The 144,179-nt window shown below is 40.4% G+C and overlaps 2 long non-coding RNA genes across 3 annotated transcripts; one reads left to right on the top strand and one right to left on the bottom strand.

Moving 5' to 3' along the window:
• The first annotated feature begins 10,971 nt into the window (after window positions 1-10,971).
• LOC132024696 (uncharacterized) lies at window positions 10,972-50,228 on the top strand. Of its 2 annotated transcripts, none has more exons than XR_009406284.1 (4): window positions 10,972-11,143; window positions 45,223-45,300; window positions 45,884-46,034; window positions 49,949-50,228. It is a non-coding gene; the product is annotated as an uncharacterized LOC132024696 (long non-coding RNA). The 2 variants fall into 2 exon arrangements; XR_009406283.1 differs by lacking the exon at window positions 49,949-50,228 and adding an exon at window positions 46,388-46,749.
• Window positions 50,229-62,749: 12,521 nt separating this feature from the next.
• Window positions 62,750-119,231, bottom strand: LOC132024697 (uncharacterized). The gene is made up of 4 exons (XR_009406285.1): window positions 118,819-119,231; window positions 117,880-117,954; window positions 115,674-115,804; window positions 62,750-65,368 (listed from the first exon to the last, which is right to left on the bottom strand). It is a non-coding gene; the product is annotated as an uncharacterized LOC132024697 (long non-coding RNA).
• Between the last annotated feature and the right edge of the window lie 24,948 nt (window positions 119,232-144,179).

Raw genomic sequence — 144,179 nt, forward strand, 5'->3', positions numbered from 1 at the left:
CCTGCACAAAAGACTAAGAAGGTGATTATGGTGTAGATACAGAACTTCTCCCCAGCTCATCATTTGTTATTTGTTTGTTTTTTAGCAATAGACCACCCTTTGTCTTTGCATTGTCTTGAAATTTTGTGAGTGATTTCAATCCTGAGTTGACACCAAGGGCTCAAAGGACCTGAGAAACCATACTTCCTACCCACAATAGACGTCATTTCCAAAAATGAGAGCAAAAGCACCTACATGACCTTTTCACTCCCCGCGTTTCTTGAAATACCACAAAAGAATGAATAGGAACGTTCTGTGATTTGGGATGGGAGCCTGGACAGGTATGGCCTCTCACAGCAACTCGCACACAGTCCCAGAAAAAACTTGCCAAACAGAACTCTGCTAGGGGACTTCAGGGAGCACTGCGATTCAGACTGCTGCCTTCCGGTCCTATCAGACCAAAGATCAGTTGGAGATGCTTCAGGGTTGCACGTGTTTGCTGGCCCAGAACTCTTAGTGCGTCATAGCCTCACCTGACACTGACTCATCGTTGGATGGAAAGCCAAAGCCTAATTGTGTTGGTCATATGTAGCTTCCCACTTGCAACCAAGTGTTCCAACCCCTTGCAGAAAAATTTCACCTTGCTTTCCCACTACACCCTCAGATATTTCTAAGACAATAGACACCACAGACTTCTGAATTCTCTTGCCACCCTGAGTCTGCTCCTGTCTCTTCTGATGGCTCCCCTCCCCCATCATGGCCCACCTCAGCATCAAACCTGATGAAGCTGCTGCAGGGGGTTGGGGCTCCTCCCTGTGGGCTCTCAATAAATATGCATCCAACTCAGTTGGGTCACTCTCAGAGATAAGAGGCAGCCCGGATGACCAGATTTCCTAAATACATCTGAAAACCCATTACCTGGGGTCAGGGTGACAGGAGATTTTTTCTTTACAGAAAAACCAATTTTCTCAAATGCACAGTGGTAAGCCTCAATACAGATAACTGTGTCTTACTTGAGCTTTATAAAAAATTCAACATATCTGGCACAGGAGCTTAAGATTCTGAGGCAGAAAATCTAAATGGGTAACAAAATTCTCCCGAAGTAATAGGTGGTTCACAGACATCAAAGAGTCAAACCCAACATGAAATATGTATTGGACAAAAATAGCATAGAGCCAGCTCTTGTTTCTTGATATTTCAGGCTGCATGTTTTCCCATCTACCCTGGCAGATTCCTTGTCTTATCAGTTTGTGTACACATTGTGCTTGCAAAGTGCTAGAAACATATGTATTTTGGATTTTTTTTGTTATAGAAATAAAGAATGGATGAATGTGAGATTAGTAAGAACTAAAGAGAAGAAAGGAAAAGGGAAAGAAAAAAGAAAGACTAAACCTGTGGCGAATCAACATTTACTCTATGAGCATAAGCACTTTGTGTTATTTTTGTGTGACTTAACACCCTAATTCTAAAAATGAGCCTCTGAAGCCCGATTCTGTGTACAGCGGGCTGCGTGGGTGGGAATGGAACACCCAGCCCTTGAAATCAAAAGAAAAAATTGGGGAAAGAAAGTTTCACAATACTGTTAAAAAGAATACCCAGGTTATTCAAGGTAAAAATACTGAACATGTGGTAGGATCAAACAAATCTCATTTACCAAAGACGGGCATAGTCAATACTTCTACAATTCGAGAAGGCAAGAGAGGCTCTGGTGGGCAAGAGCACACACAAAAAATACCTACATAAATAAAAGTAGGTGGGCCTCAAAGAATTTAGGAGACTTAAACAAAACAGAAAAAAGAGAATTTTAGGGACCAAACTGGGATTGGTGTCTTCTAGGCGCATGCATGTGAGATGACTGAAATGAATACAAGCCACCACCAGGGAATGAGGAGGAGCTAGAACGAGAACCGTCCCTCTCCCTTCCTGGAGAAATCAGCAACTCTTAATTGTAAATGATAACATTGCATAATAAATATTTTTTAAAGATTTTATTTATTTATTTGACAGAGATCACAAGTAGGCAGAGAGGCAGGCATAGAGAGAGAGAGAGAGAGAGAAGCAGGCTCCCTGCTGAGCAGAAAGCCTGATGCGGGACTTGATTCCAGGACCCTGAGATCATGACCTGAGCCGAAGGCAGAGGTTCAACCCACTGACCCCCCCAGGTGCCCCATAATATTGTATAATAAATATTAATGATATCTATTAACAAGTAATAGCTACAAATCCACATTGGGTGGAAAATTATGGAGAAAGAAAAATGTTGGGCAAGAGTCTGGCAAGATCACTTGGGGATAAGTGTGGAAGGCACAGGCCACGTCAACCAAAAAGCAAGTATGTGGAACTGCCCTTGCCCACAGCAGAGGGGGACAGCTCTCTCCTGGGTGCTCACACAGCTCTGTTCACACATAAAAGCCCGAGCAAGTATTCTTATATATCACTGATTTTGTTGTTTTCTTTGCCAATTGTATCATCTCCTGTCATAGTATTAGCTTATAGCAGATCCTTAATAAACAGTTGTTGAATGAAAAAAAAAATTAACCCATGTTATGGACTCTGACAATGACAGACTTCTCAAGCAGCTTAAGTGGGAGTAAGTTCAGCTTTAAAAAAAAAAAATGATACATGCTTAAGGAAAACAAAACAAAACCCTAGAACTGACTGTAAATTTGAGCCTGCACTGGACTATCCTAAACAAGGAAATTCAGTAAGAATAGTCTCCCAACCTGGACAAAGCTAAACTCTTATCTATTCTCTGCACCTGTAACCGCTTGATTTATAAATAGTTTGCCCTTTTACTTTGCTTCATGGTCAGCTGCACAGCAGAAGAAATGCCTAAGATCACGTTGCTGTTGTGACTGATCTTTGCAAGAACAGTGCAGTAGATGAAAGTGAGAGCATCTGTGATGTGACTTGCGAGAGAGAGAAAGAAAGAAAAGAAAAGAGAAGAAAAGAAAAAAGAAAAGAAAAAGAAAAAGAAAAAGAAAAAGGGTGCCTGGGTGGCTAAGTCATTAAGCATCTGCCCTCGGCTCAGGTCATGATCCCAGGGTCCTGGGATCGAGCTCTGCATCGAGCCTCACATCAAGCTCTGCATTGAGCCTGGCATCGAGCCCCACATCAGGCTTCCTGCTCGGTGGGAAGCCTGCTTCTCCCTCTCCCACTCCCCCTGCTTGTGTTCCCTCTCTCGCTGTGTCTCTCTCTCTGTCAAATAAATAAATAAAATCTTTTAAGAAAGAAAACAATAACACTGAAAAGAATTGGGGTACCATGGAAAGAGATAGCGCAAGAAAAGAAAATGATGAACTAGTTTCTGAGAACGTTTGCCCTTATAAGGCAGATGTTACTATATCTTAATATAAGTTGCAAAAACACACTACCCTAATTAATCAGCTCAACAGTATGGTACACAGCCTCAAAATTCGTCATTATGAAAACTATATGGTAGCACTTACTGGTTGATCTGTTCAATATATACTGACCTCCTATGTACCAGCTCTGCTCTATATGCTAGGTGTGCACAAGGGAATAAAGCAGGCAAAAATCTGTCAGAATGAGCCTAACATTCTAGTATAATGTGCATAATATAATGCTACATCAAGGCCAAGGGAAAAAAATCCAAGACAGCATAAAGGAAAGAAGATGAGCTATAGTGACCTGGCAGACACAGCTGGAGACCTCAGTTCTGATCCCGACTTCTATAATGTCCAGCAGTCAGCTGCTCTTCCTGATTCTCTTTTCTACAGTTCTTTTTTTTTTAAATATTTAATTTATTTATTTTACAGAGAGAGACAGCAAGAGAGGGAACACAAACAGTAGGAGCAGGAGAGGGAGAAGCAAGCTTCCCACTGAGCAGGATGCCTGATGCGGGGCTTGATCCCAGGACCCAGGGGTCATGACCTGAGCTGGAGGCAAACACTTAGCCACTGAGCTACCCAGGTGCCCAAGAGCACACTTTTGAAGATGTCACAAAAATATATCCTTATATCTGGTTGGAGAACTTATATCTGGTTGGAGAATAAAATACCCAGAAAGTTACTAGCCATAATTCTGCACTCACCCAGTTTTAAGACCTTCTGGTCTCAAAACCTGTGTGGACCTTAAAAACAAAAACAAAGCTGAAAATTTAATTTCCAAGATTCCTTGGTTACTGATGCCTCTCCCCTGGGCCCCACCCCTGACCCCTCATCCAGCACCTGACAGAAGTAAACATAAATTCTTTCTAGAGGAAAGCCATTAAACTTAGGCTTCAAAGAACTCCCACAGATAAGGTGGCAAGGTGTTTATATGCAATAAAACCAGCCTCCAGGCATGCAAATCAGTAGGAAGAATAAATTCTAACAAGTAGTCAAGATATTAAATAAGTGTACTATTTCAAAGAAATAAATAAGTGCAAAAACATGTAAATAATCATTGAAATTAGAAATGCACTGGGGAAAGTATCTAGCCAATATATGGGGTCATGTTTATTCTTGTAGGCTTGTATCAATGACCCATACTTTTATCCCATCTTTATTTTTGACAGCTTTATTAGGTATAATTGATATACAACATTGATGTACTCATATTTAAGGTACAATTTGATGAGTTCAGACAGATGTAAACACCTGCGGTATCATCACAACAAATTTTGAAGTACACTATTATTGTGTATTGTATTGTTAACTACAGTTACTATGTTGTACAGCAGATCTCTAGAACTTCTACCACTTGCTGAAGATGTATACACATACTGAAGCTTTTTTTTGAGAGAGTGTGCAGGTGTGCACCAGTGTAGGGGAGGGGCAGAGGGAGAGGAAGAACCTCAAGCAGGCTCCACACTCAGCGAGGAGCCCCATGTAGGGCTTGCTCTTATGACCCTGAGACCATGACCTGAGATGAAATCGAGAGTCGGTCACTTAAACGACTGAGCCACCCAGGCACCCCTCCCATAATGAAGCTTTATAACCCTTGAACAATAACTCCTCATTTTCCCCATCCCCCAGTGTAGTCTCTGCTTCTATGATTTTGACTATTTCAGATTCCCTATCTAAGTGGGATCATGTAGTATTTGTTCTTCTATGACTAATATTAGTATAATGTCGTCCAGGTTCATCTGTGTTGTTGCTGCTGGCGGAACTCCTTTTTGAAGACTACATAGTGTTCCATTGTCTTATATATTCCACGTTTTTTTAAGCCATTCACCTGTTGATGGACACATTGATTTTTCCTATTTTTGGCTATTCTAAATGATACTGCAGTTACATGGAGTGTGATCCATATCTTTTCTATGAAGGTATCATAAAATATAATGATTTCCTTAGAACGAAGTTCTTAAGTGGGGTCCATAATGCTTAGAACTCAGGGAGTCTGTGAACTTGAATAGAAAAAATTTCATATTTATTCATTAGTAGAATTTCTTTCCATTTTGAATGTAAACAACAGACAATAGTAGTTGTAATGAACTGACTTTTTCACAATTACGAATCTCAGATATTTTTATATCATATAACAGTTATTTTGCAGATATCACAGAATATTTTATACTCATCTCATTAGAATTATAGTACTCATTATAATAAACCTACAGTGACTACTCTGTTATAAAGTGATATTTTTAGTGTGTACATATTACCAGATCACGATTTTTAAATTTTTAATTTTTGGATACCCATGTTTCAAGATAATTGGTTTACTTTTTATAACTAGCTTCTTTGTAGTCTGGTATATTTGATTTTATCCATTTAAAAAACATTATGTAGAGACATCTGTAGACCTTATCTGACAGCCACAGTTGTCCATGACACAGTAAAGATTAAGAACAATACTACACCAAACAAACTCAGAAAAAAATACTATGACTCTGAAAATTTAAGTTTAAATTAATTTCCTTTTACTAGCGCAGAGGTCCGGAGGGGAAGGGAAAACTGAATGGGAAGAAATCAAAGAGGGAGACAAACCATGAGAGACTCTGGAATCTGGAAACCAAACTGAGGGTTACAGAAGGGAGTGGAGTGGGGGATGGGGTGACCAGCTGAAGGGCATTAAGGAGGGCACGTGTGGTGATGAGCACTGGGTGTTACATGCAACTAATGAATCATTGAACACTACATCAAAAACTAATGATGTACCAGGTGGTGGGTATTATTGAGGGCACGGATTGCATGGAACACTGCATGTGGTGAAAAAATAATGAATACTGTTATGCTGAAAATAAATAAATTTAATTAAAAAAAAACCAAAAAACTAATGATGTACTACTATATGTTGGCTAATCGAACATAATAAAAAATTAATTTCCTTTTTATTTTTTAACTCTAAAGATGATCTTTATAAGTCAGCTAGACAAATTTTATTAAGGGCATTTTGTTTTGGCTTTCACGTTTTTATATAGATGTTTGTCACAAATTCAATAATGAAAGAGGAAAGAAATAAAGAGAAGAAGAAGCGGAAGACACGTTTTGCAATCTGTCAAGCTATAAGCTTTTACCTCCTGTCTTAGCAAAAACAAAAAAACAACCCGCCCCCGAAAAAACATTTGAATGCCTTTACATTCTTAGTCATTTCCACATCACTTATCTAGAAATTTCTACCAGGCATATTTTCAATCTCTTGAGGAAGTAAGTTACTTAAACTTACAACCTGGCACATAAAATAGAATTTTCACTTTCAGATGTTTGTCTGAGTTTGGGTATTCCATGGTTTGTCTAACAAGGCTGCTTTATCACATTCTGTCTTCAATCTCTTTCTAAAATGTAGAAATGAAATTTAAATATTTTCCCTTCACACTGATCTTTCACTCGATTTAGCTCCCTCTCTGGCCCTTTTGTCTAGCGTTCTATCTTAGTCCTTGGATTTCTGCATGTTTGTGTCTCAGGTTCAGTAAACTCAGCTGACCCACCCCACCCCAACCAGAACTTCAAAAGAGGCTGGGAACAGCCACACTTGTTCTAGCTGGAACATCATCATTCTAAGTCCCTCCCTGTTTACTCTTGAGATGTTTGGGTCTCCTTTCATCTCCAGTTCTCGGATTCTGGCACAATAACCCAGCTCTGACGTCAGCATCTAACCGCCTGGATTCCAGACTGTCACTGAAAGTTTTATGCAGTGATGATTCTGGGGCTGTGCTCTCCACACAAATTTTGCAGTTTCTGCTGCCTTGAGGGAGAAATCCCCTTGTCTAGAATAAGACTTCCAATTGCCAGAGGATAGGGATGTGGCCAGCTATTGCTTCTTTTCATACAGCCCAGCAAGGCCTGTATACCATTTGCCACCACTGAAAAGGACTTTTCAATGACCGGTTGTATGATATCATTGACCTTCTCCTGTAACTAAAATAACATGAACCCTCTTGTCACACTTTCATATCCACTTCAGCAAAGTGACATATCCAATAGAAAAGTGGCCTTTTCTAAAGTTTTCTCAGGGATTAGAAAGTGCAACGAATTACACCTCACAATCCAGAGAAAAACTTCCAGAAAAAAATGTTTCTTACTCATCTTTTTCCCCCAAATCCCTACATCATACAGCAGTAGACCAATCTCCCTCTCTGTCCCTCTCGCTCATTCTCTCTCTGAATCTCAGCTCATTGCTGATTTCTAATTTCCATGCAGCTAGAAAAGAGAATGAGGAAAATCACTATGAATTCATGTGAAGCAATTTCCCAAAGACATGAAGAGACTTACAGCACAATGCATAACAACATGTGTTATGCTCCCTTTTGTGTGGCGAATCATACACGTACCTGCATCTCTTTACCAAAAAAAGAAAGAAAAAAGCAATCAATGAGCAACATGAAAACTATGCACATGGTTACCTACAAGGGGTGAGGGGAGCAGTGACTATTTTTATAATTTTGACTTGAAATCATGTTAATATTCTGTGTACTCAGGGCACCTGGGTGGCTCAGAGGGTTAAGCCTCTGCCTTCAGCTCAGGTCATGATCTTAGGGTCCTAGGATCAAGCCCCGAATCAGGCTCTCTACTCAGCGGGAAGTCTGCTTCCCCTCACCCCCGCCGGCCTTTCTGCCTACTTGTGATCTCTCTGTCAAATAAATAAATAAAATCTTTAAAAGAAATATTCTGTATACTCAGAGAATAAACAAAAATTTTTTTTAAAATAAAAAAGGATAAGAAAGAGGAAAAAAACACTAAAACTGAAAGCAAGTTGAAACAAATGAATCCAATGTTATTTCAAAAAATAACATCAACAGGGGCTCCTGGGTGGCTCATGGGCTAAAGCCTCTGCCTTTGGCTCAGGTCATAGTCCCAGGGTCCTGGGATCGAGTCCCGCATCAGGCTCTCTGCTCAGCGAGGAGCCTGCTTTCTCCTCTCTGCCTGCCTCTCTGCCTACTTGTGATCTCTGTCAAATAAATAAAATCTTAAAAAAAATAACATCAACAAAAAACCTATATTACAGGGATGAAATGTCAGTGAACAAGCTACTCCAGGACCCTCGTGGCTGCAGCGTCTGACTCAGGGGCTTGGGCCATGCATAAAGCAGGGGTTGAAGAATAGCAAACATGTTCTGAATTCTTAGTAACAGGTTTGTTTTTGAGTGGTATAGGCAAAAGAATTCTGAAATTATTTTATATCTATTATAGGATTTAGAAAATAAACTAATAAATAATAAATAATAAATTAATGTATGGAGAACCATGGTTTTCTCACTGTGGAAGGAAGGACAAACTAATATGGAACAGGGAATACAAAAACCCTGTGAGCATAGAACCAAACTGGTAGTATGGGCTCAAGATTTTTAATACACATATTTCTATACATGTGTATGGGGACATATATATGTATTTGTGGAATTTATGTTTATGCATACATACAGCATGTGTTTATGTAATTTATATATGTGTACATGTATCGCATATGTGTATACATAGAGATTCTGTGAATAGAATTAAGATTCTATACGTAAACCTATACATATAGATGTAAATCTATATGTAGACATTAACTAAGATTCTATTTACAGAACGGCTTACAAGCTATCACAGTAGCAATGAACACCCCTAGTGCCCAGATCTTAATCTCAAATACCATTTCTCACTAAAGGGAACCAGGAATCCCAGTTTCCCTGATATGAGGCTTCATTTAACAGCTCAAACTGAAAATTTTTAATCTACTTTTAAAAGAAATAGTTATGACTAAGGATTAAAGATCTCCAAATGTTCTCCATGTTCTTTTGAAAGGTGTGTAAAGACCCTCAACTTTTAATATCTTAAAGTCAAATCAAATTCCTAAAGTCCTTTGGCAAATAACTTCTTAAAATCTTTAAAGTCCCTACCTTATAATTTGAAACAGAAATGAGCTATTGATATGAGTTTACTGGGCTTGGGGATAGCAAAAATGTCACAATGCTAGCAAACCTAAGACTGTGTCTATACCTATGTCACCAAAGAAACTGTCTAGGAAATAGATAAACTCATAGATAGGTAGCCTTCATGTGGAAAACACATTATTTTTTCTTCAGGAAACTTTTTTTAGATTAGATAGCAGTAACTCAGGAAGATCTGTGATCTGTGAGTTAAATCTGCCTTTAACACTTCTAACCTCTAAGCTTGAGAATAACTAAGTGACCTTTTTTTTTTTTTAAATCCAAGAAAGTTGACCATACAAGGAGAGTTGTACACCTTTTGTTCACCCCAGGCAACCTCCCGTTTTGCATCGTATTTCACTTAACTTTTTGACACCAAATTTACAGTTTCTTTACCAAGAATAGTAGTCTTAGCCAACCAGTATATTGTGAAGAGAGGCTTATCATAAAGGGGGAAAAAAGTATATGGTCTTCTCATAGTTTTCTTATAATGAAGTAGGACCATAGGTTTCAAGGGAGACCTACCTTCAGATGCTATCAGGAAGGAGCCATTCAAATCCCCACTAATCCCACAGCAAATGACTCAACCTGCTTCCTATTTATAAAGTCAATGAAGAAAGGGGTAGCCAAAGCCCCAAGGGGTAAAATCCCCTACTTGGGAGCCAAAGCACTGCCGTAGGCAGTTAAACCTACATTCTACCTAGTATGACTACATAGTCAGTTTGCCAGCAGGTCGGGAAGCGTGGGTGTCCTGAAAACTCAAAACAGGAAAGAGACCATTTAGGTCTACTAGTTCATTCTTCAGAGATCAAAAGTGAGGTGAAGTGAATTGCTCAAGACAAAACAAAACAGCGGCACACCTAGGACTAAAACCCTACTGTTTGGTCTAGAGTCCAGAATTTTCTCTGGAACAGAATTTGTGTGATGCTGCATTTTTTTTTTTTTTAATGTAAGCTGCTTTAATCAGCCAATAACACAAGTTATTAAGAGTATATAAAGAAACCGTTGAAGTAAATTTACCAATTTATGGAAATCATTACAGATGAAAACAAAGGCAAGTGATGCAATGTGAAGAAAATGAAAAAATTCTTCAAGCATGGCATGTTAGCCCTGAAAGAATACTGGAAGGCGATATCCTTCAGGGTTTTTACAAGAGTTTGTCGTTGTTTTGGTCTTTTGTGGTTGTGTTTTTCCGGGGAAGAGGAGAAGTCATTTTGTTTGGTTTTGCTTGTTTACATCCTTTGTGTGTGTGTGTGTGTGTCTCGCAATTTTTTGTCATTAACATATAATGTATTGTTTGTTTCAGGGGTACAGGCCTGTGATTCATCAGACTTACACAATTCACAGCACTCACCATAGCACACACCCTCCCCAGTGTCCATCACCCAGCCACCCCATCCCTCCTCCACCCCACCCCAGCAGCCCTCTGTTTTGTGAGATGAAGAGTCTCTTAGGGTTAGCCTCCCTCTCTGCTTTCCTCTTGTTTCATTTCAAACAGCGCCCCCCAGGTACCTTTTCTTTTCCGGGGACTCGGTGTGAAAAGCCCCATGGACTTGAGCCCCTTGTTTTATTCCATGGGAACTGAAGGCCAGACACCAAGGTCTTTCCCTTAGAGGCAGAGACGTTTCTTAACGAAGTAACGAAATAAAGATACTTTCTCAATGCGTTCTTATACTGTTGCAAAGGGAGGCAGAGGGAAAGGAGGAAGGGAAGGAAGTGGGGCGGGGTATCTATCCTCTGCGCCCCCTGCCCCAAGCCCTGGCAGAGCGCAGGCGGGCGGCGGGCTCTGGACGGAGACGGGGGAGTCCCAGGCCCAGCTAGACACAGAGAGGCAGCCGCCCATCACCTCCAGGAGACCCAGGAAGAGGTAGGAGGCCGCCGGAAAGCTGGAGATCCGCTTCGCTGCTTGCCGCTGGGGTGGGAGCGGGAGTGCAGCAAGGTGTGGGCTCGCCTGGGAGCGAACATCTGGAGCGTGGAGGCTGTGCCGCAGGGGGTTGCAAAAGCAGATCGGGTCCCCGCGGGGCTGTAGTTTACAGTAGAGTTAGGATCGCTTTGCGTGTGTGTGTGTGTGTGGCGGGGGGGGGCGCAGGATCGCAGGGGCGCTAAGAAAGAATCTCCGCAGGCCGATTTTTAGGGAATATGTTGTTGAGATATTCCAGACTGGGTTGGTATATATGGCTAACCCGGTGGATTGACAAGACACGGTGCAATCTTCAAAGGGCTTTTGCAAAAGGTGTCTGCTCATTGCTAAGGTTTCAGAAATACCAACCTGCACCACAGTTGCTTTGGAAGAAGGATGAATTAAAATGACTTAGCTCCTAATGTTAATCTTGAACCCGAGGAACATGAAAATCTAGCTTGGTGCTCCGATTTAGGAAATGACTGCGCCTGAGTAAAGTTACAGGAAAGAATCATAAAATGGAGGGGTCCTTAAAAAAACCGATCAGGCCCAGCACTCCTTTTCCCCAAAAGTTAAATATTTAAAACAACCAAAACAATTATTTATCTTAAAGTTAATACTTTCCCAGGTATATTAATGACTCATTAATCATTTATATCACACAACACATTTTCATTGACTGTCATGTTCAAAGTAACACAGGAGATTGAAAAGAAAGAGGCAGGAGAGGGGGGGGGAGGGAGAGCGGAGGAGAAGGGGGCTGGAGGAGGGGGAAGAGGAGGTGGAGGAGAAGAAGACGACTGCAAAGAGGATCCTCTAACAATCTGCCAAGGGCAGCGCCTGGGTGACTCAGCTGGTTGAGCATCTAACTCTTGGTTTTGGTTGAGGTCTGATCTCATGGGTCTGGGATGGAGACCCTGTGGTCTCTGAGCTCAGCAGGGAGTCAGCTTGAAGATTCTCTACCTCTGCCCCACTCCTGTTCCCTCTCTCTCTTAAATAAATCAGCCGCTGCTCTCTCTCAAATAACTAACTAGATAAATAAATCTTTTTTTAAAAGATTTTACTTATCGGGGCGCCTGGGTGGCTCAGTGGGTTAAGCCGCTGCCTTCGGCTCAGGTCATGATCTCAGGGTCCTGGGATCGAGTCCCGCATCGGGCTCTCTGCTCAGCAGGGAGCCTGCTTCCTTCTCTCTCTCTCTCTGCCTGCCTCTCAGTGTACTTGTAATATCTCTCTGTCAAATAAATAAATAAAATCTTTAAAAAAAAAAGATTTTACTTATTTATTTGACAGAGAGAGATCACAAGTAGGCAAACAGGCAGGCAGAGAGAGAGAGAGAGGAAGGGAAGCAGGCTCCTTGCCAAGCAAAGAGCCTGATGCGGGACTCAATCCTAGGACCCTGGGATCATGACCTGAGCCGAAGGCAGAGGCTTTAACCCACTGAGCCACCCAGGTGCCCCAACAAATAAATCTTTTTTTAAAAATCTACGAAGAAAAGATCATTCTAGGTCAATGCACATTAATGTGCCAAGCGGACATAAAAGTTCTGTTTAAAAAAAATTAAGTGTGTGATAAAGTTATGACCAAAAAATTAATAAGGAAAGGAAACGTTATCCTTTATATGCTATGAAAATGAAATGATTGGAAAAAGTCTTGTCGGTGCTTCTCATCACACCATACTTCTAAATTTAATTCAGAAGGAATAAAGAATAAAGTATTTTTAAAAGTCATAAACCAACATGAAGCAAATTTAATTATATATTTACTACTTGAGAATAGGAAGGACTAAGCAAAATCTTTGAAAGAAATAACAATAAAAACCACTGACAGGCTTAACTGTAAAAATGTAAAATCTCTTTAGGAAAAAACAAATGAAATTAGAAGAAAAACTTAGAAAAATATTTGCCAGTGTAAAACAACAATATAGAAAAAGTTTATATCTTTACTATAGACAAAATATTAACTCAGTAAGATGGGTCCTGAAATAGAAAGTTGATCAAACATATTAACAGGCAAAAAAATTACAGTTATAGATAAACATTTGAAAAAATATTTCCATAAAACACTGAAACATAATTCATTGTCACAAAAACTTAAATGGAAAAAAAAGAAGACAGATGTAATATTTTATGCATCAATTTATCCTAAAACTTGTATGTTAATATCGTATGCTAAAGAAGTAGAATTAAAATAAGTGCTTATTTTCTGGAAATTGGAAAATAATTTCTGAGGGACCATTAAGCAATAAATACTAAGAATCTTACAAGTATTCTTACCCTGAACACAGTAATTCCATTTTAGCAACTTAATCTATGGACTAGTCATAGATTCACACAGATTTGTGAAAATAATGATTGTTGTTCAGAGACTTGGGAAATGCATAAGATAAAATGTAAATTGCAAAAAGTGGGTTACAATTAATAAAAGCCTCTTTGTACACATTACATACACCTATATGTGTCATAAACGGCCACACTGAAGACTAGAGGAAATATTCCAGAATATTGAGGGTCATCACTGGGTCATGAAATTATGATTAATATCCCAACATTTTTATAAGGAACACAAATTGCTTTCTTTACCAGCAAAATAAATATAAAATGGAAAACAATACAAAAGAACAAAAATAAATTATCCAACATTCTCAGGAAACCAAATAAAATTCTATAAAAATAAAAAGCAACACTTTTAAATTCTAAAATATTATGCAATTTAAAGCTAAGGATTTTGCAACTTAATCCCTGAGAAAATGATTACTTTCTCTATAAAAAATCACAAGTCTAGCCTCCTCTTCCTCATCACCATATGTTATTAGTGTAAGTGTGTCTTCAAATAAGTGTCTTTTATGATTTCTAGTGACTTTTCACATTCTTTTTGCAGAATTATAGCAAATGGGACATGTTGTTAAGATATGTGAGACAATCATGTAAATTTGAATATGGATTAAATATATTAAAATTTGTTAAATTTGTAAGTTGTGATGATATGGTTTGCACATAAAACATATTCTTTCAATCAGCAATGCACAATAAGTATTTATGGGTGAAATGACACAATGTCTAGAATTTGCTTAAATACTCTAGCCCCTCCACAAACACAAAAGTGAAGGTCTAAATGAAACAAGATTGTAAAAATATTTATAATTCTTGAAGCTGCATAATAGGTTCATGAGAATTTATACTTTTTTCTCTCCTTTTGTGTATGCTTTAGATTTTTCACAATAAGTTTTTAAAATGTCAATGGAATAGTTTGGGCAGCTACTAATAAATATATTTGTCAAATAGGAAAACATCATCCAAGAGAAATCCAATAGAATGACAGCTTTTAAGGCAGTAGGATTTTTCCTCAGTACTTTTTATATTGTTCAGGTGTAAGCTACCACTGGCTTTTCAGTTACTTTCCCTCCCCAACACCTCCTGTTCTACTCCTTCCTGTTAACAACATTTGTCGCTACATGAATACTAGACGTGGGTCAGGAACCATGATGGATATTTTTTTCAAATTTCAATAATCTAAAAGCTGTTTATCCTATTTAAAAGAAACATATTCTCAGGGGTGTCTCAGTGGGTTAAAGCCTTTGCCTTTGACTCAGGTCATAATCCCAGGATCCTGGGATGGAATCCCTGCTCAGTGGGAAGCCTGCTTCTCCCTCTCCCACTCCCCCTGCTTGTGTTTCCTTTCTTACTCTGTCTCTCTCTCTCTGTGTCAAATAATAAATAAAATCTTTTTAAAAATTCTCTAATTTATATATATATTTTTTATTTTTTTATTTTTTATAAACATATATTTTTATCCCCAGGGGTACAGGTATGTGAATCACCAGGTTTACACACTTCACAGCACTCACCAAAGCACATACCCTCCCCAATGTCCATAATCCCACCCCCTTCTCCCAAACCCCCTCCCCCCAGCAACCCGCAGTTTGTTTTGTGAGATTAAGAGTCACTTATGGTTTGTCTCCCTCCCAATCCCATCTTGTTTCATTTATTCTTCTCCTAATTATATTTTTAATAAATAAACAAAAGCACATTATTTCATTTGTATTGTTTTAAATAAGTCAATATTTCCATCAGTTACAGGTGGAAATAATTTATTTGTATAACTGTAAAGAAATACCATCCAAAAACCTGGCCCTACCCTGCTATTCCTTGTTGCCACAGCTGGGAGCCAAGTTTGAAAAGTCCAAAAAGAGGAGATAGAAGGATACAGTTCTCTTGTGTTATTTCAATATTTGTCTTTTCTCCGGCCATAGATTTGAGATAGGAAGCAGCACAGAAATATATTATTATAGGAGATGAAACCTCTTGATTATGAAAATCTCTTATCACCTTCAAACTTGATACAAGACTTCTGCCCACATTTGGCAGTTTTTTAATCTGCCCTGTCCCAGAGCCCTAAATTAGTGGAGCCACCACGGATGAGAAGCCAACACAAGGGGATTTCAGGCCATCACGCTTGTGTGACTCTAATCCATCTTCTTGATCCTTACTCATCTCTGATCGCCAGGCTCTATGCCCCGCCCTCCATCCTGGCATGTACCACCAGAAGTCTTGATGCTTATGATTTTTCCTACCATTTGTACCTTCAGTTTTCCCCCAAAGACATTTATTTATCATCCTGCTTTCGGTGACTCGCCTCTGCCTGAACCTTGGTTCCAGTGAATTCTCCATGCCTTTCAGCTTTTTTTTTTTTTAAGCTTTCCCACTTTCCTGCTCCTCCTCCAGCTATTCAAACCACACCCCAGCGTCGTCGCTGGGCACAGGTACCTGATGCTTCCAGGGCTAGGGGGTTGTGATACCGTTCACGACCAGCCCTAAGCATGTGATTCTCACAAACTGTCACTTTGACAAAGATTTGTAAAATAAATGCTCATAATATGTATTTGCTGGGGTGTTTTTACCATCACCTTGGCCAGAGAGAAAGGATATGGGCTTTGCAGTCATAGCGGACAATGAAGCTATTTACTTTTCGGTGCATTTTGAAAGGATAGCTTCTCTCATACCCACTTGGTGCAGATATCGTTTCCTGGAAACAAGGAAAATGAGTAACACTTAAACTTGAAGCTAAAACCAAAAGCTTTGCTTGAACGAGTATTTTCTAATTATTCTGCAACCCAATCTTAAACTAGAAAAATTACCCAGACTAACTAAATCAAAACTTTGAGTTTTACTTATTTTCCCTCAGTTTGCATTCAAACATTGTGTGACTTAAAACTTTTTTTTTTCAACTACTCACTTATTCAACAAAACAGCTTGTTCCTGTGGACCACTCTATTCAATTCAACCAAATTAGCTAGGCATCAATTATGTTCAAAATACTAAAATTAGGGGCGCCTGGGTGACTCAGTGGGTTAAGCCACTGCCTTCAGCTCAGGTCATGATCTCAGGGTCCTGGGATCGAGCCCTACATCTGGCTTTCTGCTCAGTGGGGAGCCTGCCTCTCTGCCTACTTATGATCTTTCTCTCTGTCAAATTAAAAAACAATAAAATAAAAATTTAAAAAATACTAAAATTATAAATGTATCATAATAATCATAGATGACAGTTACTAAGTACTTAGTCTGTGCTAGGCACAGCAATTGTCATGCATTGTTTTTTAAAAGATTTCATGTATTTATTTGGGTGAGACAGAGCAGAACAAGAGAGAACACAGGGTTGAGGATGAAAGCAGAGGGAGAGGAAAAAGCAGAGTCCCCAGCTAGCAGGGAGCCTGACATGGGGCTTGATCCCAGGACCCTGAGATCATGACCTGAGCCAAAGCCAGAAGTTTAACCGACTAAGCCACCCAGGACCTGTGTCGTGTATTATTTAACCCTGACAGCAACACTACAAAGTACGGGGGTTATTATTTTCAGCTGCTAAACTGAAAATTCCTTAGTATAGACGTTTAGAGATATTTTAAAGTATTATCGAAAAATGAATTACAGGGGCACCTGGGTGGCTCAGTGGGTTAAGCCTCTGCCTTCAGCTCGGGTCATGATCTCAGGGTCCTGGGATCAAGCCCCACATTGGGCTCTCTGCTCAGCAGGGAGCCTGCTACCCGCCCCCCCACCCCGCCTCTCTGCCTACTTGTGACCTCCATCTGTCAAATAAATAAATAAAATCTTTAAAAAAAAATGAGTTACATTTTTAAACTAAAAAATGACAGGCTGCCTGGGTGGTTCAGTTAGTTAAGCATCTGTCTTCAGCTCAGGTCATGATCCCAGGGTCCTGGGATCGATCAGCATGTCAGGGTCCTTGCTCAGCGGGAAGTCTGCTTTTCCCTCTTCCTCCGCCTACTGCTCCTCCTGCTTGAACTCGCCATCTCTTTCTCTCTCTGTGTCAAATACATAAATAAGTAAAATCTTTTTAAAAAACGACATAAGAAACACATATAGGCAAATATATAACCTTGGAGGCAAATGACCAGAAGACTATATCTCACTCTGAGTTCACGATGGTCTTTGCCACTGATGTCCTATCATAAGAGTTTCATCATTTGTTAGCATTTCTTCCAGGACATGGAAAGGTGTGAGGGAGAGGAGAAAGGAGAGAACAATCCAATTTAAAGTTTGTCAGCTGCTAGATGCTCTGGTAAGAAGTTGGTTAAGGGATAATCAGAAATGACTGATTTGGCCAAGATTTTGAATTCACCATAATCTCCAAAATCCAGATTTACATATCAAATTTGGACACTAAACTAGAAAGCATTCACTTTTGGACACCTATAAAAGCCAGAAGATTTCTCTACATTATCCTATTTAGTAATTACATCTAGATGACATAGCAGGTTTTCATACCCCTGTTTTATAGGTAAGGAAATCAAGTCTCGCAAAGTAATGTGCTCAAGATACCAAAATTGCGATGTCTCTGGGGAAAGTAGCTGAGATGACTCGGAGAAATTGAATTTTGAGATTATGTAGATGTTGGTTCAAATTAGAGCTCTGATATATTCCTGCTGTGTAACCTTGGACCAGCTCCTTACCCTGTCTGAACTTCTGCTTCCTTAACCATAAGATGGAGATAATGATACCTAATACATAGACTTATATAATAATTAAATGAGGTAACGTATACACAGGAGATGAGTTCTTCAAATGATAGTTTGAATTGATAGTACAGATGATAGTTCTTCAAATTCCTCCCCAGTGTGATTTATGTAGTAAAGGGAAAACCCAGGTCTGCCTCAGTTGGGCCAAGACTCTCCCTCAAATGGCAGTCACTGTGCCCTAGAGTAAAAATGTAGAGAAGGACAGAAACTAAAATGAAACTTATGCGAGGAAAGGAAGGAGCTATGGCCAGAATAAGGAGGGTCAAGGAGCTCTCCACATCAAAGCTTCACTCATTTTAAGCAACATAAACCACATTTCTAAAGGAGTTTTCTTTAAAGATATGGGTTGAAGTAGCTCACAAAATCAAAGGAAACTTGAATAGAACAAGGCTTTTTGCACAACCTGGAAAGAGGACTCAGTCATGAAGGCAGGTTGGACAGTTTCTTCAGGATACAACCAAGGAAATGAAGCCTCCAGCCATTTTCACTCCTTAAGCCACTCACTAAGTTTCAAGACCCTGGGAGAGAGAATCAGTTAGTCTGTGCTGAGTCCTGTATTTGTCCCACGGTTAAAGGAGTCTAGTCACCTATGGCAGCCAGGTTACTTCAAATGACAGGGAAGGCAGGATTCACCAAGGAAAATTGGAATCCCTGAAGAGAAGGAGTATGGAAGCCTGAGCAGGTGGAAAGAACAGGGTTCACAAGAAAGTATATGTAGGTGATGGGAGAAAAGTCACAAGAGGAAGCCTCTTTTATACCATTGATCAAAGTTTTGTAAGTGTTCCTTTGCCTGGGTGCCCCATGACAATGCGGGCTCCTTAAGGGCTGGGGGCTTCTTTGAATATCTGTCCTTAATGAAGTTCCCATAATCAGCAAATCTTAGCAAATCTTAGATGCGTAGAAAGTTCCTATTTCACCACACCAACGTCACCATGGAACAATTATTGGTTGGATCCCATAAACAAAAGAAAAATATTCATTTACAAATAGGGCACATAGATGAATAAAATGGAGGATTAGATGTTGAATCTAAATAAAAAATTTGTTAATAATAACAAAATTAATAAATAATTTAATAATAAATTAGTTAAAAGTTCAAATTCCATTCTCTAGAATTTGTGACCAATATAAGTGAGAAAGAAAAAAGATCTTTAAAGTCTGGTAAACAACAGACACAACTTTTACTGTGTACTTTGATATGCACAATAAACTTATCCCTTCATAGTGAGGTTTGTGGTTTTTTTAAGATTTTATTTATTTATTTGACAGACAGAGATCACAAGCAGGCAGAGAGGCAGGCAGAGAGTGAGGAAGGGAAGCAGGCTCCCTGCTGAGCAGAGAGCCCGATGTGGGGCTCAATCCCAGGACCCTGGGATCATGACCTGAGCCAAAGGCAGAGGCTTAACCCACTGAGCCACCCAGGGCCCCCATAGTGAGTTTTAAAAGAAAGTCAAAATTTCATTTAAAAAATAAATTCGAGCGGCGCCTTTGTGGCTCAGTCAGTTAAGTGACTGCCTTTGGCTCGGGTCATGACCTCAGGGTCCTGGGATAGAGCCCTGTGTCAGTCTCTCTCTCGCTCTCCCTGTTCTTGCTCAATCTCACTTTCTGTCACATAAATAAATAAAATCTTTCTAAAAATGTGATCCATAGAGAAAGATGCTGGCCCTTTACATCCATCCATGCCAGGGTGAGGACATACTTTATCTACTACCATACCCCAACAACCTGCAACTCTGAGTTGTTTTCTCATAGGAGCATATATGTTTATTGATTTTCCCATACCTTTTGCACATTCCCTTAGTAAGACTATATTTCAGAAGGTTCGAGATAGAGCTTAAAATGTTGGAATACAATCTAAAACATGGGCCTTAAAACTAAATGGCTCATGTGGGAATCCAACTCATATTTATTGACTATGGACACTTGCAATTGATAATAAATGACTTGCCCTTGGTGATATTATATTGCCCTGAACTAACAAAGTCACCTCTCAACTAAGGGTGACATCATAAATGCTCTCTGTCTGCAATAGTTAATTTTAATGTGTCCATTTCGCTAGAGTGTGGTGTCCAGGTTTTGGCCAACCGCCAGTCCAGATGTGATACTGTGAAGCTACGTTTTAGATGTGATTCACATTTAGTCTGTAGACTTTGAACAAAACAGGTTACCTTCCATAATGTGGGCAAGTTTCATCGAGTCAGCAGAAGGCCTTAAGAGCTAGAACTGAGGCTTCAGGATAGATATAGATGTATATGCTGTTTGATCTGTTTCTCTGGAGAAGCCTGATGATACAATATCTTAGAGTGTTTCCAAAGGTTTTGTGAATGGAAAGTAGGTGACTCTCTTTTTTAAATTTAAAATAGTGCAATTAAGCGATTTTTCTCTGATTCTATAGCTTATAAATCTATAAATAGCACATTTTCACTCACTTCCTTGTTTAAAACCCACAAATGGTTTCCCAACCTCCAAAATTCTTAGCATAGTCTCCAACGCCCTGTGTGATCTGCCCCAGATAGGCTCATTTGAGCAGATTCGCAGACATCACTTCCTACCGTTGGATATGACAATCAGTGGGACAAAGAATGCCTCAGGCTCTCCCTGGTGAACAAAGGACTAAAGCACTTATCATAGATGCTCTTAATAGTCTCAGTGGGATATCTGAGTGGATTGTCCTATCACTTGCTAGATTATTTCTGTCCAGACAACAGGGGCCTGCCCTCAGATGCAGATTACTGTCTACTCAGAACTACTAAGTGCCAATGATGAGGCTTTATCATGGGCGCTCATTTCCCAAACCCCTTTCTATAACTCAGTCTATTTTGACAATACAACACCCCCATAGGTGTGTTACAATCCACTGTCCTGGTCTCCTAAGGTACACACCCTGATCCCTTTGATGGAACTCGAGAAACTCCGTGGTGCCTATGAATTATTAGAAAGGACATCTTTGTATCATTAGAAGCACATTTACAGAACTATCTCTCAGGTTACTGCCACAGAAGGCACCTTATATCTACTTTGGATCCTTCTTTATTTTCTTCAGTTTGAGTGAGAAATGTTTTCTAATATGGTCTAATGTTCCCTTGTGGGGTCTAGAGCTCCCTGTGCCCTGATTAGGTTGTCCCATTCCTAAATAATATGGCCATATGGTTTGTCCCTATTTCTGAGTCATTCTGCACCTTCTCCTAAACCTGTCTAATAACACTCTGTTGTCAAAATACAGAAGAACTGAGGTTATCCCATTCCCACGCCTCAACAAGCAGGGTTGAGAGATAAGCTACTTACTTTTGGGGAAATACGCTAATAAGAAATTCCATAACAGAAAGAGAAATCTGTGGAAATTTCTCAATAAAATTTAGTAATGGAATGAATGTGTAGAAAGTTACAACTATACCTGCATCCATCAGCTGGCTGTGCCACCATATCTTAGGCTATAACACACACACACACACACACACACACACACACACCCTCATTATCACCACCATCACAACAACAATGCAAAGGGACAAGGAAAAGGGACAAGTGTCCCATAATCCTAATCAATTATAATCACAGGATTATAAAAAGAAAAATCTGGATTGTGTGACTGTAAGTATTAAATGAATCAACAGAAGAAAGAGGTTCTGTGTAGGACCTAGAAAAAGAGAAGTAAAGCAAGAAGTGGTCAGTGTCTTTCACGCATCATCCAAGGGGGAAGTGACTTGAACCTTGAGCTTGGACCTACCATTTCTCTAGGCAGATAATAAAGATAATAGCTCCCACCCACAGAGTTCCTGCTCTGTGCCAGGAAAGTTCTAAGCCCTAGGCATTTACAAACCCATTGAAATGCACAACAGCCTATAAGTAAGTGCTGTTATTTCCCCCATTTTCAGGTAGGGAAAACTGAGACACAAAAGATGTATTTATTTCCCTGGCCCCAAAACCAGGAATGGAGCTGGACTTGATTCTAGATACAGGCCTCCGGGATCTGCTCTCTAAGATTAGACGAGTAAAACTGGACAAGACAGCTTTCCTTTCTGTTTAGGACGAGGGAAGAGAAAACTAGTGTTTGTTGGGCAAATGTGAGTTGCTGAGTATTAGGCCAAGAGTGTTACATATACTGTGTTGGAAACAACCCCTGAATCAAACCATCTGATCCTCATTTTATGGAGGTATAATGGGCCTCAGAGAGGTCCCTGGAGAATCAAGTACTTTCTTGAGGATTACTTGGGGAACTTGTCAAAATCAGACTTTGTTGGTTTCCTTTCATTCATCTTGATACTAAGCAACAAACAAATGTAGTATATTAAACAGATCCCGGCAAGAAGATGCAATCTTGAGATTATGGTCCATGTGTTTATCTGATATGGACCAATGAACCATTTGATAGAACATGCCACACACACACACACACACACACACACACACACACACACACACAAAACAAAAACAGGAAATTCAGTTCAGCTGTCTTCTGAACTAAGTCAAATTTAGTTGAGCGTGACTTAACAGATTCCATTCTGCTGCTTATATGAGTCAACAGAGAGTGTTATGTTTAATGAAAAAGATGTCTCAGAATCTGCAGAATTGAGTACATTTTAAATCATTCCAATTGTTCAATTGTTTGGTTAGTACCATAAAAACTTGTTTAGATGTAGGAGAGAGTTAAAATAGAAGTTACAAAAGCTGGAGCCAAAATCAGCATCCAGGAATCTCTCAAGTACAACAACTTACCCTGAGACATTTCCTTCAAACAAATTTACATTTTATTTTAAGGATAAAAGTAGTGGACCTTCTAGAAGGGTCTATGGAAAATAAAGATAAAAATTGAAGACTAAAACTTACTATCCTATGGTGATCATGTTAATATCTGAGGCTGAGATAGTATTTTACACGTTAGATAATATTTCTATGATGCTCTTTATATACTTCTGGGTCTTTCTCAGTTAACATTTAATTCAGAATCTTTTCCTATGCTATTAAATATTTTTTGAAATTTAAAGATTGCATAGTATTTATAGCCTAGATATACCACAGGGTATCTTCTGCTGTCAGACATTCACTTCTGTTGTTAGAAGCTTGCACCACAATAAACCAAAGAATCAAAGGTAGCGAGAGTATTGACACATTACTCGGAAAAACTGAAAATAAGGAAAAGAATCAAGCATGTATCATGCCTTTCCAACATGAACTCTTTTAGAGTAATCAAATTGTCAGAGAGAGAGAGCTTTTCTTTACAGAAAATTTCCAGTTCATGCAAAAGGATTGGTTGAATTAGAAAAAATACCATTTTGTAGGTTCTAATGAAATAATGGCTCTAGGCAATGATCATTAATAAATGTAATAACTAATAATTATGTAAAAAGTCAATAGGAACCTTGATAAAGAGCGCTCTCCAGAACTACAAATCAATCTTAGAGTCACTGAAAGTGGGGCAAGCAGAAATTATGTGCATACTGATATAATACAACAGGAAGTAGAAAACACCACACACACAGTATTCTTGCCCCCCTCAAAAAAACCTGAAAATGAGCCTGACTAATCAAGCCTCATTCTAAGTGCTAGTTTACAGAAAATAAGAGAGAAAGAGAAAAACATTAAATGATACCATGAGGCAGACATCAGCTAAGTCTGACATTCTACAGGACAAATGACCTAGTTTATTCAGCAAATAAATAGCAGGAGAAAGAGAAAGGGGGGACTGTTACACGTTAACTTCAGAGATGTGACACCGGTATGTGCAATGTGCAGACCCTTCTTATGGATTCTAATGTGAGCAAAACAATTATCAAAAGACATTCTGTAGTCAAGGAAGAAATGTGACCATAAACCTGTTTAATTCCCTTAGACTTAATAATGACATTTGAATACTTTTTGAAGCTTTTATCATATAGAAACATTTGCAAATAAAATAATAAGAGGTCTTTCATTTGCTTTAAAATAGTTCTGGACAGAAAGCAAACAGAAACAGATGAAATAAGAGTGGGAAAATATTAATAATTTCTGAAGCCAGGTAATGGATACACAGAGATTGATTGTCATATTCTCTCTACATTTATATTGGCTTTTCCATAATAAAAAATTTTCCTAAAAATATTTTCCTAAAATATTAAAATGAAAATCTTTGTATATATATGGAAATAAAAATCTTCGCATATATATGGCAAAGTTATATATAAATATCATTTCTGTAATATAGATATCATATATAGGTATGCTTCAGGATATTTATCTATCTTTGTTTGAAATTTTTCCTAAAACCACAGAGTATATTCCTAGAAAGAGAATTGTGAGGTCAAAAGGCCAAACTTATTTGAGGTTCTCAAAAAAAGTTTTAGGTGCTCTCCAGAAAGTGTACACCAATTTATGACCCCACCAATGTCCATCACCAGACCATTATCAAAATTGCATATATGTATTTTGAAACATTCTATTTTGATAGAGAAAGGCTATCTTGTTTTAAGTAATCCTTTACTTAGAAAATGAGTTGAAATCTTTGAATTAAAATTAGCCTCGTATTTTGTCTTCACTGAATTTTCTGGTTAAACCTTTTATCCATTTTTTACTGCAGTCAGAGACTTTGGGCTTTGAGCTATAAGAATTTTTTTATATACTAAAAATAACAGCCCTTCTTAATCTGATGTCAAATACTTTCACATCTATTGTTTGATTTTTATTTTGTTCATTTATGACTCTTCAAAAGTCAACTTTCATGTAATCAAATCTATAAACATTTGTGCTTTCTTTCATTGCCTTTATGCTTAAAAATTCCTGTCCCCTCCTAAGATGAGGTAAATACACATCTTCTTATAGATTTTTAATGATTTTTTGCTTTTTCATTTTTAATCCATCCAGATTTCATCTTGGTAAGTGGTTTATGGTGTTAATTGGCATTTTTAGTCTTTTTCAAATAGTAAGTGATTTTTTTCTTCATTTTTTTCTTTTCTTTTTCCTTTTTTGGGTTTAAGACACCTCCTGACACATAATAAAGCTCTCCATATACTCTTGTATGTTTCTGACCTTCTTGATAACACAGCTCCCTCTTACTATTGAATTTTGTGCCTACACCATATGATTATGATTTTACACAGAGATATTTGCAAATGACATATCCAATAAAGGTTTAGTATCCAAAATAAATTTTAAAAAACCTTTACAACTCAACACTAAAAAACACAAATAACCCAGTTTAAAAATGGGCAGCAGACATGAACAGATGTTTCTCCAAAGAAAACATGCAGCTATCCAATAGACACATGATAATGTGCTCAACATCACTCATCATCAGGGGAATGTAAATCAAAACCACAATGAGATATCACAGCACACCTATCACAATGGCTAAAAGAAAAACATAGGAAACAACAAGTGATGACAAGGATGTAGAGAAATAGGAACCCTCGTGCATTGTTGGTGGGAATGCATACTGTGGGAAACAGTATGGAGGTTTCTCAAAAAATGAAAATTAGAATTATCATGTGATCTAGTAACTCCACTATTAGATATTTACTCAAAGAATATGAAAACATTAATTTGGGGTGCCTGGATGGCTCAGTGGGTTAAAGCCTCTGCTTTCAGCTCAGGTCATGATCCTGGGGTCCTGGGATTGAGCCCTGCATGGGGCTCTCTGCTCAGCAGGGAGCCTGCTTCTCCCTCTCTCTCTGCCTGCCTCTCTGCCTACTTGCGACCTCTGTCGTCAAATAAATAAAATCTTTTTAAATAATACTCTTTAAAAAAAAGAAAGAAAACATTAATTTGAAAAGATAAGTGCACCCCTGTTTACTGCAGCATTACTTATAATAACCAAATTATGGAAGCAACCCAGTGTCCATTGATAGATGGATAAATGGATAAAGAAGATGTGGTACATATTTTTAATGGAATACTGGTCAGGCATAAAAAAGAATAAAATCTTGACATTTGCAATAACATGGGTGGATCTAGAGAGTATAATGCTAAGTGAAATAAGTCAGTCAGAGAGAGACAAATACCATCATTTCACTCATAAGTGGAATTTAAGAAACAAAACAAAGAAGAAAAGAGACTGACAAAACAACAACAGACTCTTAACTAGGTGGTTGGGGGTGTGAAATAGGTGAAGGGAATGAAGAGTACACTTATAGTGATGAGCACCAAGTAATGTGTAGAATCAATGAATCATGAGACCATACAACCTGCAACTATTATAACACTGTGTGTTAATTATACTGGAATTAAAAAATTTTTAATAATAAAAAAGTGATTAAAAATTACTTTTTTAGGGGCACCTAGGTGGCTCAGTGGGTTAAAGCCTTTGCCTTCGGCTCAGGTTATGATCCCAGGGTCCTGGCATAGAGTCCTGCATTGGGCTCTCTGCTCAGCAGGAAGTCTGTTCTCCTCTCTCACTCCCCCTGCTTGTATTCTCTCTCTCTCTGTCAAATAAATAAATAAAATCTTTTTTAAAAATTACTTTTTTTAAAAAGAGATAAGGTTGTTAAACTAAGGAAATGAGAGAAACAAGTAAAGGGCAAGAGATATTACAGCAGATTCATTTCAGTGTATATCGTCTATATCACTCAATATTTTGTCAGCAGCTATACAAATTCTGTGAGTTCTAGAAGCGATAGCAAAGCCCCTAAGTTGGTGTACAGAATGTTATTTTATTTATTTACTGCTGTATGTTCTTGGACAAAGTAAATAACTTCTCTTATCCTTCCCTACAAAACAAAGATAACATCTATAACATGAGGTTCTTATAAGGTTCAAATGTAGGTGAGAGGTATTTTTATTACTTTTTTAAGAGGGGGTGGGAGCAGAATGAGAAGGAGAGAGAGAATCTCAAGCAGACTCCATGCCCAGCATGAAACCCAACATGGGGCTCGATCTTACAACCATGAGATCATGACCCAAGCAGAATCAAGAGTCAGACCCTTAACTGAGTCATCCAGGCACCCTACAAAAATATTGATAATGCCCAGGATAGTGTGAAAAAAAGGGGGGGGACCACTAATCCATTGGGAAGATGCTAGAGATGTTTGCCATGTCTTTTTCAGTAATTTCTGCCGTAAAGATGTTTACTTTTAGGACAAATGGGTATTATGTAACCTGCCACCTATGCTGAAGAGAGTTAGAAAACACACAGAGAGTCTTCTTTAGTTTGTGGCATCATTAATGGAATTAAAATTTTTGCAGTCAACTTCGACTCTATTTGATCAACTTGCCTGAAGTGTACAATGGACTCCTCACTTGGTGCCTTTTGGACACTACCAGCATGGCTTCACCTGTACACTGAGGAGTTGAGAGTAGAAGAGAAAAAGCCCCCAATATAGTTGTAAACAAATGGGACAAAAACAAACAGCCGTCCTTAAACATACTTCAACAAGTAAGCTTTATATATCCCTCATCTCTAATATCAGAAGCTGTGATCTGTGCCTTTAAAAAGATGGAACCAGCACTCACCAGCGCAGGTAGGACTGAAACACAGCTGACACCTGGGGATGGTAGCCAAGCTTCCAACAGTGATCTGGAGTGCCTGCCCTCCCCACCTCCTGCTTTAACAGCATGGTGCTTACCTATAGCTGAGCACCCCACTGTCTTTGTCATCAAGCCTCAGGTTTCCCCATGCTGGCTTTTCTTTTCTGCCAGCCAGTCTGTCTCCTTGCTGGCTTCCCCAACTTCTGCTGTCCTCACTTACTGTGTCTTGCCTTCCTCCCTAGGTCAACAAGCCCTAGCACGTGGGACACAAGGAGGAGCAACCTTTCAATAAATATACTTGATAAGTAGAAGTGAGTCTCGAATGAACAGAATTAAAAAAAAAAAATGCTACTAAGAAGGTAAAAGATGCCAGACTCAAAAATGGCAGAATGCAGCCTTAAGGCAACCGCAGCCATAAATTAGAGGAAAGTTGAATCCTAGTGGAACAGACTCCCTGACGGCTCACGTTTGCATTTCTCTTCGATCAGAGAGAATAGCTCAAGTGAAAACCATATATGCTTTCCCACCAATAGTGTAAGAGGGCTGGGGCGCCTGGGTGGCTCAGTGGTTAAGCCGCTGCCTTCGGCTCAGGTCATGATCTCAGGGTCCTGGGATCGAGTCCCGCATTGGGCTCTCTGCTCAGCAGGGAGCCTGCTTCCTCCTCTCTCTCTCTGCCTGCCTCTCTGCCTACTTGTGATTTCTCTCTGTCAAATAAATAAATAAAATCTTAAAAAAAAAATAGTGTAAGAGGGTTCCCCTTTCTCCACATCCCCTCCAACACATGTTGTTTCCTGTCTTGCTAATTTTGGCCATTCTAACTGGTGTAAGATGATATCTCAATGTGGTTTTAATTTGAATCTCCCTGAGGGCTAGTGATGATGAACATTTTTTCATGTGTCTGATAGCCATTTGTATGTCTTGATTGGAGAAGTCTCTGTTCATGTCTTCTGCCCATTTTTTGATGTGATTATCTTTTTTGTGTGTGTTGAGTTTGAGGAGTTCTTTATAGATCCTGGATATCAACCTTTTGTCTGTACTGTCATTTGCAAATATCTTCTCCCATTCTGTGGGTTGCCTCTTTCTTTTCTTGACTGTTTCCTTTGCTGTGCAGAAGCTTTTGATTTTGATGAAGTCCCAAAAGTTTATTTTTGCTTTTGTTTCCTTTGCCTTTGGAGACATATCTTGAAAGAAATTGCTGTGGCTGATATCGAAGAGATTACTGCCTATGTTCTCCTCTAGGATTCTGATGGATTCGTGTCTCATGTTGAGGTCTTTTATCCATTTTGAGTTTATCTTTGTGTACAGTGTAAGAGAATGGTCGAACTTCATTCTTCTACATATAGCTGCCCAGTTTTCCCAGCACCATTTATTGAAGAGACTGTCTTTTTTTCCACTGTATATTTTTTCCTGCTTTGTCAAAGATTATTTGACCATAGAGTTGAGGGTCCATATCTGGGCTCTCTACTCTGTACTACTGGTCTATGTGTCTGTTTTTATGCCAGTACCATGCTGTCTTGGTGATCACAGCTTTGTAGTAAAGCTTGAAATCAGGTAACATAATGCCCCCAGTTTTATTTTTGTTTTTCAACATTTCCTTAGTGATTCGGGGTCTCTTCTGATTCCATACAAATTTTTGGATTATTTGCTCCAGCTCTAAATGAAACAGGTTCAAATAACTTCTCAGCCCCGCTTGGCTTCTTTCACTTTTAGTAATGAAATCTCCAGAGGGGTTTATTAGTCTTCATATGAGAGCGATCAAAAGAAGAAAAGAATGGCATAATGGCCGTGTGTGTGTGTGCACTATCCTGAAAATCTATATACCATCTAATACTTTAATTCATCCATTGTATTCCCTGTTGAACTAGATTCATACTTACATGTGTAAGATTGAGTTGAATGTAAACAAAACAGTCCTATACAACCTTCTCTAAAACCACCAAGCACAAACCAGAGCCCCAAGTCGTCTGCCATCCAAACAAATAAAGCCGTAGCCTTTCTTCTCATACTTCAGTTGTGAAATTAGAAGTGCTTCTTTTTTTTTTAAGATTTTTATTTATTTATTTGACAGCGAGAAATCACAAGTAGATGGAGAGGCAGGCAGAGAGAGAGAGAGGGAAGCAGGCTCTCCGCTGAGCAGAGAGCCCGATGCGGGACTCGACCCCAGGACTCTGAGATCATGACCTGAGCCGAAGGCAGCGGCTTAACCCACTGAGCCACCCAGGCACCCTAGAAGTGCTCCTTCATTGTCTTTCCTAATTCCTCAAATTCCTACTAAACGCCTACCATGGGATAAACAAAGCCAGGCATGTGTCCATCCATTTTTTGTCATTAAATGACATAAAATCCATGGTATTACATTTTGAATTCAGCAAAGAACACAAAGCTGAGAGAAACCAGACAGCTATGATGAACAGAACTTAAATTTTAACTCAGGTCCTCTGATTCCAAGACCTTTCCACAAGCTTAGCTTTTCTTTCCTGAAATCCTTGCTAAATTCAGTGAGTAACTGGATATAAAGTTTTATCATCAGTAATAATAACAACAAACACAGGAAGTATCATTATAGAGTATACTTTAAAAAAGTCAGATTGTTTTCACTTGTATTTAAAATTGGAGGGGCACCCGGGTGGGGCAGTCAGCTAGGAGACCGACTCTTGGCTTCAGCTCAGGTCATGATCTCAGGGTGTGAGACTGGGCCCCACATTGTGCTCTGTGCTCAGTGGGAGTCTGCTTGGGATTCTCTCTCTTCCTCCTCTCTGTCTCTCCCTCTGCTCGTACTCTCTCTCTCAAATAAATAAATCTTTTTAAAAAACTAATAAATAAAATAAAATTGATAATAGATTTCCAAGTAGGAAAAAAAAAAAAGAGCAAAATCCAACCGTTCTCATCAACATGTAAAAGCAAAGTGAAGACAAATGTCCAGACTTTGAAGACAAGCAGACATTCCTGAAAAGCAGCTTCAGCTCTGTCTGTATTTACCATCTCTGTTTCTCTGGGTGAGTCACTTCACCCCTCTAAACCTCGGCTTCCTCATCTGTAATGTGATGTTAACATCTTCACTCAAGGATTAAATCAAATACCACATAATTACCCTGAGCATAGCCAGAAAACCATAGTTGGTACAGTAAACTTTCAGGTTTTTAGAAGCAAATTAACAAGATTTGCAGAATGAAGACGAATCAAGTTAAACACATACATTCACATACATAATACACAATTATATATGGATGTGTGCCTGTGTAAATTAGGTGAATGTACACATTATTTAGAAAATATGAAAATTGTTGCCTCTGGGATCAAACATGCAGTACAAAGTAGCAGATGTGTCTGCTCAGCCTAGCTCCTTCTCTTCCTTCAACCTTGCCATCCCCACCCCATCCCTCTCTTCCAATCCAGGTCAGGATTTGACCTCTTCTTGATCTTCTCCAATGGTTGCTGCCTAACCTCCCCATGTATACAGTTCACCTGTGGAGGTGACAAGTGTCCCAGGTCCCCCTGCACCCAGGAACTTAACAGGTACCCACAAGGCTTGGAGCAAATATGATTACATTTACAGATTATTTGGGATTATTTGTGACTTTTCAACACCTTGTCCCACTCCAGGTCCCTACATACAAAACACCACACATCACCATTATCAATTTATATTTGTTTTTGACTTTATAACTTATATTTATATTTGACTCTTGCATCTTCTTCACCGGGCCTTCCAAATGGCCCTTCAGCTTATGTGTCTACACTCTTAATGACAGGGGGATAATTTCCTCTTAAAGATGTACCATATTTGATATTTTGATAACTCTGGAAAATTCCTAATATTAGACCAAAGTCCCCCTTTTTATGATATTAATATATGTGTTTTCTTCTCTTTAATGATCCTTTTAAAATCTTATCTAATCCCTTTTCTATGAAGTCAGATGAATTTCTGTTGGAGTTCTTTTATAAATCAGGTTGTACCACAAGGGCATAATGCTAAGTGAAAGATGCTAATCTCAAAAGATGATAAACAATATGATTCCATTTATATGACATTCTGTAAAAAAGCAAAACTATGTAAGGACAGAAAACATACTTGTGGTAGCCAGGGGCTGGTGGCACCAGTATCAGACCACAGACAGGTGTGTAAGGGAAGTCTTCTGAAATTATTCTGTGTCCTATTATGTTGGTATGTGGGTAGTTACAATAATCTATGCATGTATTAAAACTCATAGAACTGTATGTTTAAAAAGGTAACTATTACTATCTGTAAATTTCAAAAAGAATTATTTATTGACCTCTCACTCTGTGTGTGTCCTATGATTCTTTCATTTTAATCTTTATAATGACCCCATGAGAAAAGTAACATGATTATCATCCCCATTCTAAAGGTAAAGAAACTGAGACACAGAAGCATTATAACTAACTTGCCCAGGGTCATAAAACTTGATAGAGACAGAGCTGGAATTTAACCCAAGTAGTCTGATCCCAGAACTGAATATCTACACTGTCCTATGCTGTCTCTGAAAGAAAGGGAAAAGGAGGGGCACCAGGGAGGCTCAGTGGTTAAGCATCTGACACTTAATCTCAGCCAGGTCTTGATCTCAGGGTCGTGAGTTCGGGCCCCACGTTGTACCCCATGTTGGGTTCCATGCTGGGCGTGGAGCCTACTTTAAAAATTTTTTAAAAGAAAATGAAAAGGAGCTTCACTTACCCTCTGTCAATGAAACCACATGATCTATTTAAGGAGTAGAACATCAGAGAGAATTGCATCAACACAATTAACTTGCAAATACCACTAAGATCGAACATTTCTGGGCCACAAAAAGTCCTAATTGCTGTTTTAACAACTAATATTTAAACTTGGCAGTTTCCAATTTTTCTTGCAGTGAAATGTCTTATTAATCTACTAAATAAATTGTAAAATCAATTTTCTAATGCCTGTGTACACTGGTGGTAAAATCTTTCCCTAACTGTCCCTTAAGGAATCCTGTTTCTGATGTGAAGAAAATGGAGTACATCAGTTGGAGGCTCAAATAAATTGTTTACAGTTTCAAAACTCTTATTCCACTCCTTCTGCCTTCCCACTCCCCAAAGCTAAATCCTTCCGGATATTTGTTAGAACTAAAACCTCTTAGTAATGAGACAAGCAGATAAATACACCCACGTTTGGTGCCTTGTGGTCATTCTTACACATTCATTTAGGTTTCTCAGTGCCTGCATTCTATATGCCCACAAACTCTATTCCATTCACTTTGCAAAAATAAAGCTATCGCTTTATTTTTGGTAAATGGTATGCTTCAAATTCAGTAGCAGCTGCAGCTGGGAAGAGAGCGAATTATGATGGCTTTTTAAAAATAAAAGTTACAAAGAGGGCCTAAACTTGGTAAGCACAATCTTGAGATAATACAGGTTGCTTAGTTTTGATGTAAAAATTTGGTTCAAGGGGCTCCTGGGTGGCTAAGTTGGTTAGGCATCCGACTTTTGCTTTCCACTTGGATCATGTTCTTGGGGTCCTGAGATCCAGCCCCACATCAGGCTCTTTCTCTCTCTCTCTCTTTCAAAAAAAAAAAAAAAGTAACTAAATAAATTTTAAAAATTTTAATAAAAAATAAAAATTGGTTCAAAAAAATCTGCTTTGCAATTTTTCTGTCCAGTACTTGCTCACGGCGGTTGTAATCACTTTAGCTCCCTACCCAGGACAGATTACCCATGCGGTCATGTACACATTCGCCATTTCCAGGCAAGAATGATCTGAGGTCTCTGTAATATTTCTGCCTCAGATCACCTTCCCTGAAATACTCAAGAGTTTAATGAGCTATTCTCAGCCTATCACCATCATCTTCCGAACTTCTGTAGGCTGAATTCCCTTACTCTTCAGGGACGGCTCTTCTAATAAATTCAACGCCTTATGTAACCTACAATTAAGTTCAAGCAAAGTCACATCAAAAAAGGAATGAAAGAAAGACTGTGGAACCTACTCTGTCATTGGAGTCCAACAGTCCCGGCCCCCCTCATCCTTCTGTCACTTCCCATCAGCCTACTACAAGACCTATTACTGAATCTCTGGTCACCTTTTTTCTACAAAAGGGCTTCAGCCATATTTATCTTTCAGGGCTACAGTTAGAATCAAATAAGATGATGCTGACCTAACTGGGCTCTCTCTAAGTGATAGTTATAATTACAGTCAAGGAGAGAAATCCTACAGATGGAACAGCATTTGTCTATGGCCATTTGCAGCTTTATTTCACAATAGTTCCTCAGGCAAATTTGCCTACTCCCTGCCTCAATATCAAGTTTGATCTTGTTACAAACTCATGGGGCTTTCAGTGTTAATTATTAGTTATGAGCACAGCTCCCATGGAACACAATGGATTTTGGTTGATGAAATTAGGCTTGGGAGAGAAATATTTCAGAGATCAGAAACGGCTTTGCAACCTGAGGCAGCTAGCCGGCAGATTGCACAATCGTAATTCACAGGCGCGAGCACACACGCCCACACACCCAGGAAATGTGGGGGTTCTTGTGGAAATCAGTAGCTTATCTATTATGTGCACTCCGGAGCTGTAAACAAGACCATGTGAGGACTCAGCTAGAATGCTTCCTCTGACTCAGTATTAAACAAACTTCCGAACTGTTAGGGAAGGAAATAAAGCCACTGGACCCCCAAAGACATCCACGACAGAGAGCCAGGGATCATGGGAGTTGTTAATATTTAATTTCTGTCGGAGACAGATACAAGAATTAAAGTAAGTTTTGTCATAAAAACAAAATGTTGCTTAATAACCAAAAGCGAGCATGAATTAGAGTCAGTTGTAATCTTCATATGGACTGCCCTATCAGAAATTTGCATGACCTTTGCGGAATGGCAGGATTTTTAAAAACCTTTGGTGTTTTACTCCATGAGACTCCTAGCACAACTTTCTATTTGGTGACAATAACATTAGTGTCATGGTCTATAATATGATGTTAGCTCAGAATGAATCAGAGACAAAGATCTCACCAGTGGTGGAAAAAAAAAAAAAAAACCCTAGGTTTTTTTTTTTCTCATAGATTCTCGTAGACAACACAACATGATATAGTGGGAAAGACATGGGCTTTGAAATCAGGAGTGCTCTAACCCTAAGTTTTCTAGCCCTGTGATCTTGGGCAAGTCACATCTCCATACTGAGATCCTATTTTCTCACCTGTAAGATCATGACACTGAGGAGGCTCTTGTTAAGATCAAATCAGATATTAGATGAGTAAGCATTTTGACAAGAGTGATACGAATATGAGGTATTATGACTCACTGCTTTATCCTGTGACTGTCCTCATATCATCTGAAACAGAGTTCAAGTTTAGAAACACCCTGGCATTGTTGTTGCTTGAGGTAAATAACAAGCTCTAAAGCTTACTTTCCTTTTGGGCTTCATGACATTTTGATTTTTAGAAAGGAAAAAAGATGGCTACCGCCTGTAACCGGAAAGCTGCTGTTACAGCTGAATCCAGAGGATACAGATCTTACTTACGTATAATTTCATTTCTGAGTTTTAGAAGACTGAATCCAGAATTCACCAATTATAAAATAAGAGGAAATGGTGAAAGCACCCTAATCCTTACCAATGCCCACAAAGGAGGATGTTTTATTAAGTGTTGTCTGGGTGCTCAGACAGTAAAGGACATTTACCATTTCCGGCAACCCAAAGCTTGACCTCACACTTGGACTTCTGAAGGTAAACTTCCTGAGAGGAAATTAAATACAGAGAACCCCTCCCAGTTTGACATACCAAAAACACCATAAGACTAAATTAATTTTTAAAATTTTACTCTCAAAGTATCAACTCCAACAGAAAATGCAGTTTTTTAAAAAATTTAGAATAAGAAGTGAAAGCAAAATCAAAGATATTCAAAATATCCTTTTCTTCTTGCCTATGTCCCTATAAAAATTGGCCCTAAAGTAAGATGAACTTTCTTCCTTCTTTCCCTATAATATTTTTACTTAAACCCTAATCGCCAAGGCTTAAAAATGAAAACATTCAACTGAAAGGAAAAGAAAGACCTATAACAGCCACATTTACATATGTGACTTATGTAATTCAAGTCAAATATGAAAATTTTGTACCCAATTCTCATTACTCAAGCCACCCAGGATGATTCAGGTTTGCTTTCTTCTCTGAGGTATGTTGCACCTTTCAAGTTCAATGGACACTCTGAAAGGTCAAACAGAGTCCATCCTTCAGGCAGACGAAACACTGTTCTATTTTTAAAAGACCTCTAGAGAAGGAAATTCCACAAGCTTCCCAGCTACACATTCCAGTGTCTATCAAATTGCACTGTCTGAAAAATTTTCCTTCTCTCTTATCTAAATCCCTCATTCTGAAGTTTAAGCCTGTTGCCTCCTGTCTGGTCCCTGATGGAGATGATGGAGATAGTCTCATCATCCTTCATAGAGCAACCTCCTTGCGTGAGGCTCTTCTCAAATCCCGCAAGCCAGAAGCCCCTTGATTTCTTTTATTTATTTACTTACTTATTTATTTATTTATTTTTAAATTTTTTATTTTTTATAAACATATATTTTTATCCCCAGGAGTACAGGTCTGTGAATCGCCAGGTTTACACACTTCACAGCACTCACCAAAGCACATACCCTCCCCAATGTGCATAACCCCACCCCCTTCTCCCAACTCCCCTCCCCTCCCCCCCCCCCAGCAACCCTCAGTTTGTTTTGTGAGATTAAGAGTCACTTAGGGTCTGTCTCCCTCCCAATCCCATCCTAACACTCTTTGTTGCAGCTCTTAAATCGTTGCTGTTCCTCACCTATCATTTTCTGCCAAGTTTTCTTCCTTCCACCTTGTATTCACTTCACATACCCTTTTAAAAATGATACTTATAAAAAGCAAAGGAAATCAAAATTTGCCAGTAACTTTACTGCACTAAAGAAACCTTATTTTTTATTTTGTTTGTTCTCACCCCTCCTCCGGACACATTCACACATCCTTGTAAATGTTATGTGCAATTTTATTGAATGTACTCCCAGTTTTAAAATTTCTCCTTCAGTTTCACACCCCAGAGCATGTGTTGAGTGAGCTAGCTCATTGTCATAACATTAATAATGCTGGTGCAAAGGTCAGGAAGAATTTCCTCCTTCGTTCAATAAAATTAAATGATGGATTATGTAGTACTGAAGCTCTCTCTTACGTTATAAGAACTGAAAGCATTTGACATTGTCCTTGACACCTCGCAGGTCTTAACAAGACACACAGCCAGCTTATTAGAATGAAAAATATACTTTCTAGATGATCTACCTCTACTGTGCAAACCTAGGTTGGTTGAGAGAGCTGGACCTCAGGGGAGGGCTGAAGCCAGGAGTGGAGAGTCACCTGGCAAACGTGTGGAGGGGCAGGAGCTGTGGCTACATGGTCACACCTCCTAACATCTACTGGGAGATCAGATCCCCTGAGGACAGAATGCTCAGTCCTAATGGGAATTCATACTTGTGTGCCTTCCAATTTATAGTTTTCTCTTTCAAGAATGTTTCTCCCATGGGGCACCTGGGTGGTTAAGTCGTTAAGTGTCTTCCTTCAGCTCAAGTCATGATCCCAGGGTCATGGGATCGAGCCCCACATCGGACTCCCTGCTCCACTGGGAGCCTGCTTCTTCCTCTCTAACTGTTCCTTCTCTCGCTGTGTCTCTCTCAGTCAAATAAATTAAAACTCTTAAAAAAAAAAAAAAAGAATTTTCTCCTCTCCCAGTCTGTGTATCTAATCCAGAAAGTTCATTGTTCAAGACTCTGACCTAGGAATACTTGACTTAAGAGGTTGTCCCTGATACCCTAGACTGAGTCCCTCTTTAGAGCTTCCCACAGCAACTTCTGCCTGCAGCATTTACCACCTTCCTGTTGACTTTGCTTTCTCTACCATTATGGGAGCAGAGATTTCTTGGGTAGGGACTATGTCTTCCTCATCTTTCAGTTTACTCATGCTCATATCGCTTCTACCACCTGAGTGGCTTATTAAATGAGTGAAATAAATATAAAGAGGTATTTAGTAGAGAATGAAGTCACTTCATTCTCTAGATAAGGATAGCTTTCATGGAGGAGTTGACATTTGTCTTAGACCTTGAAGAACAGTCAGGATTGGGGCATGCAAATTTAGGAGAAATGTTATTCTAAAGAATTACCTGAACAAAGGAGCATAGGGAAATAGAATGTTTGGAGAACAGTTCAGTTTGGCTGGAATATAGGGTCTGTTGTGGGAAGAAAATTTTTTTTAAGATTTTATTTATTTATTTGTTAGAGACAGCACAAGTAGAGGGAGCGGCAGGCAGAGGGAGAGGGAGATGCAGGCTCCCTGCTGGGCAAGGAGCCTGATGTGATGCAGGGCTTGATCCCAGGTCCCTAGGATCATGACCTGAGCCGAAGGCAGATGCTTAACTGACTGGGCCACCCAAGCACCCTGTGGGCAAAATTTTTTAACACACTGACAAAAAAAAAAAAAAAAAAAAAGAGTATATTTGGTCTAAAGGATATATCTTTATAGACAAGGAATAACCACTGAAGTTGTTTTTGTTTAAAGATTTTATTTATCTTTTTGAGAGAGAGAGAGAGTGAGCAAAAGAAAGCACAAGTCAGGAGAGAGACAAAGGAAGATGGATAAGCAGACTCCCCTTTGAGCAAGGAGCCCGCGATGGGGGGACTTGATCCTAGAACCTTGGGATCATGATCTGAGCTGAACACAGATGCATAACCAACTGAGCCACTCAGGTGGCCCACCACTGAAGTTTTTCAAAGAGATACATGACAGAGTAAAATCTATATAGGAGTCGAGTTTTAGAAATGGTTGATACCTGTATTAGACTAACCCTCCCACAGATAACAGTTATAAACTCCAAATTAGTATAAAAAACAATTATTTAAAATTACTTGAGAACAATCAAAAGGAGTCCAAGATAGAGAGGATTCAACCCTTTGCAGAAGGCAATTGCACAGGGTGAGGCTTAATCTTAGAAAGCTTCTCTTCTGAGAGCATTTCTCAATCCATGTGGTTCAGGGTGGCTAAAATTCATAAAGAAAGCCATTGTCTTTCTGACTTAAGGAGTTAGAGAATGAATCAGGGATTCATCAGGGATGCCTAGGTGACCAAAAGGAGGAGAAAACAGAGAAGAAAGCCTCCAAATCTCTATATAAACTCCCCTCAAATCCTTGACCAACCACTGAACTGTCCATACATGGAGGAGGATCCAAATAGCCCAGCAGAGAGCAAGCCCTTAAAAAGGCTGAAAAACTGAACAGAGATTTCAGCTGAATGACCACCCCCCCATGCAAAAAAAAAAAAAAGAAAAAAAAATCAGCAATCTTCAAAGGTAAAAGATCCCCAAATCCCTATAACAAATTATCTGCAATGCCTTATATATGAAGTCACTAGAAGAAAAGGGAAATGTGACCTACCATCAAGAGACAAGGGATGCCTGGGTGGCTCAGTGGGTTAAGCCTCTGCCTTCGGCTCAGGTCATGATCTCAGGGTTCTAGGTTGGAGACCCACATCACAGTATCTGCTCAGCGAGGAGTCTACTTCCTCTTCTTTCTCTGCCTGCCTCTCTGCCTACTTGTGATCTCTCTCTCTGTCAAATAAGTAAATAAAATCTTTTAAAAAGAGAGAGAGAGACAAAATAGTCAAGACAAAGCAAACTCTGAAATGATGTAGACATCATAATTAGCAAAAAAGAATTTAAACCAAGAATCATAAATATATTCAAAGACTTAGGAGAAAGTAGGATTCCTCAAGAGTAAACAGATATGGCAACAGAAAAATGAAAGCTATAAAAAAAAAGAACAAAATGGAAATTCTAGAGTTCTAGCAGTGAATGGAGAACTCCCAAATGAACCCAAAAACTGAAGACTGAAGATTTCAGGAGGAAAGTGGGAGGGATGGTGGCGAGAGTGAACATTAAGACTGATTTGCTAAAAGAAAAAAATACTGAAAAAAATGACCCTTCGTTTTTCAGAGCCTTTATGATGATGGACCAATGATATCAAGAGGTTTACATGCACATGCATATAATCAGAGACCTACAGAGAGAGGAACAAGAAAATGAAGGGGAAAATATTTGAAGAAATAATGGCTTAAAACTTGAAAAATTGTTTAAAATATTAACCAACATAGCCAAGAGTCCTGGTGAATATGAAGCAGGAAAAATATAAAGAAAATTAGACCTAAGTACATCAAAAATTGAACTAGTGAAAGCCAAAGATAAAGGGAAAATCTTGACTGCAACTAGAGGAGAAAGAATGTATTACACAATGGTACAAATCATGCCTGACTTCTCAATACTCACAATGGACACAAAACACAAGGGAGCATGTGGAAGTAAACAAAAACCTATCAAACCAACATTATATATCCAGTGAAAATATCCTTTGAAAAGGAAGATGAAATGGACTTTTGGGGATGAACAGAAACTATAAAATTTACTACCAACCAGTCTTCTCTAAAGGAAATTTTTCCGGGGCGCCTGGGTGGCTCAATGGGTTAAAGCCTCCCAGGTCCTGGGATCAAGCCCCGCAGCAGCCTCTCTGCTCAGCGGGGAGCCTGCTTCTCCTTCTCTCTCTGCCTGCCTTTCTGCCTACTTGTGATCTCTCTGTCAAATAATTAAATAAAATCTTTAAAAAAGTAAAAGAAATTTTTCAGGTTGAAGAAAATGACATCAGATGAAAGCTCAGGAGTCATAAGAAAGGATGAAGAGCCATTAAAATGGTAAATAGGAATAAATAGGAAAACCACCTTTTTTCTTCTTTTAATTGACTTAAAAGATAACTGAAAAATTTAAAGCCTTCCAAGGATTGCAGAACATCTGTGGAAATTTTTAACATCGAGATCAGAACCAAACAAAAAAAATTCATCAAGGCACTTCACTTGAATCTTCAGAACACTGGGGACTAAAGAAGATGTTACAAGCTTCCAGAAAGCAGGGGGAAATCATTATGAACAAAATTACCTCGGGATTTTTCAATTACACTGAAAATAAGAAGATATTACTTTCAAATACTTGAAGGAAATTATTTTTAACCTGTAATTCCATATCTACTCAACTAAACTATGTAGAAGGCAAAAATAAAGACTTCTTCAAACATTCAAGGACCCAAATAAAAAAATTACTTCCTATGCATCCTGAGACTGTTGAAGCAGTCTCCAAGAAAGAAAGCATGATGTATAAGAAATAGAAGTTTGGGTACAAGAGGATCACAAAGAGAAATCTCAGGAGAACAGCTGTACAGCAGACGTAGAGATAAAAACAGACATTTCATGGAGATAAATTTCAAAAGCACTCCATTTTCAACCATTTTCTGGGCTACTTCAGGGACCTTTTCAAGTTGACAGCTTAAATCCCTGCGGAAACTCTATTCAATTATTTGTTGCATTTTTCTATTTCTCCTTTTATTTCCTTGGCACATACCAAAGAAGCAGCAAAGACAGATAGCAGAAGATAGGATAGAAAATAGAAGCTAGAGATATATTGTAAAGTAAGGATTTTTTCTTAGCTTGAATTTTCCCAAAAGTAGTGCTGGAGGCAAGAACTTGAAAACAGGAGGCAGAAGTGAGGAGAGAGCAAGGGAAAGTGGAAAAAAGCAAACACACCACTTCATCTTTAAGATAACTACTGTAGGCAATTGGCGCTCAGTCATGATTGGAATTTTCTTTTTTTTTTAATTTTTAATTTTTTATAAACATATATTTTTATCCCCAGGGGTACAGGTCTGTGAATCGCCAGGTTTACACACTTCACAGCACTCACCAAAGCACATACCCTCCCCAATGTCCATAACCCCACCCCCCCTTCTCCCAACCCCCCTCCCCCCAGCAACCCTCAGTTTGTTTTGTGAGATTGAGTCACTTATGGTTTGTCTCCCTCCCAATCCCATCTTGTTTCATTGATTCTTCTCCTACCCACTTAAGCCCCCATGTTGCATCACCACTTCCTCATATCAGGGAGATCATATGATAGTTGTCTTTCTCTGCTTGACTTATTTCGCTAAGCATGATACGCTCTAGTTCCATCCATGTTGTCGCAAATGGCAAGATTTCATTTCTTTTGATGACTGCATAGTATTCCATTGTGTATATATACCACATCTTCTTGATCCATTCATCTGTTGATGGACATCTAGGTTCTTTCCATAGTTTGGCTATTGTGGACATTGCTGCTATAAACATTCGGGTGCATGTGCCCCTTTGGATCACTATGTTTGTATCTTTACAGTAAATACCCAGTAGTGCAATTGCTGGGTCATAGGGCAGTTCTATTTTCAACATTTTGAGGAACCTCCATGCTGTTTTCCAGAGAGGTTGCACCAGCTTGCATTCCCACCAACAGTATAGGAGGGTTCCCCATTCTCCACATCCTCGCCAGCATTTGTAATTTCCTGACTTGTTGATTTTAGCCATTCTGACTGGTGTGAGGTGATATCTCATTGTGGTTTTGATTTGTATTTCCCTGATGCTAAGTGATATGGAGCACTTTTTCATGTGTCTGTTGGCCATCTGGATGTCTTCTTTGCAGAAATGTCTGTTCATGTCCTCTGCCCATTTCTTGATTGGATTATGACTGGAATTTTCTAAAGAGTATATAGAATGCCTTTTGGAATTGTTCACCTAAGAATAGATTATTTTTATCCACCACTCCTATCTCATATTAGTTGAAATTTACTTGAGGATATATCAACCCCTATGTGCTTCCAGATCAAGCATAGCTGGTCTTTGAAAATACCTAGGGGCCAAATAGCCTGTGCTTGAGAAAAGATGTCAGCCTGAAATAAGCTATTGAATGTGCGCTGAAATCAGAGGCAGATCTTAGAGGAGGTGAGTCAAGAATCCAGAAGCAATTCACACAGTCTGTCCTTTGTCTCCCTCAGAAATTCCTCTGCCTCTAAGTCTTCAAGGTCAGCCACAATTTCTACACCACTTCATAGGTAAAGTTTACTACAGCAATCTCCAGTCTTCAGTGCTGCAACTGGTCCTGAAGTCATTGATATCTTACTACCTCCTCCCTATACCACCTTACTACCTCCTCCCTCCACCATCAATATTAAACTTCCCTCTCCTCCAACCACTACTCCTACTTGTCCAGGTTCCTAGCCTCGTGGGGTGATGTAACCTGCATCCCTAGCTGGCTGAGCTCTTGGCTATCCTGCTGGTGTCAGACCATGTTGGCTACAATTGTCATTCAGCGTTATCGCCAGGCATGTAAATGACAAGACATGCCCTTGCCAGTGCCTTAGTTACCCCACTTTACCCAAGGCTTTTCCTCAAGTCTCCTCTTCCTAAATCACTCCCATTGAGAGTCTAGTACTATATATTGTAGCTTGGGCTCTACCAGAAAGCAAAGCCCTAGTCAAGGAGATAATCCCAGAGTACAAGTGGGAGACCAGGGAAAATTAGGGAAGGGAGAAATGTCTACATAAAGTTGCATTTCTGACATCATGGCTCTTGGATACTGGGGTTTAATTTTGGTGTCTAAGGAACATACAGAATGTGTTTCAGAGCTGTCCTCTAGAAAGACAACTGGGGAAAGCATTAATCCATAGGTTTCCATCTCTCATTGATTGAGGATTTCTCTCAAAGTTACCTTTCATAAATTTGGGGGCTCCATGTGGAGCTTTACAACTAGGATCTCATTACAAGCTGTAGCATGGATGAAGTCCTTGAGATACATGGTGTTCATATGAGATGAGACTCTGTTGTAATATGAGACAAATCTAGGTTGGAATCAGAGTTGAGACTGAGAAGATATGGTTTTGGGTCTTAGAGGCTCTGATGGAGTCTATCTGAACTTCTAAGGAGTTTGGACTTAAATTGGTAAAACATAAGTATATACCAAAGAGTTTTAAGAAAAAGACTGACATAATTAGGTTTGTATTGTAGGGAGATAACACCTGAGATGCTGAGGAGGATGAATTAGGCAGAGAAGGGGATGGCAAAGTAGTACAGGAGAATGTTCTGGAGATTCTGCCTATGGGTGATTGTGCATGAGAGCAGTGTCCATGAAGAAGGAGGAAGAAAGGAATTAATGAGCTACTTGAGATATTGAATCAATGAGGGAAATTTGGGAAAAGCTTCCCACTGATAATTTGCTCAAAAATACTATTTTAACAAAGTATCAGCAACCAGACATTACCTGTCAGTTAGTAGGGAGTGGAGAGTTTGTTGACATAATCAATGTGGTTTCAAACTCAGGCCAATGAATGGATCATGATGCTAGACATAGGTATGTGCATAGGAAAAAGAGAAAAGAACTCATGTGTTAACTTTCTTTTCCCAAGGGGGTGGGTAGAGGAGAAATTGATGTGATGTTTTACTTTCATTTTCTAAATTATCGTTTTTGTGGAATTTTTATCTTTCACCATGAGATAATAGTATTAGGTTCTAGAATCAGGGGCAGGGGGAATGAAGACATCAAAAATAAAAAAGAAATAGAACTTCTTCCATATACACACATGAAAAAAAAAAAAGATTGAGAGAGAGAAAATCTTGTCTCTTACGCCCAGAAAATTTAATGTTACATACTTGAAAGGGAGGTTTTTTTCTTTAAATAAATAATATAAAAGAAAGTTTAAAAAAGAATAAACTGCAGGAACAAACCACCAAAATGTTGAAAGCACCAAAGTCTATCCATTCATATGATGTATTAATATATAAGTGATATAAGATGAAATAAGTTAAAAAAAAAAAAAACCTTTAGTTTTGGGGTTTATCAGTTCCAGTGTGGTTTTGTGCTCTCCTCTGCATCTCTTCAGCTGTTTTTGAACACTTAACAGATTCTATGCTACCTTTTTTTTTTCCCTTTGTGGGATTTGTATTCCTTCAAAGACCTAGCCCCATACTTTTCTTTTTTATTTTTTTGTCAACGATATTTAATGAGCAGCTACTATATTATCACTGTGGTAGGGGCTGTGGATGTTATCATCCCTACCATAGACATAGTACTTACCCTTCTGATAGTAATTACCTAGCTTTGTACCTGACTTTAGCACTTAGTTAACAGTATAACTTCAAGTAATTCACTTATTCTTTCTGAGCCTCAACTTTGTCATTGTTAAAGGGTGGGGAGAATATTGCATGTACAGGATAGCATTGAGATGGATATTATTCATTTATTCATGCATTCATTAATTCAATAAATATTTGTTAAGTGCTCTCTACATCTAATATGTATGTGTTTTGTGAACCAAAAATAGTATGTCTCTAGTGTAAATTTTTATTGTGTATATGTAATAAACTGAACTAGCATTTTTTACTTTTACTTGCTGGTCTGTTTATTTTGTTTAAAAAATCTTTTTTAGCCATGATGTTCTATAAATTCAAGCACCAAAATGCGTCATCTTCTAGGTCAGAGTTGCTAACCATTTTCATGTCTAAATTCAACAAATCTGTGAATCTGAGAACAGAGGATAACATTTTACTCAAAGTGGTCAGACACTCAGCCAACAAAACTGGAAAGTAAACAGAAGCAAGAAGAGAGCTAATGAATAATGAGAGCATAAAGGAAAGGAGGAAGTTTGAGGGATGGTTTTGAAATGTGCTTTCGTGAAATCACATGTGCTCCCTTTTTTCTATTAATATTTTGAATGTGAGGACTACGGGAAGAAAGCCAGATACCTCGCTGATAACCAAACTGCTTGTTGATTGGACTTCTGTGGACCATTTTATAAGGTAACTCAGCATGAGACGTCTGGAATATTTGTGTTCTGACATTCGCATTATTTGCTTTTGAGACTAAATCCCACACATATCTTTATAATATTTAATATAAGCAATAGTCATGGCAGAAAACCAATGGTACAGAAGCTGCCCTTACTTTGGTGAGAACATCAAACTTAAAGGAAGAGAAATATTTTATTATAAAGCCCACAATTTTGACCCAACCTTACTCCTTGACAGATCCTGGTGGGATTAATTACACATAGACATTTTTCATACCATTTGCTACCTGCAATCTAATATTAGCTCTTCTGCTTGATGAAGCCTTCATCATACATATATGCACCTCCATATATATTTTATGACCTCAAGGAATTTGAGAACTCTCCCGTCTGCTGCCTGTTCCCTTTATCACTATGTCAACATCATAACTGATAACCAGGAAAAAGAAGCAAACCTGGGTAGAAATGTAGAAAAGGAAGAGTTAAAAGTCAGCAGACAGACCTAGTGACTTTGGAAATGAGTGGAGTCTCTGACTCACAGTAAAAAGTACAGCACATAAGTCCTTGACTCCAGATCAAATGTTTTTCCACAGGAACAAGGATTCGCAATCCTGATACTGCTGTACATGGACCCTGGACTTGGCGGATGGTGGGAGCCCATTGTCCCACTGGTGGTGTGGAAACATTCCAATAAGCAAGAGGGGGCTGACATGATCCAAGTGGTGATGGATTGGAGTCAGAAAGGTCAGTAGGAACTCACGTTTAGGTGGAAAAGCTAGTCTCGTCAGACAAATGCTGGTGAACACGTCAGTGGTGCATACCCCTTTAGTATGTGTTCACAAGAGCCTTACATTGTTGTTCACATGCGACTTTAATAATCTACCCTCAGGGCTGGCAAGCTGTTTCTGTAAAGGCCTGAAAGCAAATATTTTAGGCTTTGTGGGCTCCATGGGCTCTGTAAAGACAATGCCATTCCGCCCCTTGTGGGACCTCAGTAGCCATCAACAAGCCCATGGGTGAGAGAGCAGGGCTGTGCTCCACTCAGACAGGGCACCACACCTGACCTGTAGTCTGCTGATCCCTGATCTCTTCTACAGAATCAGAAAAGTGAAAGAAAATACATGAACAGGACCACATGTGCTGTATGAGCTCAACACTGGAAGAAGTACTTGTAGAGAAAAATGTTAGCAGAAACTACCCGGAAACATTAACCAGATTTTTCCCTGGATGGTAGAATAAGAACTTTCCCCGCTCCTTATTCCTACCATTGCATTTTCATGTACTCAGAGTACGAAAAAGGAACCCAAAAGCCAGTCTCTGAATTCGTACTTTCATCAGAAAGCCAGAGATTCCCAGGTCAATTTAAGATTTGGAAATGTTCTTCTTGGTGACAGTTTTTTGAATATCCATTCAAAAAACAACAACAACAACAAAACTTGAGTTAATCTTCATTCAAGTCTCCATATTTGGACATTCAGAAGCCATCTTTTGCAATATTGCTTGCTTCCAGTCAACTCAGATTATGGTTTTGAATCTATCGTTAGTTATTCGTGAAATGTTTCACTTCTTTCAGAGCTTCTGAAGCTTTAGGAGGATCGCCTACAGGCACAATATTGGAAAATGTTGCCTGCACTCCTCAAGCTCTTCTTAATGACTCGTGTTCTTAATAGCCTCTGTTTAAGTGACAAAAGAACCAGTGTTGTTAGGAGGGATGTACAGTGCATTACACAAGTTTACCCTGGCAAGCCACAGGCCCTAATCTGGAATCCTGTGTCAGCACTTTTTAGTCCCACGAACATGGATACAGATGGGTGTGCAGGCTGCTCCCGGCTCTTCCCGGGGCCAACCAAAACATGGAAAACAAAGGCCTTTATAAGCTCAGTGCTGACCACAGTCCCTACAGCATTGCTAAAGTCACATTTTTCCTTTGACTTTCCATCTACAGAATACCTCTCACCTGAGAGAAATCAGATTGCATTCACAGGCCAGGACTCCAGCTTGTTCTAATGAGGGTATGTAATTGCTCCCTCTGGAAAAGGGAAAATGGAGCCTTGGTCTTTCTCTAAGAACTTAAAAAACAACCCAATGAGTCTTTGAACACAGGACACAAACCAAGGACAACTAGTTAGCCTGGAGGACAGGCACGCAGTTGGCTGACACCATGCAAAGAACAGAAAATAAGGCCATTATCTGAGACCATTCAAGGAAGGGAAAGATACACTTTCTCAGCTTCGCCAGCACCTCGAAGAGCCCCAACTTAGCCACCATAAAGTCATCCTCTCCTGTCTTGCACACCATCCATTATTCTCTCTCAGAAGGAATTTTGTGCTATTATAAGTAATCATCCTATTCTGGTTGAAACCTCTAGTTGCCTTACTAGAAACATGCTCTTTGTGAGGGCAGAGACCACAGTCCTTTTGTTTTTAGTTTTTGTTGTGTGTGCTGTTTTCTATAATAAATACGTGATAAACATTTGTTGAATGCATAGATGAATCACAGAATAATTGTAGAAAGACCCCGGATTACTAATCAGACAGTGTGTGTTCTAGTCTGGCTCTATCAACTGTGAGATATAATAATTAGGTTCCCACCATGATGGGAACACCCACCCCAAATCTTAGTAACTTACCTGGGAAAGCACTAACTTTTGCCCACATCACAAGTCTGCATGTTTGCTGAAGCTCTGCTAGGCTTGGTTACAACCAGCCTTCAGGTTGGAGTCAGGCTGGCTCCCCACATCTCCGCATTCTGGGACAATCTTCTACTTGGAGCATGTTTTCATTGTGAATGGCAGAGGCATGAAGGGGAGAGAGGAAACACACATACCTCTTCAAGCCTCAGCTTGGAACTGACACACTGTCACTTCTGCCTACTTTCCATTGACCAAAGCAAAGCATATGGCCAAGCCCAAGCTCAGAGAGCAGGGAAATAGACAACAGTCACACAGTATTCCACAGCGAGGAAGAGGAGGGAAGGGAGAATTGTGGACAAATAATATTGCCTATAACGTTAGACAAGCAAAACGCATAGTTTCAGTTTCTGGGGGAGGGGGAGGGGAGGGGAATGACAATTCTAGTCCTGATAAACACAGGGCTCTTCTGAGGGCCATATGTTCTGATGTAGACATTATGCAATTAAAATTGTTTAAGCAAGAGCCTGACATTGTGTTGGCACCAGATAATGATTGGAAATAACAAGTCCATTTTCTTCTTCCTCTAGAAAAAAAGACGACAATCAAAATATAATACAATCGTTGCTTCACATAAGTTGTGTATAGAATATTGTGGGAACAGTAGATAGAGTTATAAAGTTGGCCTGAGTCATGTTCGTGATGTTCTTCAAGCTACTTTAAAATTAAGGAAGAACAGCCGTTGTGGAGAAGAGGGAAGTGGAAGTGTGTAGGAAGAGAGGAGGCGTTTGCTTTATCAGGAACATTTCCTTTTTAGAGTAAAGAGGAAAGATTTGAAACAAATAGGGCAAAAACCAAAGCTGTCATCTGATAAATCTGGATATTGAAAAAATGGAGTCTGTTATGTTACTTTCAGTGTATGTGTGAACTATATGATAATCAAAAATTAGAATTTATAAATTATTATAAAATCAGTGCCTGGCAGACGAACAAGGGAAGGAAGATATTCTGGGCAGAAAGAGGACACGTGGTAGGAAAAATGACTTGGTCTTTTTTTTTTTTTTTTAAGATTTTATTTATTTATTCAACAGACAGAGATCACAAGTAGGCAGAGAGGCAGGCAGAGAAAGAGGGGGAAACAGGTTCCCTGCTCATCAGAGAGCCCGATGTGGAGCCCAATCCCAGGACCCTGAGATCATGACCTGAGCCGAAGGCAGAGGCTTAACCCACTGAGCCACCTAGGGACCCGGGTCTTAATGGATAATAGAGCGTGAGGGGAAACGGTGGGAGAGAATGAGACAGAGGAACAGGAAGGGACAGTATTAGTGTTATACAGCTGCGATACAAATACTGGGTGACTTAGAACAGAAGAAATTTATTGTTCCACCATCCTCCATCTGAGGTCAAGGTATCAGCTGGGTTGTTTCCTTCTGAGGGCTCTGAGAGGAATCTGTTCCATGCTTCTGTCCTTGCTTCCAGTGAGGGCCAGTCATTCTTGGCATTCCTTGGCTCATACATACACCACCCCAATCTCTGTCTCCACCTTCACCTGGCATTCTCCTTGTGTGCCTCTGTCTTCACATGGCCATCTCCCCCCCGCATCCCCCTCTATGTCCAAATTCCCTCTTCACATAAGGACTTGTTGTCATGTTGGATTAAGAACCCACCCTACTCCAGTTGAACCTCACCTTAATTTAACTAATGACATCAGCAACAACCCTATTTCTGAAAAAGATCACATTCTGAGGCACTGAAGATTAGGATCCCAACAGATCTTTTGGGGAGACACAATCTAACCCAGATTTATGATATTTATGATAATAGCCAAAAATGCTACTAATCTTTGGCTATTATCATCAGCAAATTTTTGTATTTCCTATGAAAATTCAAAGGAAGAGCATAGTATATTGTTAACCAATTGAAAGATCTCCTCAGGGAACCTATGTCTTAGCTGACTTGAAGGAAGGAAATGACCAGAAGGACGATGTTTTCTGTGTTTCTTCCACGTTACTCTTCTTGTGCCTCCCAGGAGAACCCCCACCAGGCTCTGCTTCGCAGCAGCCCACATGGGGTGACTCACCATCCTGCCCCATCAGTTCTGTCATCTGAAGAAAAAAGCCTCCGGCTACACCACCACTCTCTGGACTGCGGTGTTTGGCCCTGAAGTTAATTTTCAACCCTGGGCTCTACAGAAACGAAGTTGCACACCAAGGTCCGGCAGCAGGGATCTGCTTCCTGGTTTATCTCTGTTTTAGGAAACTTCCTAAATGGGCTCTTCATGACGCATGGACAGAATTTTCCATCCTTCAAAATCTGTTTTCCGGTTTACAGCAAAAAAAAAAAAAAAAAAAAAAAATGCCAGTGAGTTCCTTCAAATCAGTGCTTAGACCACTTGGCCCATTCCTCGTCCTAGCCAAATGCTTTTCCCCTCTAACTGAACTATGACTGAACTGTCTAGCTCTCATCAACTTCTCTATCCCCCATTTCACTCCATTCTCTCCTTGGCTCCCTATTTTGTGAAAAACCACGTCCTTTTGTTCTTTGAGCATTCCCATGCCCTTTTTACCTCCAGGCCATTTCACAAGGTTCTTCCTCCAGCTTCTCAAATGTCAGCTTCCTCTGAAACGTCACTCTCATTCTCAATTAGCACTTCTTGGGAGAGGTCGTCTGTACCCTTCTTCTCCAGAACAGCTTCTTCAGATTCTCAGATTTCTCGTGTCATTTATTTCCTTTTAGAATTATTTGTTCATTTCATTAATTCTGGCTGACTGTATGTCTCCTTTAGAAAATGAGGAAATGTGTCCACCTAGTTCAATAATAGCCTCTGTACCTGGCACTTAATAGGGGCCTCATAAATGGAAATTAAATGAGAAAAAATAAAACTTTGGGCTCAGGCCTTCTCCACCAAGTCTTCACAAGTTTAGGCTCTAAGCAGGAAAGGTAAGGCCACTTGCTTTAGCGGCCCGTTAGTGCCGGTGTCCCAGGTCTCTGATTCTGTTTGCTTGGTTACTGATACCTTATTCTGAAGTCCCTAATCTTGGCTTTTGGATTTAGTTCCAAAATTCTGGATTCCAGACCCTGTTTACAAGAGACAGGGCCTGAGGAGATCAGCTGGGCTTCTCCCTACCTCTTCCTGCACTCGAGGTTTTGTGGGCTGGGAATGATACTTTCTGCTCCTACCTGGCTTAGTTAATAGCCACAGAACGGACCCCAAACCTCCAAAAGCCCTCCTTGTCTGACTCGGTTCCTGTCCTCTCTCTCTCTCACGCCCATCTTTCCACTCTGAATCTTCCTTCTTTTTATTTCCACCCCAGTCAGACCATGACAACAAACATAAAGGTGTGGTTCCTATGAACACCACTTTACGAACACCACTTTTTAAAAGCTAATCATTCCCACTCCCAGCAACCTCTATTGGAGGCTTATGCAAAACTGCTAGTACACCGTTTCACTAAATACAACGAATCACCACATTAACAATTAGGATCGATGCATTTGCTGACTCCAATACAGACAGGGGTTACCCCTGCCACATTTTCAAGTTTGGGAACTTTTAGACACCTTTCAGATATGGATGAAACCATTTATAGCCTTGATAGTGGGGATGCCTTGAAGACTTCCCTCCGCAAACCTAATCTATCACTTTCTTTAAAATCCAGTGTCCGGAAAGCATTTGAGAAAAGCTTCAGTGAGTTGCCTGGATATTGTCCAAGCTCTGGATACCATAGTTAGTCACACGGAATGTGGAATGGGCTAGACGTCTTGGAATTATTCTCGTTAAACTGGTGTAAGCGATTGACCCAAAAGCTTTAATAATCATTATTTGTTTAACAAGTTCCTGTGAGGAAAGCTATGCAGTTGTCTTGTGAAGTAGCTTCTTAAAAGGCTTTTATTTTGTCTGGATATGATAAGAATCATTACGTGGTATGTCTAGCTGATGACTTAGTATTCTTTCAGCGCATAGAAACTTCTATGGGAAAAAGAATTAGACAATAAGCACCAATGACTTAATACATGCCATGTTTCCAATTCAATTTGCTTTGATAAAAATCAAATAATCCCCAGGAACACAAATATTTATCTACAGGGATTGGACAGTCTGTTAAAATTGGCATTCTCAGTCCCTCCACAACATTCATTTGTCCTTTATACGACCCACACATTGTCAAGAGGTTAATAATGTTGAAAAATTCCTGTGGTGTTTTTAGTTTTTGTGCTATCTGGCAGAGAGCATCAGGATCCTTAATTTTGTTTTCAACATAGCATATTCTTTATTCACATTGAATGTTCCTCAGTCTTAATCAACAAAATAGGAAACAGATTGTTAAATTCTGAAGTCATTGTAAATTCATAGCATTTTTCCTTTGAGCAAAAATATTTTACATGACTACAATGAAATATGAAAAGAATCTGTATGATCAGGAAAAAAAAAATTTGTATGGTCAGAAGGGTCAACAATTAAAAGAATAATAATGTGTCCTGAGTGAAACGGACCAAGATTCTAAAGGTAAACAGGTATTATTAAAGAGTTTGGTAAAGTGAGTTTTAAATGTGTTAGTGTTTATATTATAGAATATATTTCAGAATATGATCTAACCCTAAATATAATTATATACTACATTGCTTGTGTGCAAATATTATTCTTTCCTATTAGCATTGTGTTAGTTATGTTATCCTAAATACTTCAGCACCAAAGTAAAATATACCTTAAAAAAGATAAGTTAGGGGTGCCTGGGTGGCTCAGTGGGTTAAGCCTCTGTCTTCGGCTCACGTCATGATCCCAGGGTCCTGGGATCGAGCCCCGCATCAGGGTTCCTGCTCAGCGAAAAGCCTGCTTCCTCCTCTCTCTGCCTGCCTCTCTGCCTCCTTGTGATCTCTGTCTGTCAAATAAATAAATAAATAAAATCTTTAAAAAAAAAAAAAGGTAAGTTATCTACTCCAGTAAAATCATGGCAGATAAACCCTTTGATCAACTATGTCAAGTATATGTTAAATCATAAAATCTCATAGGAGTCCCTATAGAGGACACCTTCATACTTTCAAGGTTACTATCTTCTTTAAAAGATTTTATTGATTGATGGAGAGAGAGAGACTATAAGTAGAGGGAGGGGCAAGGGGAGTGAGAGAGAGAATCCAAACCAGACTCTGAGCTGAGCACAGAGCCAGATAGATGCAGAGCCAGATAGATGATTGATCTCAGGACCTGAGATTGATCATGACCTGAGCCAGAATCAAGAGTCGGACACTTAGCCAACTGGAGCCACTCAGGCATCCCTCATGGTTACTATCTTTTATACATTAGATTCCTAATGTGTTTCAAATAGGATTGGAAGAAGTAATTATTTATAGTGAGATAGGGCAATAAATGAGAGTCATCAAATTCAAAAGCATTCATGGGCTTCACTTCCTCCAATAAATCTCAGGTGTTTAGAAGAAAAGTACAGTGAGAAGAAAATTCACATCAAAACAGCAGGTAGAGAAGTAAGACTCCCAATTTTAACCCATCAGGGAGGTGGATGCCTCTAAAAACCGTAGGTTGTGTAGCTTCTTGTTAGTCTGTATGTTAAGCACATTGTTGTTAAAAAGCAAAGCAATAGACCACCATTTTTTCCTAAAGTGACATGTAGCTTGGAGATGTTCCCACTGTCCCCAACTTCTTTTTTGGACAATAATCTCCTCCACTACCTTTACTTACCTTATCCACTGACCCCCACCCCCATCTCTACCACTATTTTTCCATCTCCTTTGCCTCCTTCAAACTGATCTTGTCCCCTGAGCCCATTCTGACCAACCCCAACCAGCCTCATTCATGCCTATCTCCACCTTTACCCCTACAGCTTCACTCTCACGCATGGTCCCTCTGCTCAAGGCTATTTTGCCTTGGGTCCATGTTCAGTGGCTGGTTGAGTGTGTGTGTGTGTGTGTGTGAGAGAGAGAGAGAGAGAGAGAGAGCGAGCTTGTGTTTTGGAGTTATTCTCCCTGTGCTCAAACCCCAGCTCTGCTCTTAAACTGCTGTGAGGTGGGTCAGTAATGCCATTAAGTCACAGTGCCCCTTTCTGTAAAGTGAGGATTATAATGGAATTTACCTAATAGGGATATTGAGGCTAGAAGGAGATAATGGAAGTAAAGCACTCAATACAGTGCTGGTAAACAGTAAACACATAATAAATATGGGTTTTTATTATTCTTGTCATAGTTGTTATTTCACCCACACAGAGGTAATTCTCTTCAATGAAAGAGGAAAGTATTTTATATGACTTTGTAACACCCTGTAGGTATGACAACTGCACGTTTGAAATCAGGTCAAATCACCCAGCAAATCACACGCACTCATGCAGCAAAGAAACAGAAGCAGTGAAATAAAAACAGCCCCAGGTGATTTGGGATGGGAAAATCTCTGTGACCCCAAGCCCTGTGCTTTGCTCTTTTCATAGCTTGAGTCCTCGAATGAAAGTATGCCCTGTCTACACAGTGAAGTTAATTACTTATTTGTTTGGGGATTCTGAATCCATAGGCAGATTAGAACAAGTTTTTTCCCCTCCTTGCATGAGATGCATAAACAGAGACACCTATGCAGTTGTTGCTGTTAGAGAAAACCTTATCTTCTCTTCCAACAATTTGTTGTGAGGACAATATCAGGGAAAAAAAAAAAAAAAAAAAAACCTTCCCAGTACTAGGGTGGGAGGGGTCAACAGACAGAACCCAGTGGGTGAAACAGACGTGTTATCATGTGAAAACTGGTGCTGGGAGGAAGTTGCTGATAGAGCTGGAACCCCTGTTGACAAGAAGAATGGGCCAGAAGCTCTGTGATGTCCAAAGTCTTCAGTAATTGTCAGTAATTATATCTGAGAACAGACTGGACAAACACCTTCAAGTCTGTTAACTGGATTGTTTTGGAAAATCCCAGCTCCACTCTGAGAATCTCATCTGCCTAATTCTAATCTTGTCAATATTTTCAATGTGCATTTGAATATAAGAACCAGAGCCTTCTGAAACCCTGCCATTTGGGTCAAACTAGGGAAGGACCAAGAGGGGAGTGGGGGAGGTACGGGGCTGCAGATTGGTGGAACAAGAAAACAGCTCCAGCAGAGACTGGCCATCACAGAATGCCTTTCTATGGTTTTTAAAGGGAATTTCCAGGATGGACACACCTCATAGACAAATGTAGGTAAGTATTGCAGTACATTCCAAAGTCAAATACAAGTACTTTTTGTCATCTTCTATCCATGCCCCTGTTCCCAAGCATTTATGCAGATAACTGAAAAATGACAGCATAACACATTTCTTTCCTTGGCTCTCCATTTCTCTGAAGGCAGACAAGCTATGATACCGAAGGCAAACACACCACGTAACAAAGGAGATAATTGTGTCTCTCGGGTAATCCAGTGATTTTCTCCTGATGGTTGTGCCCTTTTGGTGCCCTTCCCAACACTGAAAGGAATCAACACACGTGCACCCACGGGAATAGAATGGCTCCAAATGGCCTTTTGGTCCCACATTCCTAATTCTCATAGTCCTCACACTCTTCTCCTGGCCTTGCTTCATTTTCAAAGTGAAATATATATATCCCTACTGTACCTTAGTTTGATAGCTGATCTATTGTTGTCTCTCATTGTGTTTTTTTAAGCCATCACTACTGGTTATCCATTAAGACTGTGTATTGGAGGGACAAATATCCATCCCGTACTGGGGTAAGAACAAGGGCCTGAAAGGTGAAAAAGCCTATGGTCATTACCTAATCACCACCAAATACAGACACACCATAGTTTATGTCAGTGTGATATATAGCATACAATTAAGGCAGAAATTATTGAGGCCAGGTGTAGACACCCAGTTTCTCCACATACTGTTTTCTCTACTTTGGTGTATGCTTGAAATTTTCCATCATAAAAAAAGTCAAAAATTTCTATGACATCAGAGAGACAAACTCAGAAAAGAAAAAACAAATGGGTCTGAACAATATTCTCTGATGTCGGATTACTGTAGGCCTCATTCCTCTGCTCAGCAGACCTCCAGTGTTCCTCTTTGCAACCTTGGGAAGCTTGTGGGAGGAAGATGGGTGTTTATTTTTAGTGTGAGTTACTTTAGTGAGTGCCCAGTTTTCTTGTTGAGGTGGCCCACACAGAAATGCTATGTATTTGATTTTTCAAACCACATGGAGGTAAGGAAATAAAAAGGGTAAAGACTTTGGCATTGGACAGAGTAGATTTAAACCCTCTTAGGGTTCAGCCTGGGGGAAGTTACTAATTTCTCTGACCTTTCATCCCTTGTAAAGTGGAGTTCATATCAACCTCACAAGGTTATTATAGGAAAAGTGCCGACTCATACGTCTGGCAAATAATAGATTCCCAATGCATGTTCATTTCCTTTTATTTAAAGATTTTTATATATTTATTTATTTGAGAGAGAGAGAGAGAGAGCTAGAGAAAGCATGAATGGTGGAGAGGGGCAGAGGGAGAAGGAGAAGCAGACTTCCCACCCAGTGGGGAGCCCAAACTGGGGCTCGATCCCAGAACCCTGAGATCATATCCTGATCCAAAGGCAGACCCTTAACTGACTGAGCCACCCAGGCCCCTGTCCGTTCATCTTGTGATAGTTTCAGTTGCTAATCATAAAACAAGTGGAAGAAACTCCAAAGGCTTTCTAAGATATAACTCTGAAATCTTTTTAGTTCTCCAAAACACCAGTAAAATCTTGGCCTAGCCAGTCACTGCACATCATTAATAGCAGGGCTATTGACAGACAAGGATCCCATGTCTTTAGACAGATTGGACACCAGGTTGTGTGGCATTATTAGAAAGGACAATAAACTTTCAGTTAGCAACATGAATTCTCATCTCCACTTTCTCACCAAGAGATTTTGCCTTTAAAAGGGACACTTAACCATCTCTTCCCTTGGAGAGAAAATCTTTCAAAAGCATTTTTAAGCTCCCAACTTCCTAAGACACAGAGAATGAGAAGCCTAGAAACTGACTCAAATATATGAAATTAATAATTTGCTGTGTCACTATCCTAAATAGAGAGACATTGGTTTGGTTGTCCTCAGCTATGAAAACCACCCTTATTAGACTTTGACAAAGTAAAAGCACTATACAAATATGAGGTTTTGACTCTGGATCAAACCACCTTCGCCAGAGGCCACTGCAAATAATAGTTGTGTTGTGTGATTATTATTGTTCTTACGATGATGAAAGCAGGATTAGGACTTTAATGCAATAAACAGGTGCAAATCAGCTAAAACCCAGGACAGAGAACAACTGACATTGTGGGACGTCAAGTGTCAGAGGCAGCGGGCCCCTGGCCTGGCCCTGTGCTTACTGCGGCCTTGGCAAGCTACTTCATGTCGAAGAGCCTCAGTAGCTTCATTGCTGGGATAAGGCATATCCTTCTTTAAAAGTTGTCAGAAGTTACATGAGAAAATGCTGGAAAAATGTCCCTGGCATTCTTAAGTGCTTAAGAATCTATTTTCTTCCTAGATTATGCTGAGTGAAATAAGTCAAGCAGAGAGAGTCAATTATCATATGGTTTCACTTATTTGTGGAGCATAACAAATAACATGGAGGACATGGGGAGATGGAGAGGAGAAGGGAGTTGAGGGAAATTGGAAGGGGAGGTGAACCATGAGAGACTATGGACTCTGAAAAACAATCTGAGGGTTTTGAAGGGGTCGGGGGTGGGAGGTTGGGGGAACCAGGTGGTGGGTATTGGAGAGGGCACGGATTGCATGGAGCACTGGGTGTGGTGCAAAAACAATGAATACTGTTAAGCTGAAAATAAATTTTTAAAATTATTTAAAAAAATAATCTATTTTCTTCCTGAATTTCTACTTTAGAAATAGGATACCAGCTCCTTACCAATAACATTAATTTTTCTGAGTTAAAATTCAAAAATTTTGCATTTCATATTTACGAGTTGCTCATTGTTATATGTGTATGTGTAAGACAGAGACAGAGACACAGAGATGACACACTTATAGGGTTTCAAAAAGCAGCAAAATCTTGACAGAAGAGCAAGAGGACAGCAGTCAGCAGAGCTGAGCAATCACAAAGGCAACATGGGACTCATGGACAGACCAGACAGATTTAAGGATTAAATCACTCTCAGTAGGAAACTGTTTCCTTCCATCAAAAGTCACAGATGTCTCAGGGATGCCTAGGTGGCTCAGTCAATTAAGCATCTGCCTTTGGCTCAGGTCAGGATCCCAGGGTCCTGGGTTCAAGTCCCTCATTGGGCTCCCTTATTGGGCTCCTTCTTAGTGGGGAATCTTCTGCTGCTTCCCCTTGCTTGTGCACACATGTGCTCTTTCTCTGTGTCAAATAAATAAATAAATAAAGTCTTAAAAAAAAAAAAAAAAAAAACCTATGGACATCTCTAAAGTCCTTGCCACCACAGCCCCAGACACAGGCAACTTGTGCACGTATTTTGGTCAAGATGATTTGCAGAACTAGGGGGTATTGTGCTGAGTGAAATAAGTCAATCAGAGAAAGACAATTATCATATGATCTCATTCATATGTGGACTTTAAGAAGTAAAACAGAGGATCATAGGGGAAGGGAGGGAAAATGAAATAAGACGAAATCAGAGAGGGAGGGAGACTAACAAGAAGAAACTCTTAACTATAGGAAACCAACTGAGGGCTGCAGGAAGGGAGGAGGAAGGAGATAGGGGGCTGGGGTAACTGGGTGACAGGCGTTAAGGATGCACACGATGTGATGAGCACTGGGTGTTACATGCAACTGATGAATCCTGACCTCTATCTCGGAAACTAATAATACACTTGATTTAATACAGTAATACAGTAAATAATTATATATATATCATAAGTTTTATATATATAATATAAATATTAATACAGTAAATAATACACTGGCACTTAAGTGAAATAAAATTAAAAATAAATAGAAATAAAAAGTCACATGTCTCTAAAGCCTTTGCCACCATAGCCCCAGTCATAGGCAACTTGTGCGCGTACGTTGGTCAAGACGATTTGCAAATCCCCCTTGAAAAACACAGGCCTCACACCTCCAGCGTATCCCATATCTGAAGAATTCAAAGCTAAGAGCGAGCCTGCACAACGCATGTGAACACAGCTGAAGCATCTACATTTGAGATGTTACGTCTTAAACAAGTGCCGGAGACAGAATCCTCTTCAGTGGAAAATCAGCTTTGACTCAAGAAAGTGACCTGTAAAACCCTGGACAGTGCAGGATGTGACCCCAGCACTCATACTGACACAAATCAGCAGGTGACTCAAAACCCAGGGGACAGGAATAAACAACCCCACAGACAGAACAACCCAGAAGACCAAGCATTCCCCAGACCATATTTATCATCATCCTAATGGTTTGGACTAGGGGACAAGCCACTTCTGGTATCAAAACCACTCCATGTTGTGTGTTAGCTTTGCTCTATGTGAATTCAATATGCAGATGAATATATATATTTTTCCATTGTTTAGGCTGAGTTTTTCTCAAAGATGGCTGGCAGTTTTGTTTAAAAAAAAAAAAAAAGATGGCCGGTGTAATACACCACCACATTTACAGAGAAATACCTATAACAAACGGTGCCGAGACACCCTAATCCTATTTGAGAACACCACCTTTTATGTGTACACAATAGGTATTGACTCTGGCCCCTAGAATTTTCGGGCCTCACACCACAAGATGAGATTTAGGGCACTTACATACGTTAGCTATCTTTCTGTAGCGGCTCACTATAATGGTTGGTGCTCCCAGGGCTTTCCTAATTTAGGACAAAAGATTATTTCACTGTGTCTCTGTGCCAAACTGAAAAAGCAACTGGTCTACCTCAACATTTCTTCAGCTCATACGTCCTTCTCAGTGCCTGACTCCTTTTTTCTTTTCTCTTTCTAGCCTCAGAGTTCCTTTCTCCAAAGCTATTCATCTTTTCCTCACCTCATATCAACAAGGAAATCATTTAGCTGATGAGATTGTTTGCCCCAGTTTACTCTGTGGTAAAGATAGACTTTCCGTATTGTGGAATCCTGGCCAGAAAGACAGCTCGGCTACAGCCACCGCCTCCTCATTCTTGGAGGGGGAGAACCCAGACATGTCTCGGGACCTGCAACTGCCCCAGCCTGAGGAGACAGGAACGTCCGAGACAAGAGAGGAAATGCTATGGACAACAAGCAGAAGCCGCACAGTCCACCACACCCAGTGGTGGAATTTGTTCCCAGTAAACACACATTGCTCTAAGTACCATTATTTATTAGAGATGAAAGAGAAAGATCATCTGCTTCTCAATTCAGTTCCACCCTTCATAGGATACACATGGAAAGTGGGTATCTGCGCTTCTGTGATCCAGAAACTAGACTGCGAAGCCCAGAGCTACCTAAAGTTTGCTCTGTTCCATGCAGCTTGTGTACCATGTCTCCCTTGAAACTCCAAGATGGGCAGTGACTTCCGATCAGACCGGAAAATCATGAAACATGAATAACCTGTGGAACACTCTTTGGAAATCAAGTCAACATTCTTTAGGAATGATACAGCGTTGAGAATTAGCCTTATTAAGCAACATTTAACCTAAGTGAAATGATAGTAAAGAGAATAAGGAAGAATAAAGAAAAAGAACAGTGGAAGTACCAGCCATAATCCACATCCTGAAGGGGTCCTTCCTGTCTTAGCCCAGCCTGTCTCCCCGTAGTTGAGGATGCTATAACCATCAGAACTTGGAGAAATCTCCCGGGTTCCTCTTCTTCTCTTGCATAGTATCTCTGAGCTCAGTCCAAGAGCCATGTATCCACCTCTCTCCAGCTCCTAGCTCATGGTGAGCAAAGCATTTAGTCATTCCTCCCGGCCCATATTCCAAACACCTTGCCATGCTTCCCTGGGTATGGTCTTCAGAGTCAGGACCCCATTTTTTTTTAAGCTCTTCAGTGATAACACTCTGTTCTTTCAATGATGGATCTGATTTTTCGGATCGTCAATAGGTATTCACAGCCAGTCCCTCTAGGGAATAAAATTGGTCATCAAGCCAGCTAAAGCATTTTCTGTTAAAAATAAAGTGTGTGTGTGTGAGAGAGAGAGAGAAACTGGGCCAGAAAGATGTTTCCACTGAAACATTTAAATATGTTTTATGCCAGTATGTGTGAAAAATTTCCAAGGGTCACAGCTCTGAAGGACAATTCACATTTGGATATAGACATTGTCCTCTGTTTGCTTTAAAAGATTGATTATTTTATAGCTACAACTCATAAAGCCTGTGGTCATAAAACACCTCCCTCTATCTTGGAGGCAGGCTACACTTGTATAAATAATGTTATCAGGTTCTAACTCAGCTAAGACCACTGCTGGCCCTAAACGTGGCTAGACTCCACGCTGCACTCACGTAGCCAGGACCACAGAATCTATTCCCAAAAACAAGTATGACTTCTAGCTTACATGGGAAAATAAAAAAGGAAATTTTATCCCAAAAGAATAAATATTAAGAAGGATAAGAAGTGACTTAAAAAATCAAAATAGCTTTAAAAATAGAAATAAGCATAATATTGGCTTGGGGGCATTTTTATCAGTTACAGAGGGCTTTTAAAGAGAGAAGCAGCAACTCTATCTTGATTCCACATCTGCTACTTGCCAAGGTGTGGTCATCCGTCTTCAACAACCCGGCTCTGTCACCATTTAGCTCCAACCGACTTAACTGTGCCCTTTGTCACTTTCCAGGCCTGCTCCCCAAATCTGTTGTTTGCTACTTTAGAAGCTCCTTATCTCCTACAGCTTAGTATTCTATGCCTACTACTTCCACATTTTGTTTACCTGTTCCCTTCTTAATCCCCTAAGAAGTGGGATTGTGGTTTTCTGAAATAAAGATACACTTCCAGTCAGACAGAGATGGATTCAAATCTTGGCTTTTAGTGGTGACCTCAGAAAATGTAATTAATCTTTCTAAGTTTTCCAAATTAAAAAAAAAAAAAGATTACTGTAGGTTGTCTTAAATTATTTAACATATGTTCCTTAAAAAAATTTTAAATGACTACATAAGCCAAGTATTTATGAGTTTGTTCAGTGTGTTTTGTTTTTTTTTTCCCCAAGATTTTATTTATTTATTTGACAGAGAAAGAGAAGGATCACAAGTAGGCAGAGAGGCAGGCAGAGAAAGGGGAGGGGGGGAAGCAGGCTCCTGCTGAGGAGAGAGCCCAAAGTTGGGCTTTACCCCAGGACCCTGGGATCATGACCTGAGCCACAGGCAGAGGCTTAACCCACTGAGGCACCAGGTGCCCCTGTTCACTGTATTTTGTATGCCTACATCATATATATAAGTTTTATGAAGTGGGAACATAGTCTAATCTTTCTTGTTGTGCAGTCTGCTTTGTTTCCCTTTACATTACCAGTAATGCCGCCTTTGCCTGTAGATCTTTGCAGGGACCAAGAGCCACATAATCGTAAGCATATGCCTTTCTGTTGTGGTTGCTGAAATGCTGGCATTGTGTCTGACACTAGAAGGTTCCTCTCCATTTTGGTTTCACATTTGCCTCCCTCTGCGTGCATATATTGGCCCTCCTGCTGTCCTCTAGAGCAACACTGATGAATCTAATTCCCTCATCATAGGCAAGCCACCTACCCACTCTTCACCTCCACTGTCGTCCACCCCATGGGAGAGTATCTCAAAGCTATCTTTCAATTATTATGGTTGACATTAGCAGCTATTTCCTCTTTTTATATAACCAATACATTTTCTGTGCATTGTTTCAGTCTCTGTAACATTGTCAAAAGCTGTCTTAGCTTTTGAAGTCAGACCGGTAGAGTTCAAATCGCAGTCACTTAACAGCTGCATGTCCTCTCTGAGCGTCTGTGTCTTCCTCTGTAAGACAAGGATAATAGAAACCACTTTGTAAGGTTGTTCCAAGGATTATATGATTCCCAGGAATACCTACAAAGTGCCAAGCTCAGTAGTTGGCACGAGGCAAGCACGATGTTGGCTGCTGTGAGGAGGAAGAAGATAAAGATGTATGTGCTCGGGAAAATCACTGCCGTCTTTCCATGTCTCAGTTTCCTAATCTGTGAGATGAAAAGGAAAACGGATAAACGCTGACAACAGTGGTAGTGATGATGACACAATCCTTGAGCCCTTGACACTTTTCAAAGCACATCCATACACAGTGGGTCCCTGGGGAGCACTCACTGGTATCCCCTGCTCTCGGCATCTCCGACTTGCCGGCACAGCCCAGCAATGTGCCGCAGAACATAAATGCTGACTCTGGCCCTGGGCCTCCATTTAGCAGAAAGATCCAAAGTCCTCACAGACCTTATCCCTCCGCCAGTATCTGACTTGCTATCTGCAAAATAATTCAGGCCCATAAATCTAGACTCCCAAATGACACCAAGAGACTGGAAAGAAAGAGACAGGCAAAGAATAAAACAAGGCAATCGTCTCTGTGGAGCAACTACACCATATCACACTACGCTGTTGATCATTGATACCATATTACGTACCTTATAGACCATCAGAATGTCAATCCCATGGAGTACTCACAACAACCTAGGTGGAAGGTTTTATTACCCATATTTCTGAGAATTCCCTCAGAGGAGTTCAATAGGCGTGCCAAGGTCACACAGCTACTGACTTTAAAACCAGGATGGAAGTCTGACCAAACCCAAAGTTCAAGCTCATGCTAAAGTTCCATGCTGCCTCGTGGAGATTTGCAGTCTACTAGGATTGCCAATTTTTTTTTAAGTTTTTTTTTTTTTTTTTTTTTTTTTTTATTTGACAGAGATTACAAGTAGGCAGAGGGACAGGTAGAGAGAGAGGGGAAAGCAGGCTCTCTGCTGAGCAGAGAGCCTGATGCAGGGATCAATCCCAGGACCCTGATATCATGACCTGAGCCGAAGGCCAGAGGCTCAACCCACTGAGCCATCCAGGTGCCCCTGTTGGTTGTCATTTTAACTTCTCCACTAAATCTTGAGCCCATTGAAAAGTTCTGCTCCCTAAATGGTGCCAAGAGCATGAGGTATTTTATCATACATAACTAGCCTATAGGTGGCGCTATTTTCCACTCATGAGTGATCCAATCTGGCCCCTCTCCCGAAAGCTTCAAAGCAAAAATGTCACTGTATTTTGAGGGCACCCAGAGATGACTCTGCCTCAGAAGTCTATCACGTTAAGTGATCAAGACAGCTGTTGAGCAACAACATTTCTACCATATTTACAGAATAACAGAGAACAAACACGTCTGAAGCATGATCATTGTTCCATACAATAAATATTGTCATTGAGTGAGCTCAGGCCACTTATTTTGTTCTTGTTCTTCCTCATTTGTCACCAACACACTTCTTTGCTCCCTGATTTGACGGCGGCTAGCCCTGAGGGCACATGAAGGTGAAGTTAGCATAAAATCCGTTGCTAGAAAAGTCTCCAGTCAGTCAACAGACTTGCTTTCCTGTTTAAAGGAAGCAGCACGAAAATGAGAGAGCAATGAAGTCACGGTCTGGAGACGCCAAGGATTTCACTGCCTTTGGCAAACTCCACTGATCTAGAATACTTGGCTTAAATAAGTGAAATTGCAATTATATGTTAAGACCCATCTACGTTATCTTCATTGCCATTTCAGTAGACAGTGACTAGATGTCAGGCAGGGTACACTAACTATTATTGTATTGGGGCCTCACAGATAATCCCGAGAGGTAGGCACAAGTGTTATACCCACATTTAATGAGGAAGCTGAGGCACAAAAATGTTACGTGACTTTCCCATTGTCAGAGAACAAAACAATGGTAGCATGAGGATGCACACCCCAGCACCCAGACTCCAACGTCCATGCTTTCTCAAAGCAAGTTTCTGATTGCCTCTGGAGAGTGGTAAGATACTCAGGTGCATGCCCATAAACAGGAACTGTTTAGTTTAATAGTTTTCATGAGATTTCTCAATCCATTTAAACAATCCTGTACTAATCAATTGGTGTGATGAAAATGAACACGATCTCCATGTGCTAAGCAAACCCTAGCTACGGAGAGCACATGAATTTCCTCTGTAGGGTCACTTGGTTTACCTGCTGGGTTGATCACACACAACACTTGAGTTGGAATTACACTGAGAATTTCTGGCATGGGTGGAGCTACCTGGTGGTAGGTGTACTTAAGGGATTACATTTGATTCTCACAGTGACTTATACTGGAAGTCTCTGACAATGAGAGGAATAGCTGTTAGAAAGGAAAGGTAAAAAGAAAGCTGTCCGTCCGTGGAACAGTTTGTTACTGGTTTGTTTCAGAGCCTAGAATTCATAAATCTTCCCCTCCTTTTGATTTCACAAAGGTCCTTCTCTTTCCAGAAAGTTCCTCTTCTCGGAGCCAAGGACCGATAAGGAATGAAGACAGAACAACAGGTGCCTTGTTGTCTCAAGTGGCTTATTGACATCGCTGAGATTTTTCAGACTGGGTAGTACCCATTCAGCTCATTATGCCCCTCACAGCAATAGTCTTCTTTGGGTAGTTTCTCCCTGTGGGAAGAGAGTGAAGTAGGGTGGAGTGAGAAACATATGAGTCTCTCTCTCTCTCTCTCGTTCTCATTCTTTTCTCATTCTCTCTATTTTCAAGTTTAATGCAGCTCAATTTATGTTCCACAAGGGAAGATCCCATTACAGGAGCTATGTATGTGGCCACAAGATACAACTGAAAGACATAGGGGCATAAAGGCTTGTAAAAAGGCACCTAGGACACCACACCCTGGGCAATGGCTCCCTGTGTTAGAACTATCTGCCAAGGACACGTGACAAATGGCACAGCCCTCACTAGGGGTCAGAAGGTCGAGATCCCAGCGTGGCTCACCCTGTAGTCTTGGGCAAGCTCCTTTTCCTGTTGAGGCTTCACTTGTCTCACTCTTATAAGGGATAAAGCTTCACCATAGGGTTAGTGGAAATTCATGAGATCTCGGGCAGGCAAACACGCTCTAGGTCATTCTAGGGGCCTGCGTCAACAATGGTTGTGGGCTGATTTTCCAGAGTGCTGGTCTTGCCTCTCACTCTCACCGGAAGCTTGTCCTTGATCCTTCCACCTCTTCCCAAGCCCAGAAGAAGTCAAGATTTGCCATTGCCTTGGGTGTGATCCCAGTCAGTCTTACTAATCAACATGACTTCCTGTTTCTCTACAGTGAGAAAAGAGGAGGGAAGCAAGGTCTGAGGGGCGTGGCCGGGGCCCGCACCAAAAGAGGACCTCAGCAGGGATGAGAGCCTGCTCAGGCTGAGTCAGTCCTGTGTTTTTTTCCTGTTAAATGATTCACAGGCCAAGGCAAATCAGCCAGAGATAGGTGCAAACTCTTCTCTGTCTTTCGTGAGCTTCCAGATGAGTTGGTGATTTTTGTTTTTGTTTTCCTGTCTCACTGCACTTCCCTTGGAAACAGGATTGTGCTGTTTTCATTCCAGGTTGAGTTCCCCCCCTCCCCGTCATTACAGTGTCCTGGAGTGGAGGGGTTGTCATATCCAAAAAACACTGTGCTCATACATGACTTTGAAACCACTTACAGGGTTATTTGAAATGTTATTCATATTCCTTACATTTCTTGTGTTTTTTGGACTCAAGTAGATTAAATTATAAACAAAATTTCATAGCATATTATAAATAATGAAGTCTGAGTTTTGTAAAAATCAAGCTCTAGATGTGTGAATTTCCTATATGTGTCTTAAAAGGTTTATTATTGTACATACCCAAGACCTTTTTCAGTTATCTGGGTTTTTGTTTTTGTTTTTTAAGATTTTGAGAGAGAGGGGCCCCTGGGTGGCTCAGTGGGTTAAAGCCTCTGCCTTTGGCTCAGGTCATGATCCCAGGATCCTGGGATTGAGCCCCGCATCTGGCTCTCTTCTCAGCGGGAAGCCTACTTCTCTTCCTCTCTCTCTGTATGCCTCTCTGCCTACTTGTGATCTCTGTCAAAAAAAAAAAAAAAAAAAAAAAAAACAGATTTTGAGAGAGAGACAGAATGAGTAGTGGGAAGGAGCAAAAGGAGAAAAAGAGAGAAGCAGACTCCCTGCTGAGCAGGAAGCCTGATGCGGGTCTTGATCCAGGACCCAAAGATCATGACCTGGGGTGAAGGCTGACACTTAACCTTTTTTCAGTTATTTTGAATGGGAATTCCTTCTGAATATATAACAGATAAAATACTTCTCTTCATTCATTATTAAAAGTCATGGTCCTTAATCCTTTTAACACTCCCAGCCACCATTTTGTCCTCTCGTGTTTAAGTGAGGTCAAGTTTCATTGAGGCCCTTCTTCCATGTTTTGCTTAATCTCCATGTGTATCCATAGCCACAGCATCCTTTTTAGCCAAGTTACTCAGGAAGAGATGGTTTTACTCTTTGGTTAAATCTGGGTATTCCCCAGCTTAGGACACCCAGTAACTTCTGATTAGACTTAGAATATTAGTCAAACTCCTTTTCATGACCTATAGAGCCCCATATGGCCTATTCCCTGCCTTTCTTTCCAACTAATCTCCCCCTCCTCCACTGTGGCCCACACACTGGCTTTCTCTCTGTTCCTCAAAAGGGCCAGGATGTCTCAGGTTCTTTGCACTTGGCATTGCTACTTCCTAAAAGAGTCTTCCCTCATTTTCATCTGACTACCTCCTTCTCCCTATTTAGTTCTAAGGTCAAATGTCACTTCCTCACAGAAGCCATCAATGTCTCCCACACCAAATAGGTTTTAACTATTTTCCTGTTTTGTTTTCTCCCGAGCATTTAAAGCACTATTGGAATGCTTTAATTTGTTTCCTTATTTTTTAGTTTTTGTCAATATTTATTCTCTATCAGGTCTGCCATAATTCAGGAGAAGAAGGCCTTTATCTGTCTTGTTCACTGTTTTATCAGAGTTTCCAGAACAGTTCTTGACACATAGGAGGCACTCAATAAATGCTGCTGAAGGAAAAAAAACTTGGCTCATCTCCACACCTACTTAAAGCTCATCTCCATTTGCTATGGGGAGTTCTGGTTGCCTTGAGTCTTATTACACATTGGGTAATCCAGTCTGAATTATCAATTACAATGATATCCTTGGATGACTGTCACAACAGTAAAAAGATGATAATATTCATGTCATCCCATTCAATTTTGGAAAGACACAAAAGAGCTAATAGAATGTTGATGGCACACCCTAATTTCTTCAGTAGTTCTTTTCAAACTTTTCCAAAAAGATGTAACTAATAGTTTAGAATAGTGAATAATCATATTCAGAAGGAGATCAGAAGAGGAGTATAAAATGGCCTTCAAGGACAATATATCTTTGAAGTCACACATTGTGTTTTTAAAATCCAGAAGAATTTTGTATTCTAATAATCACATATCTGGGTTTGATTTAGCATAAAAGAAATTTTCCCTCAAATTTGTTGGAAAAAATGTGCCCTCCAAGAGATGCATCTTGTTTACCCTGGAAAATGACTGAAAATCCCCCAGGTACCTATTATTCAAGCTGATAATCATCTAGAAATAATTCTGGAGGAGCCTTGAAGGGAGAACTGCCCCTACTCATCCTTTGTTATCCTCACCCCATTTTCACCCCAGTGAGGAAGAACTCAGGAATAAAGGCACCTAAGTGAACCTTGAGTCCTAATGGGCGCCAAGTTTTGAGAAGGAAAAGAGAGAAAAAAACTATATCTTTCTGCATCCCTCTCTTTTCAGACTTTTCTTTTAAAACATTTTGCTTGGTGAGGTGAGAGGTACAAGCTCTCCTTGTTCTTGGGAGGAGAGAACCTAGAGTGAGCATATAACGCACTTCGCCGAGGATCATCCTGGTTCTGACTATGTGGTTGTGGCAGTATTATCCATTCACCCTTTCCACTTGTATAGTATATGGTCAGCCCAAGGGATGCCTTCCCCACTCTCCCTCCCACTTAAAAGAACAAGCAGGAGCCACTATAAAGGAGTCTGAACAACACGATGTAAATCTTCTTCCAATCCAACATCAACCCACCAAGTAAAAGGAGTCCTTGTGACTCAGATGAGTTGTCCATTTGATCCACTGAGAAAAGTCACAAAAGCATTTGGGGTCCAAACTTTGGTTTTAGCAATGATATTTTCTTTGTCTAATACATTTCTACAGTTAGGAATTGGTGATTACTATGGGTTGCTCAATGAGGACTGGAGATTCAGGACCCAAGCCATCATATGTACATTACAATAATAATATATTTAGAGGAAGAAGACAAAAGAAAAAACCGGGATGGTAAGAGTGAATTGAGTTCATTAGTAAAAGCATTTTAAAATAAAGTAAAATGTGATGAACAAAAAGTATGCAGTCAGAGATGCCACATGAATTTGAATAATCAGCCCTTTCAATGACCTGACATTTGAAAGCATGAAAAAGAAGACCGACCGTTATCCCATGAATGTACCAAAAAAGATTGCTGGGATAGTAATTATGGTGGCCACTGTGGGAAGCAGAATAGACCCATGGTCCCAGCTGCTGCCCTCTGAAATCCATCACCACATTTGCTCTGAGGCTATGCTTTCTGTGGCCACTCGCAGCCATGACTAAGCAGAGCAGGGCCTAACACTGACCCATTCCTAAAAGATGCAGGACTCCTCTAATGGGCAGCATTTGTTTGAGAACTCCACGTTAGCCTTGCCAAAACTTCCTCAGAAATGAAATCTGAGGCAAGAAAAAAAAAAAATTTTTAGAGATGTTATTTATTTGCTTATTTTAGAGAAAGAGAGAGTTGGGCAGGGGAGAGGGGAGGACAGAGAGAAGGAGAGAGAGAATCTTAAGCAGAGTCCCTGCTCAGCACGACCCTGAGATCATGATATGAGCTGAAATCAACAGTCAGATGCATAAGTGACTGAGTCACCCAGGCACCGCCAGAATTGAAATCTTGAGACATTTCTTCCTTGCCTTCTTTCCCCCTCTCCTTCACGGGGATCAGTCCTGCATAGCGGCCTGACAGCTCTCCCGGCCTCCTGCAGCACCCTTCCCATTTTTTTCCCACAAGGTTTTCCTTAACAAGCCTCTCGCATATCTATTCTCATCGGAGCGTCTGGTTCTCGGAAGACCTGAACCAACACAGTGACCCAAGTCGGGATCTATTTGAGGGACAGGAAGAATTAGGCCATTTGATGCATTTAGGCTAATTTGATCTAATTGTAAGAGGAAGGGTAATAATGGGTGATCATAAAAGAAGTTTGAGGAGTTTAAGACTTAAAAGGGAAGTTTCAGAGAATAAGATGTGACAGAAGTGGTTACGATGGTGGGGGTGGAAGTGAGAATTGTCCGGGTCAGAAGTTATTCATTTGCATATTTGATGCTACATTAGGTCCAAAGGCCTGTATGAGATCTTTTTGATGTAGAACTCAGGAAATGTTGACAGCAATGTTTCTTTCCATCTAGAAGAAGCCAAACTACACTGAAAGAGAAGAAAGTCAAAGCAGAGAGGGAAGCAGAAGCAAGAACTGGAGGGAGATCCTGAAGGGAGTTTTTGACCCCTCAGTTCAGCTTTTCAGGAAGAACATCATCCCTGTAGTTCCCATAGTTTGACTGTTCAGCATTTCTCATTTTACCTAAACTGGTTCAAGATGGGTTTAGTCACTTATGACCAACAGAGATGTGACTCACACAACAGAGACATTTATTTTGTTTTCCCTTAAAAAACATCTATCATTGTATAGTTTAAAAACATCCAAGGCCACATTGTTCATAACAGAAAAAAAAAAGAAGAAGAAGAAAAAGAAAAGAAAACAACCCAAACACCTACCAATGGTAGAGTAAATTATAGCAAAGTCATCCAATGCAATATTACTAACTATGTAATGTATGAACCACATATCAACTATAGCTAAACATGTCAATAATGGATAAATCTGAAAATAAAATATTGGAAACTAGTAAGTTCTAGAAGAATTCATACCATAAGTTCTCATTCACATCAACTTTAAAAACAAGTACAACTAAACCATGTGTTATCTAGAGATACATACAGAGAGGGCAAAACTAAAGAAAAACAGGTAACAGTTACACAAAATTTAGGATAGTGGTTACTTCTAGAGGTAAGGATAGGGTGTGACTATAGAGGACACACAAAGACATCTAAAGGACTGAAAAAGCTGAATTTCTTAAACTGAGAAGTGTTTGTTATTCAACCTGTTTGTTTTCTACTTCTGTGCATATATATTTAACTCACTTACATATAATAATTTTAAAACTAAAATAATTATTACAATAACTAACTACCACATTTTGAGATGATTACATAAAACTATAGACGTTTAACAACAGTGTCTAACACATAGTAAGCTCTCAAGAAATAAGAGGAGCCATAACGCTAATATTATGACATGCAGATATTTGAACCTCTTAGAAGAAGAAAATACCAAAAAGTATGTCTTCATCTGTGTACACCAGGTAGTCCAAGATGCCTGAAAATCTATGTTAGAACCACAGCCCTATTAGAGGTTGAAACTTAATGGTTTTCAACCTCCACTCACCTAAGGGATAGTTACCAGAAGAGACTCTCAGATTCGCAGCCACAGACAACTGACTTGGTTAGTATCAGGCACCCCATGGATAGCCATACTAATGAACATAAGGTGTTTAGTTACCTGATATCATATAATTAGCCCAACATTTAAAGAAAAATGATTGATTAATATATGCACCTTAGTAGACAAAATAATAAACAATGGATCAAGTGTCAGTTTCAAGCTATTCTAACTTGGCCCTATTCACAAAATAAGAGAATTATAGAATTCATAAAGTACATCATCTCATTCAACTATTTAGTTTACAGCTGAAGAAGAAAAAGCTCGGGAAGGTTATATGGACTCTTCAAGGTCAACAGTGACTTTGTGGTAGAGTCAGGACTAGAACAGAAGTTAGGATGGAAGCTTCAGAAAATGTCTTGCTGTTGGTGTTCACAGATCAATTAGAAGGGAAGACGGGACTAGGGAAGAAGGAAAAGCGAGTGAGATTAGGTATGGAAAACCCAGCACTAGTTTCCTTCCAAAGGAGCAGAGGAGCTAGAATCCACTGAAGCTCCCCATGGAGACAGGCCTAACACACCACTTTTCGAGTAACACCTTTGAATGAACTCTTTTGGGGACAAATTCCTGGGAAGAAGATATACTCAGTTAATTCTCAGAGCAGAAAATAGGTCATATGCAATTTCCGGGAAATTTCTATCTCAAGCTCATTCTCAGCTCTGTCCCCTGCATCTAATACCCTTGATGGGCTTACAATCTAATACTTACTCTTAGGTAATTACCTTTCTCTTGAGTCATGGTTATCCCTAGCCAATCACCAATCTAAGGCTAGGTTCACTTTTATTCCTTCAATAAGTACCCCCAGGGATGAAGGCTCTGTACTAGGCACTATAAATTTGATGCAATCAAATTTAATCAAACTTTAATCAAACTCCATTTACCCTGTCCAATCATGGGAGAGAGTGAATTATTCAAAAAAAGAACATACCACCTGGAAGTAACTTGATACAGACAATGCCCCTCAACCCTTTTGTCACAAGACAATTAAATAAAAGCTCATAAAGAACCTTTGCTTCCTTTGGAACCTTATCAGCTTGAGCCCAGCTGATAGGGAAAGTAGGTCTTATGGTTGAACTCTTGAACCAGGAAAGGATCAGTCCAAAGTTTCTGTCAGGTGACGTGACCTACAAAAAATATTTCCACTCCTTGGCTTATCTTTATGACCGACAAATGATTGCCTCTTATTTGCTCTATGTGCTGGAAAATGTGGTTAAATTGCTGAAGCTGTCCCAAACAAGGAGTTTCCTTCTAGGGAAAAAAATACTAATACATTCATCCCCTAATGCGAGATTTAATTAATGAAAAAGTAGCCTAGGTTATCAAACTATGCCCTTTCTTGAGGGAGGGGAGGTCTGATGCCTCATGGTTTGGAAGCTTTGAACAAGCAAAAACACCTCTAAAGAGAAACCAGACCCTTCTCTAACTTCTATATTCTAACTTGTTGCCACTCTGCAGCTCATGAGAAGAAAGTATGACCTCATCCGTCATTCACTCACTCTTATCCACCAATTTAATGAGTTTCACTGGAAATTCCCATTTTGGGGGAAATTTCTAAATTACAAAATCACTCCTTTTTGTTACTTATAAATGAAAAACTTGAGTTGTAATCAAAGTATAGTGGATAATTTCTCCAAAGGAAAAAATTCAGTGTGCAAAGCCAAATGTAAGCCTCCTGTTTATTAAAGGGAGCTGCATCTGAGATCCTAACACGGGACTGTGGGCATCCAGCGACTTCCTGTGTTGGCACAGCTTAACCAGCTGATGACTTCAGAGACTGCCAGCAGAAGGCGAAGTTAATGACGGGCTACCGAATGACCAAACAATGCGCACAGATAGAGCTCAAACAACTAGAGCAATACCCTCTTCTCAAGTGATTTATTGTCTGAAACATGGAGTTAACTGGAGCAGCCACTATATTTAAAGGCAACAGTCAGTGAACAAAAGCTATTTGATCAAATGTTAACCTCCATAGTCCACGGCGAGAGGCAGGGATTTACTCAAAATGTAGCATCAGAAGAAAGTTACTTTTCAAAAATGAACCCTTTTCTGAAGAAAACGTAGAAAGAAGGAAAAAGTACAAACAGGTAAATAACAGTAAATACACCTATCAGACAAGGTCATAGCCATTTTTTAAGAATCTCAGAAATTATTCCAGTTTAGATAAAATAATTTGAAAAGATAAATATTTTCATAGTCAGAAAAATTAGGTTGGTGGCGGGGGAGGGGGGGGGTTGTCTGTTGGTTTAGTTTTGCTTGTTTTAGTTAACTTCCCTGTCAAGGACCAGTTTGTGCCCCAGACCTTGACCTGGTAATAGATTCAAGTCCCTAATCAGAGATATGGAATGCTGTATCTCATGACATATTCTTTCTCTGTCCTTTAAAGCACATATTGTTCCCTGCAAAGGGACATTACCATGAAACTAAATGACACAGTCAGTAAGGACTCAGATGGAGACCCTCCCTCCCCAGGCTCCCTGAAGATCCTATCAGAGCCCCTGTCAGTCACCCTTTAGCACAACCAACAAACTGTATGTGTAGTTCCAGTGCTGGGTGGAGGAAGCAAGGACAGCAGAAAGCAGCCTTAGGTCATCCTCCCAAGGCCCCTGGTGTGGAAGGAACAATCGCGGAGCACACACAAACGATCATTGTCATCCCCGGTAGGAGGGCTTGGGGTGTGGGAAAGGAAGTGCGGCCCGGAATTTGAAAGCTAGAATAGCAAGGTAGGAGATCTGAGAGCTTCAAGAGGAGTCTGTTTTGTTTATTTTTAGTCTAGACTGAGAGTGCAAGGACTTAGGAAATATGCGTTAAGTTAGAAGACACCCTGGGGTTGTTTTCTTTCTCCATTTGGAGCCCTGAGTAATAGGGCACACGCCAGTGCCTGCACCAAGGCTGACTAATGGCTGTAGAAATGCCCTCCCTTTCTCTCCGCATCCAATCAGGAACCAAGGACCACTGCCACTCGTTTCTCTGGACCTCCTCCACCTTTCCCACACTACCTGTGTCTGCAATAGATCAGATATCTCAATATTTCTCACCTGGATTAGAGCCCCTGATCCCTATGCCATACCACTTTCAAAAGAACAGGTTCAAGATCGCCCCATTTAAAAATTCTTTAGTGGCTTCCAATAGCCTTCAGGTTAAAATCCAAACTGTCCCAGCGTGCAGGTTCTGATAAGACAATTACCTTGATTTCTATCCTGTCATTGCTATTTACCAATCTGGGAAAGTTTCTTAACCTCTTTGATCCTCGATTTTGTCATCTATAAAACAGGAGCACAACCGTGATTCTTCATAGGTTTATTGTTAAGATCAATGAGATACTCCTTTCAACAAGCTTAGCGTTGCCTAGTTCTCAGTCATTTTTGGCTATCATTGCTATTGTTATTTTACCAACTTCCTGTTAGCTACAAAAGCCCTCCCCACCTTGGCTCCTTCCTCCTCTCCAGTTATACATCTTGCTAACAGCCCATCGTATCTGAAGGATCCACTTTGTGCCAGAACCCAATGCCAAAGGATTTACATATATTCTCTAACATTCACATCTCCACATGATCTTGGTACAGTTAGGGAAACAGAGACTCAAAAAAAAAAAAAAAAAAAAAGTTAAGGAGCACCTAGCTGACTCAGTGGTTTAAGCTTCTGACTCTTGATTTTGGCTCAGGTGATGATCGCAGGGTCATGAGATGGAGCCCAGAGCCGGGCCCTGTGCTCAGCATGGACTTTACTTGAGAGTCTCTCCTTCTCCTTCTGCCCCTCCCCACACTGGTGCATGCACACGCAATCTATCAAATAAAGTAACCTTAAAAAAAAAAAAAAGTCAAGCAAATTGGCCAAAGTAACCCTATATGAAGTGGTGAAGACCAAGAGAAGAGATCTCATAAAGATAGAAATGCATGAGGAGGGACATCTGGGTGGCTCAGTTGGTTAAGCCGCTGCCTTCAGCTCAGGTCATGCTCCCAGGGTCCTGTGATCGAGTACTGCATCAGGCTCCTTGCTTAGCGGGGAGCCTGCTTCTGTCTCTGCCTGCTTATGCTCTCTCTCTCTCTGACAAATAAATAAACAAATAAATAAAATCTTAAAAAAAAGAAAGAAAGAAAGAAAGAAAGAAATTCATGAGGAGCCCCAGTCACCAGCCATATTTCAAGCGTCTCCGGTAGTCGCTGCGTGAAATGGCAGGGAGCTGTTGTCACCAAGCCCTGCCCAAATCGCAGATTTGTGAATTAAATACATGGTTGTGATTGTTGATGCCACTGAGTTTTGGAGTACTTTGTTATGCCCTAATAGAAAACCAGATCAGCCACGGAAACCTCCAATGCTATTTAATCAGTTTCATTTCCCCTAACAACACACCTCTCACAGACCTCACACAGGTAATCACTTTTGCCTACAAATCACCACCACCCCACAACGCCCCAGCCAGCATGCACACACACACACACATACACCCTCATTTAAAGAGTGACTTGGCTTTCAAGAGTCATTTTAGGTGTTGTAGTTTTAGTCATCTTTCCCAAATTCGGAAGTGAGTGGTTAAGGACTCAAACTTCTAGTCAAAATGTCTAGACTTAAATGTTTTTTGTTCACTGCTTCCAAGCAGTAGGACTCAATGTCTCCAAACCTGTTTCTACAAAAGGGAATGATAACCAAACTCCTATCTTGGTATTACAGGGATTCATTTATAGCTCCTAGGAAAGTTCATTTATAGCTCCTAGGAAAGTTCCTGGTATTTAATAAGAGCTCAATACGTGTTGCTGTAATTAGAGCATTAGTTATACTACATTGCAATTATCGTTTTTTTGTTTGTTTGTTTCCTCTTCTGAACAAGAACAGTGTATGCTCAATGCCTTGGCACCTAAGATTTGCAAAAATATTTTTTTGCTAAATACAGAAACAAATGAATAAAGAAGCAAACAAAGGAAGGAGGAAATGAACAGGTATGTATAATCTAACCTCCTTTCAACTCTTCAGATCTAGCGTGTAAGAGGGGTAAAATGAGGTGCACATATGTGGCTCAGTCAGTTAAGCATCTGCCTTTGGCTCAAGTTGTGATCTTGTGGTTCTGGGATCGAGTCCCATATCAGGACTGCTAAGTTCCCACTCACATCCCTGCTGAGCAGGGAACCTCAGTCTCCCTCTTCCTCTGCCTGCTTGTGTTCTCCCTCTTTCTCTCTTTCTCTCAAATAAATAAAATTTTAAAATCTTTAACCAAAAAAAAAAAAAAAGAGGGGGTAAAATAACCCCAATCTCCAGCCCTATGGGAAGAAGGTCTGGTTCTGGCTGCATACCCTTCCTCGTGTTGGGACCAGTTCTCTTTTCCTAGTGGTAGTACCACAGCCATTACTTCTGAGACCCCCTCCTACCCAAAGCCATGCAGAGAGCATCCTTTCTTGGCCAAGAGAAACATTTTGCTCCTAACACTCCAAACCAGATGCCAGGACTAAAGGAAAACCAGCACCCAAGTCTCAGATGGCCTCCAACTATAGATTCTCTATCCTCCTCTATTTTATAGCCTGCCATTAAGACATCTGACCTTGCCAAGTAAAACCCAGTTAATCCTTGACAATGTCAGTCCCTTTTATGGGCTCCTCGATATGGCAATGCCATATGGTAGCAGTGCTCTGGGAGGGACTCTGCTCTTCCCTGACAGGCAGGTTTATGCTGCACTTAACAAATAAGGTCCCTCTTGCCTCGTGCACGGTATCTCCCCACTGATTCCCGCTCAACTTAGTGAAATTGAGAGGAATTACTAAACAGCAAAACAGCTCCATTAATAAGGTGAGAAGTTTACCCTTAATTTTTGTTTTCACTGTAGAATTTGCATATATGAATATTTACGCATGAAATTCTCATTGTAGCAGCTAACCATCTTGCATATGGTGGTTCAGCTCCAACTATGGCTGTTGGAACTCAACGATCAAGTCTATTTCTTGATGGAGAAGTGGTGAGGTTCTGGAAGAGCATGTAGAACCAAAATACCCTTTCAGCAATTTGGGGGGAAATAAGATGGGATACATGCAGCAGAATACCAATGTCATGCTGGAGCATCTTAATTTCAAGATCCAGAAAACCCCAATGCCCCAGGGAGTCCTTCACTGTGCCCTCTGGCCTCCACATAAAAGTGAAAGTTTAAATATTTATTAAATGAGTAAAATTCAGGGTGTTGAATGTCTATAGTCAGAAATTGCTTTAAAAGCAAATGTGGACTTTATCTTATTATTGTCATTATTGCAGATTCTAAGCTTTTTATGAGCTTAATCATTTCTGCATTCTTTCTCCGGAAGGAGCTCTCTCGAGTGGGCTGAAAATTAAAAAAGATTTCTGCAGTCTGCGAAAGTTAGAGACTTCTGGGGCGTGGCCCCACATTCTCTGATTGGGCCGCTGCTCTCGAACGATGTGGGCCTTTTGCTGTTGACTCACCAGAGGGCAGCAGCTTTGCAGCTTGATGTCAGCACGCAAGAATGCCAGACACTTCTCTTTCCCAGCTGCCCCCCACCCAGCCCCCAGGAGTAGCCCAGAATTCAGCAAAGCTGTGTGGGTTAACCTCTGACCAGCCTCCTGGTTGGGCTTCTTGCTGCCCTGGTTACCATGCTCCAGCAAAGAAAATCCCCACCACATCTCGGCAGGGAAACAATGAACTTTTCCAGCAATGGGTCTCTGGGGATACCGATGTAATTGGCTGATTAAGGCTTGGATATTTGGGGGATTGGGTATATTTGAGGGTCTGGATATGGTTTTCTGGGTGCTCCTCTTCAACACACACACACACACACACACACACACAGAGTCTTCTCTAGAAGGAAAACAGCGCAATACAAAAAGAAAGCTGCAAACAGGCACTAGCAAAATTTCTAGATCTGAATGGATTATGTCTTGTTTGTACTTCTGGTATTTGATCAACTCAGTTTCCCCCATATTTCTGACTATCTCAACTGAAGCCTCAGATCTAGCTCTAGCCTAGCTTGGACTATCCCCGAGGTCCTTTCTGCCCTAATGGTCTATGTTTCCATGAAATTAAACCACAAAGAGCTTTCTGAGAGGAGCAGCTTCTTGATGATACTCAAGACCCAGCCGGGTTGTCTGCCCACAGTGGGTACGCCTAGATCCATGAGCACCTATTTTTATATGTGACCTACTTTCACATCTCATCTCCCCTTAGGAAAAGAGAGTCTTAGTCCTATGTTAATTAAAATGTTCATATTTGTTGCATGTTTTTGATGGTTTGTGTGGTTTGGGGCAACTGAAAGTGGTCAACAGACAGGAGACTTAAAGTAACCATGGCAATTAAATCAGTAGTTAAGCCAAGGTGAAATGGATTGGTCACAGAAACTAAGTCTGCCCTAATTCCACTTGCTAAAGTGTGGGGATCCCAGAGCTTAAGGCCATGTGATTCCCTTGGTACACAAATAGTTGAGGCAAAGCCATTCTCTTTGATCTTACTCTCATTCCATTTCTTTAACCTGATGAGTTGTACCAGCCTCCACTCCCCGCTCTACTTGAATGTCCTCCAGGATTCTCTGGTTCGCTTACTGTAGTAGGCTAAAGGGTGGTTCCTAAAAAGATATGTCCATGTCCTAATCCCCAGAACCTGGGAATATGACCTTATTTGGAAAAAGTTAAGGATCTGGAGATGAGATCAATCTGGATGATCCACGTGGGCCCTGAATCCAGTGACAAGTATCCATATAAGAAACACAGAGTTTGGGGTGCCTGGGTGGGTGGCTCAGTCAGTCAAGCCTCCAGCTCTTGGTTTTGGAGCAGGTCTTGATCTCAGGGTCATGAGAGGGAACCCCATATCGGGTTCCAGGCTCAGCACAGAGTCTGCTTGAAAATTCTCTCCCTCTGTCCCTCCCCCCACTCCCACCCTTTTTCTCTCTCTCAATCTCAAATAAATAAGTCTTTTAAAAAAGAAACAAACAAAGACAGAGGAGAGACCTGGGGGAGAAGAGCACAACGCCATATTAAAGATGGCGGCTGAAGTAGAGTCACAAGTCAAGGATCTCCTGGAGCCACCAGAAGCCAGAAGAGGTAAGGAGAGGACTCTCCTCTGGAGTCTCTGTGGGGAGCACCGTTACCGCCAACATTTCGATTGTGAACTTCCTAACCCCAGAACTGTGAATGCATTTCAGTTGTTTTAAAGCAACCAAGTTTGCGTAAGCAGCCAAATACAGTTATAAACTCCAATGCCTTATAAGAATCATACAGGCCATGGGGCATCTGGGTGGCTCAGTGGGTTAAGCCGCTGCCTTCGGCTCAGGTCATGATCTCAGGGTCCTGGGATCGAGCCCTGCATCGGGCTCTCTGCTCCTCGGGGAGCCTGCTTCCTCCTCTCTGCCTCTCTGCCTGCCTCTCTGCCTGTCTCTCTGCCTGTTTGTCATCTCTCTCTGTCAAATAAATAAATAAAATCTTTAAAAAAAAAAAAAATCATCCAGGCCATGAAAAGAGCACGCTGTCTAGGTAGGGAAATCATGGTTTTAGCATCCCATATAATTTTTCATTAACTAAAACTGATACTCTCAAAGGCAGGGAAACAACAGAAAGTGCAAGCTGTCTTCAGCCAAAGTGAGAACAAATGTCCTAGCCAAAAGAAGTCTCCAGCACCCAGATCCATCTAATTGTTACCATATGAAAACATGAACCCAGCATTACATCTCCCATTTTTACTGGATTTTTATTTTAAATCTCCTGCATTTTAAGCGTTGGTTCAAAAACCAAATGGGCAAACTGCCCACTGTGGCCCTAACCAAACGAATGTGAGGACTTAAGTATGACCACAAGTGGCCAGTTGCCGGGAGCTCATTGACCCTTCTAACAGTATTTAAGGTAGGTGCCATTGACAGTTCATGACAAAATAAAAAACAGGGCCTTTTTTTTCTCCTCCTCAAACTGGTCTGGCACCCCAGGCCACTTCCGGTCAAAATCTTTCTCATAGTTGGTGTAGGCAGAGATATTCTATTGAACCCTGAGATCCTATATCTCCTTCCTCCTTCTAGGCCTCTCCTCTTAGTTTCTGTATGGTAGCTTAATTTGCACTGTGACCAGTTAAGAGTCTAGAAGTCGTGTGTATGTATTTTGAAGAGGATCATGGATAGCTACTTTGCAGTACAATGTGTGATTATTTTAGGAGGAAAATTAAAATAAAATTATTCACCAGGAAGAATTAAAATTCAAAAGCCATTTTTCTGTGCTCATTTTATCCCAAAACATTAAAATATATTTTACCAAAATATATGGTATTTAGGTCAGATAAAACTGAAGATATAAAACTGACACAGAATGTGGACACAGTCTCATATTTACTTTATTAAAGGTTGCTACTTCTGTGATCATTTATCAGATTTTTAAAAAGATTTTATTTATTTATTTGACAGAGAGAGATCACAAGTAGGCACAGAGGCAGGCAGAGAGAAGGAGGAAGCAGGCCCCCTGCTGAGCAGAGAGCCCGAAGTGGGACTCGATTCCAGGGCCCTGAGATCATGACTGGAGCCGAAGGCAGGGGCTCTAAACCCACTGAGCCACCCAGGCGCCCCCATTTATCAGATCTTTAGAGTTATCTATTTCCTACTTTCAGACAGTAAGTGTCCTGCAGAGCACTATAAAGTGAGACATAGTTCCACTAGGTTGAATTTTTCAGTCTGTCTATGAAGCTGATTAGGAAGATAGCTATGATCTTTGAAAGTGCTACAAAAATAAATTTGATACAAAGATCTATATTGTAACCCTTGGTTGAGTCCATAGTAAGGAAAGAAAGTTATAATAAGTTTTCATAATTGATCTTTGTGTTCTCATGGAAATACTCTAAAAATAAATAGGACACACTTCTTAAGATTCCCTCTAAAAGGTATAAGAATTTAAAAGATTTTCAGAAATAGAGAAATAAGTTTCCTTACTGGTGGAAACTTTTCCTTAATCAAATTAAAGTTAAGGACACAAAGAACTCTAACAACTCATTAATAAGGCAACCCCATTTTAAAATGGGAAAAAGACTTACATAGACATTTCACGAAATAAGATGTATAAATGGTTTATGAGCACATGACAATGTGCTGAACATCGTGAGTCATTAATGCACATCAAACCCATTATGAGGGACCACTTCACACCCTCCAGGATCAAGTCCGTCAAAAAGATAGACAATGACAAGTGTTGGTAAGGACAGGCTTCTCGCAGGAACCCTCCTCCATATGTTGTTGATAAGGAGGTACAGCAATGCAGCTACTTTGAGAAACAGTTTGACCATTTCTTGTAGAGTTAAATATTAATTTCCATTCAACATAGCAATCCCACTCCTCGGTGTCTACTGAAGAGAAATGAAAAAGTACTTCCACACTAAGACTTGAACATGAATGTTCATAACAGCATTATTAATAATAGCCAAAGAGGAGGAACATCTGAAATGTCCATTAACTGGTGATTGGATACACAAAATGTTGTATATCCATGCAATAGCTTATTATTTTACCATAAAAAAATAAAATACTGATATATACAACATTTATAAACCCCAAAAACATTATACTAAATGAAAAAAGCCAGACACAAAACACCACATCTTATATGATTTCACTTATATGAATTGTCCAAAAAAGATAAAGTCATAAAAATAGAAACTTGATTAGTGGTTGCCTCTGTTTCTGGGGTGAGAAGGGATCTGACTGTGATGATGAAAATGCCCTAAAACTGTCGTAATGCCCTAAAACTCAGTAAGTTTAATAGAAGTCATCAGATTGTGCATTTAAAATGAGTGAATTTATGGTGTGTAAGTTAAATTCCAATAGTTGTCTTAAAAAATTAGAGAATCATTAAAAAGAAGAAAACCTGACATACAGAACATTCTCTTTTATCCAATAACTAATCTGTCAACAAATTTGTCAATTGTTTCTACCAAATACCTCTTATCTTTTTAAATAATTTTATTTATTTCAAGTGCATGATAGTTCAAAATATAACATGTACAAAATAGAACACAATGAAAATTTTTTCTTCTACTATTTTCGCTCAGCCACCAAAGGCCCCTCCTTGGAAGCAATCACTGTTACAGTTTCTTGTGTCTCTTTCTAGAAACATTTTATGCATTTCTAGAAATATATATGTGGGTGTGTGTATTCTACCCCCAACACACACACACACACACACTTTTCCCCCACAGCTTGCAGCATATTATACAGTGTTCTAAACATTTTTTTTTACTTAATAATCGATAACATATAAGAATCTAAATATCACTCAAATCTTTTCCCGTTTTACCGTCCCACTGCCAGGGAACTGGCTGAGACACTGAACACCTCTTGCTTGGACCACTCTGTTGCATCTAATTTGAGATGTCATCATCTGCTGCCGATTAAATTATGACATAAATGCTGCCAATTAAATTATGACATAAAATTCATTGTAAGATACACCCCAATTTCAGGGGGGAAAATGTAATTTTAAAAAGTACATATATATGCACAAACATGTAAACAATAAAATAAGGTAACATGGTCCCAACCAGTCCTCCAACATCAACCCTGGCCCCTTTTCAATTCATCGTCTCCTGCCAGAATGATTTTGCTAATCTTAAAGTTTCACCTTTTCATGCCTCTACTAAAAATCATTTATGACTTCCCATTTTGCTATAGAATGAAGTCCAAATAACTCAGTGTGACAAGTGTCAGCGTTACAAGATCCTTCCCTTTCTTGGCCTTATTTCTTTCCACGCACTGTAGGCATGCCCAACTAATGACCCTTTCTCAAAAATGTAGTGTCCCTTCAGAACTCTGTGCTTTGGTACATCTCGTCCCTTCTTGCCTGGAATACACTTGACCCTCACTGGGAGGACCTAGCTAAATACCATTTGTCCTCTAAGACTCATCTCTGGGAAAACTGCCACGAACTTCCCCAGCTCAATGAAATATCCTTTTCTGTCCTGCCTCCCTCCCTGTGCTTGATTTCATGCAGAGCACTCCCTGCCCAGCATCGGGCTTCGTTGCTCTCTTGGCTGTCTTTGCAACTCTTACTTTTCTCCCATCACCAAAGATTGCTACAGTGTCTCGTCCATGGCAGGTATTCAACAAATATTTATTGAATGGATGTGTACTTTGGCTCCTGGATATAATCAACACATCTGCAATCACAGAGGTGTGGTCAGCTTATTATAGGGGAAAGTACACTGGATCTGAAGTCAGAGGAAGTTGGTGGCAGGCTCTGATACTTCCAACGGCTGGTCTTAGTTTGGTCAGCTCTTGTTTCTAAGACTTGGTCTCCTCATCTGAAACCATGAACAGTACTACCTTCCTGGAAAGGTGACTGAAGGGATTAAGCTATGGAAGTCACTGGCGTAGAGCTAGTGCTCAAAACACAGCAGCTTCAATGACAGTGACTGGAAGATCCAAGGCCGTGGGATGGATTTTGAATACCCTGAAAGCAAACACACCACTGAACATATACTGTAATACCAAATGGACTTTGGGACGCCTGGGTGGCTCAGTTGATTGGACGACTGCCTTCGGCTCGGGTCATGATCTCGGAGTCCCTGGATCGAGTCCTGCATTGGGCTCCCAGCTCCACGGGGAGTCTGCTTCTCTCTCTGCCCTTCTCCTCACTCATGCTCTCTCTCCCTGTCTCTCTCTCAAATAAATAAATAAAATCTTTAAAAAAAAAAATACCAAATGGACTTTGTTTTCCTGCTCTTATTTTGTATTATTTAAAATAAAAAGTCATGCCTCTTGACAGACTTGAAAAGGTGATAGATACCATGTTTCAGAAATCCAGGTGACCAAAAAAACACGTGGACCCAGTTCTTGCTCAGAGCCCGACTCCAGCCCCTTGTAGATAGCTTTTTAAATCCTTCCTGTGTTGGGCGCCTGGGTGGCTCAGTGAGTTAAGCCGCTGCCTTCAGCTTGGGTCATGATCCCAGGGTCCTGGGATTGAGTTCCGCATCGGGCTCTCTGCTCAGCATGGAGTCTGCTTCCTCCTCTCTGTCTCTCTCTGCCTGCCTCTCTACCTACTCTTGATCTCTCTCTGTAAAATAAATAAATAAAATCTTAAAAAAAAATAAATCCTTCCTGTGTTTTATTTGTAAGACAAATATGAGCCCAGCCAAATATCTCTATTATATTCCCCTCCTTTTTACACAAAATGTGCCAGGTTCTATATATACTGTTCTGCACGTGGCTTTTTCCACTTAATATCAAAAGGGATTCTGTGACCTTCTAAGTTTGCCCCGAAGAATTCCCATCAAGTAGATAAGTCGTGGAGAGAGGGATGCTTGGGCATCGCAGCTCTGAACTATAAGCAGTAGGTAAAAGTCTTGCTTGACTTACAGGCTCAACTACAAAGTTACTGCGTGACTTACACAACAAACTACCTGCCTGCTGTTGCGGGCCACAGGCAAAAAACACTGAAAGGGGTACAAAGATCTCAGTATTATTTCCTCGAGTTCCAAAGAACGCTGCAAACAGCACCAACACCTACTGTTTCCTACCTGTTCTTCATCATGGAATCAATATTCGCCCCAGTGAGCCTTCATCTTGGAAAGAAAAGATTATTTTCAGAATTGTAAATAGCCTCCATTTGGGGGCTGTGCCTCAGGTTCGGAATGAGCTCCTCCGCATTTTTCTGAAAGGCTCCCTCTGTTAGGAAATCAAGAGCTGGTAGTAGGAGGGGCTGGTTTGGGCTCTGTAAATAGCCCTTATTTTTTCAGTTTTGTTGATCACATAAGTGATAATGTTACAAGTACAAGAATAATAAACGTTTTGCAAAATGAAGATGTTAGAATAACAGACCTTCCTTTCCCTAGCATGTGTAATTATGGCTCAGGTTGCCCATGTCCTCTCTGCCTTCTGATTTCTTTCTCAAGCATCCATTACCTGAGTTGGTGACCTAAAGTTCCAAACTCTCATCTGAATGGCCCTTTTTCAACAAGATAAGATGTACAACTTACTCCTGCCAACTAGGACAGATGGAAAAAAAAATACTAGAAACAACTATTTCAGGCAGTTTTCTCTAACATTAATCATTTTCCATTTTGCCATCTAATTGCTGCTGTCAAGGTTTAATAATGATTAGTATTGTAGCCAATACTTGTAGAATGCTAGATTTATATCGGGCACTATTCTAAGTGATTTATATTATATTATATACATACAGTCATTTAATCCCCATGAAATCCAGATGAAATTCATAGCATTATTTTTTTTATTTAAAGATTTTTATTTATTCATTTGACAGACAGAGATCACAAGTAGACAGAGAGGCAGGCAGAGAGAGAGGGGGAAGCAGGCTCCCTGCTGAGCAGAGAGCCCAATGCGGGCCTCGATTCCAGGACCCTGAGATCATGACCTGAGCTAATGGCAGAGGCTTTAACCCACTGAGCCACCCAGGCGCCCAATTCATAACATTATTATCTCTATTTTACAAATGAAGAAACGGAAGCACAAGGAACTGAGCTATTTGTTGATCACACAAATTCCAAAAATAGTATGTGGCAGAGCAGAGATTTAAACCTACGAGGTCTGACTCTCAGCCTACGGCTGGAGTTTGCCGGTCTGAAAGGGAGGAGGGGAAGCAGACAATTTTTATCTGAACCTTTCCACTATTAGCAGTGACTTTGGGTAAATATGTCAACTTGCGGAGCTTCCGTGTTGATATCTGTAACATGAAGATAGAAATAGATACTTCACAGTCTGTTGAGAGTAGTAAATATAAACACACATGTAAATATCTGGTTTGACCAAAAGTACCTAACAAATGTCATTTCTCTGTCTCCTCCACCCAAGTAGTTCTCTATTTTGAGATTATCACAAGCCTTTGAGAGTCTCCATCAGGAACCACTGGGGTTACTTCCCAGCTCTGTCCTACACCAGGTGCGTGAACTGAAGCCCCCGTTTCCTCTACTGTAACCTAGCAATCATAAAATCCATTGTGAGATTAAGTGGGATCATGTTTGAAGGGCTACTAGCACGATGCCTGCACACAGTAAATGCTCAGTAAATGACAGCAGCTATAAAGATGGTGGGAATAAGGAAGAAGAGGGGACTCAAAGGAACGGAGGCAATGATGGTTTCAGCTTGATTCTTCTTTCCCACCTAAAAATAAAACCTGCCATCTGCCCTCCAGGGCTGTAAGGAATAAAAAATTTTGTCACTGTTACTTCCTGGAGGGAGGGAAATTATTTGAAGCCTACCCCTCCCCCTCCCCCCAGTGACTACACTCAAACACAACAGTCTCAACCTTCTAGTGCATAAAATTATCTGGGACATTTATTAAAATTGCAGATACCAGAGAATACCCACAAGTTCTGGTCAATAGGAAAGGAATGTGGCCCAGCTCACACCCAGGTGATCATGTTGGTAGCCCTGGGATCATACTGACACTGCCTTGGGGTTAAATCAGCATATTTATTGCCTTGAGCCAAGACTATTCTAAGAATCGAAATGGGACTCTTAGTGAGATTTAAGAGTGACTATTGCTTTAAGGGGATTATTTATTATTAATCGCTGCTTACCAACTCAAAGCATTTCTTTCAACCATGGCACTGTTTAATTTTTGAGAATAAAATAAGTAACAAAATAGACACCTCTTTGACAAATATATGGGTACTCAAATACATGTGAGTATTGATCTCAGCACTTTGAAGGAGCCTTAAAAGAAATTCCCGTGTGGGGGCGCCTGGGTGGCTCAGTCTGTTAAGCATCCAACTCCTGATTACAGATCAGGTCACGATCTCAGGGTTGTGAGATGGAGCCCTGCATGGAACCCCCCCACTCAGCTGGAAGTCTGCTTGGGATTCTCTCACTCTATCTCTCTCTCTCTGCCTTGCCCCTCCCCTGCTCATGCATTTTTCTCTCTTTCTGAAATAAATTAATTAATTAAAAAAAATTCCAGTCTATTTTCATTATCTCATACAACCTAGTCTCAAATGTCAGTCCCTGCTAACCTATAAATGATTTCTTCCAATATTTACCTACTGTTACAAGAAAGAAAATGAATTTGTGTTTTCTGTATCTCTGAAAGGGTTTCATTGCCTTAGTCAAACTTTGTTTTATTTGACTTTGTTTTATTCAAATTTTATACCTCATACACCCATCAAGAATGTCTCAATGTTGGGGTGCCGGGGTGGCTCAGTCGTTAAGCGTCTGCCTTCAGCTCAGGTCATGATCCCACTGTCCTGGGATGGAGCCCCACATCAGGCTCCCTGCTCTGCGGGAAGCCTACTTCTCCCTCTCTCACTCCCCCTGCTTGTGCTCCCTCTCTCACTGTCTCTCTCTGTCAAGTAAATAAATAAAATCTTCAAAAAAAAAAAAAAAAAGAATGCCTCAATGCACTTCACAAAGTTCCTCCAATGAACAGTTCCAGTATTAGGAAAGACATACCCATGGTTTGTGTCACTTTCTAGATTAAGAAGTTGAGGGGGAAAGGTTACATATCCATAGACCACAAAGAAAGTACACACGATGAACTGTTATCAAACTGATTCTGGGCCCAAATTACTAGACTTTGTCTGCCATCAACTACATTTAGCCAATCTTTGTTTGCTTTAAAGAGGAAGAACTCTTGGGACACCTGGGTGGCTCAGTGGGTTAAGCCTCTGCCTTCGGCTCAGGTCATGATCTCAGGGTCCTGGGATCAAGCACCACATCAGGCTCCCTGCTGAGCAGAGAGCCTGCTTCCCGCTCTCTCTTTGCCTGCCTCTCTGCTTACTTGTGCTCTCTCTTTCTCTCTCTGTCAAATAAATAAATGAAGTCTTAAAAAAAATTTTTTTTAATAAAAAAAGTAAAAGAACTTTTAAAGGTAAAAAATGAAATTTTCATATATCACTTTTGGCTATAATTATGGCTTCCATGGTATTATTAAGGAATTAAATCTAAAGTCCTTTCAGAGACAAATTTAAACTCATAACCTAATGAAGCAGATAAATTCATCGTTACTAATCTTAAAAAAATTTTGGAACATTCGATAATTTTTAGTTGTTTCTGCCCAAACGTTGAGTACATGAAAAACTAAAGAAAATTGAGAGGTAGTTCTTAATATAAACCAAGTAACTTCACTTGGGGATAATGAACATCTCACCTTCTATTAGGTTTTTTTAGTATTTTTCAAACAATTGTAATACAAAGAATTATACCAGGTAAATATCACCAATTTCAGATCTCCTCTTCAACATTAATTTGATCAAACACTTTTAATCCAAATATTTCTTGCAATATTTGGGAGTAAAATGTTTTAATTAACCATTCACAAATGTCTGAAATTAACAGTTGGCTCAATCTCATGCCAAATTTAAAGAAAAAAATTTTTAAATGCTTAGTTTAGGATTTTTAAAATTTCATAGCCCATGAACATTTGTTCCAAAACCTGTTTGGGGACATATTTAACATCTTAGCCCTGCAGTTCAGTGTTTTTAATATTATCTTCTAAAATTAGAGATTAAAACAGTCTATTAAACTTGTTATTTATCATACCCCTTTTAAGGGAAGAGTTATTTGTAAAAAAGTTGGAGGCTGTTTCTAAAAATTAATGGGCCACCCTAAATTAGAATCGCGTGGTATCTGACTCAGCTGACAATGTGGAAAACAGGTACCTATCGGGTTTCTCTTTGGTCTGGCAAACAGGTGTGTTGTAGGCCGCTGTTGCTGGTCCAGCCAGACACTCAAGTTCAGACAAAGGCAATCCAGGGTTCCTAGTCATTTTTGTTTATTCTAGCTAAGGAATACTTGTGAACTCCATCCAGTCCTGGGAGTCTTCTTGGTCAGGGACAATTTTACTGGGTACATGACTCGGTGATGTTATCAAAGACCCTGGCTCTTGCCATACTTTCCTCTGCCATTCTTAGCATGTCAGTGTTGTTTTCAGATTTACTCCCTCATGATCTCCAGAGAGCTTCCAGAACATCAACCCTCTCATCTAACAATGACCAGATTCAGAAAAGTGTGAACCACTGCCCTTGGCCCTTTCAAGAGCAACAGAAACTTTTACCAAAAATTTCCCCTATTCCCTTTCACATTTCATCAGCAACGTTCCACCCTGTGCCTGTATCTAAATAAAACATTGCCAAGAAAAAGAAATTACCAGGATTGCTTTAACCTAATCCCCATTTGCCCACCAGAGGGACTAATGAAGATACCAGGCCTAATAACAGAACAATACTGGGGTTCTCTTGGCTGTTGGGCAGGCAATCCACATTGTTTGCCATGAGCTTGCATAACACAAGATTTTAACAAGTCTTAGGGGTGCAAAGAGGCTAAAAATAACATTGGAGAAAAATCTCATTTCAGCATCACAAAGAAGTAATAGAAACCTGAGCCATCAATAGACACACCATCAATAGAAGGTAGTTTGCAAAGTAGAAGATGGTAGTTTTTTTCAGGGTCCAGCTAAAGTAAACTCTCAAGAAAATATTAATCTCAGAGATTTAAAAAACATTAATTGGATGATAATCCTTCTCCCCAATCCCACCTTACCCCTCAGATCTTATGAACAGGAAAAAGATATGTAAGGGCAATCCCACAGCAGTTTAAAAAAAAAAAAAGTCATTATGGTTATTCTTAAAAATTTGATCTATTTTTTTAAAGCTGCACAATTGGCTACTACAAGGAAAAAAAATAAGAACATTATTGGATTTCATGGGACACTTTCATTTTTTTTGAAAAAATTCATTGACATGTGGAATATGTCAATAGGCATCCTTATGTTACCTGTGCATGAAACTCATAAATGTTTTAATCCGCCCTGACAGGTAGCTTTAGTGACAGTAAATGAAATAAGATATAAACTTCCAGGTTATTTGTACTGTAAATATTTCCCAAGCATGATTCTTGGCTTTATTTCCTACTCCAGAATAAGTGGACTTTCATACATGGTTGAACTAGGATCTGGATGGAGACATGAGGAGACAGGAAAGACCATTCGACAAATATTGAGAAATATTGAGATATTGGTTGAACGCCTAAGGGATGTCAAGTTCCTTGTGTTTATTCTGATTCAATAACTCCACAATATAGACATTTTTGTCCAATTTTAAAGATGTGAAATTGACAACCAAAGAAAGGGAGTGATCTTCTGGAGTTTAAAAAGCTTGTAAATAGTGAACAAAGATTTGAACTTGGGTCTTTCGGAACCCAAATCCCATATTCTTTCTGTTGAACTAGCTTGCATCTGGAGGACTCGTGCAGCCAAATGCCAAAGGACAAAGTCAGGAAGTTATAAAATGGGATCAAAAGAACAGGTTAAGAGATGCGGAGAAATAGATAACCAGAAGTCAAAAACAAATCTAGGTGACAAATAGATATTTAACACCTATTGTGTCCCAAGCATGGAAAAGAGACTAGAAAACCTGTCTAAATGTAGTGGGGCAGGGAAGGACATCAAGTATCAATAGTGACTCCAAGATACTTTGAGATCTCAAGGGAGGGGCTTTTTATATGTTCCTTGGTGTGGAGCCAGAACAGGGAGTAGGTGTGGCTGGGACGTGGGGATAAACAGGCACACCTGGGGAGCAAGGAATGTACTTTACAGGGTGGGGTTGGGGGAAACATACTTTATTATGAGGTTGCCTTTTCACCGCTAGGTAAGATTTCCCTTACTTTACACTTCTATGGATCTGGGGGGGGGCAAAGTCTAGCTACCTAACTCTTAAATCAACTAACACTTTTTCTCCTTGATCACAGCCCAAATATTCGCATGTTTTATATGCTGGTTGAAGTTATTTTTATCATAAATTTTAGGTACCACAATTTATCAGAAATTATTAAAGCTATGAAAGTGTTACTATATTTGAGATCCCTCTGGAAAAATGATTTTAGCATTTCTTCTGTTCACGTAACAAAAAGTGGGGGCTATTTTTATCTGAGATGTCATCTGAGTGTCAATGTTATCTAGATATCTGTCACTTAAAGAAACTAAATAATGTTATTACTGTTGACGGTCCAAATAATACCTTGCAGTTTCAGCTGTATGACTCATCTGTAGAAAAGAAGGCAGTTTCTTTTAGTGTATCAATTTTAGCCCACCAATCTTCACAATGGCCTGCATATTTTTCATTAGCCCTTTTCATAATTATCAGTGCTATCAAGAAGACTTGGTAGATGTCTGTATTTATCCAAACCTAAGGAAAAACAGTGTTGGTGCTAGGACATATTTTCAACATGGGCTTACCAAGAGTACATTCAGTTTCAACCCAAAGCTGGACATACCCTGAAAAGCAAGCTGGAAAAATCCCAGGAGGCCACACTATGCAACAGAATTTCAAGAGACAGAAAACCAACCATACCCCTTTCCCTTACCTTTCTCAGAGAGTACAAAAAAATGTCGTCTACTCCACATGTTACATTGGTCAAAAGTCAAAAGTCTCTCTGATCAGTCTAATACTATTGATGTCTAGAGAGTATACATAAATTCATTTTACCAAATATCATTTATGAAGCATTCCATTTCTCAAAAAGCATTAAACTCATTTTTCTAAATGAGTTTTTCAGTATTTAAACGTATTTTGGAATTAACACACAAAGGTTACTGGTGGTAGATTGTATTGCTTCTTACACAAAGATGATATGTAGATTGTCAGCCTGACCAAAAGCTCTGAGCCTGGAGTCAGAAGGAGTCTTGGGTTCAAGTCCCGGCTCAACCATTAAATTCTCCATGACCTTGGGCAAGTTACAAAACCTACCCAAATCTTTTCATCTACAGCATAAAGATAATCAATTTTATTTTAACACCTTGTTTGTCTCCAATGAGATGGTACAAATAAGTGGTTACAGTAGTGTATGAATCTCAAGGACCTATAAAGAAATGGTCACAAATTCCAAAAGCAATAGACTCAGTCAAGGGGCAGAAAGGAAATACATTGACGATATAGAGGATTATTTGACTACTGAGAGAAAATTGAAGGTTTGGGTATTTTAAAAATTCCATGAAAAATATAGAGCAAGCACTCTCCAAACACCAACTGATCTCCACATCTTCATCTGCAGATTTGACCTCTACTCCAAGTGGCAGACTCTGATATCCAGCTCCCCAGAGGAACTTCAAAACTATTGTTATTTCTTAACTTAGTGGAGGGTACCCATAATTCGCTCAGTCACAAAATTCAGAAACCTGGCTGTCATCCTAAAATCCTCCCTCTGTCATGTTCCACCCCAAACATCTAGATGAAGATCAACAGAGCTGTGGTTCTTGAACCTGGCAGGGCTTCAGAACTAGGGTGTTTTGTAAAAATACCAAGCCTACCCCAGAGATTCTGATTCAGAAGGCCTGAGGTATGCCGTGGGAATCTGCATTCAAAAATAAATAAACAGGGGCACCTGGCTGGCTCAGATAATAAAGCATACAACTCTGGGTCTCAGAGTTGTGAGTTCAAGCCCCACACAGGGAGTAGAGTTTACTTGAATGAATGAATGAATGAATGTATGAACAGGTACTCTGATGTTCACTGAGATTTAGGAGCCACTATTATAGTGCATCTGCTCACCAGATCTTGTATCAGAAACTTCTTCACATCTTTACTGCAACCCTCTTACTTCAGAACCTCATGTCCCTCTTCAATACTGAAATCAGTCCATTGGTGGTCACCCTGCATCTAGTACCCCTGACCCAAGACAGGGGTACTAGATTTCATCTATCCTTCTCAGTGCTGCCAGATTTATTTATCTGAACCTAAGCTTTAGAGAAGAACATATCTAAATTCAAATCCTTGCATTGCTAATTGACAGGCCTGTAATCTTGAGCAAGTAATTCATCTCTCTATGACTCAATTTTCTCATCAGGGAAATGAGGATGACACTAATACATATTAAATAAGATTTGGATGGGCTAACATCATAAAGCTCTCAGTACAGGCATACAGCAGGTCTGTTAGAATTACCATCATTATTGTCTTTGTTATCAAGACAGGAATCTAATCATCTAATTCTTGTTTCATGTCTTTCTCCTGCTTCTAGTCTCTTTTTCAGTAAGCAAACCCCCCAATTAGAGCTTCTTGATTCTACACCTGAAGCCTGCCCAGACTGCGTGGTTCAGCCAAATGGGAATATCTAGTCTGTGTGACTCATCCAACTACCAACTAACCAGACTGAAGTGTCCTCACTCTAAATGAAGTTAAGAAGCACAATCTTCTGTATGTTTTCTATAGCACCCGATTTACCACAGATATATGGTATGCATAATTAGACACGCCTTTCCAAACATAATGTTCTGAGTGATTCTTGCCTTAGCTAATAAATAAAGGTTAAGCTCAGGTCGAAGTAAAGAAGGCAGAAGCTCAGATAAGCTCAGAGAAGCAGTCTGGAAAGATGTCCTTTTCTGGGGGTGAGTGAGTCTAGTGGTTAGATCAGCAAGAGGGCCATTATTCTTTACCGAGGGTGAAACATCTTGATTTCAGAAAGGTACACTGTGGTTGAAGCAGTACCCCCCCACTAATGTGGCTGGGGTATCTGAAGGGCAAGAGGGAGGCAGAGTGAAGCCCTTGGGAAGGGAAATTCGTAGAACATACACAATGGTGATGATGATGATAGCTGACTTTTACTGAGTATCCACTGTGGATTGGGTGCTATGTTTATTCTTTTTTTTTTTTAATTTATTTTCAGCATAACAGTATTCATTGTTTTTGCACCACATCCAGTATTCCATGCAATCCATGCCCTCTCTAATACCCACCACCTGGTTCCCCCGACCTCCCACCCTCCGCCCCTTCAAAACCCTCAGATTGTTTTTCAGAGTCCATAGTCTCTCATGGTTCACCTCCCCTTCCTATTTCCCCCAACTCCCTTCTCCTCTCTAACTCCCCTTATCCTCCATGCTATTTGTTATGCTCCACAAATAAGTGAAACCATATGATAATTGACTCTCTCTGCTTGGCTTATTTCACTCAGCATAATCTCTTCCAGTCCCGTCCATGTTGCTACCAAAGTTGGGTATTCATCCTTTCTGATGGAGGCAAAATACTCCATATTGTATATGGACCATATCTTCCTTATCCATTCGTCCGTTGAAGGGCATCTTGGTTCTTTCCACAGTTTGGCGACCGTGGCCATTGCTGCTATAAACATTGGGGTACAGATGGCCCTTCTTTTCACTACATCTGTATCTTTGGGGTAAATACCCAGTAGTGCAATTGTAGGGTCATAGAGAAGGTCTATTTTTAATTTCTTGAGGAATCTCCACACGGTTCTCCAAAGTGGCTGCACCAACTTGCATTCCCACCAACAGTGTAAGAGGGTGCCCCTTTCTCCAGATCCCCTCCAACACATGTTGTTTCCTGTCTTGCTAATTTTGGCCATTCTATAACAAACATTTTCTCTGTCACAACAACTGTATGAGAGGTTGAGTGCCAGATGGGAAAGCTGAGTCTCAGAGCAGGAGTTATGAGACTTGTGCGAGAATACGCAGCTAGTAAAATAACCCACCCCCGCAACCCCTCCCCACCTCCCAGTCATAAAAACATTTGAGCCCAGTCATAAAAACACTTCTCATTCAAAGACACTTTAGTTCACTGAGCACAGACCCGTCCCAGGGGCACTTGTGAATCAATTTGCATAGTGTGCTCAAAAGAGCAATTAGGGCCTGTTTCTTTAATCCCTAAGATTCTCCCCCCCCCCTTTTTCATTTTAAATTTTTTATTTAAATTCTAGTTTGTTAACATATATAGTAAAATTGGTTTCAGATCTACAGTTCCGTGATTCATCACTGAAATATAACACCCAGTGCTCATCACAACAAGTAGCCTTCTTAGTCCCCATCGCCCGTTTAGCCCATCCCCTATGCATGCCCTCCATCAATCCTCAGTTTGTTCTCTTATAGTTTAGAGTCTCTTCTGGTTTGCTTCTCTCTCTCTCTTTCTGTCTCTCTCTTTTTTTCCTCTATGTTCACTTGTTCTTTTTCTTAAATTCCACATATGAGCTTGGTTCAAGACAGAGAGGGTTGAGTCTGCGGGTTGCAGGTGAGACTAGAGCACAGAATGACTTGGGTGTCTCTGATCCTACCTCGAAGTCGGCAAAATAGCTGCAGACACTGGCTTAGACAACACTGTTCTTTGAACGCACTCCACTAGACTCTGCCCATCACATAAAAGTAAATAATATCCCTGAGAATCAATTTTGGAGAAATAATCTAAAATATTCAAAGACAGCCTCATTAGGGGCGCCTGGGTGGCTCAGTGGGTTAAAGCCTCTGCCTTCGGCTCAGGTCATGATCTCAGGGTCCTGGGATCGAGCCCCGCATCGGGCTCTCTGCTCGGCAGGGAGCCTGCTTCCTCCTCTCTCTCTCTGCCTGCCTCTCTGCCTACTTGTGATCTCTGTCTGTCAAATAAATAAATAAAATCTTAAAAAAAAAAAAAAAAAGACAGCCTCATTAGTCATAATCCAAAAAGAAGAAGGTGGGGTGGAGGAGAAGGAGAAAAAGAAGGAGGAGGAGGAGGAGGAAGAAAATGAAGAAGTAGAAGGGAGGGAGGGAGGAAAAGAAAGAAAGAAAAGAAAGAGGAAAAAAGAGAAAGAAAGGAAGAGAAAGGAAGAAAGAGAAAAGAAAAGAAAGAGAGAGAGAAAGAAAGAGTAAGGAAGGAAGGAAGGAAGGAAGGAAGGGAAAAGCCCAACAACACAGGAACAAATAAGTAATTTTGGGGTAAACACACGAAACAGCCATTAAGATTTTTACATGACAAAATGTGCATGACAACTTTGAAACAGACTGATGGTATAAACTGAAGTTTTAAAAAAAGGAGTCAACATTGTATCTACCATATGGATATAATTATGTTTTTGTCCAAAGTGTAGGAAACAAAACAACAACAAAAAGAATGTACCACAGTCAGAAGGCGGGGGTGGGGTGGGGGGTTGACCCTAAGCAGTGAGAGCAGAGGTTATACTGTTTATTTTTCTGCTTGTTGGCATTTTTTATTTTTAAGGAGCTTAATTCTCTATGTAAAACAAAAACAAAACAAAAACCCAAAAAAACTCCCAAAATACTTTATTTAAAAATAAATATAAAAAGACTTTCCAGAACTCCTGGAAAGTCCTAGAGCATTTTGGAATTGTTTCTGAGTCTGGCTCAGCCTGCCCTCCTATTTTGGTCATCATGCCGGCGTGATCCCGTGACCCAAAAGCCTGGTGGCCTGCGGTAATCAGAGCGATGAAGTAACTTCCCTGGAGTTTTGAGAGTTTTGCCATTTTCTCCTATACCTTAAAAAGAGCCGTCAACAGGTTTTTGGCTTCATAAATGATCAGCACTTCAGTCTTCCTCCCAGCAGTCCGTTTTCACAGTGATGTGGTGAAACACAGGACCACACAAGCAAAGACTGGTTTCAATTGTTAAACATTCCCCGTTGTGTTTGGTTTCTTTTTCTCCCTTACAAGTTCCCCTAGAACTCATCTGTAAACTGCTGTTCCTGCAGGATTCCCAATCTACAGAGCACCCCACCACCGCCACCACAGCGTATTCTGAATAGAAGTAGCGTGGTCACAAGCTTGCATCAGCCACTGTTACCTCAGAATCCTCACCTAAGGGGACACGGATGCCAGCTTCGTCACAGCCAACACAAAAATACCAAAGGACTCTTGTTACCGTGTTCCAGTGGTCGGTACATACTTTTCAAGTTCTGTTCTAAAGTATCTTGGCAGCCATTTTACCACAAGGATCCAGAGAAGGCAAAAACTGTTCTTGCATCATGACCAACAGCTTGGGGAAGGCCCAGTCCCTTCACACACACACAGGGCTGGCTCCATTTGTGTGCACAAAGCCAGACACACTGGGACTCCTTCATGTCTCCTGCCTTCTGTGGCTATTCCTTCAGCACTGCCTCAGAGATGTAGTGACGAGCATAGAACGCTCCAACGGTGCCTCTTTCAGACCTGTAAGTGTGAGACACACCTGGTTTTTCCCAACTGCTGTCAGCTCTGCTTCAGTGAACAGACAGATTCAGGCAAATTCATTTCTGTAAAGCAATACTGCTCTATATGACGATACCAAAACCACATATGAGGGCTGACTGGATTACTAGAAAGACACTTTGACCAACAAGGATTTCAAAAATGTGCCAACTGCAGTATGAAGCCAGATGAACCCAAGAAGGTTAAGAAGAAAAAAAGCTACAATAGTGGAGGAGAGACAGAGGTATCTAAGGGGAATATAGATCTAAGAATGATTAAAGAAATCAAGAGAAGAGTAAAAAAACAAACAAAACAAACAAAAAACCAACCTGAAGCAAATTTCTATTCTGGGGGAAAAACAACAACTCAATTTTACTTTCCACCAGGACGAAATTCACATTTCCACAGATCGTTTACCTCACCTAGAGCACAAACCACCACACCCTCTCTTAGCCATCCTTTCTCTTCCAACCCTTAAGGAAATTAAATAATCTCCAGTATTCATGTTTTACATTGATTTTTTTTAAATTTTAACAAAATGAATCAGAACTGAGGAAGATAAAGTTAAAATATGATACAAAACCAGTTGGAGAAATATATTCCAGAGGCACCTGGGGGGGCTCAGTCAGTTAAGCCTCTGCCTTGGGCTCAGGTCATGATCCTGGAGTCCCAGGATCAAGTCCTATGTCTGGCTCCCTGTTCCTGGGAGAGTCTGCTTCTCCCTCTGCCCCTCCCCACTTGAGTTCTCTCACTCCCTCGCTCACACTCTCTCTCTCAAATAAATAAATAAAATCTTTAAAAATATATATTCCCCAGAGATTGACAACGGCTTCGTGTTAGTTGCTGTGGCTTCCTTGGGTAAGCATCCATGATTATGGCCTTCCCCAGCTCTCATGGGGAAGCCAGACAAACTCAGTAAAAATTAACACTATTTATCAATAGTCTTCATTTTATCAAACTGTGAGGAAACTCAAAAGAAGACTATACATGTCTCCTCTTCCCTTAAGGAGCTGAGAATTTCAAAGTTCTAAAAGGGTCTCTGAGAGCTGTTTTACAGTGGAAATAATGTATTTTCATCTGATAATGAAGAAAATGTGAAGGGAGGATTGGTTGTTTAAAAAAAAAAAAAAACTACAACAACAAAGAACTACCCCGAGAATTTGTTACTCAAAATGCAATCCCTGGGAGCTTGCTAAAAATGTAAAATCGTGGACACTACCCCAGATCTACTGAATCAGAATTTGCATTTTAACAAGATCTAGAGCGCAGAGAGCAGAGAGCGCTCCTTAAAGTTTGAGAGGTACTTACCTAGGACTTCTTAACCCCTTTAGACTCCGTTCCCCCCCACCACCCTGTTCAAATTGCACTGCATACAATATAGTTTAAAATGTTGGATGGGGTAAAAAAAAAAGAAAAGAAAAAAAGAAAAAAAGAAAGAAAGAAAGAAAAAGAAAAGAAAAGGTGTAACTGCCCCAAATAGTATAGAGACTAGATCAACTTTCTTTTTTTATTTAAAAAAAAAAAAAAAAGGTGAAGCATTTCAGAAACTACAACCAAATTAAACAAGTACAGGAAGAGGGAAAATGGGGGTTTCAGTTACTGATAAGCTTGATATGAGTCAAGTGACTGTGGGCTACAAAAAAAATTGAAAAGCAAGCAAATACAAAAGCTAGAGATCACATGAATAGAAGCATGTATCTAAATCGAGAAGATGACTGCACTACTCCACCTCGCACTGATCATTACGTCCATTAATCTTAATCTTAAAGTACATTCGGTTCAAGCTGCCATAGTTAAGGTTACAGACAAACAAGAACATGTTCAGAAAAGAGGGTCCAGGACAGTGAAATTGAAGTCACGACCTGGAGTGGGGGGAGGAAGTTGATTTGGGGGGAGGAATTGGAGCTGTTAACCCAGTTGCAAAAAGACATGTTCAAAAAAGCTTAAAATTATAAAGGAATGTTATGCGGGAAGCACGTTTGGTCTGTGACAAGCATTTGGGAGCCACTGGTTAAGGTGTGTGAGGACCATTCAAGCCCTATAAATCCATTACTTATGGGCTGAAATGAATCTCTACCAACAAGATAGAGAAGCAGTTACCATTCTTGAATTACGGGAGAGGAGAACCTGATCCTTGATGGATTTTGGTCTAGAATGAGGTTTTCTGAGCTTTTATCACCCAGTTTCCTATGAAATCCCTACTTTGGTAATCATTACAGAAGAAAGGGGCTAAAAGTGACCCCCCAAATTCCTTTCTTCTATCCTATGATCCAACACATTTGTCACTTAGCCTCACGTGATACTGTGCACCTGAAACATGGCTAGTGGAACTGATGAAATAAAATTTCATTTTCATCTAACTTGTTAATTGAAATAATAAATATAATTATGTACACTGACATTCAGTTTGGTTATTGGAAACATTAAGCATGTTTGAAACATTTGGCATATGAATCTACTTTTTCAACTGCATATATTATAAATCTAAACATTATTTCCAGGACGATTAAACACCTTAATTAACACATGCTATAAGTGGAAAATATGCCTCAGGTAGAAAATATTTACATGAAAAAATGAAAAATATTTCAGTGTTTTGTATATTAATTACACATTAAAATATTTTAGACATAATTTAAAATATATCCTTAAAATTAATTTTTATTTTGTAATATGTCTATTAAAAATAACAAATGCGGCTCACTTTATCACTTCATATTTCTATTAGACATCCCTGTGCTATGTTATTCTGAAATTATTTTTTTTATTCATATTCAAAAAAGAACTCAAGCCTCTCCAAGCTGAAGCCGCCAGTCATTGAGTATTCTATCAAGGAAGCCTGATTTAAGAAGGAAAGACAAAAACCGCCAAGAAGAGCAAGATCTCCGGCTTTGCTCCCTCCCCAGACCCTTACAAGGATTGCAGAGGTTTAAGCAGAACCTTTCTTAAGAAAAAGTTTCCCTGCTCCAAGATACTCCCAAACAATGAAACAGGACATTTCTGGAACATACTAAACGTTAGAATTCCTTCCCCTTATCTGCTCTTCCTTCTGGTCAGAGGTGGTCCCACAGCTGGTTGCCCTATTTTGCTGTTGCCCTATTTGCCCTTGTGTAGGACGGGTCATGGAGAATACTACTCTGTTCCTTCTGTCCTTCATGGGAGAAAGCAGTGAACACTAAGTTCCATACCCCTGGAAGCCTGTGTCAGGAATGAAATTACAGCCTGTGTCCCTTCCTCCAAAAACTCAAAACTTGAGATTGTGGTTTTAGAAATGAGACTAGAATGCATCCTTTCTTTCCTCTTCTTCTCCCCCCAGGGTAGTGCCGGCTTCTGCCAGTTAAGGCTTCTTTCTTTCTCAAAACCTTCAGGAATCCCAACAGTTCATTCACAATGACCTTTTCTCTACTTCTGTTAGTCCCTGTACCTGCCTTTGTTCCTATTCATCACCACCCTCTGAGTTAAAGGTCCTCTAGCACCTCCTGAGGTGTGCTTCCCCCACCATTGCCAGCATGCAAGCAAAGGCCAACATGCAAAGGGCATCCTAACTAATTTGTGGGCCTGGGAATAAGGAAAGAGCTAGCCTAGAATCTTACAGTGCTTCCCTAACCTCAACGATTCACACATCACCTTCATGTTTGCTGCCATATCTGAGATCCTCCAGAATATTTTTAATATTGGCCTTTAAAGCAACTCACACTTTTAATTTAAATAAATGCATTAAAGAAAAATTTAAATTAAAGAAACTTTATGTCACTGCTATAGATGGAGAACTAATGTTTGTCATATGCATTAAAAATACACAATGAACAAAATAAAATATTCATCCATGCAGCACCTAAAATCCTCTCTTTTGGGGCACCTGGGTAGCTCAGTTGTTAAGTGTCTGCCTTTGGCTCAGATCATGATCCTGGGGTCCTGGAATCGAGCCCCAAATCGGGCTCCCAGCTCAGCAGGAAACCTGTTTCTCCCTCTCCCACTCACCCAGCTTGTGTTCCTTCTCCCTCTCTCTGTCTCTCTCTCTGTCAAATAAATAAATAAAATCGTGGAAAAAATAAATTAAATAAATAAAGTCCTCTCTTTCACCACCAATAGTGTGCCATTGAAATGGAGGAATGATGTTCTAGAATGTCAGTCGCAAACCAGATTAAAGTCTAAAATGTGGACATGTGGGATGCCTGGATGGCTCAGTGGGTTAAGCATCCACCTTCGGCTCATGTCATGATCCCAGGGTCCTGAATCAAGCCCCATGGCAGGCTCCTTGCTCAATGGGGAGCCTGCTTCTCCCTCTGTCTCTGCCTGCCACTCCCTTTGCTTGTGTTCTCTCGACAAATAAATAAATAGAATCTTTAAAAAAAAATTGGGGCGAAAATAAAATTGGGATATCTGAGTGGCTCAGTGGGTTAAAGCCTCTGCCTTGGGCTCAGGTCATGATCCCAGAGTCCTGGGATCGAGCTCCACATCGGGCTCTCTGCTCAGAGGGGAGCTTGCTTCTCCCTCTCTCTGTCTGCCTCTCTGCCTACTTGTGATCTCGGTCAAATAAACAAATAAAAAAAACCTTTAAAAAAAATAAATAAAATAAAATGTGGACATGAGCCTATAAAAATTGCATGGCAATCCAATCCACATGGTTTAGGAGATCGGATGGAGTATCTTTAGGACAAAGACTCTCTGAACCATGGTCCACAGATATGCCAATCCTCTCTCTGGACTCAGAGCTGAGGAGGGCTGGGGAGTAGGGAAAGCACAGAAATTCGGTCAAGTCCAAGAAAAGCCAAAATAATTCCCAAAACTCGTTCCCCACCCCCACTTCATGCTCAGCTTCTAGCTTTCAGCAATGGCATCTGAATGAGCAACATATCGAGAGTCTTGGGATGGAATGAAAACTTTAAAAGGGAGACAAAAAGAAACAAGGATGTAAAGGCTGAAGTTTACTCAGAGTGTGCTGTGTATCCCAACGGGACCAGATGGGTCTCTCAAGGGCTTCTCCCCCTCCCCGACTCCTTCATCAAAGACTGTATTTAGTGATTGTTTCAAAACCCCCCTTAAGCCAAGTTCTGCAGATAAATTCATCTTGGCTTCTTCTTCTAAGTCCTCTTTCTTACTTGGGACTACTATTTTTTTGGGGCGGGGGTGGGGACTACTATTTTTACCAGTACGGTATAGTTGCTCCTTGGCCATGCCTGTGAAATGAAACAAAACTTTTCCTTTTGGAAATAAGATCTTAAAATTCCAAAACCTCTAATTTTATTAAAATCCCCTAGGTGCGTATAATGACTTTAGATTTAGACAACACTGTAGGTTTACACACATCATCCTACTTCAATCAACTGTTAAGTTGAAACAGAAAGAACAGGTTTAAAAGAAGAAACTCAAGTAAATAAACACAGATTTTATATGATATGTCCATAGAGATTTAGGCAGTTAGGATGATCAAGAAAGAGAATTTCTGATAGCTGGATGGGTCAGAAAGAAACAAGCAGTTTCCTTTACACCAAATAAAACTAAGGGTGGTGCAAAGAGGTTATTTTAGAGGTAGATTTCCACGAACTCTCAATCACTCTCAGTTAACAGAAAATTACACCCATATATTCTTAGAAATTTCTCATCTCTCTCCTCACTACATAGTGCTAGGGTGGTAATCTTCCTCTTTGAGGTGGTGTTTATTCAATTCACGTGGCTTGATCTGAAAATGCTAGGGGATTTTTGCATACTTTCCCAGCCTAGATGCACAAATACTATTAGAAATATTTAGCAAAAGAAAGTAAAGGTTTGAGACATATTCCAGATAATCTCTTTGAATAGTGAAAATATTGCCCTAAAAAAAAGCATTCCTTTAGAAGCAAGCGATTATTTTCTTGGTAGGAAAAAAATTATTGAAAATGGTTATCTGTTTTCAGTGGTATAGTGGTTCTCTTTTAATTCTTTTGCCTGAAAAATCTGACAAATATTGTTTTTCTAGGACCCTTTATAAAGTAAGAAGACAGTATTAGTTAGCCTCACAGAAATTAATAAACAGAGAAAATAATATTTTAGTAAGTGGCAGAGGCCACATAGATATAAAATAATGTGGACCATGCAAAAAAAAAAGGGGGGGAATGGTCTATAATCATATTAATTTTTAAGGTTAATTGTACTATCTTAACATGAACTTTCACATTCATGTTTTCTATCACAAAGACTTTCAGGTTCATTATCTCCTTTCACTTTCTGTAAAATAAGATTGCAATATTATGCTCAACTCAGCTATGAAGACAAAGAAGTCTAGAGAGGTTAAATAGCACTCCCAAAGTTAAAAAGCAAAGTAGTAAGTTAACATTACCGTTAACCTGGGACTTTTCTCCTCTGGTCAAATGATATGACCAAACTGTGGTACGTCTTCATTCTGTATATCGACCTTACAAGTTAGACTATCTTGTGTTCCTGTCCTTTTTCTTCTTTGGTACCTAATGCATCACTTGAATATAGTTCAACCTCACTAATACAGTGCTGTCTAATAACATTACTTGGTTGATGCTGTAAATAACCAGTGTGTTGGGCAATACCATGAGAAAGATACCATGATTCCCATTCTACTGATGACAAAACCAAGGCTTAAAGCGCTTATGTCATGTGTGCAGGGTCACACAGTCCAAAATGGTGAGGGAGGAGACAGAATCTGGGGCTAGCAAACTGCAAGGCCAGCATCTTTGCCCCTCCAGGGTCACTTTCCAGCCAACAGAGCTGTTTGCAGACAGGCTAAGAAATAGACTGAAGCTGGTCTTCATCCAAGCTAGAAAATTACTTTGGTGAATCACATTAATTGCTATACTACAAAAAAATTATCCAATAGAGTTCATCAAGTAATTGATGCTTATAATATCATACAGAGAAAAATGTTAGCAAGCTGTTCCCAAACTTGAAGGCAATCACTCCAAAAGTACCCACAGATATTAGCAGTGACAACTGTGGCACCAATCTGAGAACTTATGATTCAAAGCCAATTCTGTGTGGGCAGAAACATGTTTTTGTATATGTATCTGGTTCCTGATCTGCCTGCATTTCTCGGGACTCTGCTCTATGCTTCCCTCTGACTGCTGGACATATTGCCTCACTTCTCCTACTGACGCATAGTGACAGCCAAGCCCTCTCTCTAACCCTCCCTTATTTGGGATCACACGTCCCCTGGATTAGAAGGCATCCTTTAATACTTAGGGCTACAAACAGTATCAAATTGAATCTCTGAATACAAAAATAAGTAATTAATGCTGACTAGAAATAACGACTCACGGGGCGCCTGGGTGTCTCAGTGGGTTAAAGCCTCTGCCTTCGGCTCAGGTCATGCATGATCCCAGGGTCCTGGGATCGAGCCCTACGTCGGGCTCTCTGCTCCACAGAGAGCCTTTTTCCTCCCCTCTCTCTCTCTGCCTGCCTCTCTGCCTACTTGTGATTTCTCTCTCTCTGTCAAATAAATAAAATCTTAAAAAAAAAAAAAAAGAAAGAAAAAAGAAATAATGACTCACTTTTGCAGCACCTAACCCGTAATCAGGAAATATTTGTGGCATTGAACCCAACAATATAAAAAACAATTCAAAGGCAAGATTTCCCCAGGATATGTAGGAATATGTAGGATCTACAATGGATGACTGAAAATTGAGTGTACTTTTTCTGCAAATCATAGAAATGGACAAGGAGTTAGAGATAATCACATCCCATGAACAACTCAGGCCCAGAGAGACACACCCAAGGTCACAACGATAATTAGTGGCCGGTGGGCCCAGACCCAATAATGCCAGATTATTGGTTGAATGATCTTTCCACAATACTGTCACTCAGAAATGTCATTTTTAAACTAAACTCAGTCACACTCTCAAACAGGTGGTTCCTCCAAAAGAGATTTCTAGATACATCTATATTGAGGCCCTCTCATACCAATGCTTTTAGAATGCTGGATATTCCTAAACCTGGTCTCTGAGTCAAGAGACCTGAGTTTTAGTCTCAGTTTTTAACTAACCACTTAATAGTGAGTCAATCTGGCATACTGGTTATTAGCCTCCTCAACTGTACATGAGAAGGCCAGGTGTATCTGTTAGGTTACAACTGACCAAATAAATAAATAAATAAATTTTATATCTATATATAGACATAGATATAAATTATATATGATTTATATACTTATATATAATTTTAATATATTTTATAATAAATATTTCTTCTTTTGTTAAAAAGATTTTATTTATTTATTTGACAGACAGAGATCACAAGTAGGCAGAGAGGCAGACAGAGAGAGAGGAGGAAGCAGGCTCCCCGCTGAGCAGAGAGCCCGATGCGGGGCTCGATCCCACGATACCAGGATCATGACCTGAGCCGAAGGCAGAAGCTTTAACCCACTGAGCCACCCAGACACCCCTATAATAAATATTTCAAACTGACTTAAGCAAAAAATGCAAACTGACTTATCTGTTATAAGAGTTCAGAAATACACATGTTTCGGGTGTGGCTTTTTTTTTTTTTTAAGATTTTATTTATTTATTTGAGAGAGAGCACAGAGCAACAGGCAGAGGGAGAAGGAGAAGCAGGCTCCCCGCTGAGCAAGGAGCCTGATGTGAGACTTGATCGCAGGACCCTGGGATCATGACCTGAACTGAAGGCAGACACTTCACTGAGGGAGCCACCCAGTCATCACTTAGGTGTGGCTTAATCCAGGGGCTTGAATGATGTCACCAGGATGTAATGCTCTCCTATCTCTCTGTTAGTCTTTGCTGTACATCGGCTCTGCTTTCGGGCCCCATATGTCACAAGAAGGCTGCCAGTTACACTAGGCCTATCTGCTCCCAGATCCAAGTCTTTTAGGTCAGACAAATCAACAATGATGCTCAACAAAACACTTTTAGGTCACTTGCATATGCATTGATTTCTGGTTCTGTGAGCTTCTGTTAATGTCTCTCTTAGGTTATAAGAACAAATGAACTGTTTTAAGGAAACTTGGTAGCTCTCTGTGTCCCAGAGGTGGGCATTTGTTAGATTCCCTCCACCATTGCCATGACAAGTAACGGGTCTTTCCTCAGGTGCTCCATGCTTTGGTCCTGCCTCGTGGCAGTTTCCTCCGTGTACTCCCCTGTCATGTGTCACTCTGCCTTTGTATACACTCTTCCTCTGTCTTGGATGCCTCTGTTCTTCCTTATCTCTCCGAAAAGTGTCTACTGCCTAAACAGAACATCTCTTTCCTTAGGAAATCTTCCCTCATTACAGTCCCCCCTTCAGGTGAAATTAACCACCTTGTACTTAAACCTTCTTACCTCCCTCAACCGGCATACATGTCATATTAAGCAGTGTCCATATGTTTGCATAGCTTCTTTCTCTGAGGATAATTGGCACAGGGAAGGCAGGAACCATGCCTTATCCGGAGTTGCATCCCCAGGGCCAAATACAATGCTTGAGACATAGCAATCATTCAGTCACTCAATAAATTTTAACGAATCAATCAATGAAACAATGAACTTTAGTTCCTCCAAAATAAAACATTACTGACTCCTATTTTTCCCCTAAAACTTACAATTATGCTATGGAAACCCCACCTTTCAGGTTCCTTGATGGACCACACTCTCAAATTCAGGCTTGTGCATACTGTCCCATCTGCCTAGAATACCCTTCTCTGAGCACAGGCCTGCCTGGCCGCTCTACCTCACGACCCTGAGATCATGACCTGAGCCGAAACCAAGAATCGGACACTTAACCAACTGAGCCCCCCGGGCGTCCCAGAAATACAGATGTGGAACACTTGCCAACCTCACTGACTCCTTTTACCTTCTTCACTGTACCCCAACATACAGCCTGCTTTTGGACTTGTGTTTTGTAGCTGAATAGAAAATATAAAAGACTGCTTCCTTGTTTTATTTTTTTTAAGATTCCATTTTATTTATTTATTTGACAGAGAGAGCTCACAAGTAGGCAGAGAGGCAGACAGAGAGAGAAGGGGAAGCAGGCTCCCTGCTGAACAGAGAGCCCGATGTGGGGCTCAATCCCAGGACTCCAGGATCCTGGCCTGAGCCAAAGGCAGAGGCTTTAACCCACTGAGCCATCCAGGCACTCCAGCTTTCTTGTTTTAAAAAAAATATTATATTTATTTGAGGGAGAGAGAGAGAGCAGGGGAAAAGGATGAGGGAGAAGGAGAGAATCTCAAGCAGACTCCACAAAAAGTGTGGAGCCCATTGTCAGCATCGATCTCATGACCCTGAGATCACGACCTGAGCTGAAATCAAGAGTGAGAAGCTTAACCGATGGAGCTACCCAAGGGCCTCCTAAAGCCTGCTTCTTAAAATTTCAGGTTCCTTGGTCTGCATATCACTGTAGTCTTTCAAAAAACAATTCAATCAACAAACATCATGGAAGTCTGGCTATGTGGTTGGCACTGTTCCGATCACTATAGGCTGTGCACCTTAAGAGAGGCAGACACTTTGTCCTGCCTTCATATGTCACCTCTCCACATCCTTCCTAGACACAGAGATGCTTGTGTGTGTGTGTTTATCCTTCTCAATTTCCTCTTAAATCAGCATTCTGTGACCACGGTCACACACTTCGGTGCTGTGTTAGGTGAGAAAGCTGAGATAGTTGCTTATATGACTCAACCCAGCTCATGTTCTTTCCAGAGCGTCATTTATTTGACATCCCACATTCATTCTGACCACACGGCCTTGGCAGCACCACTAAGTCCTGAGGATGGCAATGATTAAGTCCAGCCTCCTAAATAAAAGATGCATGATAAATCTATTTGCTTGCAGTGAGAAAAATCATGCTAGTCTCTGGCTGCACATTAGAGCCAGTGCCATTCTACCAAAAAAAACACACACGTTACATTTTCACTGGCCTACAAAAAAGAAAAAGATGTCATTAAAAAAACGTGTTTGTCCTTGGCAACTGGGGCCTTTCTTCCAGAAGCTGATTCTGGAGAAGGATTGTAACAAAAATCTTCAGCTCCCAAATCCCTAAGCGTTGAGGGGGACACCCCATGGAGTTTGGACTGATGTGATAAAGGATAAGCATAAAGTTTGGGAAATTCTCAAGAAGCCAGGAAAGCAACATTACCAAGGTAGAAAATGTAAGTGGAGTAAGAATTTTCTTACTCAAATTAATGTTTACCTAGTAAATGTCAACTCTTTGTCACCCAGATGGTGCTAATTCTAGAGATGTCAGGGAAATCGGTGCGGGGAGATCCCAATGGACAAAATCAGAGAGCTGGAGAGGATTCAGTATGAAAGATCTAAGAAAAAAGACCCTGGGAGGTAATCAGCCTTCCAGGCGAGCATTCAAAGCCTCAAACAAAATCAATGACAGTTCAAAGAACTTCTGTCTCTAGGCGATTCTCCAAGGCAGCTTCTACATGAGGACTCAAAATGGCACTTATGCCCAGAATGAAGAGGCAGGGGTACAAACTGACCCTGAACAGAATATATCGCATGATGTTGTAAGCTAAGACAGTAAAGGGAACATACAGCCTCGTTTTTCTCCCAAAACAAAAAATCACATTTTGCTGCCAATAATCTGTGCGCCTCTTAATTGTTTACCAAATGTGTTGTGTTGCACTCAGCAACTGAGATAGGTATAGCCAGTTACTCTGAGGCACGTGGTTTCTGCAGAAAAACAGTCTCCATGTCCCAAGCCATGAAAGGAAACCAATCACCCTTGGTAGAAAGGTGATGACAGAACGAATCTAATGAACCTGCTTAGAAATTAGCCTTTAAAATTAAAGTTTCTTCCATCACAGAAGCCTCTGTTCCCCTTCTGAGAATATCTAACATCTCAAAACTCAAGTACAGTCTCAGTTAAATTTCAAAGGGCGGTAGGAAGTACTAATAAAGGAATGCTTTTTTTTTTTTTTTTTTTTAAATCATCTCTGCCTGGCTCCACAAGAGGCTGCAAGATTTTAGACAGTTTAAAACTGCAATTCTCAGAGTCTAGTACCACTTTCCTGTGGCTATCTTCTGTCAAATCATCCAGGGGAACCTGCCAATCTTGGCTTAAGGCGTGCCAACCGGCTCAGCTCTGCAAGTGAGCCAGGAGCTGGAGGCGTCCTTAAGCTTGGGGCGAGGAACTTAGTGGGTGGTCTAGAAGGGAATCTGGGCTTTGTAACAGAAAGATACAGAGATGGAGCTTCTGGCCAGAAGAAGCTGCTGAGGGAGACATTCAAACTCCAGGGAAAGATGCCAGTCCACATCAAAACTACACAATCACCAAAGAGAATCACCCAGGTGCCAGCCTCACGCTATAAATAAAGCATCTTGGCTCTGTCCACGGGAAGCCCTTATTATCCTAGGGAGATGTTGCACATACACAGATGAGCACACAAAGCAATACATCAAAGGTGTGGGTAACAATGAAACTTAGCATACGTATAGCGATCAGAGTTTTTTAAGTGCTTTTCCACAGATGACTTCATTGAGTCTTCACAACCCCAGGGGTGGAAGACAGGCAGATATTTTATTATCATGATCGTTGCGACTACCTTTCAGCTTTATTATGAGGCTAGGGATGAAAGGTTATTGGAAGCTCTCTTGCATGTGGCCACTCATCACATCACAAGACCACCCCAGGGATAAGAGGCCTGATCCCTCCACCCTTCACACAGGAAACAGCCCATGCTCAGTGACTTGGTGACCCCAGTTCCCACAGTGAGCCCACCCACACATGACTAGGCCAGATCCCACCTCAGACCTTCAGACATTGTCACCAAATGATTCACTCCATCTTTGGAATAGCTGTGGTCAATTAATTTCAATTAAGGATTCCATTCCTATAATCCTCAAACGCCAGAGGAGAGCCAATTTCTCTCCCCTGTCCTTAACCTCTTACTGCTCTACACTTCCTCTCTGGCTTCTCTCTTCAAAACACTATGCCTTCTGGAATCCTCTTTCTTTTTGTTAAAAAAAAAAAAAAGAAAGAAAGAAAGAAAGAAAGAAAGACAATAGAACAAAGAAACAAACCAAAAAACCAATAAGCATCTCCCCACATTATGCTGTGTATTTCACCTACCATAGACTAAGGTAGGGGTGACAATCCATGAGCTCCTTAATGACACTTAAGAACAACCACACTTCTACCCTGGTACCAATCCCATCTACTCATACCTACCATGTACAGTTCTATGTTTCTATCATCTACTGACATTCTTTAGGACATGACACTCTTCTCTCTTTCTCAACCCCACCTCTGCCCACATCTAGAAAACATTAGTATCTTTGTGGGCAATCCACCCAACACCTTCAAGCTACTATTCCTTGACCTCAAATATACAATAATAAATCTCACCTTCACTCAACTTAGACTCCCCCACACTCCAGTGAAAACCTCCTGAACTTTGTCATCACCAAGAACGGTTTCTTAACTGCAAACATTGCATCTTCTGACCCAGATGGCTTTCCTTCTGTGTTCTCAGGACCTTCCCTTGCATGCACCCACTCCTCAAACTCACTGAGTCCTACAGCTCCTGGGTCTTCATTTCCCCCGCAGTCCATCAGCCTTCCTCTAAACAAACTATAGGTAGTAGAGTATCTGAACTACCCACCACCAGCACACTCAAATCCATGCATGTCTCTTTCTACACTGCATTCATTAGGCAAACTCCCAACATAAGGTTAACGTCATCTTGGTAACTAGAAGTTGAATACTCCTTAGGAAAATGTTATAACCATTTGGATTATCATTATAACAAACATATGGTCTCTGATTTTAGGACTTCAGTACACCTCCCCAATCCTTTCCCTTGATCAACTCTCCTTCCTACTTTCCTTGGTCATTGTTTTAAACCTCGACATCTCTATTGAGGACCCCTACCAGAGCCTGTTCCCCTACTGTAAGCAGACATTATCCTTTTAGCCACTGGAAAAAAAAAAAAATGATGTCCAGAAATGTAAGAGGAAAATTTTAGTTTCATAAAATCAAACTCTTTTTTTTTGAAGAATCTTCTGCCCTCTTTGTGAGACTACTATTAAAAAGAAAATTTCTCAAGCCTCATCCTAGGTTCTCTTGTCTTTTCATTTTCAGAAGTACATCTCATCTACTCCTATACTTCAATTATCTCCTTTATGCAAAGGACTTTTTAGTCTCTGTTAACCATTCAGACCTCCCTCCTATGTATCATTAAAACTTCAACCCAACATTTCCACATATATACATATTGACAAAGTCTCTCAAATCCTCACGTCCAAAATTAACATCTCTTTTTCTCTTAGTCTCTCTCTCCATGGTACGTTCATGCACTCAGGCTCTCTCTCTCCCTCTCTCTCACCCACACCCACACCCACAACCCCCCACATACACACACACAAATTGATTCTCCTATCTCCTGCTCAGTAAAAGTCATCACCACCCAGTTGCTTGAGAGAGAAACCTCGTAGTCATTCTTGCCTCCTCCCTCTGCCTCACCCAATTCATCAACGATTTCTACTAATATTATCTTTCCTCAAATCCAACCACTTCTCCCTGTTCAAATAATGAACAACAACCTAGTTCAAACAAGGAAACTAAAGCTAAGAGAGAACTTGAGACATTGCACAATGTCATACAACTAGTAAACAGCAAAGCCACCTCAGATTCCCATCTGCTTTCAAAGCCCATGCTTGAAATTAGAGAATATTTTCTCACTTGGAGGAACTCTCTGAGTGAAAGATATCTCCGAAAAATACATATTAGACTATTTCAACTGCAGGATGTTCCAAAACCCAACCAAAGAAGACACTGGGGGTAATCAGCTGTCCTAGGAAGCATTTAGAGCCTCAAACAAAATCAATAATAGTTCAAAGAACTTCTATGTTCAAAAGGGTCTTCTGAGGGGCACCTGGGTGGCTCAGTGGGTTAAAGCCTCTGCCTTTCGCTCGGGTCATGATCCCAGAGTCCTGGGATCGAGCCCCACATTGGGTTCTCTGCTTGGCGGGGAGTCTGCTTCCCCGCCCCCACTCTCTGCCTGCCTCTCTGCCTACTTGTGATCTGTCTGTCAAATAAATAAATAAAATCTTAAAAAAAAAAAAAAAAGGGTCTTCTGAGGTAGTTTCTACATAAAGACAAAAAAAAAAAAAAGTGGACCTATAACCAGAGTGAGAGGGGTACAAACAGATGCTGAATAAAAGAAGCCATTGATGTGACCATTGGTGAGCATGTGTCATGAATGAGAGTAATCTTTTACTTTTTAAGCCGCAGAGATTTTGTGGTTCTAGTTACCATAGCATAACCTGGCTTATCCTGACTCATTCAGTCTCCTTCGTACTGTTTTCAGTCAGGTTTATATGGTGCTCTATCAAATCCAGCAAGAAATAAATATTGAGGGCCCCTGGGTGGCTTAGTTGGTTAAGCATCTGCCTTTGGCTCAGGTCATGATCCTGGGATCGAGTTCCTCATCAGGTTCTGTGGAAAGCCTGTTTTTCCCTCTGCCTCTGCTTCTCTCCCCTGCTTGTGCTTAGTCGCATGCTCTTTCTCTCTCAAATAAATAAATAAATAAATAATCTTTTTAAAAGAAAGAAAAAAAGATGAGGCACCTGTGTGGCTCAGTGGGTTGAGCCTCTGCCTTTGGCTCAGATCATGATCTCAGGGTCCTGGGATCAAGCCCTGCGTTGGGTTCTCCACTTGGCAGGGAGCCTGCTTCCCCCCCTCTCTCTGGCCTGCCTCTCTGCCTACTTCTGATCTCTCTCTCTGTCAAATAAATAAATAAAAATCTTTTTAAAATAAATAAATAATGAAAGAAAGAAAGACTGAAAGGCTTGCAAAGTATTGTTCTCTCCTGGAAATTTTTTCAAATAATTTCATTTATTTTCTTACTAGGTTCATGTGTCTCCCTGATTTCTCTTTCTATACTTCTGATGTCAGTGAAGGTGTCCACTGGAGGGACTGAGAAGAAATGAATGTTAGGGCAAAAAAACTAAATAAATGGCTATTTTTCTGGAAGCCTCCCAAATAAAATTACCTTGAAAATTACATAAAGAATACACCCTGCAAGCCTATGGAAGATGATGTAACCAGGGTCTATTCTTTCTACTACTCTGTCTTTCTCAAGCTACATCTTTACGTCTTCCTGAGTGTGGCCAGCCAAAATATTCTTTTCCCTGGAAGCTGCATCTACCTTTTTTCAGTGATTCAGAATTCTGAATTACGTTTGGTAAAAACATTTGGAGTCTAGCAGGAATAAATTCATGTCTTGATTCTCTGCCACTTCCCAGCAATGTGACCTTAGGCAGGCCTACAATGAAGGCAATGACGTATCACCCCAAAGGGGCATTGTTAGGTTAATACCCCAGTGGACATTACAGGGCATGGCAGGGCTTAGCAGGTGCCTTGAGTACTGCTAGGACCACTATCTGGTACTAAGTACCACTATCATTTGCATCCTTATTGTTATTTTCACTACACAACAAATATAGGGGGACATAACATTTGTTGGTCTATCAGGACATATTTTTGTGTATCCAATCCATCGCCACTGGGCCTGAAAGCCAAGAGAAGGTGAAGATTGTTTTGTAACTTGGGAGAAATAAATTCCAACATAGATGTAAACTGAGGAACACGTAGCTCCTGTGGACAATTCAGTTCTGGAAGGGAATCAAGAGACAATCTCTGTAAAATTAATATTCTTTATTTTTTTAAGATTTTATTTATTGATTTGACAGACAGAGATCACAAGTAGGCAGAGAGGCAGGCAGAGAGAGAGAGGAGGAAGCAGGCTCCCCACAGAGTTGAGAGCCCGATGCAGGGCTCGATCCCAGGACCCTGAGATCATGACCTGAGCCAAAGGCAGAGGCTTAACCCACTGAGCCACCCAGGCACCCCCAAAATTAATCTTCTTTAAACTTAATATTTATTTTTATCAGAGTGATTCATGTGCATTTGGAGGCAAGATATACTACCATAGGCTTATAACAAAAAATAACGGTTGCTTGTTTGGGTGAGGTAGAGGGGAACTCAAAATATGTGTTATTAAATGGTAAGGGTGAGAGAAAGGCCATATCTAGACTACCTCCAAGGTTGGGGGCCTAAGCAACTAGGTAGGTGGCAGTCTTATTAACTCAGATGGGGAAGACTGGTAAAAGAGGAAGATTTCCAGGAGCAAAGTAGAGGGGCTGTGGGAGCAGAGAATCAGGAGTTCTAATTTGGGCCTAGAAATTTAGAAGTCAAAGTGGAATTTTCAATAGACAATGTGATGTAGAGCCTAGAGGTCAGGGCATGGGGCTGGGGAGACTTAACCAAGTTAGAGACCACTAGCATATAGAAGTTAAATATTGAATATTTAAGTGATAGCAATTTAGGAACAATTGGATGCTGAAGTTCTTCAATAGCCCTTCGGGTGAGGCGACCAAGAAGCACTGGCCAGCTAAGACTGGTGAAGAGCCAAGAGGTGCCATGATTCTGGAGCAAACAATGGTTCAAAGAAGGCTGCACGGCCAGCTGTGTGCATGAGGCTCAGACAGCCGGCCTTCATTTCCCTGCCTCCACCCAGTATGGCAATACTCACAGCTCCCTTCCCCTTTCTTACAACCGTGTGCTTCTGCTCTTTTCTCTTGCATTGGGATTGCCTCCCTCATCTGCCAGCATCCTAGACTTTTGACCTAGCAAGAACGCCATGACCTTGGAAATGCATTTCCTGACTCCACTAATAAAATATGCCCTCTTCCACCATAATCTCTCATAGCCCTTTGTACACTGTATTTTATTTTGTTTTCTGCTATCAGTATATGTATATGTATTCTCTCTCCATTCTACCTGTATCCCATCTGGACTATAGTAAAGGCCTCACAACCCCTCACAATGTAGCAGAATATTTGGCATGCATTAAGTGCTCAATGAAGATTTTCAATGAGTCAAATCCAAAAACACAAAACTCAAGTCTGGAGAAGTATCTACAAAGGACAAAAATCTTTTATCACTTTAGGTTTCTGTTTGCCAGCACAAGCATCATCTGCACCCAAGCCCAGGAATTTTTTACGCATTTCCTGACCCTCTATAACAAAACAGTAGGAGTGATCATTCCCAGAAAACAAATCTTTTTTTAAATTCTTTTTTTTTAAGACCATGTAATGCAGACAAAGGTCTTGCCACAGTCCTTGTCTTCATAAATCCTGAACTAATGCCTATTTTAAAAACCATTTTTTAAAAGATTTATTATTTATTTAAGAGAGAGAGAAAGAGAGAGCCAGATAGAGCACAAACAGGCACTGAGCAGGAGGGAGGAACAGAGGGATAGGGAGGAACAGAGGGAGAGGGAGAAGCAGATTCCCTCTGAGCAAGAAGCCTGATATGGGGCTCGATCCCAGTACCCCAAGATTGCAACCTGAGCCAAAGACAGATGCTTAACCGACTGACCCACCCAGGCGCCCCTTTAAAAACCATTTGACTGATGTTCCTCAAGATCTCAGGTATGGAAATAACAATCTGCAAAAGTCTCGTGGATGAAACAACATTTGTGACCCCTGAACCTCACTCTAAAAAGCTAAAAAAGACTGTACCAATTTAAGCCTTGGGTTATAGGTCGGGCAACAATTCTTGAGTGTTCTTCCTTCCAACATCAGCATGTACTTGAATTCTCTGATACGGGGGAGGATGAGTGTGTTAGAAAGAAGTCATCTGGAAGGTAGCTCTGGTCCAGAGTTGGAAGAACAGGAGAGAGAAAAACAGGTTATCAATGGGAAACACAGTCAAAGCTTCATGAACCAAATAGAATTTCCATAGGCCTAACGATGAATGAGAATCACCTGCCAAGCTTCTATGTGCAACCTGCCATAAAAATGGCTGGGATTTATGGCAAGGACGTCAGTATGATTCCCTTTATGCCCTCTTCTATGGCGTACTACGTTCCACCTCAGTTGTCTTCCAGACTAACCGCTCTTTCAAGGTCAATGGCAATTCAGAAATACAGATCCTTATACTTTCACTAAAAAGTCCAGGTCCTTCCAGATCTTTGCAAATGGACAAACAGCCCAGTGATTAAGTATATCCCTCCTTTTTAGGTTGTATTCCAGACCCACCACATAGTAATGTTGTGATCATCCAAACTGGGCGTTTGTGCTAAAATTCCTCCTTCCTGCACTTTCAGACCCGCATATTACAAATCAGAAAGATTTCTGAGCGTGCGAGGTGAGCGAGGTGACACCTATCGCCAGTGCCCAGGAGTAGATTGCCCCAGTATAAATAATCAACCCAACCTCTTTGCTGGCTAACATTTTCTCACAAGACTAAAAAGTCCCGTAACCTCCTTTTCTTAATGGTGGCGCCACTTCAACCACACTCTGGAAGGTATTGGTTTCCTTAAGTACAATGTGGACCCATCAGAATAAAAGGGCAGCATGAGGGAAAGGACAGTATGAGGCTTTGTGGCCTATCGACTCAGTTGCTCATACAAGAATCTGGGAGGGGGAAACCCCCCGAAAGATTAGTCACTTCATTTTGTGTTGCAGAGCTCAATTCAGGTTAACAAAGCATTTGCCAACAAAGGAGATGGGAGAATGGCAGTATTCACTTGCTCTGGACTGAATAAACAAATGTGGGATTTGTGGGCTGACTAATGTCCTGGGATAAACCAGGCAGTCAGCCAGATTCTAGGAGTTTTGATGAAAAGACCGGCAAGCCCACACTTTTCTTCTTGGAAAGTGCTCCATGGGAGTATTGATGTCCACAGGGCCGCCCAGGCCTTCAGCTTGCCTTAAAGTTTCATCCATATTCAGCCACGGGGAATTCTCAGTGGCTCTGTAATCAAAGACCTAGATCAAGCGATAGAAGCTGGATTCTGTCTTCTTGGGAAGTGTTAAATATGCCATTCATCTCCTTTTAGAGATGTGTTATCTCTGTCTCCTTTTAAATACGCCATTTTCCCTGAAAACATACAGGTAGGCCACTAAAATGTGACTCTGGTTCCAGGCACCAAGTAAGTGCCTGTGGGTAAAATGGTGACTGACTCAGACACAGTCCATGCCCTCAGGAAGCCCCCAGACCAAACTTTAAATCTTTAAGAGCACTGGAAAAATAATAAGGTCCTGTAATTTTATTTTTGGTTGAAGGCAAGTGTTAAAATTTGCAATGATTTTTATTGGCCAAGGCAAGAAGTCCTTCAGTTAAGGCCACAATATAAACTTTAGGGATGTCAGAAAGAAGACTAGGGCTTGCCCTTTCTTTCTACTGTACTGTTAGGACCATACAGCCATGTTTGAGATGAAAGCTGATTTTATTACAAACTGCAGCTAGTGAAACGTCAAGGGTTAAGTTTCACAGGTTCTCAACTGACTCAGGAAAAACTTCCCGGCAGCAGCTGATACAATCTTCTTTAAATCTATAAATGTGGTTTATCTACCCAGATCAGAAAAATGCAGGGGCGCCTGGGCGGCTCAGTCGGTTAAGTATCTGCCTTTAGCTTGGGCCATGATCTCAGGGTCCTGGGACAGAGCCAGTGTTGGGCTCCCTGATCAACAGGGAATCTGCTTCTCCCTCACCCTCTTCCCTTCCCCTGCTCTTGCTCTTTCTCTCTCTCACAAATAAATGAATAAATTTTTTTAAAAAAGAAATATATATGGTACACACATAGAACAAGTCAATGCGAACATAATACAAACTAGAAGAAGAAAGCTCATGGTGGTAACTGACAAACTGAGCATTTTAAGTGTCTCCACAAAAATATCCAACCTTTCTTGATATTTAGAGTCTTAGGAGGTTTTTACTTACATGGAGGCTTTCATACTTCCCTTCTGAAGACCCAGTCTTCAGGATTCCTTAGCCCTCCAGAGTGCCAGCAGAAGGCTGCCAAATGGCAAATATAGAGAATTAGTTTTTCTTTTTAAGATTTTATTTATTTGAGAGAGAAAGAGAGCGTGCAGAGGGAGGGGCAGAAGTAGAGGGAGAAGCAGTATCTCCACTGAGTAGGGAGCCCGAGGTGAGACTTGATCCCAGAACCCCGGGATAATGACCTGAGCCAAAGACACCCCTAGAGAATTAGTTTTAAGAGGCAGTATTTGTAACAGCATTTAGGAGGAAATTCAAGCAGATTAGCAAAGATTTTAAGCCGGCTCTTTCAAAAAAAAAAAAAAAAAAAAAAAAAAAAAAAAAAAAAAACAAGGCAAAAACCCAAAAACCTGGCAAGGAATCTTTATGAAGTCATCAAATGCATTCAAGTTGAACATACTTCGGTTAGTCTTCTAAACATCATTCTGCAGAAATGTAGGTATTCTAAAATCAAGGTTTGGGAAAGGAGCCTAGTTCCTGCTTACCCACTGTGAGGGCGGGGAGGGGGGAGAGTTGAAAGGGAATGCTAGGGACGAACAGCAAGAGAGCTATTTCAGGTTTTAGAACTGGGAAAAGGGACCTGAGCCCGGGGCTGGATGAAGCCACCCACAAAAACTCGGAGCAGGGGCTCAGAGAGCGCCCCGAAGGACCGAGCCGCCGCAGCGCGCAGCCCGCAGCCCACAAACCAGAGGAAGGCCTGCGCAGGAAGCGGAGAGGTGCGCGCGGGACTCTGGGGTCCGGACAGGATGAAGCCAGTGCATGTGAGGTTCAAGAAAACCGAGCAGGCAATACAGGCGTCAAAGTGTTTCCTGATGTCATTAATCCGGGACCACATCCTGATTTCAGACAACAGGGAACCACGGACGGGAAAGCCGCACGAACCGGGGTCGCTGTCTTCGGACTGTGTCGGAGGCAGTCCGACCCCTCTCGGAGCGCTCTGCGGGGCACGCGCTGGGTCCCACGGGGCTGAGCGATCCGACGGGCCGTGTCCGATGTCCCGGCAAAATGAGACGAGCGACTTGTCTTGACGAGCAGCGCCAAGGAGCATAAAGAGCTTCCCTAGACAGTGCCAGAGCGTTAGGTGCCAAAGCCTGGGGTGGTTATTAGAAAAGGTTACCGCCCCTGATCGTCTGACTGCAGCCCATTCCTGCGCGGCGAACAGCCAGGGCAGAATCCGCCGGAGCAGTCCGCGCTCCCTCGGGAGCCTGCGCGGGTCACCCCGAGCTCACACGAGCATCTCTGCGGCTCGCAAAGCGGTTAGACCGCACTGTTGACAGCAACTCCTGTCGTCAGCTAAGGAGAGACTGCCTGGTGGGATTTTAACTTTTAATTGGATGTCAGCCACGCTGTTTCCTTTGGTGACCTCTCCACTGGGCCTTCTTTGGCAGCCAAGTTCTAGTGCAGTTCACTTCCACAGTCATCAGAGCGGTAGGGAGGACGAAAAACTGCCCAGGGCTCAAAGCCCCCAGCTCTAGCCTTAATCTGCTGCAAGGCTTTTTTGGCTCAGCCCAAGTGCCTTTCTGTGTTTCCTTTTCCTTTAATTATAAAATCAGAGATATAAAACCCACCTCACATGCTTTTGAAGCCATAGGAGAGGACAGATGAGCTAAAGGCTATAGAAAGCATATTCCTATCTACACACTTAAGTGTGGGCATGTACATATAACTCTTTTAATGTTTTCCAACGCATAAAAGTGTGGACTGATCAAGCACCTGAGTAAGCTAAGTGATAAAGACGATCTAGATATTTTAGAACAAAATCACCACCCTTACTTGTAGGGGAAAAGACAGTTGTCCAGATGGTTCAGGCTATTTTTCTCTCCAGGTCTCTGTCATGGAATCTACAGACAGCTAGGAGGCCAGAGAGAAAGTATTTTGAGGGAAAAGCAGGAAGAGCAACTGATTATTGTTTACTATATGCCAGCCAATCTACGAAGCACTGTATGGTATTATTTCACTCCCTCTTCATTACAATGACCGTCGCGTGACATGTGTATTATTTAATAATGTTATACAGTATGCCTAAGTTTCTGAACAAATTTATTGTCTAAATGATACTGAAATTCAAATCTGTCTAGCTTTGGGGCCCTCAATCTTAATTAGAGCTTAGTTCTAGCTCTGTGAAGGAAACTGGGCTTCTCTTCTGTCCCTGCTTGAAGCTTGGGCATTTTGCCTTGCTATTAAAAGTTGGGCCGTGGGGCGCCTGGGTGACTCAGTGGGGTAAGCCTCTGCCTTCGGCTCACGTCATGATCCCAGGGTCCTGGGATGGAGCCCAGCGTCAGGATCTCTGCTCGACAGGGAGCCTGTTCCCCGCCCCCCGTCTCTGCCTGCCTCTCTGCCTACTTGTGATCTCTCTGTCAAATAAATAAATAAAATCTTTAAAAATAAAAAAATAAAATTTGGGCATGTGTTCTGGTTGGTCTGTAGGTCAGCCCCACTGTGGTCCCTCACATAGGAGGGACAATTATTAGAAGGGGACATGGGGGTGAGCTGTGAAAGAAGAGTTCCTAAAGAAACAGACAAAAAAGGTTCATAAGTAAAGCACCTATAGGACCCAGTTCTGAAGGGCTACATTTCTTGGGTAAATGCCATAGAACAGGAAGAAATTTTCTTATATTCTCTGGTTATTCCATTTAGAGAAAAAAAACTACTCTTCAGATGTAGCACTGAGCTATTTGGGAATTTTATTCAGTTAGAATGATTGTCTAAAAAGTGATTTCCTATCCCCCCACTGCTACCTCAGGTGGTTGCTTTGGAGTTAGGTACGTTCCAAACAGGCATTCAGATGTGGTCCTAAAAAGCTGTACTGACTCAGGAAAGCTGTCTAATATGCTTCACCAGAATGCTCTAACCCTAGAAGAACATCATAGCATATTAGCTTAGTTATTAGAAATTATCTAGACATACCCACTGGGAAGGTCTAAACAATAGCATTTTTAAAGCGGGAGTAATAATCATATCTGAATGGCTGGCATTTGTTGGGCCCTTGCACAATGGAAAGCATAGTGCTATGCCTCTTACACAAGTTACTGCATTTGGATTTTGCAATATCCTTCTGAGGCAAGCACTGTTATGATTCTCATTTTCAAATAAGAAGACTAAGTTTGTCATCAGTATTTCTCACTGTCAAAATGGCCACCAAAACGACAAAGGAAGGTAGAGTTGAGGCTAGAATCCTGGAACGTTTTTATGTATCCACCCCTTTTGGCCTCCCTACTTTTCCTGTGTTCTCCCAAATATCTTCTTCCTTCACCCAAGGCAGTCTAAAAATCCATTCATTTGTCCTACTTCTTCACTGAAAGGGATTGCTGACTCAGTATATTCCATGAAATTATCTCCTCCTCCCAAAAAACAATAGAACCTTAAGAGAAGCAATTAAAGACATTTAACTTAAAAGGACTTAAGAATGAACTCTGACAGGAAAAAAAAAAGAATGAATTCTGACTCCAAGAAAAGAGTACATGCAATTTATGCAACTGATTGTGAAACCTACTACTCCAATGGAGAACCCTAACTGCCAATAGCCCCATAAATAGTCTCTTCCGTGAAATTCAATAAAATTATTTCATTGGAATTATACAAAAGAGAAGGAAAAAAAGAGATCTTGTTGAGAAATGGAAGATCCGGAGAGGAAGGTCAATATGATGAGGATCTTTGGTTGGTATGCATCTTTTGCCCAGCTCCCTCACTCCTACAGCCTGCCCCCGGTTGAGAGATTTCCCGTCAGCCTCAATATTAGAGGTCCATGACCTGGGGCAGCAAGGTTAGTACAGAAAGACATTCACAGGATAATGTTGACAAGCTGGTTGTTGATGAGATCTAGCTGTAAAATATCCCCAACGGTCTACATCATCCTTGGGTTTCCAACTTAATATTTGTTCTAGTATGTAACCACAGAAAAGTTGGATCTCAAAATCCCCTTGAAGGGAAAATACTTAGGAGGAAGCTATATGGTAAGTCCTTGTTTCTTTATAGTTGTTGTCGTTGTTGTTAATTAGCTCTGTTTTAAAATATATTTTCTTTAGAATCATAAAATGATATAAGGAATTCTGTGCAATTGACCTTGAACTGTAAGCATCAGAATAAGTAATAGCTATGATACATTTTAGCATCTGTAACACAGGGCAGCATTAGAGGCTGCTTTGCTGGGTTCAGACTTGCTGCTTGGCTAACCGATCACAAGTGCTAACGGCTTCAGCTCAGCAGTTCTCGGAAGCATGGAGTTGCAACAGTGATGAAAGAATGTCTCTCTGATGCCTGAGTCAAAGTTAAATCTCAGAAACAACTGCTTCTTTCTCACCAGTTCACCAGCATCCAGACTTTCCTTCTAAAACTTGTGAGGATGAAATATTTTTATCAGCAAACATTCAGTTTCTCCTTTGTACACGGTAGCTACAATAAGACACAACACAGAGTTGTAGAGCTGGTGCAAAACTTGGGTACAGAAAAAAATAAGGAAAAGAGAAGAAAAGAGGGAGGAGAGCGGAGGGGAGAAGAGGAATGGGAGGGGAGAGGGGCTTGTGCAAGGACAGGAGATAAAAAGATTTTTTTCCCATCCAGGTTGCTTCCTGTCTATCAGGATCACAAATTTACCAGCATTACTTGCATTTTACCTTTATGATAACTCTGGAGTAATCTGAATAACACTCATTTTTCAGAAAAAGAAACTGGTGCTCACCATAGTGAAGCAGGCCACACCACTAAAAAGTGTCAACCCCAGGATTCCATCCTAGGTCTCTAGGATTTAAAAAAATACTCATTCTCTTTCATTGTATCTCATACATTCTCTTCCCAAGAGAAGCCCCCGGGGATGTGTGCTTTCAGTTCTGTAAGTGTAGATAACATATATCTGGTGCCAAGAGGACAGAAGCCTGTTCGTTGGTCAATATGACCGACCAAGAATGAGTTTTCTTCTCCTCATCAAAAGAGAGACTGGAGGGGCGCCTGGGTGGCTCAGTGGGCTAAAGCCTCTGCCTTTGGCTCAGATCACGATCCCAGGGTCCTGGGATCGAGCCCCGCCTCGGCCTCTCTGCTCAGCGGGGAGCCTGCTTCCCTTCCTTTCTCTCTGCCTACTTGTGATCTCTGTCTCTCAAATAAATAAAAATAAAAATAAAATAAAATATTTTAAAAAAGAGAGAGAGAGACTGGATATTGGAGAAAGAAGAGGCAAGTGTTAAAACTGTTAAACATAGCAGATATACCTGAATCCCCCTTCCTAGATACCTTTATCGCCTTGGAGAGAGTACAGAGTGGAAAAATAAATGGAACATGATAGACCTCTACTTGATAAATAGAATACAATAGTTGTACCTTTTCATCGAGCACAGATGTCTACTTGAAACCTATGCACCAGACCCTCCTGCATTTTTCCTCCTCTTGCAGCAACTCTCTATTACAGAGTCAGGTCTCCATGACAACCTTAACGGTTCCTTGCAGGCACAGGCAGCATAGCATCCTATCTGGATTCAAATTCAGGGTCCATCATAAATGTGGCCTTGGAAGCATACATTATTTTACTTCTCTGATCTTTATGTGGTTCCTCAGTCTCTAAAAAGGAGGATAATATTATCTCATGGAGTTGCTATGAAAATTAAACAAAATGAAAAAAAATTAAACAAGATGATGTGCATGAAATTCCTATCATGGTGTGAAGATATAATAAGAGTCAGTACATTCTTCTCAAATCGTTGCTCTGATCTAGCTCAATAAACTACTTTCAGGTTGCTCTGAGGTGTAGGGAATCATTCTGATAGGTCCTATTTTCTACAAGGAAAATTTATCTGGAAGAAAAGAAGCTGTTCAAAGAAGCTGAGAATTTTCTCAAGAGACCTGAGCTATTTAAGTTGTCCCAAATTTGTTTCCTATGTTCTGAGGCCAGGGCAAACAAAATTTCAGTCTATTAAATATTTAATATTTAATACAGCCAATATATTAATTTTGGGTCCAATTTATGAAACTACAATACGTTATTGTACTATTGTATGTATGTGTGAAGTATTGTTAAATGAATGTCATGGTAATTTATGAAGATTTTAAAGAGCCTGAACACAGTTTTGAGGAATTTACATCATGGCAGAACTTTATACTGTTGTATCTTCACTTTTGCAACATATTGTTAAGTCTATATGGCTTATCTAATACCAAGATCTTTTTTAAAAAGATTTTATTTATTTATTTGTCTGAGAGAGAGAGAGAGCACAAGCAGGGGGGAGCAGCAGGCAGAGGGAGAAGCAGGCTCCTCACTGAGCAAGGAGCCCAAGGCAGGACTCGATCCCAGGACTTTGGGATCATGACCCGAGCCAAAGGCAGACGCTTAACGGACTGAGTTACCCAGGCAGCCCCTAACACCAAGACCCTGGTAAAGAATACAACCTCCAAAAGTAACTTCAGACTTAAAGTGAACTACTTTTTGGCCTGCATTATGACAAAGACCAGGGACAGCCTATGTATTTTACTACTTCCTCCATCAAAACCACAGCTACCACCAGCACCCAACAAGTACCACTCCCCAAACCTATTCCACTTATTCAACATTGAGAGGTGAAAAAAATAATTTACTAATTTAATGAAGCTAAGTTATTTGTACATTTTCTGAGACAGTTCTATGAATTATCATTAATAATACATACTTATGTCAAAAAACAAGCTATAGAGGTTATAGGAGTGACTCGGTGAGATTACCAGAGGGTTCAAGTCCAATGCACACCCCCACTAATTTAGCAGTGGAGTTGAATGAATTAAAGTCTCTAAGCCTCAATTTCTACACCTACAAAATCTAAACAAATTCAATACACTATGTCATTCAATTAGATTAGATATGTTGATTAGTGTTTTACCTAATATGTAAGAAATACTCAATACAGTAGGTACAGTATGCTAGAATACAAACAATTCATTTTCAGTTTATAAATATGCCCATTTTCCCCCTTTTAAAAAAATCCACATATTTTTTCTTTCACTCTTATTTTTAAAGATTTTATTTATTTATTTGACACATACACACACACAAGCAGAGAGAGCAGCAGAGGGAGAGGGAGAAGCAGACTCCCCACTGAGCAGGGAGTACAACACAGGGTTCAATCCCAGGACCCTGATCATGACCTATGCGGAAGGCAGATGCTTAACCGACTGAGCCACCCAGGCGCCCCTCACTCTTAACCCTACTATATTATCTGTTTTGTAAAACTCCCTTAAATCCCTTGTGGAGGGAGATGAGACATTAATAAAAAAAAAGCACACACAAATAAATAAATGATATTTTCCTATTTTTTTCTTCAAAGAACAACTTTCTGAGCACTGAGTTTGGGAAAGATATGTTCAGTAGATGATCATCTGGTTCTTTCTACCTTGAATCCAGAGCAGGGTTCTCAGGAGAGGGTCAGGAGGGCCATGTGAGTTTCTTCACATTTTGCCTTCAACCTCTTTTCCCAGCCAAGATTAAAAAAAAAAAAAAAATGTGTGTGTTCAACATTTCCAATCTTACTGACTCATCTGGCAGAAAAAAGAAATCCAGATGCCAGGAGGAATCGGAAGGGGGAAGAAAAAAAAAAAAAAAAAAAAACTGGTGGAGGAAAAAGGTACCGGAAAGAGGGGGAGGTAGGAGAAGCATGTCATATCTCATCAAGCTATAAAAAACCGATCTTGAGGATTAAAAAGGAGGAAGCACTGACCTTCACAAGTAAAAACAGGGCCCTGGAAATAGAACAATTCTTAAAGTATAATTCACACCAAAGAGTGCTAACAATCACATTGTTTTGTTTTTTTAATAAATGACTATGTTGTAATTCAGTTAAACTCAAGGTACTATCAAAAATAGGCATGAACCTTTATGGGAAGGCCAGGGGTAAAACTTCTGAAACATCCATGTTCAAATATACTAACAAATCCAAAGCTGAACTTTAATTAGACTACTATGAAAAATAATCAGAGTATGGTTACGCAAGTATATACATATGTCCAAAATCATCAATTATATGCATTTTGTGCAGTTTTTGTATATCTATATTTCAATAAAGCTTGAGGAAAGAAGAAGGTCCGAGTAATTGTTTGATAGTTTAATTATGTGAAATAACTAGTGTATTTTAATCTTTTTCTTATACTTTTTAGCTAATTTTTCCACAATAACTGCTGAAGATAAATTCATTATTTCTTACAGCTCCCACCATTTATGTATATGTCCAATGAAAATATCTCATCGACATAGTCCATGCACCGTTAAATGTTTCAACTTTCTAGTTTTGACCATTCTGAAATATATTACCTATGCCCAGAACACATAAACATGACAATGGACAGCATACCATTCCTTCTTCTATTTAAGTATCATTCACCAAATTATCTCTTAAATACACTGTCTTCAACATTTTCACAGGGAAGATAAACAATGGAATGTTAAATGAGGTCTAAGTATCCAGAAGGTTCATGTCAAAGAAGAATTAAAAGGCTGGTTTATGGGGTATAGAATACTATTTAGTTAGTTGGAAAATGATGATTCAGCACCAAGTTAATGACACTCTGCTAAAAACTCAGAATGAGAAAAAATAAGACATGGTTTGTACTTGGAGCTCAGCATTTGCTGGAAGCAAAACTCGGGCATGCAAAAAAAAACAAGTACATGTCATAAAATTTGTGATGAAAATATCAACTATGAAAACACAGGGAAATTTTTCATAATTATAGCTGTGACTCAACTTTTTTCCCTCTGTAAAGTGAGGGAGCTGTCTTAGGTCCTGTATGTCTTTTCCAGCATTCATGTTTTGGGATGCTATGTTTAGAACAATGTTTATTTTACTAAAAAAAAATTTTTTTTTGCCTTTAATAAGTTAGGCACTTGTACCAGAGAGTACAAATGCCATGGGTCAGTAGGACAAAGATTAACAACAGGAGAAACAAAAAACCAGTAACTGAAGAAAAGAAAACGTGTTTTAATCTGATTTCTCTAATCTGATCCTGCATTCCTAGAATGTGTTTAATTACACTAACATCCTTTTTCTGGGGTTATTATTTTGTTTGATTAACAAATATATGTGATTTTAAAAGTTTTTTAATCTGCCACCATCACATCCAGTTTACATAAAATAATCAGTTGTGGAAACTCAGTCAACTAAAGAAAAGAATAAACTGAAAACATTATGACGTGAGTTCGTTACGGATGCCCTAGGCATGAGAAAGTTCCACTACTACTTTTCCTCTTTCCCGCCCCTTTGTCTCCGAGCTCTGTGATATGCATGCCTGTAAGAGAGCAAGATTAAATAAGATAAAATTAAATGACACACATAAAGCCTTCAATAAATAATAGCTCTCGTGACTTGCTTATTATTACCACCACTTACGCATTTTATTTTTTCTGCCATTCTTCACTCTCAAATGTGGGCCTTAACTTTTGTAAAGCCTCCCAAAGTGTGATATGTGTCATACTTGAGAGCACTTGAGCACTTCAGAAGGTCTGGGGATGCCTACCAACAAATATATGTGTCTATGTGTGTGTATACATATGTATAGATGTATGTATTTGGATTATAAATGACTAATTTAGCACTGATATATACTGATTTGTGCTACTATAGGACTACTAAGTCAAATATGTATGTTTAATACGTTAACATATATAGTTTTATATATTTACTTTATTTATTTATATGTATATTTTATCATTTGTTATTTATATTTATTTTATATAATTTATTTTATTTATATATTTAACATATATTGAAATATATAATATATATTTAATTTAGTAGTCATATATTTATATTAGAGCATATTTGAAAATGTTATAGCTAGCACATCAACCTAGTGATTTAAAAGATAGTACTATTAAATAAATTTAATTAAGTTAAAAATAGCAGTATAGGGGTGCCTGGGTGGCTTAGTGGGTTAAAGCCTCTGCCTCCGGCTCAGGTCATGATTTCAGGGTCCTTGAATAGAGCCCCACATCAGGCTCTCTACTCAGTGGGGAGCCTACATTCCCCTCTCTGCCTGCCTCTCTGCCTACTTGTGATTTCTCTGTAAAATAAATAAATAAAATACTTTTTAAAAATAGCAGCATATTCACAGAGGCATAACAGCACAGGTGATATGTGACTATAGAAAAATTATGAAGATGGTCCACGAACAACTGGAGTTTGGGAAACCATTAGCTAAAGCAACCAATGACTGTTTTCACAATCTAAGGAGTGGGAAAGTAGTGTCACATTTGGAAAGAGGCAAATGTCTTACTTTCTAAATTATAAATTATTTCCTTGAGGGGAAATTCAGTCTCCACCCAGGTGAATACATTAATATGTGCTCGACAACTGATTGCTGCATCTATTTGAGGACAATTGAAGGTGTGTGTGTGTGTGTGTATGAGTGTGTAGTGTGTGTGTGTAACTGCAGGGGTGCTTCTGGACACAGTGGAGTCAGGGTACAGCAGTGGGGGTGGGAATAACTCTGAACTCACAAGGATAGATGAACCAATCTTCACTTGTTCACTAATTTTACATGTTGAAATCTACAAAAAGTGCCTATGCTGTATCTTCCCAAAAAGCATTTGTGCACTTCTTGCTCTTTTTTTAAAAAATATTTTATTTATTTATTTGACAGAGATCACAAGTAGACAGAGAGGGGGGGGGAAGCAGGCTCCCTGCTGAGCAGAGAGCCCGATGCAATGCGGGGCTTGATCCCAGGACTCTGGGACCATGACCTGAGCCAAAGGCAGAGGCTTTAACCCACTGAGTCACCCAGGTGCCCCACTCTTCCTGCTCTTTAAAGACAGAAATAATAATGATTTGCATTACTGAGCCCTGTCAATTGTAAAATTTTCCACTGAATATCATAATTATTCATTTATAAGTCCTTGAAGGTAGAAAATATCTAGTTCACAAGTTTATTTCTAGAGCCCAGGTCAGTGCCTGACACAGTAGAGGTGTTCAGTAAATATTTTTCAAGTGAATGAAGTTATAAATTAATGCTTCAGTCCAAGAGAGCTGGCAGGAGCAGGGCTTTGGGAGAGGAAATAGGAAAGAGAAGCTTCAAGACACAAAACCAAGCCATTTATTTCATGGCCTCTTCTGCCTACTAGGTCTAGCAAGGAGACGCCCAGCAGTGATCTCACCTGTAGAACCTGCTGGGCAAGGCCAGCCAGCAAGCGAGGTGGGTCCCACCATTCGGGTGTCAAACACAGTCAACCTGGCTCTTAGAGTCCCAGAAGTGCAGTGTGATTGCTCTCTCTCTCTCTCTCTCCATCCAGATCTGCCCGGGTAAACTTGATCTAATTGTCCACCGTGGAATTTGGCCAGTACACTGAGATTATAGTATGTTGAGAAATTTGAACTTTAACCACATATAAATAAAAGCACAGGGATCAGGGCCACTCCCTCTTATTTCTGGGTTTTATTTTTTTTTTTTCCCAAAAGAAAACAGTTGCTTAGGAGTCTGTGAATTTTCTCTCTCTTTTTTTTTTTGTTTATTTTTAAAATATTTTATTTATTTATTTTAGAGAGATTGTGCGTATGTGAGCGGGGGGAGGGGTAGAGGGAGAAGGAGACGCGACTCTCCAGCAGACTCCCCACTGAGCACAGAGCCCAACTCGGGGCTGGATCTCACCACCCCGAGATCATGACCTGAACCAAAATCAAGAGTCAGATGCTTGGGCGTCTGGGTGGCTCAGTGGGTTAAGCTGCTGCCTTCGGCTCAGGTCATGATCTCAGGGTCCTGGGATCGAGGCCTGCATCGGGCTCTCTGCTCAGCAGGGAGCCTGCTTCCTCCTCTCTCTCTGCCTGCTTGTGATCTCCCTCTGTCAAATAAACATATAAATAATCTTAAAAAAAAAAAAAAAAAAAGAGTCAGATGCTTAACTAACAGAGTCACACAGGTGCCCCGGGAGTCTAGGAGTTTTCAGTGAGAGGGAAATATAAGTCTAACTGATTCAATTTTTTTTTTAAAGATTTTATTTATTTCTTTGACAGAGACAGATCAGAAGTAGTCAGAGAGGAAGGCAGAGAGAGGAGGAAGCAGGCCCCCTGCCAAGCAGAGAGCCCGATGCGGGACTCAATCCCAGGACCCTGAGATCATGACCTGAGCCGAAGGCAGAGGCTTTAACCCACTGAGCCACCCAGGCGCCCCTAACTGATTCAATTTTTAATATAAATTCTTCCAAATGTCTTTAAAATAACTAAAATCTATTGAATACTTATATCTGGAATCTAAATAAAAAGCAGCACCGTTTATTAGTCCTCAAAAAAGTCTGTTCGATGCAGAGAAAGATACAAAATAAGTAAGATTCAGTCCCTAGAGCTGCCTTTTCAATCAGATGTCAACTGAAGTAGTTTAAAGCTCTAAGAAAATATTCTCCTTGTCCCTCAGCAATCGATGCAGAAAGGTTAAGTCTTTCAGGTTTACAGTAGAAGGTCACCATGCACATAATCACATGTCCATGCAGTAGATTTTAATGTTCCTTTTTAAGCAAATTTTCCTGGCCAAGAAAAATTGTCTCGGGGTTATGCTTGTATGGTATTCTCAAGCTTTCTGGGTGCAGCTGGGCAAAGTCCTCTCCATAAACAAACTAGAGGTGGATCAGGGTTTTCTTCACTTTAAAGAATGGTTTACAGGAGGATCCCAACAGCTAGACAGTTTCCACAGTGCATTACACTTGTGTCCATGCTAGCGACAAATCTTCAGGATCACACCCAGTGAAGAGCCTCAGTTACACGTGTAAGAGTTATTCTCTTCACCAACGCAGCACTGACTGCCTTGTTTCCTTTCCCCCAATATTGCCTTCTTTCTTGTATTGGAGGACACCACTTTGCAATACGCCTTCTCATCTCTGTTTTATCTCCTATACCATCAACATCTCTGGTACAGTTGTTTTCTGGTTTCACGGCTATTTCTTGACAGAAAGTTACTTAGTGAGAGAGCAGGAGCGGTATAAAACCACAGGAGTGACTAGAAACGTCACGGCAAGCAAAGCCAATCTTACTGGCAGTGAGCAAGGATAGAGAGAATGCTGGATTGAAATCAGAAAATCTAGGGATTGGTGCTGGCACCGAGGATTGCCTGGTGGCCCTGGAATTCGGGGAACCTCATGAGTAGTTCAGTTTCTTCCTTTACCTCAGGAGTATGCTCACGGCCCTGGGTGCTTGACAGAAATGACAGTTCAACTGAAACAGACCGCAGGAGTTTTATGTTGTACTAAATTATAAATTGTACGTCTCTGTATCCCATGATGAAGTGGTGGGTGATGATGTTAGGAGAAGGAAGCCACGCACCCCAGCTGCCCCCAGCCCTCTGTCTACTCTCACCCGGACAGGACTAATTCAGGGAAATTATGGAGTTTGTTCCTCCAGGTACGAGGAATCCATACCTATGAACAATCCTACCATCTTTTGTAGACTCTGTCCAGTTGGATGGCTTCATCAAGCTCTTCCCAAGCCTACTTTATACTTTATGGTGCTACTGGCCATGATCTCCTTTCAACCTGTAAGCACTGTCCACACCCCGACCTGCAGGCTGGCTGTTAGTGAGCATCGCTACTAGACCAGATCTGAGCAGGGTGATGGCTCTGGGGCTAGACTGGTATAGGTCCAGACACTGGCACTATCATGAAGTAGTTGTGACACCTGAAACTTGTTATTTAATTTCCCCGAGACTCCATTTCCCAATTGGTATAGAGAAGACCCGAATAGCTACACTGCAAATGGGTGGAACAAATTAAAAACAAACAAACAAACAAACAAACAAAAACAGGCTTTATTATAGCTCAAGAGCTGAAAGTAATAGACATCAGAAATATATTTAGAATTGTCCAGATATTTGAGTTACAGTCTTTTAAAAATAAAAGAGTTTAAGGAGAGGCAGCTGCGGGGCACTTGGATGGCTCAGTCAGTTAAGTGCCTGACTCTCAATTTCACCTCGGGTCATGATCTCAGGATTGTGAGATTGAGCCCCGTGTCGGGCTCCACACTCAGCAGGGAGTCTGCTTAAGATTCTCTCTCCCTCACCCTCTCCTTCTCCTCCCTCCTCCCACTCTGCTCTCTCCAAAACAGATAAATAAATCTTCAAATAAATAAATAGAAGCAACTGTGCAAGTAAAAGGAGATACATTTAATGCTTTCTTTGAGCTCATAGCACTTGGTTAGATTATCAAATTTGCACTGGTACAAAACTAAGCCTAATAAGTATTTAATTGTTTTTAAATAATTAAATAAGTACATAATTTAATGAATGACTGAGTGAGTGAATGAATAAATGAATGAATCAATCCCACTAAAGCTGTTTGGAGAAATATGGAATTCTATATACCTCCTCTAGGTGGCGAACTGATACCTCCTACCGTGTGTTGCATTTCCTGTGTCTGCCACAATTGATAGGAAAACTGTACTAGAGAAATCTATAACTTTATGTCTGTCATAGTCTAGAAGTAAGAAACCATTAATGTCTTTCTGCCAAAGTTATCTCTTTATTTTTACGACTGTATGCTTCTTGTCAAAAAAATTGTTTATAGAAAGTCATTAAGAAATATGGGGCGCCTGGGTGGCTCAGTGGGTTAAGCCTCTGTCTCCCGCTCAGATCATGATCCCAGGGTCCTGCGATCGAGCCCGCATCGGGCTCTCTGCTCAGCAGGGAGCCTGCTTCCTCCTCTCTCTCTGCCTGCCTCTCTGCCTACTTGTGATCTCTGTCTGTCAAATAAATAAATAAAATCTTTAAAAAAAAAAAAAAAGAAATGTGATTGTGTAAGTACTATAAAGAAACAGAGTTGTGCAAGAGACTCCTCAGAGCACTTCTGCAAGCTTGCTGTGAGGACTTTCCATTTCATGGTGTACTCAGCAAAACATTGCTTTGCCCCAAGCTCATTATTATTTTCCTAGGATGTTCATTCTCTTCTTAATATGGGAAAAAATAAAATTCTATTAACAATGACTTCTTCAAAACTAAGCCTCAGCTATATTTTTTCTTCTAGATTCCCCGTGACAGTAACAGATAAAATTGAATAAGAGCTAAATGCATTATCCGGTCAGTTGACTAGAGAAGAACTATCCGAGGAGATAAATGAATCCAAATTCATTGCTTTAATTTTCCTTCAAGCCAGGATATGAGGTCCCTGGATGATTTAAAGAATTCCCACCAAGCTCCATTTCCCTTTGTATTGACATAGTCTATATTTTCTTATAAAGGAAACATGACTCAAAAATATCTTGGAGTGCCATGAGAGCTGAAGGACAGAGCTAAAATCCATCTAGGAGCACACCAAACAGGAACAACGAGAACTGAAGATGCCTGTCCTGATTCCAAAAGCGAGGGGAGGAGGTGAGTAAAAAGAACAATGACATGTTCTAGCCCAAGAGCTAAAATTAAATGCATGTAAATAATTCTTGTTGAAACTAGAAGCCAGGGTAGATTAGGCAAACCAGGTAGAGAGTCCTTTCTTGCCAAAACATGTCAGGCTAAGAGTCACCTAGCATTGAGACATGGCTACTGACAGAAGTGAGGTTAATACTGGACAGTCATGGGGTATTCTGAACTCACATAGCAGCCCTTAAATGCCACTATGTACCTAAAGCCCATAGATTCCATTTTATCCTATCCAGAAAGCTGAACGCCCGTTGTCCAAATACAGGAATCTGAACGAGAATTTCTAGCGCACATGTAAATATCTCTCTAATACCCATTTCTTAAGCAACCACTCTGGGCCAGGCTCTTGAATAATACAAAGATGAATAAGGCATAGTCCCTGCCCTCAGACATGTACACACATAATTATATGAGATTAACCTAGGGAGAGGGAGAGGGAAAAAAAAGGAGCTAAGGCCAGAACAGGTACGCTGATGCGAGAGTGTGGAAGATCCCATCCACAGCTGGGTTCATGGCAACTTGTTGGACCAGAATCCAGCCATAGTAGTAGTTTCTGCCGAATGTTGAACCGAGCCTATACTGCTGGGTCTCTGAAGCAGCTAAAGCCATGGAAATAGACCTGGAAAGGGAGGTATGAACATCTTATACCTTTCCAAAGGCATTTTGGGCTAGTTTCATTACGTCCTTCCCAAAGGTATGCAAGAAGCCCAAGGAGTTACAGAAGAAAACACCCCCCATTAAATCAACGTGTTATTCCTAGCTCTGTCATGAGAACACAACCCCAAACCTTCCTAACTAAATGAATAAACCAGATAATAATCATTAATAGGGGAATATAAATAAACCACAAACTCTCTCATATCACAATTTTAAAGGAATAATGTAGCTCTAGGAGAGAAACATCTCCATACAGACAGAAGTAAAAGAAAACAGCCAGGAGGAAAGAATTTGGGCTACAAACTCACCTTGGTATTTGATACAATTTAAAGACTTTTTCTAGAGGTGAAGTAAAAGCAGAAAAAGGCACAAATATGTTAATAAAGTATGAGATATGATGCACTCTTTCCTCATCACTATCACGTTATACTTCCAGAATTATGATTCAAAGTGGATTTTTTTTTTAATTTAAAAGTGTTGGGGTGTGGGGCGCCTGGGTGGCTCAGTGGGTTAAGCCGCTGCCTTCGGCTCAGGTCATGATCTCAGGGTCCTGGGATCAAGCCCCGCATCGGGCTCTCTGCTCAGCGGGGAGCCTGCTTCCCTCTCTCTCTCTCTCTGCCTGCCTCTCTGCCTACTTGTGATTTCTCTCTGTCAAATAAATAAAATCTTTAAAAAAAAAATGTTGGGGTGTTTGGATTGTTAGCTCACCTACAGAAAAACACCGTATCTTGAAGGGCAGTGTGTGAAAATTTTTAATATTTTCCCTAAATATTACTAGGTTGTTTTAGGCCTTTTCTCTGTAGCCAGTTTTGCAAGCTAACACATGTTTAAAGCCTTCAATCCAACTCACCCATGCACACTCCAATTTCAGTTCATAGAGAGATACGTACATTTTGACCCGACTTCTCTTATTAAGTTGATATCCTATCCTCCTACCAGCCCAAGGCAGATCAGTGGGCATTTGTCTTGACTCTTCTTTACAAGAAAAAAAAAAGAAAAGAAAAGAAGAAGAGGGAAAGGGGACTCAAGAAAAGAAAGGGACCGACCACCCCATCTAATAGCAGGAACTGAAAGTCGCCTGTTAACTGTAACCCTTCCATTTATGGTAAGTCAACAACCCAGGCCCGGTGGCTTCTGCTTTATTGTGATTGTATAATTTTCTCCCTCGGTGAAAAATTCTCTTTTCGGTAAGTTTTCTACAATGACTCAAGACCCTTGGATGTGATAGCCTTGTCTCCTTCTAAGGAAATTCAGAAATACAAAAAGCTAGACCTCAGTTCTGTGAGTCAAAGTAGCCTCTAGAAATGAGGCAGAATGCTACCGAAAGAAAGCCAGTGCAACACACAGAGGATGTGGGGTGCAGCCCCATAGCTCAAATCAGCCACCTTTTACAAATCAGTGACCTTTTACAAAGGCTAATACACAGAGAAGCACCACTGAATTGACGCCTAGGTTCCGCAAGTAGATCAGGTGTGTCCACCCTCTCCGGGTGCCACAGCCCAAGCTAGACACACCCAGACTGTCCCACTCACAGGGCCACCAGGGCTGGTCTCAGTTCAAGTGGGTGGAAGCTTACTGCCATGGGGTTACGGGAGAGCTGTGTTGGATGCCAGTCCACATAGGCGTGATTACCCAACAAGGAAAAGAAAGAGCTAAAGCAAACAGATGCACACATGTCTGCACAATTTCTTTGAAAAGGGCTTGATGTACAAAAATGAAGCCTAAGAGCAAATGGTATTAGCTCAATTAATATGAAATACGCACCAACCCTCTCTAAAACAATTTTCTAATTCCAGCAGAAGTTGTTTCAGTAGTGAACCGGCAAAACCCCGTTTCAGTGCTCTTAGTAGCACTTACTGGTTTACTGTAAAAAACACATGAGCTAGACTAAATAAGCAACAAAAACAAAAACAAAACAAAACATAACCCTAAAAGAATTTAAAGTAATATTGCTGTAATGATGATAATAATGATTACAGTTACCATTTACCTTTGGTCTCCTGGCTTTTTCTTTACTATTTCCTTTCACCTACACTGGCCAGCTTGGGCCTCCTCTCCAAGTCATCCCCATAGGAAGTTACCCACCCCCGCCCCCACCACCCCTTCTGTCTGCCCAGAACATGCATCCAGGGCCAGAGCTCAGTCCTGCTGACTGGGTCGGTGCCTCCTCTGCCTTAGGTGCATGGGAGCTGGGGAAGGGGCTTTTAAGAAATAATAAAAGGAACAAAACAAGAAAGTCTTGGGGAGTTGCCACCTACTCAGATCCTTGAAGGCTGCATGGTTTTGATGATCCCGATTCACTAGGAATGTCTCCTTGCCAGCCAGCCAGGGCCAAGGCCCAACCCCTGACCTGCTGAGGGCACAGGCCTTCCCAGTCCCCAGGCTGCCACCAGCCCAGAGGCCCTTGTCTTACAGAGGCCCACGCCTGAGGCTGCAGAAATCTGGGGCAGCCACTATCAAGAAGCCCATCCCAGGGGCCAGAATTCCTTTACCAGTATGGATTCACTTTGGGACTACATAAGTAAAGCAGTTGTGGTTTTTGTGTTTTTTACAGTTTTTTTTTCCCCTAAAAATGATTTGCAGTTGTGTGTGAAGCACTGTACCCTGATATGTATGTTCTACAATAAAAAACAAATTTAAAAAAATTGTTTTAAAGCAAGCCGGTTTGCTATAGTTAGCTATATAACTTCATCTTCCTAAATGCCTGATGAGGTAGCTTTTTTATCACCATTTTACAGATAATGAAGTTGTATAAATCTAAAATAAATATCTTCTCCCAAAATACCCAGCTAGAGTAAAAGAGCCATCATCAACTCCAACTGAATTTTTTCCACTCTACTAAGGGTCAGCGAACTATAACCCTTGCGTCTTATCTGTCCCGCTAACTGTTTTTGCAAATAAAGTTACTTTGGCATTCAGATATTCTCATTCATTTCTGTATTATCTGTGGCAGCGTTGGTTTTGGGACAAGAGTTGAGTAGTCCCGTGAAAGGAACCATATGGGCTCACAGAAGCTAAACAATTTTCTAATGGGCCCTTTAGAGAAAAATTTTGTCAACCTCTACTCTTCAAGGTGCCATTAAGAATTTTTATGGGACGGGGCGCCTGGGTGGCTCCGTGGGTTAAGCCGCTGCCTTCGGCTCGGGTCATGATCTCAGGGTCCTGAGATCGAGTCCCACATCGGGCTCTCTGCTCAGCGGGGAGCCTGCTTCCTCCTCTCTCTCTCTGCCTGCCTCTCTGCCTACTTGTGATCTCTCTCTGTCAAATAAATAAATAATCTTTAAAAAAAAAAAAAGAATTTTTATGGGGCTCCTGGGTGACTCAGTGGGTTAAGCCTCTGCCTTTGGCTCAGGTCATGATCTCAAGGACCTGGGATCAAGCCCCGCATCGGGCCCTCTGCTCAGTGGGGAGCCTGCTTCCTCCTCTCTCTCTGCCTGCTTCTCTGCCTACTTGTGATCTCTCTCCCTCTGTCAAATAAATAAATAATATCTTTAAAATAAAAACAATTTTAGAAGTTTGAGTCTAAAGAATATTTTCAGAGAATTAGGAAATTCTAACCAAGCAGGAGTTCACCATCATCAATTTCTTTGTGAACAGCTACCCAAGGACATTTTGCCCATGCAGAGAGCTTTCTTCCAGTCCCTAAAAACCCAGGGAAACAGTATTTGTTTTAGAAAACAAGAATTGAATTTCACTGACCCACTCATTCAAGTCCTTCCCAATTCTACCTCTGGCTTCTCCTCGCCTCAGCTGCTCACGGGACAGCTCTTCCAACTGTGTACCTAAGAGAAAAGGAAGGAGAGGAACACAGTGAAAAAGTGTTGCTATTGCTTCATGGAACTTCCATTCTATTTTCAGACCCTGCTCCTATGCCAGAGGGGAAATTTGAAGGAAACATGACAAATACCAGGGTTTACCTCGTTGAGACTTGTCAGATTGATGCAAGCCTGAGGGGGTAAATTTATAGACTAGAATAATATAATTTTAATATGGAAGGCACGTCAAATAATAACCAATTGAAATGATTCAGTTCATCAAAAACAAGAACAACAAGAAAAACAAAAAATAAAAAACAAGTACCCAGCAAAGCCGGGTGACTGACTTCTCCCAGGGTAGCAAGAGAGAAGAGGTTTCTCATCCATGCTACCACACATTCAGCAGGATCTGGTTTAAGGCCACAACTGTATCCTATTCCTCATATCCATTAATGTCATGTCCTTTCTCAAGGCCACACCTTCGGTGGAAAGAGTACCTTTGGGGAATCAAGCCAGTTCAGGTTCAAACCCTCTTTTGATTCTTTACTCCTTGTGCAAACTTAGGAAAGCCAGTAAACTAGTGGAAGCCCCTGTTTTATAGAAGTAAAATATAGTTAATTGTTCCCTGAGTGGAAAGAAGAGAAAATGGGACATTCAGTGCCAAACAAGGTGCCTAGCACACTGGAGGCACTTTCTCAATACATGGCAAACACAACTATTGGTCTCAAGAGACAAGCAAAACTGCATCCCTTCAGTCTTTTACTGGGCCAAGGTCAGCAGGTATTAGCAGTTGGACAAAGAAACATCTCACGGTTCAGGGCAAGATGATAACCTGCTGGCCACATATTACAGAGGCATTTCCACTCTGAGGGAAATTTAGAGTTTTCACCTGAGAAAGCGAAATGTTAATTTTCTAATCAAGTCTTGTACCAGTTGCATATAATTGTTATTATATGTTATGATTTATGGACAGCCTTGTTTTTAATTATGAGGTTTTTATTGGAGAGACAGGTTTCGGGGTGAGTTTGCCATCTGACTTGCCAGCACTTGTTAAAAGTTTTTATAGTGTGACTCATTTACGTGTGTGTGTGTGTGTGTGTGTGTTTAGGAGTGCTATTATTAAATTTTGCTGGCATATAGTGAAAAATTTGGGACTCAAATTTGTCCATATATTTACCTCCCCACCCCCTACTCTATGCTTTCACATACCTCCCCCTCCCCCATCTATCAAGGCTAGCTTCAGATGATTCTCAGGGTTGCCTACAGAGAAGATCACTTGGAATGGTCCTTGCCAATTCCCTTTAGCTCTTTGTGTATGTGAAACAGAAGAAAACCCTGCTCAAAAGCGAAAATCTTTCATGTAGTATGGTGCATGGAAAAACTAGAGGAAATAGTAAGTCGGCATAAAAGCAGGAATGCTATATCTTTATGCTCAAGATTTTAAATTTATTTTAAAGATTTTTAATTCACTTATTTGAGAGAGAGAGAGAGAGAGAGAGAGAGGGAGAGAGAGAGCATGATCAAGGGGTAGGAGCAGAGGGAGAAGCAGACGCCCCCTGAGCAGAGAGTCTGATGGGGGGGGGACTCCATCCCAGGACCCCACGATCATGACCTGAGCTGAAGGTAGATGACGCTTAACAGAATGACCCCCCAGGTGCCCCTTACTGTTTTTAATTTTGTAGAAAGAGCATCTGCAGGAAAAATCACCTTCACAGTGAAGTCAGCGAGATCAGTCTAGATCAGTGTAGATCAGCGCTTTAGATCAGTACAGATCACTGTAGATCAATGCTATAAATTGCCTACAAAGGAAAAGAGAGAGAACATGAGTACACAAAGCCCACAGAAGAATAAAGATATTTCCATAAGTAGAAAAATGAAAACAAAATGGAATGGATAGCATTGATTTCACTCCATGGTGATTCAATAATACCAACAGGTAAACTTTTGTTAGATGTGTGCATGTGTACTAGGAAGCCAACATATGAAGCCTGGAACAGGCCATTGTGGAAAAATACAGGTGATAACATTTTGCACAGGCAGGAGTTTTCTTTTGTACTGTTACTGACTTTAAGTTTCCAACTGTTCTGTTAATTAAAAGTATGAAAGATTAGGAGAAATAAAGGGAAGGAGTGAAAGAGAGAAGGTAGGGAAGAAAGAATTGGAAAAATAAGAGAAAGAAAAAGCGGCCAGTGTTAGCTGTCACAGTTCGACAGAACTGCAAACACTTGGGGCCCATGTCCAGCAATGATAACTCGGTTCCAGCCGCCCTGAATCACTTCTGGAATTGAGTCCTGCAGACTTGTGTTATATATTGCTGAATAACAGATTAATCCTTCCAACTCAATCTGCAAAAGTGAATAGCTTAACATGCCTGTGGTCAAGGCTCTGGAGTTGGCTTCACTGGGTCTTCTGCTTCACAGTCTCCCACAGGGCTGCATACAAGATATCTATCAAAGCTGGGTCTCATCTGAAGGCTCGCCTAGGGAAGGATCTGTGTCCCAATTAACCACACGAAATTGTTGGCAGGATTCATTTCCTTGAGGGATGTTGAACTGAGGGCTTCAGTTTCCTATAGTGCTTGGGTCCCCCCTCCTACGGCAGCTTGCTTCTTCAAAATCAGCGTGAGAGAGAGACAGAGAGAGACAAAGAGAGAGAGACCTCTAGCAATACAGAAGTCACAATCTTTTGCAAACCAAGCAGGGAAGTGACATCTCCCCTAGGTTGCCATATTCTATTGGTTAGAAAACAGTTTCTCAAGTGGGATTACACAAGACATGAATACTAGAAGGTGAAGTAATCAGGGGCTGTCTTAGAGGCTGCCTACCACAACTTGGCAATCTACTCTCCTTTTCTTTGCTAACTTTTTCCTGTTTCATCTCCATTCAGATTACCACAACATTCCAAAATAGTCCGGTCTAAATAGACAAAGGTTTACTTTTAGGTCTAAGTATGCATTCCTCAGAAGAGTTAGTAGTATAGTAGAAGCAGTGGGTTGATAAGAAGGTATGAGCACCAGGACCAGTTCTGGAAATTTACTGGTGACAAGAGTTTAATCCAAGAGCCTGATTTTCTCATCTTTGAAATGGGGATAATTATGTCTTCTGTATTTACCTCACATAACTATTATGAGGACCAAGCAATACCATGTGTAGCAGTGTTTTCCAAAACGCAGTAACATAGCACTGGAGGTACTTCTGATGACTATAAGTGGTAAATGGACTACAGGTGGAACTTTTTAAAGTGCATTAGAAAAATATAACTTGCACAACAAAACCACAATTTTCATTGCTAATGTCGCTCAGATGAGACTTAAATGATGTTGGAAAAAAGGTGAGCCAATCTGAAGGAAACTATTAAGAGAGTAAAGACAGATGGTCTAAGAATAGGGCAAACGTTATGATAGTGATATAGAAATGATTGCATAAAATATAAAATGCTCCACAAAGGCAACCAATCCTGTTCATTGACTCATGCTCCATGACTCTGGTTTAAGAAGGAAACTAGATAAACTCTTTGCTATCAACAGAGCAAACCTAAGTACAATGGTGAAAGAGACGACCATTTGAAAATCCAATCCTGGGGGCGCCTGGGTGGCTTAGTGGATTAAAGCCTCTGCCTTCGGCTGGGGTCATGATCCCGGGGTCCTGGGATCAAGCCCCACATCAGGTTCTCTGCTTGGCGGAGAGCCTGCTTCCCCCTCTCTATCTCTGCCTGCCTCTCTGCCTACATGTGATCTCTGTCAAATAAATAAATAAAATCTTAAAAAAAAAAGAAAGAAAATCCAATCCTAAAAGTTTTGCCCACAAAGAGTCCTTCCCCTATTACTTCTTTTTCTTTGTCTCATTTATCACTTTATCATTTAAAGTGTCCCCAGAGTGCCTTGAACATATTAATCAAGCTATGAAAGTTTACTGACATGGTTTTATTTTATTTATTTATTTATTTATTTATTTATATTTAGACTCTAGTTAGTTGACATAGAGTTCAAAATCAGTTTTAGGAGTAGGGTTCAGTGGTTGATCATTTACATGTAACATATACATATAGTATAATATACTAAGTATATAGTATAATACATTTATTTCATTTAATGTAATATAATCTAGCTCTGCCTACATCATCATTGCAAATGGCATGACCTCTTTCTTGTTGATGGCTGAGTAGTATTCCTTTGTGTATATGTATATATGTGTGTGTATGTATATGTAATATACACATACTGTATCTTCTTTATCTACTCATAATTTGATGGCATTTAGGCTCTAATAACAAAACACTTATATCATTTGTTCTTTGATGCCCTTTCTTTCCTAGCAATATATTGATAATAATTTGAATTTATTAGGGGCTTACTGTGTGCTAAAATATACATATACTATTTCAAGGAATACTTCTCCTATGAGGAAGGTTGTGTTATCATACCTTACAAACAAGGAAACTGAAGTCTAAAGATAAATTACTTGGCCAAAATCACTAGATTTCTAGACTAGAAATAGCTAGAAAGTAACACTTTTACATTTCAGCATTTTTTCTCTGGGATGTAGGAAAATACATCGATACCAGATCATTCGAAAGAAGGTCAGAGAATGAGTCACTTTTTGCCAAATACTACTTACCCAAACTCTCACCCCACTCATTCCCAGAGGCAGAGGAGCAAACAGAAAGATAAGGTTCAGACCCTGCCGAGGGTTCTTCCGAGGCAGAGATGTCACACTCATCACCCCCTGAATGACCTCCCAACCAAGGAAAGTCTACAAGCAAAGAAGAAGTGCATTACCGATGGGCTAAACACCTGTCGAGCTGTTTGACTTCAAAGTCTCTCCTTAAAAGAAGACATCATCTCACTTTTGCTTTTTTTAGAATGACATGTAAATTTTGGCTGAAACCAGATACTCCAAGTGATAAGGATAACTGAAATGTGTTTCATTCTTTTTCAAAAAGAGCTTTGAGCTTTATATCTTTAGAGCTAGAAAAATAGACCTTAAAAAAAAAGGTATTTTGAAAAAACTGATTGCGAAAGCTATAGCTCACTAACCAGGAAGTGGAATTCAAGAAATTGCAGAAGGTAGAATGGTCCCATATAGGAAATATTACTTTCTATACTCAGATTATCTTCTATCCATTTTGTAACACAAGACAAGTTATTGCTCAGTTGAATCATGGAATATTAATATGGCAATGCTTTTATATTGATTATGTTTTGCTAACTCTTTAATTTGTTTAGAAACTTTCATGTCAACACTGCCTAGGTTTATAACCACATCAAATACAATTTGAGCCTAAAGTCTCAAAGTTAAAATTCAAAAGCTGCTGTCATAATGATACTAAATTTTGGCTTATGATACTTTTTTCTAAACTTTCATTTCAACTATGCTTTGGTTTATAACCTAACCAGTTTTTCAGCACTGAATTATGAGTATGCATTTAGTATGGGAACAGCAAAATTAAAAATCTAAACCTAAGGGTGCCTGGGTGGCTCAGTCAGTTAAGGGTCTCCCTTCTGCATTAAGCTCAGGTCGTGATCCCAGGGTCCTGGGATCCGGTCCTGCTTCGGGCTCCTTGCTCAGTGGCACCTGCTTCTCCCTTTCCTTCTGCCTGCAGCTTCCCCCTGCTTGTGCACTCTCTCTCTCACTCTCTCTCTCTCTATATATATGTGTGTGTCAAACAAATAAATAAAATCTTTTTAAAAAGTCTAAACCTGGGGCTCAGTGGATTAAAGCCTCTGCCTTCAGCTCAGGTCATGATCCCAGGGTCCTGGGATCAAGCTCTCTGCTCAGCAGAGAGCCTGCTTCCTCCTCTATCTGTCTGCCTCTTTGACTACTTGGGATCTCTGTCTGTCAAATAAATAAAATCTTTAAAATAAATAAATAACTAAATCTATAAAAAATAAAAAAATTTAAACCTAACGTGCCTTATTTTGGTACCAAAGTCTACTTCTTGAAACAATTATTTTAACAGTGCCAAGGTTTCTCTGAGATGAACAATCACTTTGAAATCAGTTTATGGTTACTGAGGAAATGGTTTTATTATTGATTGATTCATATAACACAAATTATTTTAGAAGTCTTCTTGTAATGTGGGTATTGATTTTTCATAATCCAGACCTTGTATGTTTGATCATGTAATATAAAAATATGAAGCACTCTTTTAGCAAGAAACAACAAATGTTGGAGAGGATGTGGAGAAAGGGGAACCCTCTTACACTGTTGGTAGGAATGCAAGTTGATGCAGCCTCTTTGGAAAACATTGTGGAGAATCCTCAAAAAATTAAAAATAGAGCTACCCTATGACCTGGCAATTGCACTACTGGGTATTTACCCCAAAGATACAGATGTAGTGAAAAGAAGAGCCATATGTACCCCAACGTTCAGAGCAGCAATGTCCACAATAGCCAAAATGCAGCAAGAACCAAGATGCCGTTCAACAGATGAATGGATAAAGAAGTTGTGTTCCATATATACAATGAAATATTACTCAGCCATTAGAAAGGATGAATACTCA

Source organism: Mustela nigripes, chromosome 9, assembly GCF_022355385.1.
Source record: "Mustela nigripes isolate SB6536 chromosome 9, MUSNIG.SB6536, whole genome shotgun sequence".
Taxonomy (NCBI): Eukaryota; Metazoa; Chordata; class Mammalia; order Carnivora; family Mustelidae; genus Mustela; species Mustela nigripes.